This window comes from Ovis aries, chromosome 18 (assembly GCF_016772045.2).
Source record: "Ovis aries strain OAR_USU_Benz2616 breed Rambouillet chromosome 18, ARS-UI_Ramb_v3.0, whole genome shotgun sequence".
Classification (NCBI taxonomy): domain Eukaryota; kingdom Metazoa; phylum Chordata; class Mammalia; order Artiodactyla; family Bovidae; genus Ovis; species Ovis aries.
In genome coordinates, this window is record NC_056071.1 from 32,176,892 (window position 1) to 32,318,630 (window position 141,739).

Sequence of the window (141,739 nt, forward strand, 5' to 3'; positions counted from 1 at the left end):
CTCCACTAGCTTTGTTCATAGTGATGCTTTCTAAGGCCCACTTGACTTCACGTTCCAGGATGTCTGGCTCTAGGTGAGTGATCACACCATCGTGATTATCTGGGTCATGAAGATCATTTTTGTACAGTTCTTCTTGTATTCTTGCCATCTCTTCGTAATATCTTCTGCCTCTGTTAGGTCCATACCATTTCTGTCCTTTATCGAGCCCGTCTTTGCATGAAATGTTCCCTTGGTATCTCTAATTTTCTTGAAGAGATCTCTAGTCTTTCCCATTCTATTGTTTTTCTTATTTCTTTGCACTAATCACTGAGGAAGGCTTTCTTATCCCTCCTTGCTATTCTTTGGAACTCTGCATTCAGATGCTTATATCTTTCCTTTGCTTCTCTTCCTTTCACAGCTGTTTGTAAGGCCTCCTCAGACAGCCATTTTGTGTTTTTTTTTGCATTTCTTTTTCTTGGGGATGGCCTTGATCCTTGTCTCCTGTATATTGTCACGAACCTCCGGCCATAGTTCATCAGGCAGTCTGTCTAACAGATTTAGTCCCTTAAATCTATTTCTCATCCACAGTATAATCGAAGGGATTTGATTTAGGTCATACCTGAATGGTCTAGTGGTTTTCCCTAGTTTCTTCAGTTTCTGAATCTGCCCCCTCACTCTGCTTTATTTGTCCCTTTTCTTCTTCTTCTTTTTTTTTTTTTTTTTTAGCTGCATGGCTGTGGGATTTACAGGATTTTAGCTCCCTGACCATAGATTGAACCCGGGCCACGATAGTGAAAGTCCTAAACCACTGGACCACAAGGAAATTCTCTGTCTCTCTTCCTAACACCTTTGATGTATCCGAGTATAATTCTTCTCCATCTCCCCAGTCTGAATATGAGCTCCACATGAGAGGGTATTTGGTTCTGTTCACTACAATACCCCCAGTGCCTGCCAAGGGCCAGTCACCTAGTAGGTGCTCAATAAATAGTGTTGAATGAATTAGTGAAGAAAGACCTCTAGGCTCCTAGCAGGAAGCCTCTGCCCGCAGCCCTCCTCTGTCTGCCCAGGGTCCCACCAATCCCTCCCTTCTGTGTGGCACTGCCCTCTCTGTCGCTGGACACTCTCTAGCTGGCCTTCCTGATCCCCACCTCCTAGCACCATCCTCACTGCCCTCTCCTGACCTTTCCCTTAGTTCACAGGGACCACTTTCAGCAGCAGTGCCAACTAGGACATATTTCATTGGAATTATTTTTGTTCTTCTGCAGGTCAATCCCACAATTTCCAGAAATTCAGACCTTGGCCACTCACCCAGAGCACACAGCAGATTTCCAGTTTGCAGCCCCAGCCCTTCTCCAAGGCTAGAGGTGGGACTGGGGAGTGCTGCGAATGAATGAGGCCTTGAACTAATGTTCCAGACTGGGGCCAGAGTTACAGGGTCAGGATACCTGTCCCTAAGTAGCTCTAGGGTGCCAAAACAGGCCAAAGACTATTTGTTAGGGGTCAGCTTGAAAGGCTAGGTTTGGATGAAGGTGCAGGTTTAGAGGGTGGGACAGGAGTATTTTAAAACCAGGTCTGAAGCAGGGTCTGGGATCCGGAATGGGAGAATAGCAATGGTCCCTGTGCCTTATTGGAAGGCAAAATCCTTGGCAGTAGGCAGAAGACTATAGACTAATGTAAACATGCCAAAGGAGAAACAGGGAGACAAGGGCAGCGAGAGAAAGAAGAGAGGAGAGGGCAGGCAGCACTGCAGCCATGAGAGAACAGGGTGTCAAAGGTGGTGACAGCTAGGAGGAGCGTGGAGCATCCTGCCAGCAGCAGAGAGCCCTCCAGGTTAATGCTGCCCATTAACCGGCCAGGCGGCAGCACCGTTTCCATGTAATCCTGCTCCACACAAACCTGCAGAAAGAGGTTGCAGGCAGGGCAGCAGGCTTCTCCCAACCTTGAGAGGCTTCCTGGAGGGTACCAGTGAGAGCACCACCCGGAAATGGAGGGAGGACAGGAGTTCCTGCTGAGGCTGCTGACCATTGGGAAGCAGGGCCACAGGGCTGTGCTGACCTCAGCCTAAGGCCGCCTCTCAGGGGAAGACAAGAAGAGGAGACAGGTGGCTGGCCAAGCTGGGGAGGCGGCCTCGGCTGCAGAGAACTCTGGGAGAGAGCCAGGCAGGACAGAATGCTGCACTACGTAGGGGTGTAGGGGTTGGGAGAAGGGGGTGTGAGCTGGGGGTGAGGAAGATTTGAGGGAGGAGCTTGGAACTTGAATGGTGTTTCATGACAAAGAATGCAAATCATACAACAGAAAATCAAATGGACAGAGAGGCTTAATATAAAATATTACAGTTCTCTGCCTCCCATCCTTTCCTGCCCCGTCCTCCCCAGAGGCAACAAGTTGGGATGGTTTCTGTTTTTAGTTCTGCTGTGGTTACACACATCAGGCCTGCCCAGAACGTTTGCAGGGCCTGGGACAAGGGCACACGGGGGGCACACATTGCATGTGTCTAAATATTTAGAAGTTGTAAATCCTGCAAGCTACATAAAGTGTTCTATTCTCCTACCTTGAAAAATGTACTTTCATAACCGCTTGAAGGCCAAGTTCAAATTTAGAATTCTTGTACTCTTTGGAGTCCTAGAACTAGACAGGCAGGCAGGGCCCACCCACCGTCTCCCACAGCCCCCAGCTGACAGCTGGCCTGTTTCTCTTCCCACCCCAGGCTCCATCCCATACCATGAGGGGCCCTATGCAAAGAGAAGTGAATGCCCCAGTCCCGCCACCCAAGCTCTGTCCACATCCCCTGCCTCCCTCAAACTGACTCAGGCCTAAGGGGACACACACCCTGGTGTAGCTCTCCCTCAGGAGGGGTGGTTAGGGTGAGAAGACTTACAGATGCCCTGGAAGTAGGTTTCAGGCTGTTCATTTGGGCAAAGAATTCCAGGGTCCCAGGTCTAGAAGTGGGTGCAGGCTCTAGGTGGAAAAGTCCCCTTGAGAGGCATGTGCAAGATGGGATTGCTAGATAAAATACAGGAAGTCCATTGAACAGCAATAATTTTTTAGTGTAAGTATGGCCCCAATAGTAAATGGGAGCATACATATACTGAAAAAAAAAAAAAGAACAAAAACCATATTTGTTATCTGAAATTCTACCAAACATGGCAACTCTAGGCTAGAGTCAGAGCAGAGCCTTCTAAAGTGCAGGGCTAGCTAAAATAGTCCTGGTTCTCCTGTTGGTTGCCTTTGTTCTCTAAATAGTACCCCTTCCTTCCTCCTCCATAGAGTGGTGCTGTGTGCTGTGCTTTGCCGCTCAGTTGTGTCTGACTCTTGGCTACCGATGGACTGTAGCCCACTAGGCACCTCTGTCCACGGGGATTCTCCAGGCAAGAATACTAGAGTGGTTTGCCATGCCCTCCTCCAGGGGATCTTCCCAACCCAGGGATTGAAACTAGGTCTCCTGCATTGCAGGCAGATTCTTTACCATCTGAGCCACCAGGGACGGAGATGCCATCTAATGCCTCCCACTAAACAAAATGAGAAATCTGCCATTCCTTTCTCTCCTCTTCCCCTCCCCCACACTCATCTACCTCTCAACCTGTCTGTAACAGTCTGACATTTTAAAAGAATGATGATATTTAAATGCTGTGTTGAAGTCATAATTACGTCAGTTGCATTTTCTCTTTAGATCGGCTTTAAAAGTTAAGAAAAATCAATAAACCAATATTACTAGGAGTACAGTTCACTGCTGAGCAAAGGAATATGTACCCAAGGATGATTTCCTTCCCTTCTGATCTGAGGTCGTGATGCCCAGGCCGTTTAAAGGGTGGCTGAGAATGCCCCAAGGTCACATGTATTCAGTTTTCTTAGGCTCCATCAAGTACTCAAAGGCTTGCCACATTTTCATTTGCTTTATATTTGGGTGATGGCTTTTTTTGTACGGCTTTTTATTTTCATGGAGTTTCTAATTGCTTTCTTTATTCCTATTGTCAAAAGAATAATGTGCCTTCACCATATTCTAAAAATGACCCCGCTTTGTATACATCTCCTTGTGCTGACATTGCCTCGTATTAAAAGCCCCTACTTTCCTTAATGACTTGCTTTATTGATATACGAGCTGCTTCTATTTATTTTTGCTTTTCAAGCAGCTGGAAGCCCTCTGAAACCCTGATGCCTTGTTCAGTTATAGAGCCCAGAATGAGGCCAGGCTTGAGAGAGCACCACTGACTTGATGGACATGAGTTTGAGCAAGCTCTGGGAGTTGGTAATGGACAGGGAAGCCTGGCGTGCTGCAGTCCATGGGGTCGCAAAAGTCGGACACGACTGAGAGACTGAACTGAACTGAGAGGGCATCTAATCAAAAGACCCCTTTAGAACCCTCAAGCTCCTCCCTGATACTCAATCATAATATTCCCTCTAGAACACCATCAATTCCGGGGAAGTTTTTACTCCAAAGAGGCCCATCACTTTGGAGAATTTTGAGGGTATCCTTCTTAGAAGAATTCCAAACATTATTAGTGGTTTCTGGAGCCCTGTGCCTAGCCCCAGTTCAGTGACTACCTTCAGGAAGCTTCCGTCTGTTGGTTTATCTTGCCGCTACATGAGGCTCACACATGAAGAAAAGCCCAATTGCCCATCCCAGAGAATGAGAGATCTTCTCTCGCTCTTCTCCTTACTGCTTCCTATTGGACACTGGAGACCTCTCTCCCAAGAAGGAAGGCTGGTTGCTGGTGGGAAGAGGGCAGAGAGGGGTTGGGAGGGCACATCGATTGACCCACCCCTCTTTAGGTTGTATGAACGATTAGGGGATACCCCAAAGGCCACAGTGGGGGCATTGAACTCAGAGGCAGTGTTACCAAAATCTTGGCTCTTTGTGAACCAATGCCAGACAGAAATAAGGAGACAGAGTTATGGAGGAGAAAGAAAGGGTGCCTTTTTTGCCCTGCCAGGCAAAGGGGGAAAACAGTAGGCCAAGGCCAGCAGAACTATGCACCCTGTACCCAGTGAGTAGGGAGAGGTTATATAGTCAGGCCGGAGAAGGCAATGGCACCCCACTCCAGTACTCTTGCCTGGAAAATCCCATGGATGGAGGAGCCTGGTAGGCTGCAGTCCACGGGGTCGCAAAGAGTCAGACACGACTGAGCGACTTCACTTACTTACTTAGAGAGGAGCACAGGCAAAGTGTGGGCCATGGCAGAGAGTGAGGGTGGCCGCCAAATGTGGTGTGGCTAGTTTTCATAGGCTGGGTAGTTTCATATGCATTATTCCATCTATTTTGGAGAATGGGTGGAGGTTTGCAGGAACTGGGCCACTGCCCACTCCTTGCTCTTTTGATAGTGCCTTGGAACTGTCGTGGCGCCTCTGGGTGTGTCATTTAGCTTGCTGACTGAGGATCAGGGTCTAGTCTTGTCTACCATCGTGGTCCCATTTGATTCTAACTGGTTTATGTTGTCTTGGGCTATGTCATTCTTTCAAAAGTTGTGCCCTGTCCTTTTCCCTCCTGTTACATTTTTAGCCTTTTTTTCTTTCTTATTTGAGGCAGGAATTACCTAAAATTGTACCTACCATTCTTTAAATACCATGTGCCAGACCTTTCATACAAACTATCTCCTTAAAACCACACAGAACATAGGCATTTTTATTAACCATTCTAGAGAAGGGAGGTCTTCCCTGGTAGCTCAGCTGGTAAAGAATCTGCCTGCAATGCAGGAGACCACGGTTCAATTCCTAGGTCAGGAAGATTCCCTGCAGAAGTGATAGACTACCCACTCTGGTATTCTTAGGCTTTCCTAGTGGCTCAGATGGTAAAGAATCCACCGGCAATGCAGGAGACCTGGGTTTGATCTCTGGGGTAGGAAGGTCTCCTGGAGGAGGGCATGGCAACCCACTCCAATATTCTTGCCTGGAGAATCCCCATGAATAGAAGAGACTGGTGAGCTACAGTCCATGGGGTCATGGAGAGTTGGACACAACTGAGTGACTAAACACAGAGAAGGGAACACTGAGGCTCGGGTTAAGAAATTCATCAATGTCCCCTTGCTTAGGAAATAAGGGGATCAGAATGCAAAATCTCTCTGTTTCTCAAGGGGCCTGACATTCTGGATCAACTGTGGCTTTATCAGGAAAGAGGAGGATAAGAGACGTGAAGGTGGAATTTGACCAAAATCCCAGCCACCAGAGTGCCAGTGTGAGGAAGGGAGCCAGGCCCTGACAGCTCATTGACTTCTCTCGTGTGGGCACCTTGGAGCCGGTGAAGAGGCTTGGATGTGAGAACTAACTACAGGACAAGAGCTGCGATTTCTGAATTTGGCATCTGGAGCAGAGGAGATAGATTAGCAAGGCGGGAGAGAAGGAGGCTGGGGTGCAGGGAGAGTTGTCAGGAGGTTGTGTCAATCACCCAGAGGAGAAGCAGTAGGAAGAGGGCAGCAGTGGAGTGGGCAGGGGTGAGAGGCAGTGAGGAAATAACCAGATGGGAACAAGTTGGGCCTGCGCTTGGGGTTGTTTCAGGAAGGCAGACCCCTTCCAAGGCCCAAGAGTGGGTTCTTGTCTAACACTCAGAAATGAATTGTCTGAGGAGACACGTGTGCTGACAAAGCAAGAGACGTTATTGGGAAGGGGCGCCCGGGCAGACAACAGAAGGGTAGGGGAACCCCAGAACCTCATGGCTTGCAGTCTCGGGTTTTATGATGGTGGGATTAGTTTCAGGGTTGTCTTTGGCCAGTCATCCTGACTCAGGATTCTTACTGGTGGCACACACATTGCTCAGCCAAGATGGATTCCAGCGAGAAGGATTCTGGGAGGTGGTAGGATGCGTGGTGTCTCCCTTTGACCTTTCCCAAACTCTTCCGGTTGGTGGTGGCTTGTTAGTTCCATGTTCCTTACCTGGACCTCCTGTCTTAAAACAACTCACACAAACAGTTACTATGGTGCTTGGCCAGGGTGGGTGGTTTCAGTCAGTGTGTTTCTGCTGACAGGATGAGCAAAGGGGCTTTCCCTGGGCTGGCAGAGAAGGCAGTCACTGCTTCACTGGTTCGCAAAGGGATGGTGAGAGGGAGCAGCTTCCGTGGCCCAGAGACCCTCATTCATTCACTCTGTAGCATCCCCTGGGCTCCTTGATGAGGCAGTTTCTGGGGACAGAGGCAGGGGATGAGGTGGACAGCAGGCTGCCTTCATAGAGTTTATGAAAGTCCCTGAGAGCGAACTCTCTGAGCAAGAGTTCTTCCCCTCTCCCCCATTCCTTCTTTCCTCTTGAGAATTTTTAGGGTTGCGGGTGTGAGCTTCTAGGGGAGGGGAGAGTCTGGCTGATCCCCTTCTTGTTCCTCCCCAACCACAAGCTGATTCTTTACCCAAAGCCACATATGTTCCCCAGGGCCCTTCCCACACCTGTCCCATTCTCCAGTTTCACTGGGGGACTTCTTTTCTTTGTGTTTTCTTTTTGTCTCAGTTCCATTCAAGGCAGTTGTGCACGTCCATCAGAATGACTGCTGTGAAATGTTAAAGCAGTGAAATAGCACTATTCACCTATTAGAATGGCTGAAAAGGAATTAAAAAAAAAAAACAAACTCTAAAATAATCAGGTGCTTGCTGGGATGCGGAGCAGCTCGTACATGGCTGGGGGAATGCAAAATGGCACAGCCACTTTGGGAAACAATGCAAGAGCTTACCTTTATATTTAGTGTACAACCTATCAATTCTACTCTTAGGGAGGTACTCAATAAAAATAAAAATACATGTTCATACGAAAGCCTGCTTGCATATGTTTAAAGTAGCACTATTCGTAATCACCCAGGACTGAAACAACATCAGGTAGTGAACGAATTAAAAGAAACACAGGCATACATCCATAATATGGAAGGTCGCTGCTGCTGCTAAGTCACTTCAGTTGTGTCCAACTCTGTGCGACCCCATAGACAGAAGCCCACCAGGCTCCACCATCCCTGGGATTCTCCAGGCAAGAACACTGGAGTAGGTTGTCATTTCCTTCTCCAATGATGAAAGTGAAAAGTGAAAGCAAAGCCGCTCGGTCATGTCCGACTCACAGCAACCCCAGGGACTGCAGCCTACCAGGCTCCTCCATCCATGGGATTTTCCAGGCAAGAGTACTGGAGTGGGTTGCCATTGCCTTCTCCGATAATATGGAATATTTCCTAGCAATAAAAAACATTGAATAACTGATACACACGACATGGATGAATCTCAGAACCATTATGCTGAATGACAAACAGGATGACCAACTTTTCAGAGAGTCTAAGACAGCTATGCCATACCAGACCAAAAAATAAATGTACAATAATATCATGTGTAATAAATAATTATATACATATGAGCTATTACTTTCAAATTTTTACTATACAAGTATAAAAATAGGTTTTTATTTGAAATTATATATTATTCTATATTGTTTACTTTCTGTTACACAAAAGCTATCATTTAAACAATAGTAGCAATGGTGGAAACAGTGTCAGACTTTATTTTTGGAGGCTTCAAAATCACTGCAGGTGGTGACTGCAGCCATGAAATTAAAAGATACTTACTCCTTGGAAGGAAAGTTATGACCAACCTAGATAGCATATTCAAAAGCAGAGACATTACTTTGCCAACAAAGGTCCGTCTAGTCAAGGCTATGGTTTTCCAGTAGTCATGTATGTATGCGAGAGTTGGACTGTGAAGAAAGCTGAGCGCTGAAGAATTGATGCTTTTGAGCTGTGGTGTTGGAGAAGACTCTTGAGAGTCCCTTGGACTGCAAGGAGATCCAACCAGTCCATTCTAAAGGAGATCAGCCCTGGGTGTTCTTTGGAAGGAATGATGCTAAAACTGAAACTCCAGTACTTTGGCCACCTCATGAGAAGAGTCGACTCATTGGAAAAGACTCTGATGCTGGGAGGGATTGGGGGCAGGAGGAAAAGGGGACAACAGAGGATGAGATGGCTGGATGGCATCATTGACTCAATGGACGTGAGTCTGAGTGAACTCTGGGAGTTGGTGATGGACAGGGAGGCTTGGCTTGCTGCAGTTCATGGGGTCACAAAGAGTCAGACAAGACTGAGCGACTGAACTGAGCTGAGCAATGGTGGTCATTAATAGCAGAAGTAGGCATGTAGTAAGTGTGAGAAAAACTATAAAAATATTTTTGTACTCTTATATCCTCTGACATAGCAGTTTATCTTTTAAACTCTATTGGATATTAAAATTTTGTAAGTTAATCATACATACATGTAAGACTTCTAAAAGGAACACTCTATAAATATAATAGTATCAGTTAAACAAAACAGATATTACCTGTACTTAATAAAAAGTAACAAAGATGTTTTTCCTTCTGTCCCATGATATGGTAGCATATTTTTACTCTTTCAGCTTCTTTTACCAATGACACCTCTCTGAATTGCCTGCAGCCTTTATGACAGCCTTCTTTTTCTTTATGTGGTGGTGAAATGGAATAGAGACCAATAGAGTTTAAACAGTTAAACACTTTGACCTGCAGTTCTGCTCTTCTCAAGCCTGCACTACACAGGGTCCTAGTGCTGGCTCAACGTGACAACACTGTGCTAGGCAGCCTCTCAAGAAAAAGTGTGTGAGCCTGGAATACTTAGGATTTTACTTATTTGCATCAGCAGAAATTTGAACTTGTAGAAATTAATTTCCACCTCTCCAAAAATGCCCTTCCTCTTTGTACCTACAAGCTCATTTTAGGAGACCAGCTGTTTGTCAGCCTTTTGTGTCTATAAATTCATCCCATATGTTCTCCATGTCTAAGACATCCATCATTTTATTTTACTTTATTACTAATCTGATTTGTTTATCTGTGTCTGGTCTAAATGCAGCATGAGAGGTTTTTGGTTGTGGCACGTGGGCTTTTCTCTAGTTACCTTGCAGCATGTAGGATCTTAGTTCCCCGACCAGGGATTGAACCCACGTCCCCTGCATTGGAAGGTGGATTCTTAACCACCGGACCACCAAGGAAGTCTTAAATGTCCGTCATTTTAAAACATCTTGAAGCATATCGAATGGCATCACAAGTTAAACCTCTTTTCTCAGGAAAAGTGGTTCTAAACCACAGAGGCCATTTGAACTTGTGAAACTGAATTTGGGTTTCAAATGAGTGACGGCAAAGGAATTCAGAAAGTCCTGTTCAGCTTGGCTGTCCTTTACCGATGATAATTTTTTGAATTCCGAAGCAGTCTCACTTCCAAGAAATGAGTCGTTTTTTTCATTGGATGAGCTTCTGTCCAACCTGCACCTGAATGGAACTAGTCAGGTGCACTCCGTTCATCCTTTTCTGCAACTTCTTCGAAGAGCACCAGACAATTTTGGGGAGAAATGGCATATAGATTTCCATTTCACAGTAACCCCTTTCTCCACTCTCATCCTCAGTATATTTGAGGAGGGGTGGTGGTCAAGGGCATGCCACACAGCTTTCAGGATCTCAGTTCCCCGGCCAGGGATTGAACCCGGGCCGTGGCAGTGAAAGCTGAGAATCCTAACCACTAAGTCACCGGGAATTCCGTCTCAGTGTATTTCTAAGTTATAGAAGGACATTCTTCTGGTCCCACACTTGGAAAGTGTTATTTTATAGTAGGTCAATATTTTAACATCTATTCCATAAGACGTCTTGTAAGTGTATGCCTAAGGAGGCTATCTTCTTCAACTTCTATAAATTAAAAATCTCATTGAGTGCTTATTCATGCTTTCAGGAAATGGAAAAGTGACCTAAACTTTCATCATGAAAATCTCAATATCCAAGGTAAGCAAATCAAACCTCCTTTTAGCAGTGTTATGTAAAAGGTGTACAGGACGTTTAGCCTGGTGAGATTTAAAAATTTCTCTTTGGTGAGAAGTTCATAGACTAAATGGAATTTTTCAACATTTACTTTTGCACTGTTTGCCAATATGCCAACAGACGAGCAAAGTTAACATTTAGACAAGATAACAATCTTTTGTTTCATATAATCTGTGATTTCACTAAGATCTTCAAAGAAATCAGGAAAACAATTTAAAACTCCATCTTTCAACTAAAAATACCACAGACCCCGGGAGAACCTGTTTGGGTTGCCGTTTTCAGCACATGGCTAGATGTGTTACTGAATGTGTGGATGCTGGAACAGCTCACAGAATCCGCTCTGCCCTGCAAAGGGCCAACGCATCTGTTAAACAAAATTCTCCCCATTTGTTTCCCCAGAGAACATTTTCGCCACAACCTCTGAATCAGGAAATGTAACTTAGTTTCACAAGACAATTGAGAAAACAGCACCATAATAAATGATGTACCCAGTCTAATTCAGCGGCTGCCATGTTCAATTGAGCATTGGTATCTTTGGGGAGACGAAAACTCTTGACTGATTTAGAAGTAACTGTCACCTCCCAGACTTATGAACAGATCCTTCCTTCCCTAGCCAGGCTGCTGTGCTTGGTCAGGGAGGTACTCCCCTCCATTACAGAGACCTCAGAAGAACATCTCTTAGAACAAAGCAAGAGTGTGTCGCCTCCCCACACTAGAGTGAGGTTTCAGGATGACTTTTCTAGACTGATGCTCAGCTAGTCAACTGTGTAGCCGGAAAGGTAGGAGGTGATGCTCTAATTGGTGTAACTGCTTCTGGGCCTTACAGGTGACTAAGAGATGTGGGGGAGGGGAGGGTTTCATTAATATAGTATCCTCAATGCTCTGCACTGGGGAGGTGAGTAGGGAGAGTGAGCAGACGCAGTTATAGGGATGCAGCCCACATTTGTGGAAGAGAGAGCATGTTGAGTGCGTAGATCAGTTGCACCTTTTAAAAAAAGATTTATTTCTTTACTTATTTTTTGTCCGCTCGGTGCAGCATGTTCCCCAACTAGGGAGTGAACCAATGACCCCTGCAGTGGAAATGCAAAGTTTTAACCACTGGACCACCAAGGAAGTCCCCAGTTGCACCTCTGTCATCAGTTACCCGCGGGCAGGCCTCTCTCTGCTCCATTCAGTTGCTCCTCTCCCATCCTCCCACCGGGAATAAGAAGATGCTCTGTCAGATTGCGTGGACCAGGCAGAGGTCAGTTGGTTGGAAAGAGGCTAGGCCACCAGACTATAGGTTAGCTGCAAGTGAGCCCAATGAGAGGAGAAAAGTAAGCCCCAGCGTGCAATCACAGGGACCCCACACCAGGTGAGGGGGAATATCTCTTGCCATTAATAATTGTGCTGTTTTCAGCTGTTCTAAAAACAGCTCAGAGAAGGAATAATCAACTAAAAATGGATTTGAATGATTTTTTAAGTAAAGGGGAGAGAAAAATCCATCGAAATTAATATCAGGGCATAAAAATGCATAGAGATGAGTAAGTGTTGGCAAAAGCTCACTGTGGGGAAAACCGGTGATTGGGGATGTTTGGTGACTAGGGACATTCACCTGTGCCCAACTTGCTTTGGACAAATCTACTTTTTTGCCACAGTGGAATGCTGGTTCAGTTAGACAATGTTTTTCCACACCTCTCAGAATCTCAGACACCAGGGAGCTGGCAGAGATGTGGGATTTGTCTGGGAAATCCCAGATATGGGATCCAGAAATAGTCCAGAGCCGGTCAAGAGTGATGAAAAGATAAACAAGGCCTGACAAAGCCGCCAGGGGGTGGGGACTCGCTTCAGCAACAGCTTTGGGGGAAGGGTTGACAGATTTTAGCTGACTGGGTTTTGTCAAGAGCTGCTGAGATTAACAGACCAACTTCCTGCCTCAGTCACTAGGGAGGGCTGAGCTGCTGCTGTTAACATACGCATCCAGCTGCAAGAAGTTAGGTAAAAGTGGAGAAAGCAAGGCAAACAACACAGGGAACTCAATAAGTGGCAAAAATATTTGCACCTCCAGCTATTGTTTAAGCTTCCTGTGAGACTGTCATCATTAACCATGTGACTCCGCCATTGTCATCCAGTCACTGCCTCCTGCAGGAGTAAGGAGATCTGCTTCGAAACAATATAGCTTTTTAAAGTAACTTAAAATTTCTCACTCTGATTACACATATTTCCAAGGTAGAAGATGTATTTCCAGAATCTCTAGCAGCTATAGATTTGAACAGGGAGAGCTTAACTTCTAGGGCAAAGAGGGACTAGGCACAAGGTGTCCCAATCTCTTCCTTCACCCCCTGAGTTCAGCAACTGTTCCTTTGTTCATTCCTCCATTTAGGAAACACCTATTCAATGCCAATAATGTTTCAAGAGCAGTCTAAGTTCATGAAAAGAAAAATAAGGGGCTAGTCCCACTCCCTGTAAAGAGTTTACCTTCCAGGTTTCTGATGTTATCCAGGTTTTTAGTTCAGCAAATGATAATTATGTCTTGTCAAATAAACAGAAATCTAGACTTAGATAAGAGACTTAGATAGAGACTCTAATTAGAAAAACTATTGCAATAGGGAGAACATTCATCTCAGAAATCTGCAAACATCTTAAAACCAAACAGAAAAGGGATTTTCGTTTATAGGGTAGAGGAGAGCCAAGAAGCGATAAGCAGAATCATTGGAGGGAAAGCTGAAACGCAAGGGGAAATACCAGTGAGGTTTGGCAGGAAAAGTGTTCCACTGTGGTCTGGCAATTCCCAGGAGAGGCAGATGGGGGAGGGGGGCACAGCCTAATGTTTCTGTGCTTGCGCAGGCTTGGGGGAACAGGGATCAGGGGCCTGGAGTGCAAAGAGAAGCCTGCCTAAAGTGTGGTCAAGGAAAAGCAGAGGGTAAGCAAGGGGCCAGTGTGGATGCTTGGTCCATCTGCAGACACTTTCAATAAGTGTCAGGTGGGCGGCTGATAAGTGCAAGACCAGAGCTGACGAGCTGCACTCCTGCCATTTTCCAATAACCATCCACTCGCACGCCCACACACAGAGAGGCTCACAGGGCTCCTATCCTGTTGTGATTTTGATTGCTTTACTCTATATTTTATATTTTTCTAGACCACAAGCAGTGGCTTCCCTTCCAATGGGTAAAATGCAGCCTAATTACCCCCAAAGCACACCCGCTAGCCAAAGGAGAATGAAGAAACAGGTTCACATATATTCTTCTGTTTCATAGAAAAGCCAGAAGAATGGAAATAGAGTTTGTAACTTTAAAGGCATGAGAAGAAAAATACAATAAATAAAACGGGACCAAATTAACAAAAGGCAAGACATGGGAAGGGGGGAAAAGCCAAAAAAAAAAAAAAAAGCAAATCGTGATGGAGAGAAAACTCAAAATAAGGTGCTAGGAATAGATATGAACGTATCAGGCTTCCCAGGTGGCCCTAGTGGTAAAGAACCCGCCTGCCAAAGCAGGAGATGTAAGAGACACAGATTCCATCCCCGGGTCAGGAAGATCCCCTGGAGGAGGGTGTGGCAATCCACTCCATTATTTTTGCATGGAGAATCCCATGGACAGAGGTGCCTGGTGGTCTACAGTCCATAGGGTCACAAAGAGTCAGACACAACTGAAGCGACTTAGCACGTACGCATACTTGAACATATCACTAATAAACTGAGCAGTTATCAATGAAAAGAAGGGCATTCAAACTGGGTTTTTTAAAAATCTAGTTACACGTGATTGTGTGGTTAACATGTAGTAAGTTATCTACTGCTCCGTGACAAACCGCTCCAAAACGTAGTGGTTAAAGACAAAAATGTTTCTCACCATCTTGAGGGCTGGCCGTCTGGGCAGTTCTGCTGGTCTCGGCCTGGCGTCGCTGATGTGGCTGATGTCACTGGACAGCTCGACTGAGGCTGAAGAACCCGGGATGTCCGCAGTCCACGCGTGGTCGTTGGTCATTGGTCATGGCTTCGGCGGGGTTCCTGGGCTCTCTTCTCTGTGGCCTCTCATCCTGCAGGAGGTTGGCTGGGGCTTCGTCACAACATGATGATTGGGTGGTTCCGAGGGGGCAAAAGAGGGAGCTTCAAGGCTTCTGAAGACTCAGTTTCAGAAACCAGTTACTTCTGCCACATTCTATCCATCAAAGTGGTCCCAAGTCCAGAACATGCTGCTGGCCGGTGTTAGCAGTGACTGCAGGGATATCTGGGATCAGATTAAGAATGTATTGAGCTGGGGGTACGTCTAGTGTGAGTTCAGTTGACAGGGTAACAATAGGGAAGGCCAGAGGTCCCCAAGCAGCCTGAGGAAATGAACTGCAAGTGGCAGGCATTTCACTCCTTCTCTACACAAAATTGAAAGAGGCTTCTTTAATTCTGTGTTGAGAACACTTGGTTCTGCCTTGAGCTAACCAATGCGTTTTTCTTACGGAAATGTTTTTCTTAAACTGTGTTATTGAAACTGTGTATTTGCTTCCTAATCTACCTTTCTTCAACATGGTTCTGCCTAAAACTAATTTTTTTTCTTTTCCCAAACCTTGGGCTGATAATGGCTCAACAAACCAGGATTTCTGTCAATTGTTTTATGCCCGGGGAATGACACACCTTGTGCCATCCTATCTCAAAAGTGCATATTGTGGGGGATGGACCTGGTGCAATTCCCTCAGTCTTGAGGTGTCTCTCTTATCTGTTTAATAGCTTTCTAACAGACATAAAACACCTTGCTAAAAACTAGCAAGGGGGCACTCTTTCTGTCCCCTTCTGATGTCTATGTCAGAAGCTTTCCCTATCTCTACTATACATTAATAAAACTTTGCTACACAAAAATCTCCAAGTAGTCAAACCTTGTCTCTAATCCCAAATCGAAATCCTCTCCTCTGGAGGTCACGAATCCTGGCAACACACAGCTCGCAGCAGCAACCTTTCACAGTGACCTATGTATTTTTATGTGGTTTTAAGTCACTTTCTTAAGCAGTTGTGATTACTCACATCTAATTGTAAAAATGGTGTTTGGGGGTGGGAAGAACTGGGAGATTGCTATTGACATGTATATATTATTGACATTATGTATAAAATAGATAATCTACCGTATAGCACAGAGAACTTTACTCAGTGCTCTGTGGTGGCCTAAATGGGAAGGAAATCCAAAAAAGACGGGGGTATATGTATAGCTGATTCACTTTGCTGTACAGCAGAAACTAACACAACATTGTAAACAATTGTACTCCAATAAAAATTAATAAAGAAAAATCATGTTTGGGAATACTTCCATCACCCACTGACTTACCTGGCACTGGCTTAACCTGGCACTCTGACTGGAAGGTGCAAGGCCAAATACTGAATCATAATATATTCTATGGCATCTGGCAATTACTGAGGTGGGCAGAAGAGAAAAAACAAGGTTTGAGATGCATGGAACAAAAAGCTAGTCTGTAGGAAATTTCTCCCATCATCAGATGTACAAAATTGTAAGGAAAGAGTTCATTTCTCACTGAAGCTTGGTCAATACCAATGGTGAATCCTATCAGGAATATATTCAGTATTTGCAAAATAGACCAATAACTTCCAAATACTATGGGAAAATAATCTCAAACTTAGAATTCCATACCCAGCCAAATTATTGATTAAATGTCAGGGCACTTTTTTTTTTTCTTTTTGAGTAAGAACCATATGAAATGGAGTTTATCAGAGTCCGTGTCTGTGGGACACAGAACTATAATAGTATTGTAAATCTCAGGTCCAATTGTGTGAGGTCGCGTGTTTTATGAATCTCAACTAGAAATACTAGAAATAAATTTTGATTGAACATGCTACAGTTAAGACTGTTGTTATTGTTCAGTTTCTAAGTCACTGTCCGACTCTTTGCGACCCTATGGATTACAGCACGCCAGGATCCTCTGTCCTCCACTGTCTCCTGGAGTTTACTGAAATTCATGTCCATTGAGACAGTGATGCCATCCAACCATCTCAGCCCCTGCTGTCCCCTTCGCCACTTGTCCTCAATCTTTCCCAGCATCAGGGTCTTTTCCAATGAGATGACTCTTCACATCAGGTGGCCAAAGTATTGGAGCTTCAGCTTCAGCAAAAGCCCTTCTAATGAATATTCAGGATTGATTTCCTTTAGGATTGACTGGTTTGCAGTCCAAGGGACTCTCAAGAGTCTTCTCCAGCACCACAATTCAAAAGCATCAGTTTGTTGGCGCTCAGCCTTCTTTATGGCCCAACTCTCACATCCATACGTGGCTACCGGAAAGACCATAGATTTGACTATATGGTTAAGACTGTATTACCTTTTTATTCTTTCGATGGAGAATATAAAATGTTACAAAATCATTACCACTAAAGAAGCACTGGTGCCTTTGGAGTTGACTTGGCCGGGCTGAACTGTTTCCCAGAACTCCCTTTCTTGTATGTCTCCCTTTCTTGTATGTTTCCCTTTGCGGTGGCCACAAGGGACACTTTGGAGGGATGTTTAGAGAGCTGGAGAGAAGCAGCAGCTACTTTGTAGCTCACACATACTGCTTCTTTCCAGTTGGCTCACATCCTTGGTCTGGGGCAGCAGCCGGGGCGCCACCTTCCCCTAGAGCCTCTTCAAATTCTCCAGCTCCTGAGTCAACTGTGTTTTTAACTCTTCGAGATAGGGTACCAGCTTCTCCCCCAGGACAGCCACATCATCAAGGTTGGAGACAGTTCCAGTCAGTCCTTGTGGGTCCCAGCTTATGCTCTGGGGTGCCAGCTTGTTCATGGTATCCCCCATAACATCCAGCTTTCTTTTCACCCTCCCTGCCCTGCAGACATCAGGCTCCAGCTGAAGATGCAAAGGCAACAGCCTTATACATTCTGCTTAACCAGCTCCCATGATGTGCAAAGTCAAAGCCCTCTAACAGATCTATAGATAGATAGAGATAAGACACATAGATGGATAGATGAATAGACGATTGATGGATAGATAGAAATTTTTCCTTCTAGTGAGATTGGTTTCTGATTGAACCTCAACTAATACAGAAGGCATCAGAGCACAACTAAAATATCAGGAGGAAAACTGTTACAGAGGGATATCATACAGTTTAATGTTGGGCTTATTTCCTGGATTTTGTGTTGTTTGTGGTATTTGTTACCATTTTCAAAAAATGCAAATTGTTGTGATTTCTTTTCTCACACTATTTCCTGTTATATTTAATCTTGTATAATTATCTTAGGCCCCATGAAATCAGGATCTTCTCCTGCTTCTCTAGAGAAGGTGCTCCATCAAAAAAGAGGGACTATACCAAGAAGAAAAAGACCCAGGAAAGGGACGGTCCAACATCAGACAGGGCAAACTTGAGGATGATGGTACAGGGAAGTCTCCGGATGGCAACTGTGCAGCAAGTGTAGGGAGCAAGCAGCCTGGCCTGGATGGGAGCAGAAGGAAGGAGAGCTTCAGAGGAATATCTCCAAGAAAACAGAAGAAACTGACCAAGTAACTCACTTTTAAGGGTACACTGAGGGAAAATGTATATTTCTGCAATAAGTTTTAGGGTATGCTCAGTTGCTAAGACGTGTCTGACTCTGCGACCCCTTGGACTATAGTCTGCCAGGCTCCTCTGTCCGTGGAATTTTCCAGGCAAGAATATTGGAGTGGGGTACTATGTCTTCCTCCAGGGGATCTTCTCAGCTGAGGAATAAAACCCGAGTTCTTCTGCGTCTCCTGCATTGGCAGAGTAATAGAAACAAACAAAAAATAAACAACAACAACAAAAAAACCCCACCAAACAACCAAGGTAATTATCAGTTCCAGAGAGAACAAAAGGTTCTACAAGAAAAGAAATAGAAGCTTAATTAGTTACAGGAACCAGCCGTGAATAATGTCTGGGTAATTATCATAATGTAAACACTGAACGTTGATTTTAGCAAAAATGATAATTTAATCTCATCGGAAGATAGAGGAGGTTGAGAGAGGGTATGTAAGAAAGCTAATTTGTCAACTTCCATAGAAAGTCAATAGGTAATACACAAAATTGAAAGAAATAACACAAAAGTAATTTTTTAATACAGTGGGAAATGTTGGAAGAAGTAGCTGAAAAAATTGAAAGTGTTTGCCTTAGAGAATTGAAATCAGGACTATTTTTCAACATGAGCCTTAGAGAATTATTTCATAGGAAATTAATTTTAATAATAGAAAAACATACATTAGGCATATGCATTTTGATTATTTTTTATTACAATTATTTATTTCTTTATTTTTGGCTGCACTGGATCTTCCTTGCTGCACACGGGCTTTTTCAGCTTGTGGCAGTGGGAACTGTTGTCTAGTTGTGGTGGGCAGGCTTCTCATTGCAGTGGCTTCTCTTGTTGCAGAGCACAGCCTCTAGGCACTCAGGCTTCAGTAGTTATGGCGCTTGGGATCAGTAGTTGCGGCCTGCGAGCTGTAGTTGCCCTGAGGCATGAGGATTCTTCCCAGACCAGAGATTAAACCCATGTCCCCATTTGCAGAAGGATTCTTAACTACTGGACCACCAGAGAAGTCCTAGGTGTACACTTTTTTAAAAGTAGGCGTTGCAATCTTAACATCAGAAAAAAAGGAGAGTCAAAGCAACCCACCTTAAAAAGGGAGTCTATTTCATATTAATAGATGGTATAGTCCATCAGGAAGATACAATTGGCATAAACACGTATGCATCTACTAACACAGCTTTGACAGAAGTATAATGAGAAAAATCTACAATCAAAGTGGCAGATTTTTAACACGTCTTTCAGCAGATGAGATCAGACAGCAAATAAGTAAGAACACAGATGGTTTGATAATAATTAAGTAGCTAGATGGAAAAATTTCCTAAAATATTTTACCCAATAATGGGAAAGTACATATTTTCATCAAGAACACAGTAAGTGTTCTTCCTAAATTAAACTTTCTCAGGCCACAAAAGAAATCAATAAAGTTCAAATAGCAACGCATACGTGATACCTTCACAAACCACATATAATAAAATTAGGGTTAAAAAAAAATGGCCAAAAGACACAACAGCAACAACAACCACAAAACAAAAATTGGGAAATTTAAAATGCACTTAGGAAAACTCTCAAGTTAAAGAGGAAATTCAAACTGCAATTACAAGCTTTTTTTTTTTAACTGTGGTCAAATATATATACAACCTAAAATTTCAACCATTTTAACGTGTACAACTCAGTGACATTAAGTTCATCCATACTTTCATGCAGCTATCACCACTATCCATCTCCGGAAGTTTTTTCATAATCCCATAATGAAACACAGACTTTTTATAAGAACAAAAGCATGAAAACTTATGGGATTTATATGCAAAGGATCAAGGAAATCAAGTAAATTCAAGGAATTTACTCAAAAGCAAAATTTTTTTCAGAAAAATAAGCCCAAGGAAAGTAGAAAAATTGATAAAGATAAAAATCAGATGGCAACCCACTCCAGTATTCTTGCCTGGAGAATCCCATGGATAGAGGAGCCTGGTGGGCTACAGTCCACGGGGTCCCAAAGAGTTGGACACAACTGAGCGACTTAACTTAACTTAATTTTAATTAGCTTACATTGAAGTAATCACATGTGGCTAGTAGCTACCATGGTAGACACCTTAACTTACACCATTGAAATAAAGACTCAGTTTATACTAAAAAAAAAAAAATCAGAAAATAATGAATTAAAGAAAAAAAATAGTAAAGTTGATTAACAAAAACAAAAGCTGTTTGCTCTTTTTAAAAGTCCACAATTTGGGAATCAAGTAAAAAGAAGAGACATAAATAAACAACATTAGGAGTGATAATGAGGACTTGATCATGTGGACAAATAAATACAAGACTTGGCTATCAAAATAACATTAAAATGTCTGCCTATTAAATTCCAAGGAATCTTAAAAAAAGTTCTTAGTGAGCTCAACAGGGTTGCAGAGTATAAGGCCGACATACACAAATTAAAAATAATTTAAGTAATTAATTTATTTTTGTTGTGCTGGGTCTTTGTTGCCACACACACGGGCTTTCTCTACTGTGCAAGTGGAGACTTCTCTCCAGCTGCAGTGCTCGGCCTTCTTATTGTGGCGGCTTTTCTTGCCGTGGAGCACGGGCTCTAGGGTGCACGGGCTTCAGCTGTTGTGGGGAACGGACTTATTTGCCCCTCAGCGTGTGGGATCGTTGAAGACCAGGGATCAAATCCGTGTCTCCTGCCTTGTGAGGTCGATTCTTTGTCACTGAGCCACCAGCAAAGTCCCATCGCATTTTTATATCCTGATAATGAACATGTGCAAGCCAAAATTAAAAACACAGCACCTTTAACAGAAACCCCGAAGAAAATGAAATTCTTCTGTATACATTTATTAACATATGTACAGAATCCCCATGCTGAAAATTACAAAATGTTCATGAAAGAAATCAAACACAGCCTACACAAATGGAGAGACATATCATGTTCGTGGATTCAAAGACTTGATATAGCAAAGATGTCCATAAGTTTAATGCAATTCCTATAAAAATCCCAGGGAGGTTTTTGTTTTCTTTTAATAACATAGACAAGCCTACTCTAAAAATTTCATGGAAAGGAACAGTTCCTAGAATAACTAAAACAATCATGACAAGGAAAAGTAAAATGGAAGGAATCATTCTACATGATATTCGGTCAATAATCCATACATTATGGTATCAGTATGTGGAGGGATAGACACATAGATCAATGGAAGACAACAGAGAACCCAGAAATAGACCCATTCCAATACACCCAACTGATTTTTAACAAATATGCAAAAGCAGTTTGCTGGAGGAAGGATACCTGTTTTAACTGATGGTGTTGGAGAAATTCACAGGCAATCTGCCTAAACCTCACACTTTATACAAAAATTAACTTAAAACAGATCATAGATATAAATACAAAACCTATAACTGTAAAACTTTGGAGAAAAATATAAAAGAAAATCTTCTTTTAGGTTTGGCAGAGTTCTTCAACTTGACAGCAAAATCACAATTCACAAAAGCAAAGACTGTTAAATTTGACCTCGTCCGAATTAAAAATATTTGCTATATGAAAACTCTTAAGAGAACAATAAGAAAAACTACAGTGTGGGAGAAAATACTTGCAAACCACATACCCAACAGAGGACTAGTATCTGGAATATACAAAGAACTTTCAAAATTCCATAGCAAAAAATTCCAAACAATCTAATTAGGAAATCAGCAAAAGATATGAACAGACATTTTGCTGAGAAGGATGTGTAAATGGCACGTAAACACATGAAAACATATTCAACATCATTCCCCATTGCTGCTGCTGCTAAGTCGCTTCAGTTGTGTCCAACTCTATGCAACCCCATAGACGGCAACCCACCAGGCTGCCCCGTCCCTGGGATTCTCCAGGCAAGAACACTGGAGTGGGTTGCCATTTCCTTCTCCAATGCCTGAAAGTGAAAAGTGAAAGTGAAGTCTCTCAGTCATGTCCGACTCTTCGCAACTCCATGGACTGCAGCCTACCAGGCTCCTCCATCCATGGGATTTTCCAGGCAAGAGTACTAGAGTGGGGTGCCATTGCCCACTAGGGAACTGCAAATTAAAACCACACAATGAGGTATCACCATACACATACCAGAATGACTAAAATAAAAAATAGTGAAAACACCAAATGTTTGTGAGGATGCAGAAAAACTGAATCACTCATTCCAGTAGGAAGAATAATGGACCTCCAAAGATATATTCATTGGAAGGACAGTTGCTGAAGCAGAAGCTCCGATACTTTGGCCACCTGATGCAAAGAGCTGACCCACTGGAAAAGACCCTGAAGCTGGGAAAGACATGAGTTTGAGCAAACTCTGGGAGACGGTGAGCGATAGGGAAGCTTGGCGTGCTGCAGTTCATGGGGTAGCAAAGAGTTGGACATGACAGCTTCCAAACGACAACAAAGAGGTACATATCCTAATCCCTAGAGCCTCTGAGTATTTCAGGTTTGGTGGCAAAGGAGAATTAAGGTTGCACATGGAATTAAAATAGTTAATCAGCTGATTTAAAATGAGGAGATTATCCTGGATTATCTGGGTGGACTCAGCATGATCACAAAGATCCTTAAAATAGAAGAAAGACACAGAAAAGAGACACAAAAAGAGATATGACGACCAAAGTAGGATCAGAGAGTCCAGGAAAAAAAATGCACACATATATGGTCTCCTGCTGCTGCTAAGTCGCTTCAGTCGTGTCCGACCCTGTGCGACCCCATAGACGGCAGCCCACCAGGCTCCCCCATCCCTGGGATTCTCCAGGCAAGAACACTGGAGTGGGTTGCCATTTCCTTCTCCAATGCATGAAAGTGAAAAGTGAAAGTGAAGTTGCTCAGTCATGTCCGACTCTTATCAACCCCATGGACTGCAGCCCACCAGGCTCCTCTGTCCACGGGATTGTCCAGGCAAGAGTACTGGAGTGGGGTGCCATTGCCTTCTCCGATATGGTCTCCTATCCAATGATAAAGGTGCCAAAGCCTTAAACTGGGAGCTGAGGGGTTGGGGGAAGAAGATCTTTTCAATAAAAAATGTGCAATCACCTGGCTATCCACCTAGAAAAACATTAATCTTGACCTCACCTTAATCCATACACAAAAATAACTTCCAGATGGCCTGTAGATCTAAATGTAAAAGGCAAAAAAATAAAAAATAAAAAAGCTTTTAGAAGAAAACATAAGAGAATATTTTACCTTGGGATAGGCAAAGATTTCTTAAACTCCAAAAAAGTTCTAACCATATAGAAAAAAATAAATCAACTGGAATACATTAAAATTAAGAATTGATAAAGAATTCACCTGCCAAGCAGGAAACGTGGGTTCAGTCCCTGGGTTGGGAAGATCGCCTGGAGAAAGAAATGGTAAAATGGCAACCCATTCCAATATTCTTGCCTGGGAAATCCCATGGACAGAGGAGCCAGGCTACAGTACATGGGGTTGCAATAGAGTCAGACACAACTTAGCAACTAAATAAGAACAACAAAAATTAAGAACAACTTTTCATTAAAGCACAGACGCCCCCCATCCACCCCCACCCCCAACACAAAAAAAATGGAAATAGAAGACATAAACAGGGAGAGGACATTTTAAATACAGGGGAGTCCTACCCTGAATATATTAAAAACTCTAGGAATCAGAAAGAAAAGGCTAGACAACCCAATAGAAGAATGGGTAAAAGACATTTTACTTAAGAGGATATCCAGGACTTCCCTGGTGGTTCAGTGGCTAAGACTCCATGTTCCCAATTCAGGGGACTCCACTTCTATCCATGGTCAGGGTATTATTAGATCCTATATGCTTCAACTAAGAGTTCACGTGCTGCGACTAAGACTCAGTGAAGCCAAATACATACATATATATACATATATCCAAATGGACAGTAAAGAACAATGTTCATCTTATGAGCGAAATGCCAATTATAACCACAGTGCAATGCTGCTACATACCTAACAGAATGTCTAAAACCAAAGCAGACAGTGCTGAGTGCTGATGAAGACTCATTACTGGTGCAAGTGTGAATTGGTACATATTGAAAACCTGTTTGGAGGTATCTACCAATGCTGTGTATGCACACTGTATTGTCTTGCAATTCTGCTGTTGCTGCTGCTAAGTCGCTTCAGTCGCGTCCGACCCTGTGCGACCCCATAGACGGCAGCCCACCAGGCTCCGCTGTGCCTGGGATTCTCCAGGCAAGAACACTGGAGTGGGTTGCCATTTCCTTCTCCAATGCATGAAAGTGAGAAGTGAAAGGGAAGGCGCTCAGTCGTGTCCAACTCTTAGCGACCCTATGGACTGCACCCTACCAGGCTCCTCCGTCCATGGGAAATTGCCTTCTCCATCTTGCAATTCTACTCCTACAAAAATGTATCAATTCCCCAAAGACATATACAGGAATGTATATAACAGGATTATTTCTAATAGTCGCATGCTGGAAACAGCATAAAAGTCCATCAGCAGTAGTATGAATAGATGAACTGTGGTATATTTACATGCTGGAACACTATACAACAGTGAGAATGAATGAACTATATGCAATGACCTGGATGAAGCACTCTCAGAGACATACTGTGCACAGAGGCAAAACTAGTCTGTGATGTTACAAGTTAGGATAGCGGGGGCAGGGGAGTGACTGGAAGAGAGTACAGGGAGGCTGTGGATGCTGATAATTTTCTTTTTGTTGATGTGAATGATGGTATACATGATTTCTGTTTGTGAAAATATTTTTCTGTATGTATGTTACACTTTGATAAAAATCTGACTGAAAAAGAATGAATCTTATGACATTGCCTCAAAAATATGCAATGCAAAATAAGCAAAATGCAAGGAAAAATAGATAAATCCACAATCATAGGAGGAGATTTTAATACATCTTTCTCAGAAATTAATAGAGCAAGCAGACCAAAAAATTGGTGAAGAAATAGATGTAAATAATAAAATTAACAAATTGATCTAATGAACATATCATGTAAACATGAACTCAACAATTCAATAATAAACATTCTTTTAAATATATATAAACATTTACCTGAATTTATTACATACTATTCCTCAGAGCAAGTTTTAATAATCAACTAGCCAACATTGTACCGTCCTTATTCTTTGAATACAACTATTAGTATTAAACACAAAAGTGGCAGGGGAAAATGCATACATTTGGAAATTTAAAAGTATATGTCTAAATAATTCACTAGTCAAAGAACAAATCTCATGGAAATAAAATATTTAAAACTAAGTGACAATGCAAACACTTTCTATCAAAACTTGGGAGATGTTGTTAAAGTGTCACTTAGGGGAACGTTAATAGCTATAGATGCATATATTAAAATCAAGAAAATTTAAAATTTAATGAATTAAGAACAGAACTCAAAAGGTAAATACCTAGAGTTGCATTGGTCTGAGTCAGAGGGAGCCTGTGCCACAATCCTTGCAGTGCAGCTCGGAAAGAAAATTATTATGTTGGTACTAATGCGATCCTGGGCAGCCTCACAAAAGAATTCCATGCTCCATTACGGTGTAAGAGTAGCAGAAGACCTTTGTGTGAGGCCCCGCAGTGGGAGCAGAGTCCTACCTGCAGACCTCCCAGGCTTTACCCTAGCAAGCACCACCATCAATCAGGCTGGCCCTGGGCCACAGGCTAGCTCTCCGTACAGTCAGTATGGAGTAACACTCTGCCTGATTTATCGCCAGCTCTTTGTCCTGGGAGCATCCAATAGGAGAAGCACCTCTGGGCTGAGACCGTGCTTGGGCCCTTGTCTGACTTGCCCCGTGACATTTGTTCTTACGAAACCTCAGGATCACAGTAGATCAAGAGGAAGGGGAGTGGAGCCCTTGACCCCTGGTGGGGTGTGGATGGTGGAGATAACATCCTTTACATGCACTGGAAGAGACTGAACTGAACCAGATGGAAGCTCCCTGAGCTGGGGTGGTGTTAATGACACTGCTTATATTTCCATACAGATACAAGCATGTGTGCCTGCTGCTTCAATTTTGTCTGACTATTTGCAACCCCGTGGACTATAGACCACAAGGGTCCTCTGACCATGGGGTTCTTCAGGCAAGAATACTGGAGTGGGTTGCCATGCCTTCCTCCAGGGGATCTTTCTCACCCAGAGATGGAAGCTGAGTCTCATGTCTCCTGTATTGGCAAGTGGGTTATTTACCACTCGCGCCCATACAGATACATACATGTTTACAACAGCATGCAAAAAGGGTGTGAAAAGCTACACGCTACCCCAATAAGAGTGATTATCACTGGAGAGAATGCTGGGATTGCAGCTAGTGGTCAAGAGGAGTTTCAATTAATCAGCATTGAATTATTTTAGGATGAGAATGCATTCATACATCACTCATGTAATTTCAAAAAGTTTCATGTAAGTTTCATAAAAACTTCTTTTAGAGCAAGCCTGGAAGGCATATAAAATGTTAACTATGATTTTTGTTGGATGTGGTACTATGAATACTGTTATTTTTCTATATACTTTAAAAAAATATTTATTTATTTGGCTGTCTCAGGTCTCCATTGCAGCACATGGGATCTTTTCCTTTGGTGAGGTGCGTGGGCTCAATAGCTGTGGCGCAGGGGCTTAGCTGCCCTAAGGTATGTGGGATCTTAGTTCTCTGACTAGGGATCAAACCTGCATCCCCTGAATTGCAAGGCTGATTCTTAACCACTGGATCACCAGGGAAGTTTCTATATATTTCAGCATTATTCAATTTTCTATTGAAATACTACCAACAGAATTTTCCGTGAGGATGGAAATGTTCTCTCTCTCTGCTAACCGATATACAGAAATCACCGGGCAATTGTGGCTATTGGGCACTTGAAATGTGGTTAGGAACTGTGAAATTCGATGGAGGACTGAATTTTTCATTTCATTTTAATTAATTAAAATTAAATCTAAATAACCACATGCGGCTAGTGGCTACTGCACTGGTCAGGGCAGTTCTAACATAATGAGCACATATTATTTCGTTGCTTTGTTTCCAAGGGTTATTTTTCCATTTTTAAAAATCAGAGTATAACAAATATAATAAAGTGCACAAATTTCAAGTTTATAGCTTGATGAATTTTCGCATATGCACAGACCCATGAAACTACCACCTTTCTCCAGATATGAAGCCACCACCAGGGAATTCCCTCACAGTCCAGTGATTAGGACTCCAGGCTCTCACTGCTGAGGGCCCAGGTTTGATCCCTGGTCAGGGAACTAAGATCCCACAAGCCTCATGGAGCGGCCAAAATAAAGACAAAGAACACCACCACATGGATCCAGATGTGAAACCCTTTCTCACAATTCAGAATACTCCTTTGACCGCCCCCACTCCTAGTCAGTCCCTTTAGACACTATTCTGACTTCTTTCACCAAAAACTAGTTTGACCCATGTTTGAACTTCATGTAAATGAAATCACACATTACATATTCTTCTTTCACTCAACATTATGACATCCATGCTGTTGTGTGTAATTGCATCTTTGTTCTTTTTCGTGGTTGTGTGGTATCCCATTGTATGAATATACTGCAGTCCTGGCACCCCCCATTCTACTGTTGGTGAGCATTTGGGTTATTTCTAGTTTGGGGCTGTTACAAATAAAGCCAGTATGAACATCCTTGTGCTTGCGTCTATCAAAAGTCTCGCTTGTCTTTTGATGGACAGAAGCGTTCGTTTCTATTGGGTATTTGCCCGAGAGTGAAATTGCTGTATCATAAAGTTTTTGTATCTTTACCTTTAGAATACTGTCAAAGATTTGTCTCAGTGTGGCTATAACCATATGTATTAAATCATGCCTATCTTTAATTGTGATGTGTGTGGGGGGTGGTGGAAATGCTAGTTTGAGAAATGAGAGAGACAGCAAGAGAAATCCTTTTTCTAGACAAATTCCATAATTAGAAGCAACTTTGGCAACACTATGTAAAATACATTACCCTTTGCTTAAATTGATTTATATAGGTATTGGGAGGAGGTTTGGCTTGGTGTCTTAGAGTTCTGATGTTGGAGTCAGATAACCAAAGAACAAACCTCACTCAACTCTGCAAGTAAGAGCTATGTGACCTTCAGCAAATGACTAACCCTCTCTGCACTTTGGTCTCTGTCTATAAATGGAAATAATATTCTCACAGGATTATTGTAAGGATTAATAAAATAAGGCTTACAAGTTCTATAGCATGTGCCTTAAACATGGTAGTTCCATAAATCTTAGCCAGTATTGGTATTATTAATATTTTTATTAACGTTTGATCACCAGTAGCATTTCCAGCCAGTTTTAATACATGATAGTCCACTTTTATTACAAAGCATTGGTAATTAATTCTCCATTCCCATTCTTTTCTCCATTTCAACACTGATCAATTCTTATGAAGTTTCTCTCTGATCTCTATGATTGTGGCAGTTTTTCTCACAAATGGTTGGATGCTTTGAATGGCTTTTAGACTCAATTTAAGGACCAGTTTGCTAGCGTGTTGCTAAGAGAAAATGCGTCTAATTTGCCAAAACCAAATTAACTCATAATACACAAGGGGAAATGTTTAAGCAGCAAACAGTTGATAAAAATATAAACACTTTCATTCTCCTTATTCCATGTGGACTTGAACTTAATTATTGAACTTACATTCACATGTCCAGACAAAGCATATGCAATTAGCACAATTTAAAAAATCATACCATCTCCAAATTACCTAAATTGCTTATTCAACCAGCAGATGATACAAAATCTTTCCAACTAATTTAAACCAACAAGTCTACCCATCATGGGGTCTTTGGATGGCTTTTTTTTTTTTTTTAATCCATATCAAGTCTCATTAGGAACACTGGCCATATTTTGAAATAAATGCTAATATTGTAAGATATTTTATAATTCAATCTCTTTTGTATGCCAGTCACAGCAGATCTTTCATTTTCAATGTAACGTTATTCTCTATTGAGTCCTTAGGCAAAAGCTTGTCATTGAGCACATATGCGTGGGTGGGTGTGTTGTAAATACAATCAATTAATTGACACATTACAACTGAAGTGGCTTTGGTTGCTCCATCTTCAATATTCCAGAATTGCTCCTGTCATTGTCTTTATGTTGGAGATTTACAAGGTAAAGGTATTTGTTAGGTCAAACTTGGCAATTTATGGCCTCTACCTGGGGCCTTTCTTATATCCTAGTATCTGAGCTTGCCTTTTCAGCAGAGAACACATATAATCCCTAGAAGGACAAGGTCCCCCAGTTTCTTTTTCATGCTCTTGCAGTCATGGTTCTTTCTTTATAGAAGATGCCTTCTTTTGTGCAGACAGAAGGTCCCTCTTTTCCTGTGAAGTGCCCTGCAATGCAGGGGATGTGGGTTTGATTCCTGGGCAGGAACTAAGATCCCATGTGCCATGGAGCAACTAAGCCCCTCGCCATGACTAAGACCTGACAGTTAAATTTAAAAAAAAAGAAAAAAAATACTCCTTCAGAAAAATCCTCTAAAAGGAAAGTAGAGTTTAGAGAACTTATGTTAAAAAAAAGAAAAATCTGGGGCAAGGCAGCCATAGCAAGATGCCATCCATCCCCTTTCCTTTATGTACCAAAATGCATCACCCTGATACCCCAGAAGGAAATCCGAGGTTACCATCACCACCAGGGAATAGTAATTCAAACATTTACTGACTCAGGTAATCTTCAGAGATGTTAGCTTTAGTTGCGGATATTATTCAGGTGTCATGGCGGTGGTGGGGGTTGCATCCCAGACAGGAGATCAGGACGCTGAGGACCCTGCACCAGCTGCTACTTCCTCAAAGAAGCCCTGCCTCCTTTTTTCCTTTTGTATTAATGGACTTTCTCTAATGATCTTCAAGATGGTTCTCATTCCAGCTGATCTTTAAGAGATGCTGGGCGGTGGGGAGGGGGGCACTCCTTTCAAATCACCTTTCTGCAGACAGTTTTCTGATCTGATTCAAGGCCACATCCTGGGCATCTGGTTTCTGTAGCTCAAAGAATTACTGCTCCTGATAAATTGCTCTGAGTTCCAAGGCTACTGCTGTCATCCTGCATTCTCTGACCATTTTCCAGGTCCCCTCATACACACTTAGATTCTCTCTCTCTGTCTGTCTCTTCAACCCATTACACACCACTCCCACCCAAACAAGCTTTATGACAAAATGCACTGGAGCTAGCTAGCTAGCACAGCACCCAAAGCATTCAGTAGAGGCTCACAAATGTGCTTTGCATGAGAAGCTGTGGAGCTCTGCAGTGAGGGATGGAGGCAGGGCTCTCACCTCCACACATCTGTAGTTCTCACAGAGCAGGTGTCAAAACAGTGTCAGGCCTGGGGGCTGGAAATGTAGAGGACAGACATTTTAAACTGCTCAACACCAGTTCTTCAGCGAGAGGGAGTGAACAGTGAGTTCCCATATAGAGTGAGCACAACTACCTAATAGAGACAGTGTAGAAAAGAATCGAATCTCAGAGGGGGTAGTTGAATTAGTAAGTCTTCAGGGTCCCTTCCCATCCTGGGATTTTATGACATTCCTTGTGGAAGAAAAAGGGAAAAGGCAGGAAAGAAAAAAAAATCAGAAGAGAGAGGGGGAGAAAATGAAAGAATAAAATATAAAAAGAGACAGGAAGGAAGGCTGGAGGCTGGGGACAATTCTATGCATGGGCCAAATATTCAGATAGAAAGTTCAGAGTTCCTGAGAGGCTGGTGTCTCAATAGGCGGTGGGCAGAGTATCACAGCACCCTTCAGCACCCACCCATTCCTGTCCTGTGGGCCAAGCCTTTGGGCCTGGCCCTACCAAGGGGGCATGAGGCCCACCTGAGCAGTGTGTGTTCATTAGGAAGCTTGGCCTGGGACAAAGAAGGGCAGAACTCTCAGCAACTCTGCACAATCTCTTAGGGGCACACAGGATCTTAGGAGTTCTCCAGGAGGGTTCTCAATCCTTAGAACAGAGGGGACAAGAAGGAGCCCTTCACCCTCCGAGCCTGCCCTCCCACAATGAGAGGATTGTGTGGAATTGACATCGATAAGCACTCATCAGCCGGGCCTGTGTCCAAATGCAACCGTGTGGTTGGATTCATGAACCATAGAAATCGGGCCAGTCCCTGCCCCCTGCTCAAAAACAGCATTTGCAGGTAGAACAAAGCAGCCTGCTTCCTAAAAGATTATACTTCTGAGCTATGTCCCTGACAGTGGTGTGGACTACAGTGGCGGGGCTTAGGGTTGTGGCCCTCAGAGGGGAATCTTTCTCAGAGACAGCTTTACTGGCCTGGGAAGGGAAACTGGGCTCTGGCCCTGGGAAGTGTCCCAGCTGGGACAGGATGCTGGATGTCTGGACCTGGGCCTAGTCTCCAGACCGGCCTGATCCAGTTAGGAAGACCTGATACCCACAGAGAGGGTGAGGGATGAGATAGACTGGAAGCGAGAAGTAGGGAGCATAGGGATGGACTCTTCACCTGCCCCACTCTTTTCTATTCCTTTCCTCTTCCACCCTCCTTCCCACCCTGCGATCCCCCACCCCACCACCACGTGAGGAGGTGGGAGGACATTCAGCTGAAACACACCAGCCCAGTCCCAGCACTGTAAGCTGGACAGGAGTGTCACTTTTCATCCTTCTCTCCTGTTTCCCACCCAAGAAGCCCCATTTCTAGGACTAAAATCAGTATGCTTCCAGTCCTGAGGGTACACACCTCAGCCCACACCAACATCACATGCCCTACCAGGTGTCCATGCATCACTTCACTGAGCATCATCACTGCCACCACCAACACACACACACACACACACACACACACACACACACAGGGCTCCTGGGGTAAAGGTACCAGCTTGTTCTTTGCAGTTTTCCCCCTTTGCTGCTCTCCATCATTTGCCCACTCTGTCCTTTGCATGACTTGTGCCAGCTTTTGTGCACAAGTCTTGCCCCTCTACCTCCTCACACAACCCAAGCTGGTGCTGAGACACAGAGACTAGGCAGTCCTCACACACAAAGCCACAGCCCATTACAGTGACAGGGTCAACCCAGGGAGGACTGTGCACGCTCTCACACTCACACACACACTCTGGAGCTCCCCAAGAGTTCAGCCTGCAGAAAACCACCCCTCCCTCCCTGCTAACCCTCCTCACTCACTTGCAGCCTCCCCCATCCCACTTGGTCTCCCGGCTCCATCCTGGAGTTGGAGGCGCCCAGAGCAGGCACCCGGATGTAAACACCTAGAAAAAAAATCACAAAGCAGTCAAGCAAAAAAAAAAAAAAATCACACAAAAGACCCCAAAGGGAGGATCCCAGGGGTTCCTTCCTTCTAAGGTTTCCTCTTGCATCCCCTCCCTTTGTCCCCCCCCCCCCCCGCCCACCCCGACAAAGAGTCACCAAGCCCAGTTCAAATCGATTGTTTTATTGACTGTTTACATCATACAGACGCCTTTAGAAAAGGGCGCGGGCTCCAGGGGGCTATTCCACCCCGAGGCCTCACTTGTGCTGCGCTTCACCGACAGGTCTGGTCCCCGATGCCCCTAACCCCCCACCCCAACCCCTAGGCTTTTCTGCAAGAAGAACGAAAAAAAAAGACCACCGCCCCAGTTGCCGCGCCGCGTCCCCTCTCCCCACCCTCCCTCCCGCGCGCCTCCCAACACTATACTTGACACACTTTTACGGGACACAGACTTTTCTCCTACAGAGCACGCTCATCTAGGACTACAGCCGGGCAAACACTATTCTCAAAGGAGGGGCGGGGCGGGGAGGCGCGAGCATCCGTGACTTTTCTTCATCCGGACCTCGCCGCAGTCATGCGCAGGCTTTGTGCGAACTGGAGCACTAGTCCCTCACGGGAGACCTGATCCAGGAAGCCAGAGCAGGTTTCCTGGGCTCCCCGGCCCTTCTCGAGCTGAGGTCCAGGCCGCGAGCAGCAGCGGAAGCGGAGCTGTTGAGTCTCCGGAAACCCCAAGTCCCCCACAACGAAACTGGCCCGGGACCAAGGCCGCACCCTCCGCGGAAAAGGGGTGCGTGGTTCTCCGACACTTTAAGTTAGGGGAGAGGGCGAAAGAAGACGGATTCCCCCCAACCCAAGACACACACACACACACACACACACACACACACACAGTTTTCCCCAGAGGCAAAGAAGGGAGTGTTAGCACCAGACCCGGAGAGTCGCTGTCTTGGAACACAACGAAAATATGAAAATCGGAGTGCGGCGCTGAAATGCGCCCCAGGCACCCGGCTCGGCTCCAGCCGGTCCGAAGCGGAGAAGCGATGAAAGTACAGAAGCGTTTGGTTTCCAGTCAGGAGGGGGCTTTGAAACTAGAAACAGGATTGCCGCCGAATCCTGGCTGCTGGGATGCGCAGCCCCGGAAAGGGCAGAGTAGGGGGTTGAGGCGGGACGCCATAGCGCTCCACGCCAGGGACGTCTGCTGGGGGTCCTGGGCTGACCGCGAGCCACAGCATGACCATCAGATATTTCTAACGTCTTCTTCCATTTCCTTCGGCTTCCGAGCCCACAGTGAAGTGGGCTCCGGGGCGGGATTGCGCAGATAATTGGAGTGGGAATGGAGAGGCTTGGAGTTCGCCTCACGGTCAGCGGATGGTGTCTCACACAGGGCGGGTGGAGCGGGGGGGAACTGTGCTTGCATGGAGGGGAACTCAGCCCACAGGGACAACGACCGTCGTGGGTGGGACTGGTGAAATCGTCCCACTCCCCACTGGACGCTCCCAGTAGTCAGGGTAAGGGGGTGGAGTAAGTGAAGGTGGGGTTGGGGCATAAATCCTAACAGCCCTACGCCTCTGCTCCCAGATACCCGAGGTCGGGGACGGGGATGGGCTGCCATCTAGGCTGGGGGTTCAGCCCGCCGTCTGCCTGTAGTTGCCGTTAATCTCCTGGGCGATGTCGACCGCTTCGGCACCCAGGGGCAGCCGGTCACTGTACTCGGAGCCTGCCTCGAACTCCTCTTGGTTGGCCTTGGATTGGGACTCCACCAGCGAGCAAGCCGCCAGGCTCTCCTCTCTCTGCAGGTCCCCAGTGGGGTCCCCCTGCTCCGCGTCTTCGTCGAGGCCCTCCCCGGGGGCCTCTTCCGGCTCCTCCCCGCCCGCCTCGCCACCCGCTGGGTAGCTTTTCTCGGACTCGAGGTAGGAGGCGCGCGGGTCGAAGTCGGCGGCGATGCGCTTCTCCATGGGGTCGGGGGCCTGCGGCCTCAGGATAAGGCGGTAGGGCTTGCCCGGGTGTTTGGCCAGCAGATGGCAGCAGGCGGCGCCCAGCAGGGGCACGGTGGCCAGCACCAGGAGGAACACGCTCACCGCCACGATCACCAGCAGCGAGGGCAGCTCTTTCTTGGTGGCGAACACCACTTGCACGTGGCAGGCCTCGCCTGCCAGCGCCAGGCACACGGAGTAGTTGGTGCCGGGCCGCAGGCCGCGGAACCAGTAGGCGTTGACGCCCTCCTCGACACGCGACCACTGCACTGCTGCGCCGCCCCCCGCCGGGCACAGATAGAGCAGGCGTAGTGGCCGCCGCCCGGGTCGCCCTCCTCCCGCAGAGCCCCCGGGCCCCGGGCCCCAGCGAGCCGCCAGGGGTGTCAGCTGCACCCGCGCCTCCCGCTCCGCGACGTCCAGCGCGATGACGCCCAGCTCGAAAACGTGAGGCTTGAGCTCGGCGCTCTGGTTGAAGGCGTGGTTGGACACGTACCGCGAGAGGTCCCCGTGGCCACAGCGCTGCTCCTCCATCGGGTCGGCGGGGACCTGGTCTTCCACTTGTTCACCCTCACCTGCCTCCTCCGCCTCCTCCTGCTCCAGCCCTATCTCTGAATCCCCGAGTACGCTAACCAGGCCCCTGCCTTGGCCTTTGATTTTGCCTTCGGGCTTGGACGTTAGGACGCTGTTGCCCCGGGTTTTAGCTGTGGACTTACGCTCAGAGGTTGGAGCCTGCCCATCAGGGTCTCCCCCTGCGCCAGGAGCGTGCTTTGGGGGGCCGGCAGCTGCCACTGCCACGCGTACCGACGTGGAGTTGGCACCCAGCTCGTTGTGGGCACGGCAGGTGTAGACGCCTGCCTCCTTGGCACTCAGGAAGGGCACCAACAGGGAGCCATTGGTGAGGGCCACGAAGCGCGGGGTGGCTGGGGGAGCCGGCCAGGCGTGTACTGGAGTCGGGGTTGGGGCCTCTGTCTGCGTTGGCCCGTCCCCATCTCCTTCCCCCTCCCCTTCTTCCGCCCCGTCCCCGCCGTCCTCCCCGCTCAGGACCAGCGGGGCTAGCATTACGGTGCCACCTGGGATCTGAAGTTGCCATTGCAGGCGGGGCGTGGGGTGTCCTTCGGCGACGCAGTGTATCATGAGCGTCAGGCCGGAGGGCAGGGGGCTGCCCGGCGCCTCGGGCGGCGGCTCCACACTCAGATGCACACTGGGCGGTACACAGGACAGGGCAGGCAGACGGTGCACCGGCACGCCCTGCAGCGCAGGAGGCGAGGCGCACGCGATGGAGTCGGGCTCGGGTAAGGAGACCCGGGTGCTCGCGGCCCAGGCCTGCAGCCACACAAGACTGCAACTGCAGTGGAAGGGGTTGTGGTAGAGTTGCAGATGCGAAAGCGCACTTAGCGTGTCGAAGGTGCCAGGAGCCAGTGTGCGAAGCCGGTTGTTGTTGATGCGCAGGGAGCGCAGATCAGGCAGCGCACCGAGTGCGTCCCGGGGCAACGAGCCCAGGCGGTTGTGGTTCATCTTGAGCAGCTGTAGCGCACTCAGGTTACGAAGGTCGCTCCATGGGAAGCTGGATATAAGATTGTGGCTCAGGTCGAGGTTCTTGAGCTGGCTCAGCACGGCCAGCGAGCCCGGTTCCACCGTGCGCACCTCATTGTGCGCCAACCACAGCGAGGTGACCTGCGTGACGTCGGCGAAAGCCCCGCGCCGCAGTACGGTGATCTTGTTCGCCGACAGACTGAGCGTGGTCACGTTGGCCGGCAGTCCTTCTGGCACCTCGCGCAGCTCCTTGTAGGCGCAGTCGGCGAACTGGTGCGCGTACTTGTCCACGCAGGCGCACGGCTCTGGGCACGCTGCGGCCGCTCCTAGCAGCGCCCAAGCCAGACACAGGGCCCTCAAGGGTACCATCGCTGATCCTGCAGGTGGAAACGGGGGGGGGGTGAGGGGGTGGTAGACGTGGGGTGGGGGTAGGAGGATAGGCATGGGAGAGAGAGGAGGGAGGCGTGGGACCGAGATGGGTAGGGGGAGAATGTGACTCACCGAGCTCTAGCTTCCCTCCCCTGCCAAGCCTTGCCTCCTGTAAACCTGTCTAGGGCAGATCCCAGGGCTCTGGTAACTTTCTGCTCTGGGCCCAGAGTCTCTCTTAGGCATGAGTTGGAGCTCAATAAGTCTCCGGATTCAGTGGATGCTCCCTCTCAAGACTTCCTTTTCTAGCAGCCTCCAATCTCGGTGTTTTCTCTCTACCTATCCTGTCAGCCTCCACAGGTAGACCCTCCACAGGCTGGGCCGATACCCGGTCTGCCCTGAGCTTTGCATTGATCCCTGACTCTGTTTCTAACCCTAGGTTTAACTCAGTGAAAGGGATACATAGGCTATTTTTGTCCATGACCGTCTGTCCTCCCCTGAACTCTTTGTGGAACTGCACAGAACTCGCCCACAAACGCCCATACAGACGCTGGACAATACAACACAAGCCCAGGCACCTGCCATCAAACGGGGACTTCTGTTTAGGGGATTAGAGGGTCCCAACACATTTCATAGACAGACAAACACAAAGACACCCAGACACAGGCACCATATACTCTGGAGACCTCATTGTTCTCTGAACTGAACACAGCCTTTGTACAGCGTTCTCCAGCACCGGGCAAGGCACTTTCCTGCTCATTGTTGGAACTGACAGACATCGGGGCACAGGTCCTCACATGGGCGGACCCACATACCGGGACACAGGCGGGCACTTGCGTCTGTAGACAGCCCTCTGAGACTGAAATCCCAGCGGTTCAGCAAAAGGTGTGAGCTTGCTGCAGGTGGCAGGAAGATGGGATGGGGACGGGGAAGCAGGCTCACCAGGCCCCTCTCAGGCTGCAATCAAAGCTGCTTCCCCGGGGGCTGCAACTCCAGGGAGGGGAAACCGTCAGGGCAGCTCGGTCAACCTTCCTTCTCCAAGCTGGGACCAAGAGCAATGGAGGGATGTCACTAAAGATTCTCACTTCCCCCTCAGGACCTCCCATGGGGTGAGGGGGTGTTCCTGGCCAGTGGGGTTAAGGCGCCTGTCACTAGCTAATCAAGTAGAAGGTTCAAGATTTGGCCTCTCTTCTGTAGCCCAGATGCCTGACAACGACCCCCCCCCCCCCGCAAAAAAATATTCTTATCCCCAGTCACAACAAATGCACCTACAAACAGAATCCCGGCTTCCACTTAGGGCTCCTGACAGGTTGGCAAGAGCCCCTCCCACACTCTGGTCTTTAGAACCGGCATCCCCACTCCCTCTTGTTCCCGAGGGAAGGCCCCTCCCCTCTGCTCCCCGCTGTCTCCTGCTTGGGCGAGCCAGCAGGGTCTGGCACCCTGGACGGACTCTATCCCTTCCAGGGCCAGGGTGTGCAGTGGTCTCCGAGGCTTACCGGCTGCTCTCCACCTCTCCGTGCGCTGCCGTCGGGTTGCAACCCCCTCTCCAGACTGGATGTCGCGGAGCCAGGACGACAGCCCAAGAGCGCTCCCCACATCTGTTGCTGCGACTGTGGGGGAAGATGGTAGAGAGGCAGAGAAAGGGACCGGTAAGTTGTGGATTCCCCTGACCCTGAGGTCCCGCTTCAGTTTTCTCTTTCGCATCTGTCTCCCCGCACCTCTCATCGGCTGCAGATTGAAGAGTCCTCCCTGGCTGCGGGGCTTTGCGCAGCCTCTCCCACCTCCCGCATCGTCTACATTTGTTAAAGCCGTAGAGATTCTTCCCCTGGTCACAAAGAGGCGCCCCCACGCCCACCGCCCTAGACTTGGCTCTTTCTAGTTCACCGCACTCCCCAAACCCACATTTCCCCTACCTCTACACATCTGCAGGCATGATCACTATTCTTAATTATGCAGCCTCCTCCCCCCGTTCAAACATGTTGGCACAGACACAGACCCTCACACCGTCCACACAGTTGCTCCTCAATATTAGAATTACCCATCATCATGTAATAATCGCGCCAGTGTGTTGAGCTCTCGCTACGTTCACGCACATTTTCACTCGCCGGTGAGTGTTCACACCCGGGACACTCACCATTCCCCTCCGCCTGCACGCACACACATTCATGCGCACTCACCCTCACGCCCGAGTCCCGCCAGGGCCCGTTAGCTTTGCTGCTAATTGAATGCGAGCCTCTTTTACGCCCCGCAACACGTGAGACAAATCATCTTTGAGGAATTGGGGGAAGGAAAGGCGCACGCCTGAAGTGGGGGAGGCGTGTCTTTGCCTTAAAACTCTTTCTGCAAAGGCAGGCGGTGGTGCCGACGGACCTCGCCCGGGACTGTCTGAGCCGCGCGCCGCCCGGCTCGCGCGGACCCTTCCTTCCCGCACCCTCGCTGCTAACCGCCTCCTCCCCGAAGCCACGTTCAACACGATGCATAATTGATAGTGTTAGCAGAGCGCCTCACCCTCCCTGCTATTTTTGCCTGGATCCGGGCAGCTACAAGCCCCTGTCTTCCCCGCCCCCTCCCCACCCCCAACAGCCCAACCCGTAGACTAGAACGCACCGCCCTACTGGGCGCGCGGAGAAGCGACGCTCCCCTCCCCAGCCCACCACCGCCCCATCCCAGCCTCCTCAGCTGGACTGCGTACGTCTTGTCTTTTGTGGCTAACCCAGCGCTTGAAGCCCACCGCCCAGCGTATGGGACCGTGCGTATCGCCGAGTGTGGCAGGGCGCGTGGGTACCAGCCTGCGCTCCCACGAACCCCAGCGCCTCGCCCTCTGGTCTTGCTAGCTTGGGGCTCCGAGGCTGCAGCAGACGGTGGGATGGAGAGGCATGGTTACAAAACGTCTGCTCCTTTTGAGCACTGTGCGTTGGGGATGTAAAGCTTGAGCATCTCTCTCCCTCCTCCGCCCCCACCAACGTCTTCACGGTCTAACCAGCAAACACACCATCAGCCACCCCACCCCCCCAACACACACACACACTATCCCTGACAGCCTCCGCAGCCCCGATACCGCCCTACTGTCTCACACCCTCACACAACAGTCGGCCTCAGCAGACTCGAATATATGCTCTTCCTGTCTCTGGCGAAACTCCGACATTTCTTCTAGCGACAAGAAACTGGAGGCTCAGGGATGTCCATGCATTTGTATAGATCTCGACTTCTGTTCCCCCCGTGCCCGTGACAGCCCTGGAGACAGAGTTGCTGACCAGCATCGGAAAGGGGGTTGCAGGCTGTGAACATGCAGAGCCCCGTTCCTCGGTTTCCCGTAGACACTGAGCACTCTGGGGGCTCTTGGCCCCTGAGCCCTCACTCCGGCCAAGGTGGTCTCTGGAGGTGGGTCGGTTTGGGGCTTCTGAGATCAATCTTCTTATTTGAATTCGAGCATTTTAATGAGCTGAGTAGGTGGGGGAGAGCGACGGGTGAGGAGGGCTGCATCTAAAGAGATCACCCCACCAGGGTTTCCGAGGAGGCTTTGTAAATTAAATATGAACAGACTGCTCCATGCATACTCCGCATCCTTTCCTCTCGCCTATTCCTGCGGTCGCTACAGGCAGCCCTGATGGGACCAGCGCATCTCATTAACCCAGAATTCAGAACCCTGAACTTCACTCCACTTGCCTGTGTCTGTAACCCCTACAGACGCCTCCGGGGAAGGCGATGGGGGCACCCAGAGGGAGAAGGTGTCTTCGAGGAGGGAGGAGGGGTAAGGGGCAGCAGGAGCAGGTCCCTAGTTCAGGAGTGAGTGGGGGGTGGTGGCTGGCTAGGTGGGGGAATGGCGCCGGCCAGCAGGCCTGGCACAGCTTCTTTGTCTGCACAGCAAGGGAGGTTTCCTGGATGTACAGTCTGAGCGTCTTGGGAATCTTGAAGGGCAATTTCAGGAGCCTTGGTCGAATAAGAGGGATCTGGGGAGACGGGGCCCTGCAGCCAGGTTGGAGAATAGAGTCCTGGATGGGGGGTCCTGGAGACTTTCTTTGGCAGGGGGAGGGGTGCCTGGCTTAAAGGCAGTGACCTAGACTCAGGCTTGGAAGCAGGTGACTTGTGGACCAGTTTTCACTCCCTCCCCCCGTTTTGGTTCTTTTTGCCTTGGGCTAGGAAGCTTAAGGGGAGGCAGGGATGGAGTAACTCGGAAGGGTTGAGGACTGAAAGATAGAAGCCGGGGAATGGAAGGAAAAATGACCTCTCTCTCTTTCCGCAGAAGAACTTCCCTCTACCGCGGGGACTCGCCCCACCTGGGGACCTCTGGGGCCCGCGAGCCAAGAAAGACCCCCTTCCTTGTTCTTTTGCCAGGGATGCAGAAGCCAGGGGAATTTGGCAGGGAGACAGGGCTCCAGGCGCCTGGAGGGGGGCTAAGGGCGCAGTAGCCACCCAGGAGAGGGAGTCAATTCCCGCGGACCCTCGCAGCTCCCACCCACTCTCCTGCAAGCGCTTTTGTTCCCCGAGCCTGCCTTGGGAGAAAAGACAACCCTTACCCCCGCCTTGAACCCTGAAGAGTTCAGTGCCCGCCCGGGCAGGGCTGGCGCCCGAGTCGCCCCGGGGCAGAGTCCGCCGAGGTCTCGGTTGGGAGCTACGATTCCAGACTCAGCCTCCGAGCTCCTCTTGGAGAAGGCTGTGCGTATCTCCACCGGCGCCGCCAGGCGCGCAGGAGCCAGCCTCTCTAATGTTGGTAATGTGGATGATGGTACAGTTACTGAAGGGCTGGAGAACCGGGAGCGAAGATACCACCCCCACCTCCGCCTACGTCTTTTACGGTTAAAGAAACAGACACTTAATTAGGTGCGTGGAAATAGGGGAGAGAAGCGGTACAAGTTTCCAAGACGCCAGCGTGAACGGCCCAGGTTTGAAATCTGCAGAATCTAGGCTAAGGTTTTTGGACCAGGCTGCGGTGCCGACCCTAGATAACCCAGAGAGGGTAACTCGAGCTCTGGGCAGCTTTTTGTGGACTTTTAACTGTGACCTTGCCGACCCTCACGGTTCCGAGGGTAGGGTGACTTGAGACCCCCTGGATCCCGGCACTAAGCTACCCGGATTCTGTCTATTCAAAGCTCGAGCCCAGCCCTGGTTCGCGCGCGCCCCCTGCTGGAAACCGCCTGCCAGGCTCAGAGGCGCGGGGCAGCGGCTGGGGTACCTTGGGCCGGGAGGTTCTGAGGCTCGAACCTGGGCCGGGACCGAAGCCTGCGCGGCTCCCGGTTCTGCATCCCGCGGTGCGACATTCCGAAGTGGGACATGCTAACCCAAGCACCAAAGCTTTCGTCCCCATGCCCACCACTCAGTGGACGTCCCAGGAATCCACAGCCTCTTCACCCGCCCCCTCGCCCCCCCCCCCCCGCACAACACAGGCACAGTCCCCACTTTGCACCCCGCTGTTTCCCACGCCCAGGGCACAATTGGCACCCTCTGGATATTCGGTGAGCAACGAAGAAGTTTAGTTCTCCTGGGATGAAGCCACCCTGTACTCCTCCCCTACCTTCCCTGTGCAGGCTAAGTGCTTTCTCTTTGAGTCCAGTACCCAGGCTTAGACTGGAGAAGAGAATGGCAACCCACTCCAGTACCCTTGCCTGGAAAAATCCCAAGGATGGAGGAGCCTGGTAGGCTACAGTCCATGGGTCGCAAAGAGTCGGACACGACTTAACAACTAACACACACACACGCCTAGAAGGCCAACCTTAGGTCTTCTGATTTTGCCAGACCTATAAAATGCCTGTATCTGAAAAAGAAAATCTCTCTCAGGCTCTAAGAAGGAAATAGAAAACTGCAGAGTTGGAAGTAGTAGACGTTTGATGGAATTTTTGGGACATATAACACTGTGCAGACCATTCCACCGCAACTGCACGCAGAGGTGAACACGCCCTTGTATTTATTTACTGCCTTCCTAAAGAAAAGCTCAATGCTTTTTAAAGGAAAAGAACAAAAATCCAAACTTCCATAATGGGCAGTGTCCAATCAAAACTTACTGTACATGTAAAGAAGGTGGATATAGGACCCATAACTAAGAGAAAAAAATAAGTCAACAGAAATAGAAACCACAGAGATGATGGAATTAGCAGACAATGACTTGGAAATCATGCCCTTGTATTTAATGTGACAGGCAGGCGATTTAATGAAAGAACAAGGGTCTCTGAGAGTAAGAAAGACAGAACCCAGAAGGGCATCAAGTATCTGCAGCGTAGCAGCCTATTCAGGAGACCCTTCCCACTTGCCCTCCAGCCAAAATCTCTTAAACACACAGCTTCCCACCTTTCAGCTTCTGTAGTCCTTGCTTATAAAGTCACACCACCACCACCCCCAGCCTGTCCCCAACCTTGGCTCAGATGATAAAGAATCTGCTGGTAATGCAGGAGACCTGGGTTTAATCTCCCTGACCTGCGTCAGGAAGATCCCCTGGAGAATGCATGGCAACCCACTCCAGTATTCTTGCCTGGAGAGTTCCATGGACAGAGAAGCCTGGTGGGCTACAGTCCTTGGGGTCCAACAAAGAGTTGGACACAACTGAGCGACTAACACGCTTCAGTCCCAACTTGCATCTCTCCTTCTCCTCATACACACTCTACATAGTGGTTAGGAGGGAAGGTGCTATCATCTGACTTCACCATGTATGTACTGTGTGACCTTGGCCAAGTTACTTAACCTCTCTGTGTGGAGTGGGGGGAGTGGAGTGGAGGGTATAAATAAGAATAACTTTTTATTGGGTTGCTGTGAGGATTAAATGAGTCAATGCATGCAAAACACTGGCACTTAGGTGGTGCTCAGAAATGAGCTATTCCTCCCCTCCCAACAATAGCTAGAATGAATATCATTATTATCCTATAGCACTGGGTACAGGGATGATGAGATGTGCCACTGAGCATGCTCCTATATGCTTGTGTACTTCTCTCCAATAGGAAGAAGGGCCTTGGCCCTCCCCCCAAAATCTCTCTTCACTCCTCCTGTACCTCCCACACACCATGGCATAGGTAAAAATCAGAATTGCTATTATTATTATTTGTAAAATCTTCTAATCTCAGATGCTTAAACCCAGGTTCTCATATTTGCAGCTGTCACCAGCATGCCTGTTTGGGAACAGAGACCTGCAGCTGCAGGCTTGGAGAAAGGTTTTTAATTAAAACCACAATCTGTTTAAGTATTTATTGGGCTCTGTGACTTTAATTATTTTCTAGGGAAAAACAGAAAAATCCACATTTGCATATGGGAAGACTGTTGATTTCAGAGGAAAGTAGCAACCTGTGGCAGTTTGCTGGAGGCAACTGGGAGGAATTTCCTGAATGGTTCAAATGAAGCTCGACATTATTAATAAGCTGGAATCCAGTTCATGACCTTCCTCCCAGTGCTTTCATGAAATTAGCTTAACTTGCTGGCAAGGCGCTTTATTGCCATCAAAATTAACGACAGCTTTTCCAGTGGCATCTCATGTAATTATCTGAGTCTGTGCTTGTCTCACCAAAGATAGGAAACTCCCACCTGGAAGACACAACACGCCTGCCTGGGCAACATGCTTAGCTATTCTACCTAGTCCAGACATGACTGGAACCCCCAGAGCTGGAGTCCTGGGCAGCCAGTCTCTCCGTGGCAGGGGGAAGCAGGGGCAGGGAGGCCAGGGAATAATTTATGATGCTTCCATCTGCAGACAACAGAATGCCCATCTTCAGTTCAGTTCCATTCAGTTCAGTTGCTCAGTCATGTCTGACTCTTTGCGACTCCATGAATTGCAGCATGCCAGGCCTCCCTGGCCATCACCATCTCCCGGAGTTCACTCAAACTCACACCCATCGAGTCGGTGATGCCATCCAGCCATCTCATCCTCTGTCGTCCCCTTCTCCTCCTGCCCCCAATCCCTCCCAGCATCAGAATCTTTTCCAATGAGTCAACTCTTCACATGAGGTGGCCAAAGTACTGGAGTTTCAGCTTCAGCATCATTCCCTCCAAAGAACACCCAGGACTGATCTCCTTTAGAATGGATTGGTTGGATCTTCTTGCAGTCCAAGGGACTCTCAAGAGTCTTCTCCAACACCACAGTTCAAAAGCATCAATTCTTCGGCACTCAGCTTTCTTCACAGTCCAACTCTCACATCCATATGTGACTACTGGAAAAACCATAGCCTTGACTAGATGGACCTTTGTTGGCAAAGTAATGTCTCTGCTTTTGAATATGCTATCTAGGTTGGTCATAACTTTCCTTTCAAGGAGTAAGCGTCTTTTAATTTCATGGCTGCAATCACCATCTGCAGTGATTTTGGAGCCCCCCAAAATAAAGTCTGACACTGTTTCCACTGTTTCCCCATCTATTTCCCATGAAGTGATGGGACCAGATGCCATGATCTTCGTTTTCTGAATGTGGAGCTTTAAGCCAACTTTTTCACTCTCCTCTTTCACTTTCATCAAGAGGCTTTTTAGTTCCTCTTCACTTTCTGCCACAAGCGTGGTGTCATCTGCGTATCTGCCCATCTTAAAGTGTGTTAAACTATTACGTGCATCATCTCACAAACAGGAAGCAGGTCTGGCTTCAGGGCTGGCTGATTCAGTAGTTCAATGACGTTGGCAGGCTTGGGTTCTTCTGTCTCTTCTCCCATTCTCCACAGGGCTTCAACTTGAGCCTCATGTCCCTCAGCGTCATTGGAGGGCTTTGGCAGAAGCTGGGGTAACATGCTTATCAGTAGCAGGCCCCGGAAGAGAGAGACTGGAGATATTGCCTCTCCTTAGGTCTTATGGACACATATTGGCTTAGGACTCTCCATCTTTGAGCCAGTCACTGGCAAAGGGGATAGGATTGATTGGCTTAGAGTAATCATCTAGTCCTGAAATAGATGTTGAGGAGTCAGTCCCAAGATTCACTACAAGCAAGAAATCTCCTTTCAATGGAAGTTGGGGAATTACATGATCAGAGTAATCTAACATTGTGTTAAAATGAATTGAGGTTGACATAATTATGATGAACCAAAGTAGATACCTTTTATCTGGAAATAAGACCAGATTATGTCCACAGATTGTGACCAGGGTCAAGGCTCAACCTGTGACCAGGATCAGGGAGCTCTCTTGAGCAGGCATACAGACTAGAGGATTCTCTGCTTTCATAGAATTCTTGAAAGGATAAAAATCTGTTCTTGGAAATGCCAGCGCTGGATCCAAAGCTATTTTGGGAGCCGTGGAAGTTTCAGTCGTTAGTTGGGTATTTATGAACAGGAGATGTTTCTGAATTCAAAGACTGTTCCTATATGACTTCACATCCTGAACATGTCACTGGGTCCCATGGCAGGGGAGAGAGGCATTTTACTGTCGAGGTGGAAAACAGGAGGAAGAATTCTGCTGGTCTTGTGAAGAACGCGGAGGTGGCACAAAGGTGCCAGCTTCACAGATTTGCTGTGTGATCTCAAGCAGCTCCTCGGCCTCTCTCATTCTAAGCCTCTACCGTTGGGAAGGTAGAAGAATGGGCTAGAAGAGCTCGGAGGCCCTTCCAGGGCCACTGTCTGGGGTGCTGCTGCTTAAGAAGCAAGCTTGCAGGTTGAATTGAGGCCTCTAGGGGGCGTCTGCCAGGGCTTCCTGCAGGAGAGGCTCTTCATAAAGTCTGGGGACCACCTCTTGCCCTCCTCCTTCATGCCCCCAGACAGGTTTTTTGTTCCTCTCCCACCACACTGCAGCCCACCTCATCTCTTGAGGCCATCAGCATCCCTGCGCCCAAGAGCTCACCCTTCCCCAGAGTGCTTGCTGTCCACAACTCTGTAGGCAGGGGGATTCCTGCTACAAAACACTTCCTGAAGGTCCTTCACATGGTAGGAGTCTGGGGGCAGAGGGCGTGATATGATTAGAGATTAAATCCAATCAGTGAATATTTCAAGAGCATGGCAGGTAGGCTCAGGAAGAAAGGCCAAGGTTGCTAGGGACTCCCTGGCTGGTGGGGTGGGGTTGGGAGTTGGGATGCAGAAGGGATTCCAACTCTTCCAGCAGCTGAGGCCACTCCTCTCTGTTCTGGGGCCCTCAGCTCTCTCTTGCCTGGCGTTATCAGAGGACTTGGAGAGAAGATCTCAATAAATATGTTGTCAGAGACTCTCTGCCCCCCCCCCCAACCCAGTGTGGTCTCTGGCAGAGCCCACAAGGGCAAGCAAGGCCCAGGGAACCTCTGCCACCTCCATCCCTCAGACTCAAAGCTCCTGGAGGGTCACCCAGGGTCTCTGCATCTGCTGTCCCCATCAAAGCCCATGGGGGTCATGTGGCAGCATGGACTAAATTGAATTTCCTCCTGGGAATCTTAAGTCTCCTGTGGCCAGCAGGCTTTTCATTTGTTTCTGAATATGGTTTCCTAGAGAGCAGAATGGAGACAGGGATTCGCACCCCAGTGATCCATTAAGGAAATGCCTCAGCAGAAACCAGCAAGGGACAGGGGAGGCAGGAGAGGAAAGGGAGGAAGCCAAGCCAGGGTGTGATTTCAGGCAGGCTTAGCCCAATCCCAGGAAGCTCTAGGCATAATCACACCTCAGAGTTTGCCCTGATTTAGGGAGAGGAGCTTGGCTTCCACAGACACGGATAGTCACAAGGGGCTGCCCCTGGGGTTGGAAGCTTCCAGGCATTTCCCTCTCTGTGCCTGTAGGCAATCAGTTTCAGCAGCTGAAGGGCAGGCCTTGGAAGAAAGTTGCAGGTGTGAGCTGTCAGAAGTAAAGCGCACAGAAGCCGGGACTCTCCTGGTGGTCCAGTGGTTAAGAATCTGCCTTCCAATGCAAGGGACGCAGGTTCAATTCCTGGTCTGGGAACCAAGATTCCATGTGCCAAGGAGCAACTAAGCCCATGCACCACAACTACTGAACCCATGAGCTCTGGAAAGAAGCCTGCACCACAACCTAGAGCCCACCTCCACCTGCTGCAGAGACCCAACACTGCGCCCCCCGCCAAATAAGAGCACACAGAAGCAGAGGGATGGCAAGCAGAGACAGGTTTGCTACATCGTTCATTCCACAAATATTAATTGAGTCTCTCCACCTCTGGTAGCTCAGCTGGTAAAGAATCTGCCTGCAATGCCGGAGACCGGGGTTCAGTCCCTGGGTTGGGAGGATCCCCTGGAGAAGGGCACGGCAACCCACTCCAGTATTCTTCAACCCACTTCAGTATTCTTGTCTGGAGAATCCCTTTGGACAGAGATGCTTGGTGGGCTACAGTCCATGGGGTGGGGTGGGGTGGGGGGTGTCACAAAGAGCCAGACACAACTGAGCGACTATGCAGAGGCCCCCACCCTGCTACCAGGTGCCTTGCTTGGCCTGGGCGAGCTGTGAACCAGGCAGACGCTGTCTCTGCCCTAATAGAGCTTATGGGCAAGTACCTCCCAGCATGATCAGATCTCCTGTGTGTATGAGCCAGCTTCCGGAAGGCAAGCATCCCTTGGACAGGCTCCAACAGGTCACCTGGGCCAAAGTCAGAAGGACTCTCTGGAGCCTGCACCTGCCTGAGATGAAGGACAGATAGGGAGCTGTCTGGATTTGCAGAGCATCAGGGCTCAGGCTCTGGAGGTCCTCTCTCCCTACCTCTCCACTTTACAGAAGAGAAGTCAGGCCAAGACGGAGGTCACAGAGCAGGCAGGGCTGGGAGATGCCCCCGGGAGGCAGCTTCTCTGAGATGCCCTCCCAGGGCAGTCTGGTCAAGGGCAGGCTGAGCTCAGTGGCCATCCCTGACCTTGCTGGTTAGGAAGTCCTCGAGACTCTCAGTAGGTGTGGCCTCTCTGACGGCAGAGGGCGGGTGTTTCTGGATTGGGATAGGTGCTCCGACTTCTTTCTCGTATTAGTCCCCTGCCGTTCTCCTCTGGACCCTGTGGTCATCAGCAGCAGAGCCATGCCCATGTCTGAGCCAGACTGAGGTTGTGCCCTGGATTGAAATAGCCCTGATTACAGCCCTCATCCCGGCAGCCGGCTGGGCCAGAGGTTTGGAGAAAGGAGAGCTCTCCTCAGTGGGTCTTGGCCTGATGCAGAGGGGCCTCCAATCTGTAGCCAGGCAAGTCCAGTTCTAATGGCCACCCCTTGGTGACCACCAGGTAGAGCTCAGCATAAGGGGATCCAGAACAGGAGACTGGGGGTGGGGGGCTGTACCTGCTTTTCCACCGACTTCCTCTGAGCCTTTTGGAGAAGCTTCTCTCTGTTCTTGGATTCAGTTTCCCCTCCTGAGCCTTGGGGCTAACCATCCCTCCCCAGCCACCGGCCCCAGCTGGAACAGTGGCTAGGATCCATCACATTCTTTTTTGTCAGGCCTGTCCCTACCAAATTCATCCCCAGAAGGGACAGCCCCTTCCCTGCCCTCCAGCCCCCACCCCACAGTTCTCTGCGATGCCTTCTCTGAAGTTCCCCAAATAGGGTTTCCTGCTGCCAGCAAAACCAGGGTGGACAGGCTGGGAAGCGTGAACCAATACAGCGATGCCTCAGCCTGTCTCCGGAGCCCTTATCTCCAGACCCAGCTGGGAACTTGATGTATTTATTAGCTTCTCCCAGGACCTCCTCTGTCCAACCCACATCTTTGTTGGTACTACGTGAAAGTGACCTTCCTGCAGAGGGCTGTGTCTGGTAGCCAGGTAGGGGCCAGGGTCAGGGGGAAGCTGTAGTAAATCCATCCAGCCTGCAGCCTGCAGGGTGACCCCATCGGGGTAGAGGAGAAGGTGGAGGAGGCTTGAAGAGATTCGGACAGAGGTACTAGTCAAAGGAGCTGGGGACAGAGTTGCCCAAATCCTAATGAACTGGAACCAGAAGAGAGAGGAGGGGGAGAGAGGGAGGTTAAGGGGAGGGGGAGGGGAGGGCAAGAGAGAGGAGTATTATAGACCAATCGCTTTCTGGGAGTCAACCCAGTGCCTTATCCTTTGTGGCACTGGATGTATAGTTATTTTTTACTGAGTATTGCTACGTCTGACAGAGAAGGCAATGGCACCCCACTCCAGTACTCTTGCCTGGAAAATCCCGTGGACGGAGGAGCCTGGTGGGCTGCAGTCCATGGGGTTGTGAAGAGTCGGACACGACTGAGCGACTTCACTTTCACTTTTCACTTTCATGCATTAGAGAAGGAAATGGCAACCCACTCCAGTGTTCTTGCCTGGAGAATCCCAAGGACGGGGGAGCCGGGTGGGCTACAGTCCATGGGATTGCAGGAGTCGGACATGACTGAGTGACTAACACTTTCACTTTTCAATTCACAAAGTTAATGCTCTATGTATTTCATCTGATCCCCACAATTTTCTAAGTATGTATTATCACCTCCAATTTGCATCTGAGACCTCAGAGGCTAAGTTGGTGTTCAAGGTCACTCAGCAGAGCTGGGGTTTGAACCAGGTCTCTCCAAAGCCCACATCCTAACTACTACTCATCATCTCCCGCACAACCCCCCCAAGCAGACTTGACTAGGGCACCACCACCGTGGGCCCAGGGCCACCCACCCCCTGCCTTCTCCTTGGTTGGTCTGCTTTACCCTACAATCAGTCCACTGTGGTGTCGGCCAGGCCTGCATGGCTGGAGAACTCCAGGAGAAAGTCAGCCCTCGGATAAACCCTACCCCCAGGCCCTCTGCGTTTTGTCTGCACAAAGAATGCAATTTTAGGCAATCAGACACGAGACACTGGATTTTGCAATATTTCCGGTCACAATTGTTTGGCTGGATAGCTTTGTGGAAATTTTCTGTGGTTTGCTATCTAGCTTTTGTAATCTGCTTAGCTATCAACTTTGGGATATTTATAATATTTATCAATTGACTTCAGCATAGTCCAGGCAGCTGGTCTTGAAAGAATTCTTCTGGGCTGAGTATAAGGAAGTTCCTTGAGCCAAGAATGAAGGAATTTTTTCCCTCTGTTGGCAGCAAATGCGTTCTGTAGGAGTGGGTAGAGATTTTCAAACTTTGGGTTTTGTTTTTTGAGAGGGGGAGTCAGTTGAAATTCTAGATCTATTTCTGCTTTATTCAGGTCCAAAAGCTTTGGAGCTGACACCTGGATTCCAAGACGAAATAAATAATGTTGCGGCCCCATCCCTCCTAGCCCCAGGCTCAGCCTGAATCTGGGTCTGAGTCCAGGACTAAGGCCACCCCAGGGAAACGTATCCTCAGAGACCTCTGCCCGCATTCCCTCCCATCTCCCTGCAGCCTAGACTCACCTCATCCCCACTGTGAACCAAGCCACGTGGAGGGGCTGACACCAATCATGACTTCTTGACTTGCATGATAACTAGAGATAGGGCCTTACCCTAAATCATGAGTTCTCAACAGGGGCCATATTGCCCCAGAGAGGATGAAAATTGGTTCAAGGTAGAGCGGGCACTAACACTTTAGATATTCCAATGGTTTCTGACCTTCCAAAGGACCACAGAACATACACAGATATATAGGACATTTGTGTAAGGAAGAAGTAAAATGATCTCTATTTGCAGATGACATAATATTGTATACAGAAAATCCTAAGGAAGCAAGTATTAAAATTTCATGGGAGAGAGCCTCAACTAGGAAAAAACATTGTCTAAGAAGGCTCCTTGGGGGTGGGGGGTGTCAGGCAATAATGGGGAAAGAAATTGGAGAAGCAGGGTCCTTAAAGACAAAAATAGAATTAGGATAAGTTCAAATTCTGGGACCCTGGGACCAGAAGGTTTTGGTGTGAGTTTTCTGGGCCTTTTGCATCGTGTGAGATCAAACAGCCCAGGAGGGCACCGGAAGGAGAGGGTGGAAACCCCCACAAATGCCTGGCAAGGCACCTGGCAGTGTGGGCTACAGAAGGCGCCAGTGTAGACACAGCCTCCCTGTGGGGCAAATCCCGACCCTGCCACATTCAAGTTCAATGACCTGGAGCAAGGTACTCGGCCTCCCTGCCTCAGCCCCCATCCCAGGTCCAGAATAGAATGGGGACAATAATGTAAACTGCATAGGGTGTCTGGGGAGACTAGATACGGCTAGCTCTGCTGAGTGAGAAAAGAGTGTCCAGCACGAAGTCACCTTTCAGTCATGTTAGTTGGGAGCTTTATTCACCTGATTGTCCCAGGCACTCACACACTGGATGGTCATTGTGTCCTCCCCAGGGTTCAGTGAGCTCAGGTGGAATCCCTGCTGGATGCTTCTAGAAGAGCGTGACTACACTTAGCCACCGAACACGGATATGACGTAGCAACAGAGCAACAGCAAACCCAGTATTTCCCCAGATTAAGTCTTCCACGTCCACTGCCACAGGTTTTGCTGTTCCTGTGTTCCTTCTGAGCTTGTAGTTACTTCATGCTGCTGCTGCTAAGTCGCTTCAGTCGTGTCCGACTCTGAGCGACCCCATGGACTGCAGCCTACCAGGGTCCTCCGTCCACGGGATTTTCCAGGCAAGAGTACTGGAGTGGGGTGCCATTGCCTTCTCCGAGTTACTTCATAGTTGTCCTTAAATCAGACCTTTAAAGAATTCTCTTTTAGCATCATTCTGAGCAGCCAGATTCCAGAAATCAGGGCATTGATGCGCTGGTTATATATTTTCTGATAGATGTTAAAATAAACATAAAGTTATCAACACGTTAAAAATGTTTCTCCATGCACCATCTACTTAAAGATACCTGCCACCCAACCGGCGGTACGCGTGGCGCTTTGGAAAAGATGCTGCCATCCCAAGCCTGAACCCACAATCTGCTCCTCCCGGTCCGCGAGGAGCCGCAGCCTCAGCACCGGGTTCAGTGGGGCTGCAGCGCCCTCTGCTGGCCAGTCTGGGAGCCGCTCCGGCTCGACTCCCCTTCCGCCTGGGCTGGAGCCACCAGGGGGGACTCTCTCCGACTGGACGTTTGATGTCCCTAGCGATGTGGTTTTCCTTCGTTGTGAGGGGTGAAGAGAAGTGAGAAAGGACCCCCTTGCTCCAGGTGTAGGGGCTGGGGCACTTGGGGTGCAAGGTGGAGACCCGCCTGAGGTCGGAGATGGTGAGTACAGGGTGGGGGCTGGGCCTCGGGCAGGTGCGGGGTGAAGGGGAGTTTTGGAGGATTGTCAAGGATGGGACTTAGGGATCGGAGTGATCTAGGATAGATGTTAAGGGCGGGGCCGGCCAGGGCTGGATGAGAGGAGGGTGCAGCTCAGGGGAACAGCAGCGCCCGGCGGTGAAGCAGTGGCTTGGGAGTTGGGCAGGTAAAAGGCAGGGCAAGGTTGAGGTGAAAGTGGTGAGACTTGCAGGTGACCTTCCTGGGGGTGTCAGTGAGCTCCTGGGCCTCAGAAGACGGCCCTAGAGTTGGGGAGGGTTGGGCAGGGCCCAGATGGCTGTTTTCAGCTCCAGGTCTGTGTGGTTGAAACCTCCCATCTGGGTGTTTAGGGGGCACAAAGCCACCCACTGCTCAACCACTCCAAGGCAGACTCCCTGGCTCTCCTTCCTGGGACCCAGGACCAGCACACCCCACCCCAACCCCACTCCTTAGTTGTCTGCTCCATCCCAGAGCTTGTTCTTCATCCCCCTGAAGACAAGCCTAAGTCCTTTGTTTACTAAGATCCAGTATCTGTTTATTTTTCCATTGTTTATAAAGCAATAACACTGTCATCTTGTTTGTCGCTAAGATCAGATCTTATGTTTGTGCAATTCTTCATACACTAAAAGGCTATTTTCACAAACGTCTCCTTACTGGTTCACACAAGATTCTATGAGATTAAAAAAAAGACCCATCTTATACCATTTTACAGACTCAGAGCCTGGACATCAGTGAGCTTGATGCATCAGACCAGAGTCAGGGGCTACCGAGTGAGGACTGAAACTCTGTGCCCTGGCTTCTAGCCCAGCAAGCTTGTGGTTCATTGACATAGGTAAACCTGAGATCGATTCAGAGATTCAAAGCACAGGAGAAGTATCTGGATTTGCCATTAGAGACCTGGGCTTCCCAGGTGGCACTGCTGGTAAAGAACCTGCCTGCCAGTGAGGAGATGCAAGAGACACGGGTTCGATCTCTAGGCCGGGAAGATCGCCTGGAGAAAGAAATGGCAACCCACTCCAGTATTCTTACCTGGAAAATTCTATGGTCAGAGGAGCCTGGTGGATTAGTCTATGGGGCCACAAAAAGTCGGACATGACTAAGTGAGACAGGTAGGTGAGGCTAAGGATGGGGGTACTGATCAAATCACATTACCTGGGTCCTCACCCAGGCCAGGGGGGGACTAATTCCTACAGTGCCTGTGCCAAGGGAACCCCTGCAGGCACCAATGAGAACTCCACCAGGGTACAAAGTTACCCAGCAGGAGGCAGACGTAAAGTCCCTGGTCTCTCTGGTCCCTGACTCCCCCTAGGGGGTGATTCTTGAAACTGGTGCTTCTTTCCCTCCACGTGGTTACCCGCCTTGGAGATGATCCCAGACAGGTCCGCCCTGGTCTCCCCACTTAGAACAGGGGCTCATATCCTTGAGACCCTCAGCACTGAGCAACGAGGGGTTCTCAGCTCTGTTGAGTCCTGAGAGATGCCCTCACAAAGAACAGCTATGCCAGCAAGCTACCCCTTTACCAGGCAAGAGACTGCTCAGGACTCCTGGGGTGGGTTGGGCAGAGTCTGTGATTGGCGCACCAGGCTTTGAAGATTCACGTCTTTATTAAAGGCTATGACAGTGGCAAGAGGGCTGAACAGTCCTTCGCTATAACAAATGTGATCAACTCCATCTGAAGGAAGAAAGCCTTGTGGGGCTGGGCTTGGAGCTCAAAATCAGCAGGTTCAGTCTTGCGGTGGGGCTGGGGGGAAGATACAGTGAGGAGGGGCCCAAGTCCTGCCCTGCTGCCACCAAGATGGTCATCACAGGCAGACTGAGGCTCCAGCCCCCTCCTCCCCTCACCCAGCCGCCAGTTTTACTGAGCTTCAGAGCCAGCACTCTCACATGGCAACCAGTTCCTATGTGATCCCTCTGTGGGTCTTCAGGGTTCCCAGTGGATGGGGGCAGGGGTGTGGGCACACAGCCTTCACGCGTGTGAAAGCTGAGGCCACGGGGGTATCCCCAGGATCAGGGCGTCAAGGAAGAGGGACGGCAGAGGGGCTGAGGGGAAGGGTCAGTGGTTCCACTATGAGATGAGACCACCAGCCTGTGTCCTGCTCAAGTTTGGGGGCCTTAGTTAGCTTAGGGTTGGGGCCAAGGGCTCAAGAATGAAAACCTCCTTCATCACTGCCCCAGAGGCCTGCTGCTCATTCCTAAAACCCCAGAATGGTAGGGCTAGATGGGAGCTCTGGGACCATGCAGGCTAACCAGCCCATTTTATAGGTGGGGACGTGGGGGCTCAGGAAGGGGCCCTTTCCTGGGTCCCACTCAGCGCACAGTCAGGGCCAGGACTTTCTCTGCTGCTCCACACTGCTTCTCCTGGAAGGGCAGTCTATCAGAGCAATGGCGCTGAAACCTGGTGGGCCTCAGAATCATCTGGAGAACCTGCTAAAGCAGCCTGCTGGGCCCCACCCTAGAGATTCCCATGCTGCAGGTCGCTGGACTCCACTGAGAGCAGTGCTGGGTTGGAGGTCACACCCTGGGAGGCCTTGGGGCAGGTAGTGGCATTGCAGAGAGCCAGAAGGGCCCAGTGTGGCCAGCAGGAGGGAACCAGGCTTGGAAGGTCATGTCTGGAAGCAGCAGGGAGCGGCAGGGAGCGGCAGGGGGCGGCAGGGGGCGGCAGGGGGCGGCAGGGGGCGGCAGGGGGCGGCAGGGGGCGGCAGGCCCTGTCTCCACTGAGAGGAGGCCCTTGGGGGGTGAGAATGCCCCAGAACGGAGGTGAACTGGGCTGGCCTCCGGGCAGGCAAAGGCTGGAAGAACCCAAATCCCCAGGGAAGGTTTGGTTTGAAAGGCACTTTGGTACCCGTGGGGCCCCTGGTGGTGTAGGCAGTGTCTGTGGGTGCTGTCAGTAGGGCCCCTGGGGCCATGCCAGTGCTCAGGGAGGAGCAGTAAGGGACCCTCCGGAAGCTGGGCTCGGTTGGCTGGGGCAATATGGGGGCTGCTTCGAGAGCCCAGCAGCCAGCCCTTCTTCATCAGGGACCCTGCCCTGCCCCCACTTCTGGCTCCCGGAGTGGGAGGCTCAGGGGATCTTCGAGCTAACTCACGGTGCTCCCAAGGCCGCCCGGGGATCTTGTGGCCCCCATCGGGTGGTTGCTTGGCCTTGGAACCTTCTCTGTGGAATTTTTAGAGAGGTGGAATTTGGTCCCGGAGAAGGAGAACTGATTCTGGACCAAATGACAAGGGAGATAGCTGGACCTGGGGATGCTGTGGTGGGCAGGGGCTCTCAGGGACCCCATCTCTCTCTGTCCCCAGAGAGTCTGAGCCAGCCAGCCCCTCCCCTCAGGTCTGCTGTGTAGCCCTTTCTGCCAAGCTGTGGCCAGCCGGAGGGGCAGCGACGCCTCCTGCCCCTGCCGAAGCCGGCTCCCCCAGCAGGCCTTCGAAGTAGGTGCCCAGAGACTGCAGGTCGAGTGCAGGCTGGGACGACGTGGGAGTCTGGAGGCTCAGGAAGCGGTTGTACCTCTTCAGGCCACCCTGGGGGTCATGGTGGTGTGCGGTCAGCAGCTCTATGAAGGTCACCTTGTGCAGGGCCAGCAAGCGGGCCTCGGCCCGGGGCAGGATGGCCGCCCGCACCAGGGGCTGCAGGGATGAGAAGCACTGCAGGCTGCTGAAGGGGTGGATGTGCGGGGCCAGCTGGGGGCCGGGGGACACCTCGAGGAGTCGGCACAGGTCGCGCATGGCCAGCACGGCCGCGAGGGCGCTGCGTTCGCTCATGTTTCTTGCCAGGTAGGTCTTGGCCAGGCTCTTGAGTTTGAAGCTGCTGGCCCCCGGCACGCACTCCCGGATGAGGGGCAGGGTGGCCAGGAAGCCTGAGATGGACTTCTGGAACTTCCCCAGCATGTTCATCTCCTCCAGGGCCTGGAAGAAGCTGGGGAGACTGGGTCCCCACAGCTTATAGCAGGCCAGGATGGGCTGGTGCATGCTCGCCAGGAAGTACAGGAAGTGCTGCAGTCCCACCTCTAGGGAGACAGCCTTGGAGTACACGTTGAGCGCTTCGGGCTGGATGAGCGCGCGGAACTGGCTTTCCTGGTTCACGGCTGCCAGCTGGCTAATCTTCTGGGCTGGGCAGGAGAGAATGGCAGCGTGAGGCCTCAAGGGCATGGCGGGGGGCACCAACCCCACCATTCAGAGACCCCACCTTGGGGCCTGATGGCAGGAATCAAGCATCAGCCTCAAACGCAGCTCTGACCCTGGCTCCAATAGGGATGGGGGTCAGAAGGGGAGGTAGGGCTGCCCTCCAGGGCCCCTTCCTCCCCTGCCGGGAGTCCTGCTCCCCCCTGCCCTGCCACCTTCTGGAATCCACCAAACCCTTTCACTCCAGTCTGTCTGCTGCCAGCCTCCACCCACCTACCCTAGGGATCCCTCACTGCTTCAGCCTAGCCCTCCACTCCCTTTCCCCCCGACCTCCAACCCCATCAGTCACATAGTTAAGGCCCCCAGCCATCAGAGCGCTGGGTCAGAAAGCACATTTGCCCAATCCACTCCATTCAGAGCATGGTCCCGAATCTTCCAGTGAGGTCTGCAAATGGCTTCCCTGTCCTGTGAAATACCCGCTGTTTGTGTCTCCCCGGGCTGACCCCACGCTGAGCCCAGGCAACTGGATGGGACCTAGCCTCCCGCAGGGCTAGGGTAAGCACCGCGAATTTGAGGGAGAAGGGGTCACATCTCTCTGTGACCTTGGCTCTGTTGGCCGCCCTCTGCAGCAACCTTGGAAAGAATGGGCCCTGTACTCAGCCTAAGGCTGTGTTTGGATTGCTGGTGTCACCTCAGCAACTTTAAGGTTGCGTTTCTGTTTACAAGTGTGTTCCCAAGGCTCCCTAATGGAAGCACCAGTCAGGGAGGGACTCATGGAGGTGCCTGCCTCATGCCTTCAGGCCCTGGTCAAAGCAGACGTCCTTATTCAGAGAACCAAGTGCAAACACCTGAGAGGCCCCGGGAGGTGCGGTGCTCTGACCACCCTCTGGCTGCAACCTCTGGCCACAGCTCAGGGCTCTCCCGAGCTCACAGATGGCTCTGCCTGCACTTATCCTGGGGACTTAGGGACTGAGCAAGAAAGGGTTGAGGGGTGGCCACCGGAGAACCCACTTTCATTGTCAATCTTGAGGTCAAAGAAAACCAGGGGCTTGTCTTCCACCAGGGAGTTGGAGGGGCCGTCGTCCAGGACTCCGAGGGAGCTGGGGCCCTCCAGCTGGAGGTCACTGGACTCGCTGCTGTTGTCGGCCAGCTCTCGGGAGTCCTGCAACACAGAAGAAATCAACAGGTCAGGGGCTGTGGGGGCTGAAAGGGGGCAGTGGCCATGTGAGCTGGGTCCCTGGGAACAGGTGTGCATGCTGGTGTGTGCGTGAGCGTGGGGTAGAGGGCGATGAGAGCGCGTGGATATGGGGGGGTGGTCTGTGTTTGCCTCAGGGAGGGCCTGTTACTGGAAAAGGGAGGGGGTGTTTCCAAGCGAGTGCCTGAACGGGTGTGAATGTGCATATGCACGTGTGAGGGTCATGCGTGTGAACCAGGGCACGTGTGTCAGTGCGTGAGTAGGATGGGATCATGGGGGGAAGTGTGAGTGTGAAAAAGTGTGGGAATGAATGCAAATATTGTGTGTGTGGGGGGGGTGTGGGTTTGCGAGCCTGTGTTGACACACGTGTGTGTGCAAGTGTGATACTGTGTGGCTGAGTGTGCACATGGGTGAGCAGGGCTGGGGGGGTAGGCTCTGGGAAGGCGTCGGGGCCGAGGTGGGCAGGGCCACATGTGTCTGCTCCTTGCTTCAACTCCTTGAGCCGACTCAGAACAAACATCGTGAACTGGGGGGCGGTGGGGGAAGGAGTCCCATCTCGAACCTCAGGTGTTTCTCTGGAAGGGGCAGGATGCCTGGCTTTTCTTGTCCCCCAGGTGAGCTGAGGTCCCGGCACCCTGCACAAAGGAGAGGGGAGGGCCACCCGGCCCCTGGGATGCCGCCTCTACGGGGCACATGGCGCCTGGCTGTGAGAGTAGTGGAGAGAAGCAGGCTCAGACCTGGGAGCCCTCTGCCATTTGGCGTCCAGAAGACAGCTGCTTAGGCAAGCAGGCCGGGGCTCCTCCAGGCTGGGCACCTGAGGCTCTGTTCTCTGCAGCACCAAGGTGTGAACACTGTTGAAAGGCCCTGGGGGTGGGAGGGGCTCTAGCTGTAAGCGTTTAAACCCCAAGGGCTAGGGCGAAGGAGGGAGATAGAGCCTTTTGTAATATAGAGTTAATTGCTTATCATCTGCACACCAGGCAAAGCTAGGCTTTGGGGGCCCGCTCAGAACTTCCTGTGTCACCTGTGGGTATTAACCAGACACCAGGGGGAATGGGTGTGGCCACCGACACAGGGCCTGCTGAGGGCACTGCTGGGACAGAGTCCAGAGCAGGCCCCAACCTTCCCCTCTGACAGACGGCCCCTGGTGCTTGATGGAGTTGGCCTCACCCAGAGTTGGCCTCTCTGAACTCTGACCTCTGGCTGTCGTCCCTGGCCTGGGGCAGAACTAGCCTTCCGCCCTTCCACTCTCCAGGTGAAACCGCTGTTTTACTGAAACTTCAGCCAAGTGCAAAGTCTTTGCTAACCACAATTAAAATGTGCTGGGATTTTCCTTCGAGTGGCTGATTTTGGCTCTATTTGCATTTCATAGCCCTCTCCAACTTCCTCCTAGGCACTGATAAAAACAGACACTCCCTGAGTCCATATAGAGCTGGTTTGGCTTAAAGCACCCTGAGTTTTCTGGGACTTTATACCTGAAGCCCTACTGGGACAAAACATAGGCCTTGTGGACCAGTATCCTCGAGTTGGCCACGCATCCAAGGCTGGTTCGGCACGTCCTGCTGAGTCTCCGTCTTGCTGTCAGGGTTCCCTTGCCTCCCTGGAGTGAGCCTTCTCCAGGAGTCTTCTTTTTGAAGTTGCTAGAGCGCCGGCAGGAGACACCACCTTTTTCCGCCGTGGGAGAATCTCGTTGTTTCCTATCTCCAAGCTTCCAGTGCCTGTTCCGATCACAAGGCAGGGGTGCTCTCACACTTGGGCTGGTGGAAACAGCTGCACTCCCCTTGCTGTGGCCTCCCTTGGGCTTCAGGTGAAGTGCCGTCCCCTTGGCCGAGTCTTCTCTGCCACCCACCGACATGGCCTTCCCCTCTTCCTTCCTCTCTTTGCTCCAAACTGCCAAAGCCTTCGCAGTGGCCCTGAGTGGTTCCGTCTGTCTTCCGGCACTGTCTCTTCAGGCTGGAAAGCCAGTGTCTTCTCTTCAGATAGTCCTTTCCAAGACTTGATCTCCCTGGAGAGCAGCATCTTTGAGCTAACTCCCCCATCTTTATACCAGGGTCACTTATGATAGCCACGAGACCCTCACTTTTTAAGAGCCTCCCATGGTCCTGGGGTCATTCTCTCTTTTATAGTCAAGGAAATATCCTTTGTCCTGAACTTGCTGAAGACCCTGCTGGCCCCCTTAATAAAAGAACACCCCTTTCCATCAAGTTGTCAAGGGAGGGAAGGCTGAATCTTCCAGCCCTGACTCCTTCAGCCCAGATTTCTCTTGCCCTTGGGGACAACCATAAAGTATGGCTACTCCACCGGGCTGGTCTCACAGGAATGCCTTCCACTGAACTCCAGCTAGCACTGCAAGCAGTTCCCCATCCCTGCCTTAAATCCCAGCAGTACAGCTGGGAAGTACTGACATTTAAAAAAGACTTTCCTAAAGACCCAGGGTTAACAGAATCAGCACAGCTGATTATCCAACTGATATCCAGCTCCGATGCTGAATATCTTTCTGTCCCTCTTCCACGCCCCCCACTGCCACTCCTCGGCCTCATTCCACAATCAGGATTAAGTGGGGGGTGGTGGAGCATGGAGCATAGAGGGGGAGAGTAGCAGAGATCTGAACCCAAGAATCCAGGAGAGGCCTTTTGTTGGAAAAAAGCTTGAGATTTCCTTGGAAGGGAAAGGAATGGCAGCAGAAAGAACCAGAGGAGGGAAGAGATCAGAGCCCTCATGTGAGGACTGGAAAGTGAAAAGTGAGAAAAGGCTTTGAGGGACCAGTGAGTAGGAGACGATGGTGGTGAGAATGAAGGGATGAAGGATTCAAGGAGTGTTGCTGTGAGGTATGAGTTGTATTCTCTGTAACAGTCTTTGAAAGATGACTGGTTAATGGACTGTGCTTCTTTGACTGCAAACCTGAGCCATGTGGGATCTGGGATATTTCTCAGGATACACAGGTAATCAGGATACATGTGCCATCGGGTTGAAGAGCTCAATTTCACTTATCTTCATCACAGTCAACTTAGCAGATTAACCACACCTCAACTTAACACAGCAGGTGTAATGGCCATACTGAGGTGCTCCGAGGAAGCCACTAGCTTCTCACCTTCCAAGAAACTGCTAGGAGGTTTATCTGGAAAGACCCAGCATCTCCCCTTCCCAACCTGGATCATATCCCAGCATGTATACATCACCTCTGTTCAAGGCTGATACATACACAAATGAGCAGCATTTCTTTCACACAGATATGCAATCGAATCCCTCAAGAGGAGAAGGGGGCGACAGAGGATGAGGTGGTTGAATGGCATCAACAACTCAATGGACATGAGTTTGAGCAAAGGGAGATAGCAAAGGACAGGGAAGCCTGGTGTGCTGCAGTCCATGGGGTTGCAGAGTTAGACGTGACTTAGCGACTGAACAACACAACCTTGATTGTGCATAAGCAGTTTAAAAAAATCCTGATGTCCCGGCTGAGCCCCAGACCAATATAGTTAGACTCCCTGGGGGTGGGACTCAGGAATCTGTCCTTGGTAAAACCCCCAAGTGATAGCAGTGCGCAGCCAGGATTGGGAACAACTGTCCTAATTATGGATTCATTCCACGTTTGGGCATCAGCAAATCAGAAGCCAGGCTCTCTGCTATTCAACATTCTCACCTGAAGTATCTAATATTGACATTAATGCTAATCTAGAGGTCCTCGGCTCCTGAGGAACTTTCTCAGCACTTGAGCTTACGGTTGGGATCAGAATGGCCAGACACATGCATGCCTGTATTTTGCAGGCAGAAAACCCTAGCTCTTGCAAAGCCTGAAGGCCCCAGAGATACCGCACATGTTATCTGTTAACCCAGATGATCCCATTAGCCAGCCTGTGGTCCCTACGGCCCTCTGCCTCCTGCTCTGGCCCCTCTGCCTCCTGCTCTGGCCCCTCTGCCTCCTGCTCTGGCCCCTCTGCAGGCTCCAGGGGCCACGGCTCCCATCTTCTCAGCTGAGCACCTGTGTCTTTTTCTGAAGTGCACACTCACCACCACACATCCCTCCCCTGGGTCAGTTGCTCCCCTGGGCCTCCCTTCCACTGCTGGTCACCATGCACTTCTTCCGGGGGCTGCCCCCTCGGCAAGGCCACCTCCTGCTTCCACTTGGTCCTGTTGCTACTGGGAACTGGGGCATCTTCTGTTGCAAGAGTGGGTGAAGACATCTACCTTTTTCTCCTTTGGCTCTGTTGACACAGAGCCTGCAGTAGAGGTGTGGCTGACCCACCTCATTTTTAAGCACAGTCCTCACCACCATCAGACCTGGGACTCCCTCTCCACCCCAAGACTACAGCCCCACTGCCTCTCCCAGCAGGGGAGAGGTCTCCGACAGAACACCTGTGCTGCTCGAGCAGCCTCTCCCCAGCCCTGCCCACCACACCAGATCAGTGCCAGAGCCCCGACATGTCTGGATTCCAGCCATTGACACAGCTGCAGCCCAAGCTGGGGGCTTGCTTGCCCTGGTACACTTGGAAAACACAGTATCTTAGCAGGCCACTATTCCACAGCTCAGCAGGCAACATTCAAGAGATGTGAGTTCAACCCCTGGGTGGGGAAGCGCCCCTGGAAAAAGAAATGGCAACCCACTCCAGTATTCTTGCCTGGAGAATCCCATGGACAGAGGAGCCTGGTGAACTACAGTCCATGGGGTCACAAAGAGGTGGACACAACTGAAGCGACTAAGCAGGCATTCCGAAGCTCTCATACAGGGGCAGGATGGATAAAGGCCACAGGGAGGGGAGGACGTGGGAGCCGGGAGCAACCTGCAGACATTGCCCTGCCCCCTCCTGCTAAGGAACTCTGGGAGCACCAGGGGTCTGGAAGGGGGCATGGCAGGTGGGTGAGAAATGCACCTACTTAGGAGGACCTAAATTGTTTGCTTTCTAAAAATTTTTTTTTTCCAATAAGTTTCAGACTCCCGTAATGGTTAATTTTAAAAACGTGTCTGAAGAACGCCCACACAAAAGCAGTGACCCTCTGGTTCTCTTGCCTCTAACCTGGTCTCCAAACATGAGCAGCTGCTTCTAATCATTTAATTCTTTGTAACCTGAAATGCACTTCTTCTTCCTGAGTTGATCAACCTCAGATAGCACCTAGTGGCTCCTTGCTACTGACAGCTAAGTACTAGTCTGACCCCCCATCCCCATGCCACCAAAATATTGCTGGTTTCAGTGCTTCCACCTGACTCTCACGAAGCCTGGCCATATTAACAGCATTCGAATCCTTTTCTTGCTCTTTCTTTCTCAGTCTTCTACTTCCATCCAGGGTTAACCTTGTTTTCATGTTATCAAGATTATGGGATAGAAAGAAGTAACCAGCTTTCTGAGGAATTTAGAACATGGTAAGATTCACAAAGTGACTGGCTCTAAGGAATAGTGAAAAGGGTGGGGGCACTCCTGGGCAGCTCTGGGGTCCCAGCTTCTGCAACTAGGCAGATGTGTGCAATTTACAGAGAGAACAAGAGGCGAGGTGAGTTTGAGGTTTCTGTGGGGCATCTGACTGGAGACACTGGGCTCTACTGGTCTGGCGGGCAGGAGCCCATATGCAGCCATGCACATGGTTGAGATCATGGGGAGAGTGTACAGATTCTAGAAGGAGATGAGATCCCAGAACCTAAGCTGGGAGAACAACATTTAGAAAAACAAAGAGACCTGAACGGGAAGTGAGGAGGACCAGCAGAGCTGCAGGAGGAAAATTCCTGAACCCAAGGGAAGCAGAGTGTGGGGGCGTTAGGACTGAAGGTGACCACTGGACTGAGAGGCACGGAGGTTACCCTGGAAATGGTGGCAGGGCATGGTGGGGAAAGGCGCGGGACTGGGGCAAGGAAGGAGCACCGAGGGGTGAAGGTTGAAAGGTAAATGGTATGTGTGTTGGGGGGTGGTGCATGCAAAGATGGGACTTTCTCCAGGGTGCTTAGTTATAGCCCACAGGAAGTGTTTGAAGATGCAAATGAGGATGGAGAGATGGAGGGAGGTTCCCAAGGGGGCAGGAGGGCATGGCCAGGGAGAGGAGGAGTGAGTCCTAGAGGGGGGGTCCTCTAGTCCTAACAGAAGGGACGGGGAGGGATGTGATGGGGTCGGGTCAATCAGTCATCAGAGAGCAAGATATGGGCCGCTGCTGAGCCACCTGTCCTGTGGTCCTCCTGGGGCAGAAGGTGCAGAGCGGCCAAGAGCGAGGGTGGGGAAGAGGGAGCAGAGCTAGGGAAGCAGGGGTGCGGCGAGGTGCCCTGGAGAGCAGGGGGCGGGGCATGCCTAGGCCGGAAGCTAAGGAGTCCAGGAGACAAATCGTTTGTAGCTTTCCTCCCTTCGACTTTTCTCCAACAGAAGTTGGCCTCCAGGTGGCAGTGCAGAGCAGGGGACAGGACTGCATCCTTCCAGGGCTATCTTTGGAGGGCAGGCTACCAGGAGCGGGGCGGTGGGGAGACAGGGCACCAAGATCCTGGTGGAAGACTGGCTGAAACGGTGGACCTTGCTGGCTGGTGGGCGGGAGGTAATGGCAGAAGGAACTGGGAGGCAAACAGCCCAAGTCCTGGAAGTAACTGATGGAGAGCTCAAGGAAAAGGAAGCTATGGTCAGTCTGGGCCAGTCTAGAGAGGGAAAGTTCTCAGTGATGGAGTGGTCTGGGGGGAGGAGGCAAGGGGGATGGGGCTGGCAGCTACAGGGGAATGGGGCAAAGATCCCTGAAAGGTCAAGGAGAGGAGAGGCCAGGGTGGTGGACGTTGAAGTCATCCAGGAAGAAAGCGGGACCCGGGTGGGGAGAGGAAACCTAGGAGGCAGTCTTCCAATACAGTGGGGAGCCCAAGAATGTCTAAGATGAGCTGGGGAAAGCGGGGTTCATCTGGAGGGCCCGAACCTCAAGGACATGGAGGATGTTGCCAGGTGGCAGAACCAAGACAGTCCAGGAGGCAGAGGGCCTGGACCCCACCTCCCACCTCTGCTGCTCACACAGGCTATGGCAGAAAGAGGGTCACAGCAGCCCCACAGGTGAACCAAGAGTCCGTGCAGAGGAGACAAAGACCACTAGCCGGGAGGAGAGGCCCAGCAGGGAATCCGATGGTCATGGAAGAAGGGTTTGCGAGGGTAATTGTTCAATAAGTGTTTATTGAGCAGCTGCACCTGCCAGGGCCTGGGAGCCACACAGTCCCTGCCCTCATGGGCTTACATCCTGGCAGAGGCCCAGTGGGAAAGCTTGGGGCGGGAGAATGGGGCTGTGGGAGTTGCAAAGGGTGCGAGAAGCTTCCTTGTCTTGGGCAAAGAGACTTGAGGATGTGAGGAACGAGAATATCCTGACTGGGGAGGCCTTAACCCTCTTTGTTCAGAGGTCCATGGAGCCATGCATTCCCTGCTTCATTCTGTGACAAGACGTTTGGGATGCCAACCTGCCAAGCTCCAGGGCTGCAGAGGAGGGAGGCGCTTGGGACACTCAGAGGCTTGTCTGCGGGGTGTCTGTGCTGATGGGTGGCCTCTCCAGAGGGTGGAGTGGTAGGAATGCACTTGGAGAGGCCTCCGGGGGGACCTGGACTGGGGGATTTTCCATGGGGGCCCTGCCAGAATCCCCAGGGGAGACCCCTGCTCCAGGAATTTGGGATGCTCTGCCTCCCCGCATTATTCTCCTATAAAAGGTGTTACGCTGGGAGATCCCAGGGGGGTGAGGAAGGGGAAAGATGTTGAGCCACTGGGACACAGCAGGGAAGGGGTCAAGGGGTCGTGCAGCCAGTTGCACCAGGTGGGGTTGGCCGCTGGCCCTTTGGGGGCAGGTGGGATCCTCCTGGGGATTGGCAGGTTGGCTGGGAGGCCCAGTGGTGGCCGGGGTGGTGGCTTGACCCATGGACGGAGGCCAAGGCCACCTGTGGGCACCATACGTTTTGAGGGGCAGGTGAAAGGTGCTGCGAGGGCGCAGGGCTCTTTGCGCCCCACGTGACAGGAAGCTGATCCCACGGTGGACGGCAGCTTGCTCCTGGTGACCGGCAGGCTGGCTGGGACTCTCAGCGTCGGGGATGGCAGCTTGCTCGGCAGGATGGTGGGGAGGCCAAGCCGAGGGGCGGCATGTGCCATGGGACAGACGAGAGGCCCGGAGGGAGTGGGACGCTCGGCGAGCTCTCGGCGGGGGTTGGATGGATGAGGAAGGAGGCAGGACGGCGGTCTCAGTGGGCTCCGCACGCTTTCCAACACAGAACCTCAGACTGAAGGCTGGCAGGGGCCTCAGGGGCCACCCAGTCCAGCCTTCCACTCTAATTCCGATCCCTTTCACCCCTGGGCAGGTGACAGCCTGGCCTTTATGAACCGCTATGAACAAACCTCCAGGGACAGGAGGGTCACAACCCGTGCGGCCACTTGTCCCACTGTGGGATGGCTTTAAAGGAAGTTCTGCTTACATGGAGTCACAGTGTACTAGTCTGGGGCCTGCGTGGTGCTGCCCTGCACCCTCATACCCCCATGTGGCCCTGCATCACTGCCGTTAACCGGGGAACGGGTGCAGGTCCGCCCCCCTCACTGAGACTTAGGAGGGCAGACAATGCATAAGGAAGCCGCAGACACAGGCATTGGCTAGTCCAGAAAAGATATAGGGCTCTGAAGGGAAGCCCTGTCCAGGCCTTCAGAAAGAGTACGTGTGATTACTGATGGCTCCTACCCTGGTACGATGGGAGGGCTGGGGCGATCCAGGCCACAGCTGGCAATTGGAGACTATCCTCCGGACAGCTCAGGACTCACTGCCTCACTGATAAATCCCCTGGGCGCGAGGTGAGTCTGAGAGTCACCTGCTGGGGCTGTGCCCCTGGGGACCTGGAATGGGGGGAGGCAGTGTCCTGGGTCAGACTTCTGAGCAACTCACCGGGTTTTCAGCATCTGAGTCTTCCGAGCTGCTGATCACCACGACGCGCTCCTCTGAAACGGAGCAGGGGAGACAGGGTTAGGCCCTGCCAGGGCTGCTCGTGGATGGAGCCCAGGGTGTTCTCCTGTGGGAATCCTTGCAGGCCAGTGGGCTGGGTGGGTAACATGTGCCCTGCAAGGGGGCTGTCAACATTCAGCGTGTGTGCCAGCGTGGATCTGCCTGTTTAGTCGCTCAGTTATGTCCGACTCTTTGCAACCCTGTGGACTGTAGCCCGCCAGGCCTCTCTGCCAGTGGAATTCTCCGGGCAAGAATACTGGAGTGGGTTGCTGTGCCTCCCTTCAGGGGACCCCCAATGCAGGGATCGAACCTGCCTCTCTGATGTCTACCTGTGTTGGCAGGCGTGTTCTTTACCACTGGGCCACCTGGGAAGCCAGGATCTGCCTGTACGGAGGGGTTACTCAAGGTGGCTTTCCATCACTGCCTGCTATGCCTTGTCTGTGACGACTTAATTCAGCTACTGGCCCTGGAATGATTCAGAACTGACTACCTGTGGAGGGGGTGTGACAAGCACCACCTGGTTTGGAACCTTTGACCATCCTAAAGCAGCACACTGGTTGTTCCAATTCTCAGCTCTGTGAGCTGAGATGTTTGAGTTAAAAGATACTTTAGGTTTACAAAACCTGATTACCAATAGCATTTGTGAGCGAGGATTCTCCATTGGGGCTGAGTGTATGGCCAGGGTCAGGGTTCAGTGTGACCGGGGACAGGGGTCAGTGTGGGACCTAGAATGAAAACAATGCTGGACACTGGGTAAAAGAGCTCCAGGAAGAACAGTCTTGAACATTCCAGGATTCTGGGGGTTGACCTCCACTCACATGAAAGGACTCCCTGTCTGGCAGTGGCCATAAAAGATACCTTGAGCAAGCGAGATACCTTAGGTGGATGGCCTTCGTAAAAAAAATTTGGGAACCGACGGGTGTGGACTTTACCCAAGTCTTCTCTGAGCATGTGCTAGACACCCACCAACAAACATTGTTTGGGGAGACCCATCCTGTGCAGAGGCATGGTACTGGGTTCAAAAAGGGTGTGTCAGGGGAAGGAGCTAAGGAAATGTGTTCCCCAGGCTATCATGCTCCCTATATGGGCATCCCAGAAAAGCATGGGCTAAACCATCCGCGCTAGCCCCCCCCAGACAAACCCTGGGCTTGCCCTTCCCCATTTGGTGGCAGCTGAGGGCAAGACACACAGGGAATGCTGCTTGCCTTGGGCTTCCTGGGAAGGGCGTGAGGATGCAGAGGAGGGGTCCCACCCAGCCCCTGGAAGACAGCATGCAGGCCTCAGCCCATCCTGCCCATCCCCACTCCCTACCTGTCTCTGCAGGGTCGCCGGTTTGATGGTTGCTTTCAGGCAAGGGGAGCTCATCTCTTATGATGGGGCTCTTGGGGCTGGAGGGCCCATCCAGGTGGGGTGGCGAGACTGCCCTGGAGGTGCTGGGCCTGGGCTGCTCAGGGGAGCTCTGAGCCAACCTAGACTCTTCCCCCTCCTCAGACTCCATCTTGATGACCTTCCGGGGGCACTCGGTCTGGCAGGCCTTCCTCTTCTGCGTGTGGGTGCCCTCCTGTGCAGTGGGGTGTCACAGGGCAGGGTCAGGAGCCTCCAAGGGGACTGGGGCCGTGGGCAGAGACCCAGACCTGAGTGGCAGGAATCTGTTCCCCGCCCCATGCCCTTTGCTCCTCCTGTCCCCTTTGCTATCTGCCGTGCGGATCACACCTCTCTACACAGAGGTCCTCCCAAGTCAGCAGGCACACTGGCCCTGCTGGTGACCACTGACCACCAATCTCTGCTGGCTTCTGACTGCCCTGGGAGGGGCTCCTGCTTGGAGGGAAGCTTCCTAACACGGCAACCAAGAGCTGGGAGAGTGCAGAGTCAGTGCCTATTGAGGTCTGGGTTCTCACTTCCATTCCACCTCTTACCACCTAGTGGGATCCGGGCCCTGGGAAGGGGAGGGGAGGGCTGGGGAATATCTTACTTCTCTGCGGGAGGGGTCTTGGATGGAGAAGGCGTACACTGGCACAGGGTGTGCCCCTGGCACCGGCTGTACCACGGCCAATCCCGCGGCTTGCATCTGGTCCCTCGGCACCTCCTCTGGCTGCAAAGTTGGGACACAAAAGTAGTCAGAAATGACCAGGTAGGGGACTACCCTGGTGGGCCAGTGTGTAAGTCCCTGTACTCCCAATGCAGGGGGCTCAGGTTTGACCCCTGGTCAGTGAACTAGATCTCACATGCCGAAACTAAAGAGCGCGTGTGCCTCAACTAAGACCCAGTGCAGCCAAATAAATAAATATAAAAAACAAAAATGACCAGGCAGTAGGACCACCCAGGTCCCCTGGTGTGGGGTCAGCTCAGTCTCCAAGGCCTCACCCAGACATAAGAGCTGGCTCCTGGTCCAATACCCAGAGCCTACTGGGGACCAGAAGTCTTCCTTGCAGCCTCCATGACTTCACCTATGGCAACCCTGAGGCGCGGCACCCCAGGGACTACGTCAATGCCTGTGCATCCTAACGGTGCCAGAAGATGGCCTCAGGGATCATACTGCCAACAACTCAAGGCTCGCTTGACAAGTAGACCCAGCCTAGACAACTCCAGGGCTTCCCTGGTGGCTCGGACAGTAAAGAATCCACCTGTAATGTGGGAGACCTGGGTTCAATCCTTCGGTTGGGATGATCCCTTGGAGGAGGGCTTAGCAACCCACTCCAGTATTCTTGCCTGGAAAATCCTCATGGACAGAGGAGCCTGGCAGGCTATGGTCCATGGCGTTGCAGTCAGACATGACTGAGCGACTAAGCAGAGACCAGCACAGACAACTCTAGGGACAAAGTGGTGGTGGTGGTGGTGGTCCCTACTAATGGTAGTAGCTCCTCTCTAGCTGCAAATTCATCATAGAGAGGGGACCCTTCCACTGAGCTGACATTGCCCCCTGCCCCATCACCTGTTCACAACAGCCCAAAGGTGGAAGCAGCCCAAATGTCAACTGATGAAGAGATAAAATGTAGGGTAGCCATTCAGGAGAATGCTATTCAGCCAGAGAAAGGACTGAGTTCTGACCACACAAGGTGGAGGAACCTTGAACGCATCATGCTAAGTGGACAGCTAGCCACAAAAGAATGTATACTGTATGATTCCATTTATACGAAATATCCAGAAGTGCCAACTGCACAGAGACAGCAGACTAGGGGTTGCCAAGGGTTGGGGGAGGCAAAGTGAGGAGTGACTGCTCCATAGTCTGGGAGAGTTATACCAGACTGTGAGTGCACTAAATGTCACTGGATGGTATACTTTAAAATAGTGAATTTTACAATGAAATTACAGTAAAAAAAAAAAAAAAAAAAAAGGAGGTGGTACTATATTATGATTATTGCCCATCTACAGAGAAGGAAACCAAGACACAGAGAGGTTAAGTGATTTCCTAAGGTCATATACCTAATAAGGGCCTGGACCAGGGGCTTGAAACTAGTGTTCTTTTTAATTTTTTAAAAATTTATTTTTGGCTGCATTGGATCTTTGTTGCTTTGTGCAGGCTTTCTCTAGTTGTGGCAAGAGGAGGTTACTCTCCAGCTGTGGTGTGCGGGCTTCTCTTTCTTAGTGCACAGGCTCTAGGCGCATGGGTGCCGTAGTCGCGGAGCATGCTCCGCGGCACGTGCAGTCTTCCTGGACCAGGGATTGAACCCACGTCCCCTGCACCAGTAGGCAGATTGTTATCCACTGCGACACCAGGGAAGTCCAAATCCAGTGCTTTTGAAATGCAAGTTCCTTTTCTGCGCCTGAGTATGTTCCCTTTCCTTCACTCACTGTCTCCTTTATGTCCCTCTGCACCATCTTTCCCTATCATGGGAAACTTAAGAGTAAGCTGGACCTTTTGCTGAAACGGTGTTTGTGATGTGGCGAGCATCCCTCTGCAATGAGAGGCCCAGATTCCAGGGCTCAGTCCAGGGGCTCCGGCCTGCCCCTCCTACCTCCAATCCTGACTCCTTGGCACCTCACACTCCCTGTGTGCACTCAGCGGATGAGGGTTCATCCAGAGCCCAAGGTCCATCCACACAGCTGGAGGGCGCTCTTGGCTAAGCTGAGCTGTGTTAGAAAACCCAGGCACTGGGCTGTAAGAGGGTGAGGTCAGGAATGTGCTTTCCTCATGGGGACAGGCTCTGTCTGCTCCCGAGCAGTGGGGCACGGGGTCAGGCCCACCCTCACAGGGTGAACGGCAGGGCTTACCTGGCCAGGCCAGGGCAGGGGCAGTCGGGGAAGCCCGGCACGACCGGCCGTGTGCTGGGGACCAGGACCCTGCGGTGGGGCTCTTCTTGATGTCAAGTGCCTTCATGTCAAATGTGGGTTCCCAACTCATGGACTATCATGGACTGATTTCCTCCCCTCCTTCCTGGGTTTCTTTCTCTCAACAGCTTCACAAAAAGAGAGGAGAGCTGTCTCTCTGAATCAGAGTGGACCTGTTTGGGGTGGGGGTGGGGGGGACGGGTTGTGTGGGAGGAGGGGATAATTTGGCAGGTCATTTTCTCCCAGGCCTCTTGGAAAAATATACAATCTCCAGGGTACTCTCTGTGCCAGTGTTTTACAAATTACAGTTGTGACCCATGGGTGGATCATGGCAGCAAAGTCATGACTAGCATTTTTTGTATTACATAGAATACTACAGAACAGAAAAGTCTTGAGAGTACATTCCACATTTATAAGTGTAATTTATGGCACAAAACTTCTGTTTTAGCTATAGGTATGTGCATGGGTATACACCAGTAGGTTAGATGTAAAATATATCTTTTACAGTGGGTGGTGGTCAAAAAGTTTAAACCACTCCACAGTCATTAAGATGGCCACTACTTAAAAAAAGAGTGCGAATGAGAATGTGGAGAAACTGGAACCGTTGTGGACTGTTGGTGCACCCATGCGGTGCAGCCACTATGGAAAATTTTATGGTGATTCCCCTAAAACTAAAGACAGAATTATTACACGATTCAGCAGTTCCACTTCCAGGCAAATTGATGTTATATGTATTTGATCACCATTAAAAATGAAAGAGTGGGGACTTTACTGGTGGTCCAGTAGTTAAGAATCTGTCTCTAATGCAGGGGACCTGGGTTCGATCTCTGGTCCAGAAAGATCCCATAGGCTGAGGGGCAACTAAGTTTGTGTGCCACAACTACTGAGCTTGTGTTCTAAGAATCTGTGCTCTGCAACGAGAGGCCACCACAATGAGAAGCATGCACACTGCAACTAGAGAGGAGCCCCTACTTGCTGCAACTAGAAAAAGCTCGAGTGAGCAACGAAGACCCAGTGCAGCCAGAAAATAAATAAATTTTTTTAAAAAATGAAAAGAGTTCGAAAGGTCTTGGTCTGCCTGCCTGTGTGTGTCTCTGAAAACTGCTGGCATGTAAGAGAACCTTGTTCCACGTGGGCTGTGAACTCCCCAAAGGCAGGGCTGGGCTCCTCTCAGCCTCTGCCCCATCCTTCCTGACACCACCTACCCATGTTAATGAAGCAGGGACACACATGAGAGCTCAGTAAAGAAAAAAAAATCATCATGACTGATTCATAGTTATTTTACAGTTTTAAAACAATTTATTTTTTCCATTAAAGTATTGTGACATCATTACAAAAAGAACCAAGGGAGAGAGAGGAAGGACAATGTCCGAGGTGCCGTCCTACCCAAGCGCTCCTAGTTAATTACACCAGTTGGTATTCATCATCCTCTCCACCTAGGCACGGGGCTTCCCTGGTAGCTCAGAGGTTAAAGCGTCTGTCTCCAATGCTGGAGACCAGGGTTTGATCCCTGGGTCGCGAAGATCCCCTGGAGAAGGAAATGGCAACCCACTCCAGTATTCTTGCCTGGAGAATCTCATGGACAGAGGAGCCTGGTAGGCTACAGTCCATGGGGTCGCAAAGAGTCGGACACGACTGAGCGACTTCACTTTCACTTTTCACTTTCACTTTCCACCTCGGCATGGGGTGGGGATTAAAATAAACCAGCAGTTTCAGGAGGGATGCATGTTGGTGCTGGAAGCCCAGTTCCTGCCTCCTAAGGCAGGAATGTGGGTCCAAGCGGTGCTTCTCTCCTAGCACAGCCAGACCATGCCTGCCCTCCTCAAGCAGCTGCACCTGTCCTTTGCACTCATGGTGTATGACCCACTTCCATTCCCCAGCTCCATCCATCCCCACCCCCAAGCCTATTATGAAAATGAAAGCAAGAAGAGTCTGCACAGAGCATTCTTCTGATGCTCCAAGTTCAACCTGCTTAGAAACTGGCAATGAGAGGGCACAAGACGAGACCCAGAAAAATGCCCAGACCTTCTTCACACAAGACAACATAGGCTCTCTTGCTGTTGTTCATCAACTAACCACTGACACCTGGAAGCCAGAGCAGTCTGTGGCCCTGGGGCACTTTTCACCACCATTCATAACTTCTTTGAAGACTTTCTCATTCTAGCATTGTCTATCATATCAAAATAACCTAAAAGCCAAGGAACTGGCTAAATAAATCACACTACACCTATTTTAGCACAGACCACTATGCAGATGTAAAAAGGCATCAGGAAGCTCCCTGCCTACTGATGAGATAAGAATTCCCCAATAGTATTGTGCCCTAGGCATAATATATATGTGGCACTGTGCTACCTCTGTCCAAAAAAAAAAAAAAAAAAAAAAGCAAGTATATAGTCGTATTTGCTTGTAACTACATAAAGAAATTCTGGAAGGATATATAAGAAATAAGCGTGGCTCAGTGGTAAAGAATCAGCCTCTCAGTGCAGGAGATGCAGGCTTGATCCCTGGGTTGGGAAGATTCCCTGGAGAAGGAAATGACAATCCACTCTAGTATTCTTGCCTGAGAAATCTCATAGACAGAGGAGCCTGGCAGGCTGCAGTTTATGGGGTCGCAAGAGTCGGACACAATTCAGTGACTAAACGACAACAATATGGGTGTAAACACTGGTCAGATGGGGACAAGGTGGGAGGAAGACATGATCACTTTCTGTTTTTATTATGATTTCTGACCATGTGATTGTATTACTTCTCCTAAATATCCAGAATTAAATGTCCTTTTAAAATTTTATATGTGTGTATATGACAGTGCAGTACCCAAGACAGTTGGGAACTGGCTTCAAGTCCTGCCCTTAGCATTAGCATGCTGTGTGGCCTTGGGTTAAGTCACACCCTCTTTGGGGTCTTAGCTTCATCCTCTATACAAGAGCAGGTCAGACTCCAAGATTTCTCCTAACTCTAAAGCTCTCAGATCCTAAGTTCTGCTTCCTACAGGAAGCCTCTTCTGATTGCCTCAACCTACAGCAATCTCTGTCTCCTATGGGCCACACCATGGCAGAGCTAGAAAGGCTGACTGCCCTCACCAGAAGACCTGCTTTCCAAGGAGGACCAGTCAATCCTGGGCCCAGCTCCTTGACATGCACACAGACCTGGATGACCAGGATGGGGAGCAGACCAGGTGCCCGATCCAGGGAGGAACTGAAAAAGCTTATCCTGGGAGAGAGGAGAAATGCGTGCAAGTAGCCAAGAGGACAGGTAACAGGATGCCAGTGCATTTGCACCCAGGGATGTGCTCTAAGAGCACTGCAGAGATGGGAGTGGCTCAAGCCTCAGGAATGAGCAAGCTTCCTACCCCTGGAGGTGTGTGCATGGTGGCTGACAGTCACAGGTCAGCGGCGCTGCAGAGGAATGACCGCGTGAGAGGGAGTGCGGGCGCTTTCCAACCCTGAATACTACGGCTCTTAGGCCTGTGATGGCCCTGAAATCACATCGATGGAACCCAGGCTGCTGTGATCACTGTCTGATACCTGGCCTCATTCTCCATTCCTCTCCAGAACCCTATGTGGCGGAAGGGCCACATATCTGGAGTGGGGCACACAGAGGGGAGGGTCATCTGCCATGTCTATCAAGGGCCTGCCTGCCAGGGACCACTGCTTTATCTCCTGTCCATCCCTGGGCCTAACACCTCCTGGAGACCTACTATGACATCAAGACCTACTATGGCACGTAGGAGCCCAGAGCCAGCCAGCCCTTCCTCCGCCCCCTCCCACTGAAGCTGCAGTCCAGGCCCCTGCTGTCATTCTCTCAGGTGCTCTCTCTCCTCCGTTGCCTGCAGACACGGGGACAGCAAGACTCAGCTTCCTTCCCAACAGAGGAGAACTCCCAACCCACCCGGCCTGCAGGATGAACCTCCTCCCCCCTTCAAACCTCAAGTCCATCTCACCGGGTCAGGGCCACAAGTGTCTCTGGGAGTGCTGGCAGCTTCTGGGCTGGCTCTCCTGGATAGAGCTGCATCTGGAGAACACAGAGAAGGTCATAGGCAGGTCAGGGACATCCCTGGCGAGAGGCATCCTGTCTTAGGACAGTGACAAAGGAAACATTCCTGTTGCTTTTCCTGGAGACCCCTTTTCCAGGGCCTCTGGCAGCTCCATGGAGTGGCTGTAGCTGGAAAGAAAGCTCCCTGATTGCAGTGGGCATGAACTCACCTAGAAGGAAGAGAGGGGTGGCATGGGAGAGTGCTTGCCTTTGGCTCCAGACCCCAAGCACAGCTCTCTCCAACTTGGGGCCGCCACCAAGGCAAAGCACGGACAATTCTAACAGCGTTACTGCTCACTGATTTCTCTGCACAGTGAGAGCTCCATGACACTCTTCTCACCTGTGGCCTGTTTTTATTAAATCTAAATCTCTCATGCTGGAAGATAAAATAACTCCTTTCTCTGCCACCACCGAGGCAAGCTGTTTAAACTCTATGGAAGTCATTTCCTGTACATGTGGTAATAGTTACCACCTAGGTGGAAAAGGCGCATGTCCACGCTAGGACTGCATTTTGATGAATGCATCCACTAGCTCCAAGGCCAGGAGTGAGCAGGTCTCCATCGCTGCCATCTGCCCAAGAACCTTCAGATTCTGAGGCTTCCCTCCCCTTTCTCAGTGAAAGGGCATCCTCACACCAGAACCGGAGATTTTGTCAAAGAGCCATTTCAGCCTCCCTACCCTGGAGGCCCTCCTGTGCAGCCCCTGTGTCTCCTGGAAGCCTCCTTGCTGCCTCCAGCCCCTAGAAAGCTGCTGTAAGTCCTGGATTTGGGCTACAGAGCCAAGCACTGTCTCATTCTCCAGCCACACGATGTGCCCCAACCTTGTCTCCCAGTCGGACTGGACAACTCCAGGTCAGAAACTGGTCCTCTGTCTCCTCACTTCCCCAGTTCCCAATACCAGGCAGGGCCCACACAGATAGGCAGCTAGTCCAGATGGCAGGCCATCCGAGGGGCAAAAGATCCCTTCCACTGAGCCTGGTTTTGGGTAAGCACCCCACCAGGGGATGGGGGTGGGGGTTAGGAGTGGTGGTGGTGGTAGTGGTCCGCCCCTCTGGGGCTAAAATGATACAGGGTATGGTTCTCAGCTTTATAGTTTCTTAAGTCCCTTGAGGGGCTTCCCGCAGTGGCTCAAGCGGTAAAGAATCTGCCTGCAATGCAGGATACCGGGGTTCAATCCCTGGGTCGCCAAGATTCCCTGGAGAAGGAACTGGCAACCTATTCCAGTCCCTCTTGCCTAGAGAATTCCACGGACAGAGGAGCCTGGTGGGCTACAGTTCATGGGATAGCAGAGTTGGACACAACTGAGTGACTTTCACTTTCAACTTCCTTGAGAGTCACAAGATCACAACTAATACTTAGGGTCTTATAAATCAGTCAGACGTGACCCTACTGGGTGGCTGCAGGCTTCTGCTCCCCCAGACTTATCCTGCGCTCTGTAACCTACAATGTGATCAAACCCAAGAGACTTAATAAAAACCCCACAGTTTCCTCTTATGTCACATGGGGCTGATCTTTTCCACCTGCCTTTCCCCACGGGCATCAGCAGGCCCAAGCCCTCACAGGGTAAACAGGCCAGCCATGAGGTGATGGTGGCTTACCTCTACCCTGGGTGATGCAAGAGACGAGGCCCTGCAGGCGCACCCTGAATTCGTTGAAGCTGTCTGTGTGCACAGTGGCTCGCAGACTCTGGGGCTCCTCTTGGCGCAGCTGGTGGAGTGCCTTGCGCAGGAAGTCATGCATGTCCAGCACCTCCTGATCCGAGGCGTATAGTTTCATCCTCTGCACCAGCACGCTGCCCATACGGATCCGCTGCAGTACAGCATCCAGCCGGCCCAGCTGGCCCGCTATCTCTTCATAGTCGCGCTGGTACCGCGCACCCACGCCTTCCAGCAGCTCACGCTCCTGCTCTAGCACGTGCGCTACCACCTCGCGCACGCGCTCACGGATGAACTCCTCAGTGTCGGCGCGTACACGGCCCAGCTGGCTGATGGCAGAGCGCATCTGCGCCTGCGCTGCCCCGAAGCTGCGGTCCTGCTCCTGCAGGTCCTGGGTCATGGTGTCCAGCTCATCCTGCCGCTGCTGGATCTCCATGCTGATGTCGCACTTGAGCTCGCCGTGGTCCCTATCCAGGAGAGCGCACGAGCAGCACAAGGGCTTGGAGCAGCCTCGGCAGTAGATGCTGCGGACACAGAAGGTTGGCCTGATTTAGGGGATTCCTGCTTTCTTTTTCTCTTTAAATATTCTTTACTAAATGCCTCTTCAAAACAGTTACAAAAACTTTGAGTGCTGGTATGTTTCTACATCTGTGCTTTTCTCAGTTCAGTGTTTCTGGTTATGGGGATAGTATCCAAACTACCAATAAAACTTATTGGAACATAAAAAAAGTTACTAAAGTAGTAATAGCTAGCCTCCATCCATGAAATACTGTATATTAACACATACATGTAATTTAGAAAGACAGTAACAAAAATCCTACATGCAGGGCAGCAAAAGAGGCACAGATGTAAAGAACAGACCTTTGGACTCTATGGGAGAAGGCGAGGGTGGGATGATTTGAGAGAACAGCATTGAACTGTGTACATTCCCATATGTAAACTAGATGACCAGTGCAAGTTTGATGCGTGAAGCAGGGTACCCAAAGCTAGTGCTCTGGGACAACCCAAAGGGATAGGGTGGGGAGGGAGGTGGGAGGGGGTTTCAGGATGGGGTGGCACATGTATGCCCATGGCTGATTCACGTCCATGTATGGCAAAAAAGCATCACAATATTGTAAAGTAATTATCCTCCGATTAAATAAATTTTTTTTTTTTTTAAAGCAGAGTTAATCATCATCAGAAGTACCCAGCACTTCTGAATTTCTTTTCTCCGCCTCGGAGGCAACCAGGAGAGCATCCTGGGTGCATCCTTCACACCTCTGGCTCTTCAAACTGCTCCACATAAATAGTCACACTCTTCTGCTGCTAGCAGAATCCCAAGGACTTGAAACATTTCATCCCACTTAATCCTCCGTAGAGTGTCTTAAGAGAATGATTATTATCCTCACTTCACAGACAGAAGAAATCAAGATGTTCAGAGGTTAAATAACTGACTCATACCTACAATAATTTTGGGCAGGTTGATGTTTATTTAAAAAAAAAATCAGATCATGCTAAACGATTATTTTGTAACTTCCTCCTCTAATTTAACTTTTGTTCAGGACACTCCTCATCTAGGTCTACAAGCATAATCTTCAGTTCAGTTCAGTCGCTCAGTCGTGTCCGACTCTTTGCGACCCGATGAACTGCAGCATGCCAGGCCTCCCTGTCCATCACCAACTCCCAGAGTCCACCCAAATCCATGTCCATTGAGTCGGTGATGCCATCCAACCATCTCATCCTCTGTCGTCCCCTTCTCCTCCTGCCCCCAATCCCTCCCAGCATCAGAGTCTTTTCCAATGAGTCAACTCTTTGCATGAGGTGGCCAAAGTATTGAAATTTCAGCTTCAATAACAGTCCTACCAATGAACACCCAGGACTGATCTCCTTTAGGATGGACTAATGTATTTAATAGATCCATTACATTCCAGATGGACCACACTGACTCAGCCATTCTATTAATAACGCATTGGATCAGTTTAGTGGAAGACAACTTTTCCACGGGGTGGGTGGGAGGGGTGTGTGCAGGGGAGGGGGGATGGGTTGGGGAAGGGGTGGCAAGGGGTGGTTCAGGCAGTAATGAGAGTGATGTGAAGCAGCAGATGAAGCCTCCTTTGCTCCTCGCCAGTTCCTAATAGGTTCCGACCAGGATGGGTCTGCAGCCCAGGGTGTTGCAGAACTCTGTGTTAACGGGCATTCCAGTGATTTCCTGTTTGTGCATTTCCCCCCAATATGGACAATGCTTTATGTAGCCTCATGCATAGATCCTTTTGTTTCTATGAAATATATGATAAAATAATAGAATTGCTAAGAGAGTGTATATTTTAATATATTTTAGCCAGCAGACACTTCCATAGTATTTACTATGTGTCAAGATACTTATAAACATTTCACAAATATCAACTCACTTAATCCTTATAACAATCCTATGGAGTGGGAATTATCATTGTTCCCATTCTAAGGATGGAGAAACTAAGCATGAGGTGCAATAACTTGTTCAAGGTCACACAATTAGAAAGTGACAGAGTCCAGAAGCAAATTGTAGTAGGCAGAATAATGGTGTGCATTCAAGTACTAATTCCTGGAACCTGAATAGGACCCCTCACATGGCAAGAAGGGCTTCCCTGATAGCTCAGTTGGTAAAGAATCCGCCTGTAACACAGGAGACCTCAGTTCAATTTCTGGGTTGGGAAGATCCCCTGGAGAAGGGATAGGCTACCCATTCCAGTATTCTTAAGGCTTCCCTTGTGGCTCATTTGGTAAAGAATCCACCTGCAATGCGGGAGACCTAGGTTTGATCCCTGGGCTGGGAAGATCTCCTGGAGAAGGGAAAGGCTACCCACTCCAGTATTCTAACCTGTAGAACTGCATGGACTGTAGAGGCTATGAGGTCGCAAAGAGTTGGACTCGGCTGAGCGACTTTCACCTCACTTCACTTCACATGGCAAAAAGGACTTGATAGGTGTGATTACATTAAGGATCTTGAGATGGGAAGATTATCTTGGATTATCTGGGTGGACCCAATGTAATCACAGGAGACCTCATAGGGGAAAGAGGAGATAGGCAGGAGAGTGAGAGAGGGAGAGGAAGTAGAGGTCAGAGTGATACTGTCCTGGTGGCTTTGAAGGTGGCAGGGGATCATGAAATACAGAATGGAGGCAGGGACTTCCCTGGAGGTCTAGTGGCTAAGACTCTGCTTTCCAAATGCAGGGTCCAGGGTTTGATCCCTGGTCAGGGAACTAGATCCCACATGCCAAAACTAAACATTCCATGTGCTGCAACTCAGACTGGGAGCACTCAAATAAATAAATAAACAATATTTTTTAAAGAAAGAAAAGAATGCAGGCAGCCTCTAGAAGCTGGAAAAGGCAAGAAAATGGGCTCTCCTCAAGAGCCTCCCTAAGGAACACTGTTCTACAGACACCTCGATTGTAGCTCAATGAGACCTACTGCAGACTTCTGACCTCCAGAGGTAAATAACCATCTGTCTGTAATGGTTCAAGCCCCTAAATTTGTGGTAAATTGTTACAGCAACAATAGGAAACTAACTAAAACCCAAGTAGCCTGGCTCAGAGTCCATGCTCTGAAACACTGCATGAAATATTACTCTTCAAATAGCACCAGGAGGACTTCCCTGTGATCTGGTGGTTAAGAATCTGCCTGCCAAGGCAGAGAACATGGGTTTGACCCTTGGTTCAGGAAGATCCCACATGCAGGGAGGTGACTAAGCCTGGGCACCACAACTACTGAAGCCCGTGTGCCCTGGAGCCTGCGCTCTGCCAACAAGAGAAGCCAGTGGAATGAGAAGGCTGAGCACCAGAGCGAGAGAACAGCCCCGGTTCACCACAGCTAGAGAAAGCCTGCAGTGCAGCAACGACGGCCCAGCGTAGCCAGAAGTTCATTAATCAAGAAATTTAAAAAATATTACCAGGAAAAATATTAGTTACTTCCCTAGAAATACTGCTGTAACTTACTCTTGCCAGCAATGTGAATAACAAGTAAGCCCATCTAAGGCCAGGAGAAAGGCTTTTAGCTGGGGCCACTTTGGTCTCAATTAGTGAGATCAACTTGTCCCAGAAATGTCAACAGAGAGCCTGCTGGCCAACCCAGTTCCAAAGTCTTGGCACCAGGTACCAGGTACGAGTCCTCAGCTTTGCCAGCTCTCAACCTTCCCAAGTTACCCAAGGTGGTAAGTCCCAAGGCTTAAGCCTCTTGATCAAACAGAGGAGACTTATTTCACACTAGCAAAGCTTCTCTGGAGACAGAAAAATGTGTGGAAAGGGGAATGGGGGTCACTACTGGGTCATGAGTCTTCAACGCCTCCAGCCTCAGCACACTGGATCTAAGTAACAGCCTCATCTAGCCTGTGAGCAGGGCCAGTGACTGAGGTAATGGTAGTGGGGAGCAGAGAAAAAAGCTGCGCAGATGCGGATCTGACCTCAGCTCAGTGTCCTTCCTTGGCAGGTCATGTAACCTCTCTGGACCTTGGTTTTCTTATCTGTAAAATACAGGTAATTCCCACCTCATATGGGAGTGGTTCTACTGCTGCTGCTGCTGCTGCTGCTAAGTCACTTCAGTTGTGTCCGACTCTGTGCGACCCTATAGATGGCAGTCCACCAGGCTCCCCCGTCCCTGGGATTCTCTAGGCAAGAACACTGGAGTGGGTTGCCATTTCCTTCTCCAATGCATAAAAGTGAAAAGTGAAAGGGAAGTCGTTCAGTCGTGTCCAACTCTTCACGACCCCATGGACTGCAGCCTACCAGGCTCCTCTGTCCATGGGGTTTTCCAGGCAAGAGTACTGGAGTGGGGTGCCATCACCTTCTTCGATGGGAGTGCTAGAGAAGATCAAGTAAGTCCTTCATGAATGTTTTTAACAAAGACTATAATTATGATTGACTGAAATATTAGTGTTCTCTAATGACACTATTAACAAGAAATGCTAAGGATCATGAAAACAATGAGTAACTCTAGAGAGGGAAATTTGGCAATATTCATCACAATTACAAATGTAATTATCCTTTGACCCAGCAACACCCCCTTCTAGATTTCTTTTCTACAGCTCTGTCTCCAGGCATAAAAGGTAACATCTGTACAATGTAACACAGTCCGTAATAGCAAAGAATAGAAACAAGTGCCCATCACTACTCAAAGAGTTACATAAATTAAGATGCACCTGTGCAAGAGAGTACTATGCAGCTGGAAAAAACAGAGGAGGTTCATTAGAGGCAAAAATCTCTCTGGCAAAATAAGGAGAATAATAGGAGTATTAGAAGGATTAGATGTGTTACATATATATAAGGTTAGAACAGTGACCAGCATATACTGTATTCAATTATGATGATGTATATTTTAAATAAATCAAGATGTGGAAGTGTATATATAGGATGTTACCCTTTATATATGAATGGAGAAAAATAAGAATATATTCATATCTGATTGCATTTGAATAAAGAAACCTTGGAAGGTTACAAATTATTAGTTATGGGATGGGGCAGGGCAGAGGTGGAGTAAGACATTTCACTGTACACCTTTGAGTTTGCTCTCCTGGTTGAACTGTGTGAATGTATTACCTATGTTTTTAATTAAAGAACAGAATTCTATTAGATGTGGGCAATGCTGCTGCTGCTGCTAAGTTGCTTCAGTCATGTCCGACTCTGTGTGACCCCATAGACGGCAGCCTACCAGGCTCCCCCGTCCCTGGGATTCTCCAGGCAAGAACACTGGAGTGGGTTGGCATTTCCTTCTCCAATGCATGAAAGTAAAAAAGTGAAAGTGAAGTCGCTCAGTCGTGTCCGACTCTTCATGACCCCATGGAATGCAGCCTACCAAGCTCCTCCGCCCATGGGATTTTCCAGGCAAGAGTACTGGAGTGGGGTGCCATCGCCTTCTCCGTGTGGACGATTAGACAGGCTATAGACATAAAGGGAGAACTAGAACCAGCCGTCATTTTCTCAGCTTTGGGTCCATGGGAGAGGGGCTGAGTCTGTGGTGAGTGTCCCTTTCTCAGAAAAGGTGCTCCATAGGGATTTCCCTGGTGGTCCAGTGGTTAAGACTTCACCTTCCAATGCAGGGGGTATATGTTCGATCCCTGGTCTGGGAGCTAAGATCCCACATACCTCGTGGCCAAGAAACCAAAACATAAAACAGAAACAATATTGTAACAAATTCAATGAAGACTTTAAAAAATAGTCCACATTAAAGAAAAAACAAACTTAGAAAAAAAGGAGTGCTCCAGGCTGGGAAGGGGACCCCTAGAGTGGCCTGGCTGGAGGGAGAGCAAGACTTGCTGGGTGGACCACAGTCTCTGCTGGGTCCTCTTCTTTGGCCCCTTCTGCCCCAAGTGCGGTCTCCCAAGGGAAACCAGCCACCACTCCCCCTCTGCAATCAAATACTCTACCACTGAGTGATACCCCCACCACTCCCCCTCTGGATGGAAGGAGACAATTAGCTTCAGGTCTCTCTCTGTTTGGGGCCTTACAACAGACACCCTGGGGCCCAAAGCCCCCAACTTTCTGCTAAGACTGAGGTGCAGGCTCTGAATCAGAATGACCCCTCACGCGGCTGCCACCCAAGACCATGAATGATTTCCTTGGCTTAGTTCTTCATTCAAAAGACACTGAGCACTTCCTGTGTGCTTGGCATTTTTAGGGGTGACAGAGGTGAGGTGGGCACCTGCCCACAGGAGCTCCATGATAAGGATCTGGACTTAACGCAGAGAAGTGTAGCTCTGGAGAGCAAAAGGGCACTCATTTACTCCTGGAATACTCAAAAGAATGAACTAAAACACCACAGAATCAATACGCCAGAATTAAAATAGCTTAATTCTATTCCAGCAAAGCAAACGAAAAGAAAATATGGTAAATATTTTCCAGTTCCCATTCACAATGGCAATTTTTAAAATGCTAAATAATAATAATAATACCTAGACATAATCCTAACAAGAAACATGTAGAACTTATATAGACTAAATGACAAAAAACCCACTAAGAGAGAAAGTCTAAAAAAAGGAAAGAGTGTATCAAGGACCCAACTACAGAGACTACTGAAAGGTTGTTGTTGAATCACAACGCCGGGATTCTTGGCCCCCGGAGGAGAAGAATTCAATCCGGGGCCAGAGACGAGGCTCGATCGCTCAGAGCTTTTGTGTAATAAAGTTTTATTAAAGTATAAAGGAGATAGAGAAAGCTTGTGACATAGGCATCAGAAGGGGGCAGAAAGAGTACCCCCCTGCTAGTCTTCAGCTGGATGTTATATAGTCACAAGCAGCCTGCTAATGAAAGAAAGGAATGTCTCAAAACTCAGAATGGCACCAGGCCCTTCACCCATAAGATGTATTTTGGGATAATCTTGGTACCAAACGGTTAATCTTGGGCCATAAAATGATTAACTTGAATCCTGAAGGGCAGATCACCATACAAATAGTTTCATTTACATAGATTAGAGGAACAATATCGGAATATAACATACTGGTTTATCAAGTAGGTTCTGAGCCAAAAGGCTTGAAGACAGAGAGACACAGAGACTTGAAGACAGAGTTTGGGGTAAATGCATAGTATACTAGCATAGCTTAAGATAAACATTTCCATAAGAAAAAGGCATTGGTTAACTTCAGGTGAAACCAGGTATCACTATGGCAACACAGAATTTTTAGAGAAACTTCCTTTTAAATTTGTATAGATTAAGGAAAAAATATCGCTAGTTTGTTTCCTCCTGCCTCTTAAGAGAGATAAAAATGTCTGACACTTGCAGGCTATTTCCTCTGGAGACCCCTGGCCTTCCTGCCTGTTACCCTCTCACTATTATTAATTTTTCCGAAGTTAATATAAAGGTTTGAAGCAATTTTAGGCAAACTACGAATGAGATTTTAAAGCAATTAAAAATTTTTTTAAATTATTATTATTTTTGGCTGCGCTGGGTCTTCATTGTGGTGTGTGGGCTTTCTTTAGTTGCAGGGTTGGGGGGTTCTCCAGTTTCAGAGCATGGGCTCTAATGCACGTGGGCTCTCTAGTTGTGGCACGTGGGTTTAGTTGCCACTCAGTATGTGGAATCTTAGTTTTCCGACCAGGGATTGAACCTGCATCCCCTGCATTGGGAAGGCAGATTCTTAACCACTGGACAACAAGGGAAGTCCCAAGAATGAGATTTTAAAACTTAACCAATTGATTCTAGATTTCACATGAAGGAGTAAACAGATCAAATAGCTAAGAAAATTTTTGAAAAATCCGTGTAAGGATAGGGATTTTTAGTGCCACTGACAACATTACAGAACTGCCACTATTAATGTAATGAAAAATAATAGCCAAGAGAAAGATCAGCACAACAGAAAGCCCTGAAAGAGACCCTGTCATCTATCAGAATACAGCATTTTACATAATGAAAAAGAGCATCCCAAACTAATGGACATTAAAGGGGTTTTCAACAATTTTATCAGGAAAACTGGTTACGGGAGGGGGCAGATAAATCAAGTTAGAGCTTTGCCTCATACACTACAGCAAGATATATTTTTGATGAATCAGAGTTAAATATGAAAAATAACACCATGGGGATATAATAGTTGGCTATTTACTCTCATGATGGTAAAGACCTTATAACCAAGGAAGAAAAAATCATACAATCAACAGATGGAGTCGCCTGAAAATTCAAAATGGTCTATTTTTTGAAAAGACATGCATGAGCTCCTATTTTAAGGAAATTACACTTTGTGACACTCAGGGATGTTCATTCTGTTTTAGATAATTATAGAGACAGCAGGAAGGAAAGGAAAAATTCTATACTGATAGTAGTTACCTCTTTCTCTTCCTCCCTCCCCCTTTTTATGTACTGAGATTTTCCAAAAGTTTCCATAATCAATTCTAAGCAAAGGCTTTTGGACTTTAAGTAGGAAGCAATGGGGAACCAACAGAGAACCCATTCCAACTGGGAATTACAACAAAGCTCTATCTCTTCTGTTTTGTGACACATTGTTCGGTTTACTCCGTTATGACTGTGCAGTGAATTGACTGCACTATGACTATTTAAACAGAAGCTCCAGCAAGTTCCCTGGGTTCTCAGTCTTCCCATTCCTAAGCTGCCTGTGTCTAAACATCCACGCCAGAGGCCACTCAACCGTGGACAAGGCATCTGGAGCTCTTCCATGATTCCTATCTATGAGACCATAAGTGAGTGAATTACGTTCTCTGAGTCTTAATTTCCCCATCTATACAATAGGGACAAAGATTCTGTCTCACAGATGGTTACAAAGATGAGGGGCTGGTGTATGGGAAGCAAGCAGCACAGTGCCAGGTACACACTGGACATTCTGGAGTTGTGGAAGAAGACAAGACATTAAGCACATAGCGGGGCTGTGTGTGCGGGGAGCGGGGCTAGCCCTGCTGCTGGTGGGTGAGCCTCTCAACCTCGGGCAGTAAGGAAATATAAGCACTGAGTGTGGTCTCTGGACTGCTCCCTTCCCAGTATGGACATGCCACCCTAAACCAGCCTCACCTTCCACGAAGATCACAGCGGCATGCCACTTTTGCTGTCCTAGGAATCTTGCATCCTCAGAATGCAAGAACAAAAATCCTATGAAATCAGGACCCGTGGAGGAGAGCTGGCCCCAGAGCAAAATTCCAGGGCAGGGCCTGGCTTGGTGAATGGTGACAGAAAACTGTCCACGTCACACCCCCATCTCAACAAGGTGACTGGGAGCTTTCACTTCTGTGGAGTAGTGAAAGGAAAGGCCTCCTTTGGAAATTCAAATAATTAGCTAGGGGGGAATTAAAGGGCTCCATTAGTTATTTGCATGACTAATGCAGTATGAATGCATTTAACGGGACTGGTTTCCTGCTATCTCCAGGGTGACACAGTTGAGGAAATAAGATTTCTGAAGCCAGGAGAGGAGATGCATAGTTGGAGATGCCAAGATGCTCAAAGAGACTGAAAGCATTATCCATTAACTAGCCATTGGCTGAGGGGGTGGTGGCAGAGATGGGGAAACCTGAGGTCTTAGGAAGATAAAAGAAGTTAGGAAAGAGGGGAGAAGGAAGCCTTGTCTATTTCCCACTGTCTCCTTATACTGGCCCCACAACCAAGAAAGAGGAAGAGAAAATTTGTACTTTTCCTCCCCCACTCTTTTCTGTGTAGGTCTCTGCTTTCAAGATGAGGCGGTCAGTGTTCTGTTGGGCCATGTCACTCATTCAGCAGGAGCCCTCCTGCATGGGATCCCGGCCTCCCCTTCTCTCTTTAGGGCAGTGAAGGGAACTAACATCCAAAGGCCACTCAAGCCAAAGATCAAGGGGAATTCCAGACTCCTCCCCTCCTAGACTGCTTCAACAATTACTCATCGTTAAGTCTTATTAAATTCTATCTTCCTTTACTTAAATATAATTACTGAATACCAACTATGTTGCAGCTATGGGGCTAGAATGTAGAGATGATTAAGGCAGAATTCTAGTTCCTAGATCTGTCATACCAATTCCCAACAATACTGCCTTTGTTCTTGCCCCAGTTATGACTTTGATGCCTTTAAGACTGTCCCTTTGTAGGCCTCCTTGGTCTCTCCAGTCAACCCTTCCTCCACACAGTATTTCTAATATGTAATTACCATCATTAGCTTAAGTGATTGCAATGATGCCCCTTGGAAGTACTGCCAGAATAGTTATCAAGTGCAGGAAATATTTTAAGTGACGTGTGAAAGTGAAAGTGAAGTTGCTCAGTCGTGTCCGACTCTTTGTGACCCCATGGACTGTAGCCTCCCAGGTTCCACCATCCATGGGATTTTCCAGGCAAGAATATTGGAGTGGGTTGCCTTATGTTAATGAAGGAGATTCAAGTTTGAGCAAACTTAGATCACTTGGGCAAATTCATTGAGTTGTATAATAATACACTATATAGTATTGAATACTAGTCCACATGAACATGATTTCAATTTACATGTCAGTAAATCTTGCAAGACAACAAGACAAAGTTTATCACATAGATAGTAATTATCAAGCTATTTTAATTTCTGCTTTATTGACTATGCCAAAGCCTTTGACGGTGTGGATCACAATAAACTGTGGAAAATTCTGAAAGAGATGGGAATACAGACCACCTGACCTGCCTCTTGAGAAACCTATATGCAGGTCAGGAAGCAACAGTTAGAACAGGACGTGGAACAACAGACTGGTTCCAAATAGGAAAAGGAGTACGTCAAGGCTGTATATTGTCACCCTGCTTATTTAACTTCTATGCAGAGTACATTATGAGAAACGCTGGGCTGGAAGAAGCACAAGCTGGAATCAAGATTGCCAGGAGAAATATCAATAACCTCAGATATGCAGATGACACCACCCTTATGGCAGAAAGTGAAGAAGAACTAAAGAGCCTCTTGATGAAAGTGAAAGAGAAGAGTGAAAAAGTTGGCTTAAAGCTCAACATTCAGAAAACGAAGATCATGGCATCTGGTCCCATCACTTCATGGGAAATAGATGGGGAAACAGTGGAAACAGTGTCAGACTTTATTTTGGGGGGCTCCAAAATCACTGCAGATGGTGATTGCAGCCAAGAAATTAAAAGATGCTTACTTCTTGGAAGGAAAGCTATAACCAACCTAGATAGCATATTGAAAAGCAGAGACATTACTTTGCCAACAAAGGTCCGTCTAGTCAAGGCTATAGTTTTTCCAGTCGTCATGTATGGATGTGAGAGTTGCACTGTGAAGAAAGCTGAGTGCCGAAGAATTGATGCTTTTGAACTGTGGTGTTGCAGAAGACTCTTGAGAATCCTTTGGACTGCAATGAGATCCAACTAGTCCATCCTAAAGGAGACCAGTCTTGGGTGTTCATTGGAAGGACTGATGCTGAGGCTGAAACTCCAATACTTTGGCCACCTCATGCGAAGAATTGACTCATTGGAAAAGACCCTGATGCTGGGAAAGATTCAGGGCAGGAGGAGAAGGGGATGACAGAGGATGAGATGGCTGGATGGCATCACCTACTCGATGCACATGAGTTTGGGTGGACTCCAGGAGTTGGTGATGGACAGGGAGGTCTGGAGTGCTGCACTTCATGGGGTCGCAAAGAGCTGGACATGACTGAGCAACTGAACTGAACTGAACTAAATTTCAATAAATAAAACGACAATTTCGCCTGCAGTGCAGGAGGCCTGGGTTTGATCCCTGTGTTGGGAAGATCTCCTGGAGAAAAGAAAATCTACCCACTCCAATATTGTGGCCTGGAGAATTCCATGGAGTCCATGGGGTCGCAAAGAGTCAGACATGGCTGAGCGACTTTCACTTTCACTTTATGGGGGCTTCCCAGGTGGTGCTAGTGGGTAAAGAAGTCTCCTGCCAGTGCAGGAGCTGCAGGAGACTCAGACTCAGTCCCTGGGTCTGGAAGATCCCCTGGAGAAGGAAATGGGAATGCACTCAAGTATTCTTGCCAGGATAATCCTATGGATAGAGGAACCAGGCAGGCTACAGTCCACACGGTCACAGACTCGGACACAACTGAGCGTGCATGCACATATGTAACTTAATACTTTATTAGTTAAGGGACATATGATATAAAGAGGCAGCTCTTCTATTTAGTTGTACCAATCTCAAAATACCTCTCCAACTCTAACAGCTTTGACAGAACAAATCCAAAGCAGGTATTTGTTATGCAGTTCAATGACTATAATCATTAAATGTAAATAGAATCTGGGGACATAGAAAACAAGTAGTAATTCCTTATGTGACAAACAGTTTTGACATTCTCAAGTTCTTTTATAAAAATGTGTATAAAATGATTTTATGTAGTTTTGATGTCTACTGTGGTTCTGATCTTTGTTGTTCATTCAATACTCATTAAACATATACAACTAACTCCAGTATTCCTGCCTAGGAAATCCCATGGACAGAGGAGCCTAGTCCATGGGGTTGAAAAGAGTCGGACATAATTTAGCAACAAAAGTACCACCATAATTACTCTTATAAAAAAGATAATAAAATGATTTTATGTAGCTTTGAGGGTCTACTATGGTTCTGATCTTTGCTATTCATTCAAAACTCATTAAACATACACGTTTCCCCCAAACTGTAGTAATACTGTTAAGATTATTAATCTGAAAAACAATAAAATCATAAATTTAAAACTGTAATACTAAAGGTAACAGAGCAAGAAGAAAATCAGTAAGAGGAAGAAAGAGGAGGAGGGGTAACATAAGAAATTTTCACTGAAATAGAACTTTTAGACTAAAGGAGCAAGATAGGGTCTAGAATAATTTGATGCAAAATGCTCAACACTAAGACAGCTTGGTTAAATTAATAAATCTCAGGAATGAAAAGTATCTTTCGGCATCAAGACAGAAAAAGCAAATGAATCTGTCCTCAGGACTCTCCTGGTGAACATTTGATGCTGAACAATAATTCAGCAAAGTCTATAAAGCGCTAAACAAATGACATCTGGACATCACCAGATGGTCAACACCGAAATCAGAGTGATTATATTCTTTGCAGTTGAAGATGAAGAAGCTCTATACAGTCAGAAAAACAAGACTAGGAGCTGGCTGTGGCTCAGATCATGAACTCAATATTGCAAAATTCAGACTTAAATTGAAGTAGGGAAAACTATTAGGCCATTAAGGCATGACCTAAATCAAATCCCTTATGATTATACAGTGGACGTGACAAATAGATTCAAGGTATTAGATCTAAAAGATAGAGTGCCTGAAGAACTATGGACAGAGGTTCGTGGCATTGTACAGGAGGCATGATCAAGACCATCCCCAAGAAAAAGAAATGCAAAAAAGGCTAAATGACTGTCTGAGGAGGCCTTACAAATAGCTGAGAAAAGAAGAGAAGTAAAAGGCAAAGGAGAAAAGGAAAGATATATCCATCTTAATGCAGAGTTCCAAAGAAAAGCAAGAAGAGATAAGAAAGCTTTTCTAAATGAACAATGAAAACAATAGAATGGGAAAGACTAGGGGTCTTTTCAAGAAAACTAGAGATACCGAGGGAACATTTCATGCAAAGATGGCCACAAGAAAGGACAGAAATGTTATGGACCTAACAGAAGCAGAAGATATTAAGAAGTAGTAGTAAGAATACACAGAACAATACTAAAACGATTTTAATGACCCAGATAATCACGATGGTGTAATCACTCACCTAGAGCCAGACATTCTGGAGTGTGAACCAAGTGGGCCTTAGGAAGCATCACTATAAACAAAGCTAGTGGAGGTGATGGAATTCCAGTTGAACTATTTCAAATCCTAAAAGATGATGCTGTTAAAGTGCTGTGCTCAATATGCCAGCAAATATGGAAAACTCAGCAGTGGCCACAGGACTGGAAAAAAAATCAGCTTTCATTCCAGTCCCAAAGAAGGGCAATGCCACAGAATGTTCAAACTATCGCACAACTGCACTCATTTCACATGTTAGCAAAGTAATGCTCTAAATTCTCCAAGCCAAGCTTCAATAGTACATGAACTGAGAACTTCCAGATGTTCAAGCTGGATTTAGAAAAGGCAAAGGAACCAGAGATCAAACTGCCAATGTCTTCTGGATCATAGAAAAAAATAGAGAATTCCAGAAAAACATCTACTTTTGCTTCACTGACTATGCTAAAGCCTTTGACTGTATGGATCACAACCAACTGTGGAAAATTCTTAAAGAGATGGGAATACCAGACCACCTTACCTGCCTCCAGCAAAACCTGTGTGCAGGTCAAGAAGCAACAGTTAGAACTGGACACAGAATAATGGACTGGTTCAAAATTGGGAAAGGAGTACAGTAAGACTGTATATTGTCACCTTGCCTATTTAACTTACATGCAGAGTAATCATGCAAAATGCTGGGCTAAATGAAGCACAAGCTGGAGTCAAGGTTGCTGGGAGAAATATCAATAACCTCAGACATACAGATAACATCACCATTATGGCAGAAAGTGAAGAAGAACTAAAGAGCCTCTTTTGAAGGTGAAAGAGGAGTGTGAAAAGCTGGCTTAAAATTCAGCATTGAAAAAATGAAGATCTTGGCATCCAGCCCCATCACTTCACGACAAATAGATGGGGAAACAAGGGAAATAGTGAGAAACTTTATTTTCTTGGGCTCCCAAATCAATACAGATGGTGACTGCAGCCATGAAATTAAGACACTTGTTCCTTGGAAGAAAAGCTATGACAAACCTAGACAGTGTATTAAAAAGCAGAGACATTACTTTACCAACAAAGGTCCATATAGTCAAAGCTATGGTTTTTCCAGTAGTCATGTACGGATGTGAGAGCTGGACCATAAAGAAGGCTGAACGCTGAAGAATTGATGCTTTTGAACTGTGGTGTTGGAGAAGACTCAGGAGAGTCCCTTGGACAGCAAGGAGATCAAACCAGTCAATCCTAAAGGAAATCAACCCTGAATACTCATTGGAAGGACTGTTGCTGAAGTTGAAGCTCCAATACTTTGGCCTCCTGATGCAAAGAGCCGACTCATTGGAAAAAACTCTGGAGGCTGGGAAAGATTGAAGGCAAAAGGAGAAGTGGGCAGCAGAGGATGAGAAGGTTAGGTAATATCACTGACATGAATCTGAGCAAACTTCGGGAGACAGTGGAGGACAGAGGAGCCAGGCACACTGCAGTCAGACAAGACTTAGCGACTGAACAAGTCTAATTTTACTTCGATATCTTTTTCTTTTTGTCAAAGTCAAGAAAAATTAAACGTAACATTGCTTAAATAGCAAGCTTCCTTTGAATAATTTAATTCTAAGGGAAAATACAATCTCAGCTCTAAACAAGCAACTTGCAGAATTCTTTTCTTGCATCTGGGCTGGTTGTTAGTTGAAGACTGCCTGCAAGTGGAGGCTGGGAGTGCCAGGACAGGCTCTGTGCAGACAGAGTCTGCAGTCAGGAAATCTTGTGTCCTGGCCTGGTCCTCGCTCAGATAAGTCCTCTTACTTGGGCATGAGCTCCCTTTCATGTTCTGGCCTCTTGCAACAATTCTTTCTTTCTCAATAATCTTATAGGAGGGTGTGGAACAGAACTACCCTATGACCCAGCAATCCCACTCCTGGGCATATACCCAGGAAAACCATAATTCAAAAAGCTACATGCATCCCAGTGTTGAATGCAGCACTATTTATAACAGCCAAGACATGGAAGCAACCTATATGTCTACTGACAGAGGAATGGATAAAGAAGATGTGGTACAGATACACAATGGAATGTTACTCAGCCAGAAAAAGGAATAAAACCACGCCATTTGCAGAGCTGTGGATGGACCCAGAAACTGTCATACAGAAGGAAGTAAGTCAGAAAGAGATAAACAAACGTCATATAACATCGCTCATATGTGGAATCTAGACAAATAGTATAGATAATCTCATTTGCAGAGGAGAAGTAAGACACAGATGTAGAGAACAGAAGTATGGTTCCCAAGGGGATAAGACAGGGTGGGATGAATTGGGAGATTGCGATTGGCAAATATATACACTACTATGCATAAAACAGATAACTAACGATAACCTGTTGTACAGCACAGAGAACTCTACTCAGAGCTATGTGATGACCTAAATGGGAAGGAAATCCAAAAAAGAGGGATATATGTATATGCATAGGAAAAGGCAACTCACTTCAGTATTCTTGCTTGAAAAAATCCCATGGACAGAGGAGCCCTGCAGTCACAAAGTGTTGGACACAACTGAGCGATTGAGCATGTATATGTCCAGCTGATTTACTTTGTGTACAGGAGAAACTAACACACCACTGAATAGCAACTATACTCCAACAGAAATTAATTATAAAAAGAAGAGGGCAGATCCAATCAGAAGAGCCCATTCTCCGACCATACTGGAAAAGGCAGAGTTTCCTACTTGAAAAGCACTGCTCCGGTTACCAAGGAGTCAAAGAGCTCCACTCAAGGCTGGCTTCATACCTGTCCCCTGCGCTCTGCTATCTGCGGCCACCGCATGCTGTTGCCTCTGCCCCGAACCCTTCCCTGGGCTGTCCAGGGTGCCTCTCCCTGGACCTGCTACAAATCATCCCAACTTCTGGTCTTGGGAACCCTTTTCCCAGTTTATCATCTCATCCTACTTCTCAAACTCGATTACTTTTTGTTTTTTCAGTCACTCTGTCATGTCCAACTCTCTGCGATCCCATGGACTGCTGCTTCCAAGACCCACACGAGAGGGAGCCCAAGGCGGGGCACCCTCCGCTATTCAAGCAGGCGCCTGTGGCCTTACGTAGACGGTGTAAGCCCCTTGTCTCAGGGCTTTATTTGGCTTTCTATGTAAACCAAGGAATACAGCCTCTTTTTCTCCTCTATTTTCTTAACTGCAAACTCTTTCCTTCTCTCTCTCTAAATTTATATATCTCTCTCACCACGGCGTCCCGCTTCGAATTACCCTGGATCCACCGGGGCTGGACCTCGGCACTAGCATGCACAGGCTTCAGTAGTTGTGGCGCGTGGGCGCAGTAGATGGAATTCCCCAGCTCTGGAGTATAGGCTTAAAAGCTGTAGGGCACAGGCTCAGTTGCTCTAAGGTACGTGGGATCGTCCCAGGCCAGGGATCGAACCCATGTCTCCAGCATTGGCAGGCAGATTCTTATTCACTGAGCCACCAGGGAAGCCCTCTCCCCCATGTTTGAGCCTACTCACCCTTCTAGCCCCTGTCGTCCTGCACAGCCTTTACCTGGAGTTCCTAAAATGCAGCAGACATGCTGGAGCCTCTCCGTTTGCACACGCTCTCTCCCTTTTCTGCTTCCTTACCTATCAGCCTAAGTATGACACCCCCTTGGAAGCTGTAGTCCCCAACCAGCAGCCAATCCAGGCTGGGCAGGTGGCCTTTCTTGAGCTCACTTGCCCAGTGTTCCTTCTTCCTCCTGTCCTTAAATAGATGCCTGAACACACATGGGACGTTGGCCCTCTGGCAAGGGAAAACATGAGGGAGAGTACAGCTGTCCTAAGGGCAACTATGGGCACAGACTGACCCAGGTGAACAGGCTTCCTCAAAGCCCTTTGCAGCCTTGATTGTTAACTGTAGATCTGGTTCCTTCACCAGACTATGACCTCAGAGGTCGAGGGCAGTATCTGTTTATATTTATAACCTAGCACGTAGCAGAGGGCCTGCTATGTAGCAGGAATGTGGGCTGAAACAATGGACTCCAGAGACATGGTGACCAAATGCTGAGGGTCCCAGGGAGGACCCTCCCAGGCTGGATTTAAAAGTTTAAAGCCATTTCTGATGCTGCCTCCTAGTGTGAACCGTAAGTGAGCTCAATGTCAAAGGATGGAAAGGTTTATTATTGACTTGTAAGCTGAAGGAAGTTGTGGGTTATGTATGACACTGGGGTTTTGTGCAGAAGAAACATGTTGAGCTTTTCTAATAATCGCTGGTAAAATGTGAAACAATGTGAACTGTGGCTGTGTATGTATGATTTTTAAGTAACATGGTCAGCTTTTTGAAGCCATTTACCATGCTCAAGGGAAAAGAATCCTGTCCTCTTTCTGGAAGGACCTCTTTGCCCATTGTACCAGGGGAGAAATCCATCCCCACCCCCACACTAAAAGTGAAGCCCTCCATAAGCTACCACCATCCTGGGGCTCTGGCAGAGATCCTGTCCTTATTGCAGGGTGGGAGACACAAACTGTGGTTCATACAACTGCTGCCTATCAGCTACTAAAACTGCAATCTAGATGCTTACATTTACATGTGAGTAGACAACACAGAACCACAGGATCTATAAGGAGAATTAGCAGCCAAAATGGGGACCAAACTGCTTTCTGGCTCACACTGAAAAAAGGGTAATATAGGAAACATAAAATTTCCAAAACTTCTAAGCCTGTTAGGGAGATTTAAGAATATACATCAAGAAAATAAGAACAGGCTGACAAGAAAAAGCATCCTAAGAACAGTGACCTTATTTGGCAATTAAAAAAAAAAAAACATGATTGCTAGGGGAAAAACCTAAAAAAAAAAAACACCTCAACATAAGTAGTAAATAGTAGAAAGTAGTCTCCAAAAAAAAAAAAAAAAAAAGCTGGTGGATTAGGAAATCAATTCAAGTACCTACGAGAATCTGGAAGAAAAAAGGCAAAGTAAAGGAATTAATGGAACTCCTGGTGGGCTACAGGCCCCGGGGCCACAACTGGACATGACTAAGCATACAGAGTGCCACAGTGAGTGACAGTAAGTCAGACAGAGAAACACAAATAGCATATGATATCGCTCATATGTGGATTCCAAAAAATGATACAAATGAACTTATTTACAGAGCAGAAATAGAGGTACAGGTGTAAAAAACAAACTTATGGTTACCAGGGGGAACAGGGGTGAGGGGTAAATTGGGAGATTGGGATTGCATGAAACACACTACTACATATAAAACAGATAACGAATAAGAAGCTCCAGTTTAGAATAGAGAACTCTACTCACTACTCTGTAACGACCTATTTGGGAAAAGAATTTAAAACAGAGTGGATATATGTGTGCATAGAATGGAGTCATTCTGTTATACAGCAGAAACTAATATCACATTGTAAATTAACTATATTCCAATAAAAAATTAATTTTTAAAAAGCCGCACACACACACAAATACTTGTAAAAAGAAAAACATAAGCAAATGAACAGAGATCAATACATTAAAAAAAGTGGAAGACAATTTGAGCTGAAGAAAGACTTGAATTTTCAGTTCAACAATGTCAGAGAGAATTACTGAAAAAAGAAAAGACCTATAACTTGAAGAATCATTTTCAAGAATAAAGAAAAATTACATAAAAAGGGGCTTCCCATGTAAGAATTAAAGATTTTAAAATTTAAAAAAAAAATTAATTAAAAAAAAAAAAGGGGCTTCCCCGGTGGTCAAGTAGTTAAGAATCCACCTGCCAATGCAGGGGACACAGGTTAGATTCCTGGTCTGGGAAGATTCCACATGCCTCGGGGGGCAACAAAGCCTATGTGCCCAAACTACTAAAGCCCGCACGCCTAGAGCCTGTGCTGCACAAGGAGAAACCACTGCAATGAGACGCCCAGCCCCTCTGTTTGCAACTAGAGAAAGGCCACATGCAGCAACAAAGAAAAATAAAATTAAAATCTTTTTAACAATCCTTAGCAAAAAAAAAAACAAAACAAAACCAATTTACCCAGAGAGGAAAAATAGACAATAATTGACTTTCTCACCTGCAACACCAAAGGCCACAAATTTACAAAGCAATGCTTATATATTCCAAGACGAAAGATTTGTGATTGTGACCTCAGAATTTTACAACGAGCTAAACTTTCCTTTAAATGTGACTCCACTGCCTAAGGCCTGGGTTTGATCCCTAGTCAGGGAATTAAAACCCCACAAGCTGCATGGCACAACCAAAAAACATTACACATACATAAATGTGACAGCAAAAGAATATGCAAGTTAAGATACTCAAGGTTCTGGAAAGTAAGCTCCAAAAATCAACCAGCAAATTTACCTGAAGTATTCCAGTCAACTGGGAAATGAATAACATTAAATAATTGAAGATAGAGGAAGATATTATAGAAAAAAATTTGTGGGCAACAACACCAATTAGAATCTAAGATTATAAATAACAAGTGGGTTATAATGTGATAATTAACTGTCAATAAAGGATGCTTAGAATAGAAAAGACATAGACGATTTGGTAATAATCTAGAGATAAAATTTCATGTTAATCCAACTATATCTGAAAGGGGGAATGGAAGGAGAGAAGAAAAAGTACGCTAAAACTTTTATCCTATCTGGAAGAGCAGTTGTAATGTGATTGTGTGGATCACAATAAACTGTGGAAAATTCTGAAAGAGATGGGAATACCAGACCACTTGACCTGCCTCTTGAGAAACCTGTATGCAGGTCAGGAAGCAACAGTTAGAACTGGACATGGAACAACAGACTGGTTCCAAATAGGAAAAGGAATACGTCAAGGCTGTACATTGTCACCCTGCATATTTAATTTATATGCAGAGTACATCATGAGAAACGCTGGGCTGGAGGAAGCACAAGCTGGAATCAAGATTGCCAGAGAAATATCAATAACCTCAGATATGCAGATGACACCACCCTTATAGCAGAAAGTGAAGAACTAAAGAGCCTCTTGATGAAAGTGAAAGAGGAGAGTGAAAAAGTTGGCTTAAGGCTCAACATTCAGAAAACTAAGATCATGGCATCTGGTCCTAACACTTCATGGCATACAGATGGGCGAACAGTGGAAACAGTGGCTGACTTTATTTTTCTGGGCTCCAAAATCACTGCAGATGGTGACTGTAGCCATGAAATTAAAAGATGCTTACTCCTTGGAAGGAAAGTTATGACCAACCTAGACAGCATATTAAAAAGCAGAGACATTACTTTGCCAACAAAGGTCTGTCTAGTCAAGGCTATGGTTTTTCCAGTGGTCATGTATGGATGTGAGAGTTGGACTATAAAGAAAGCTGATTGCCGAAGAATTGATGCTTTTGTTGTGTTGGAGAAGACTCTTGAGAGTCCCTTGGACTGCAAGGAGATCCAACCAGTCCATCCTGAAAGATCAGTCCTGGGTGTTCATTGGAAGGACTGATGTTGAAGCTGAAACTCCAATACTCTAGCCATCTGATGTGAAGAGCTGACTCATTGGAAAAGACCCTGATGCTGGGAAAGACTGAGGGCAGGAGGAGAAGGGGACAACAGAGGATGAGATGGCTGGATGGCATCACCGACTCGATGGACATGGGTTTGGGTGGACTCCGGGAGTTGGTGATCGACAAGGAGGCCTGGGGTGCTGTGGTTCATGGGGTCGCAAAGAGTCGGACATGACTGAGTGACTGAACTGAACTAAACTGAATCTACTCTTGACAGTTCAGTAGGAAAAGAATCTGCCTGCAATGCAGGAGACCTGGATTTGACCCCTGGGTTGGGAAGATCCCCTGGAGAAGGGAATGTCAACTTAGTATTCTTGCCTGGAGAATTCCATTGACAGAGGAGTCTGGGGTCTATAGTCCATAACGTCGCAAAGAGTCAGACACAGCTGAGCAACTAACAACACATACATACTCACTCTTGATGGTGAGAGAGATACACATACACACATATGTTCTAATATGTTTGTTAAAAATGTAAACAAGTAGAAAGAGGAGGTATAGATACATCTCTACAAAGAATACACATTAAAAAAAATCTGAGGAATATGCTAGTGAAAGGCATATGGTAGGCCCCAAAGAAAACCTCAACACAGTCATAGATACAACTCTTAAATACTAGTAGACCATATTGTAGAAATTAACATCACATATTTAAATCAAACAACACAAGCCACTTGAAACTTTTTGACAACGTTCTTCCCCAAACAAACTCTTCTATCAAAGAGAAAATGTTTAAAAAGAGAAAAGACTGAAATTAGAGATATTTGAGAAATGATTGACTATGATTACACTACTTGTCAAAGTTATGAAAGGCAGGCAATGTTATACTCAGAGAAGAATGCGGTAAACAATGAGGATAGCAAGTAAATGAATTAGATGTTCAGTTCAGTTAGATGAATAATGAGAGAAGAGTACAACAAAGAAAATAATGATGCTAAAAATAAAATGATTAATTAGAAAAAAGGAAACAATTAATATCAGCAAGCAATAAAAAGACCAAAAAAAATAAAAAAGCTAGTGCTTTGAAAAGATCACTAAAATAAGCACAAATATACAACATTAGGAGGCTTCCCTGGTGGCCCTGCCTGCAGTGCAGGAGACTCGGGTTTGATCCCTGGGTCAGGAAGATCCCCTGGGAGAAGGCAATGGCAACCCACTCCAGTATTCTTGCCTACAGAATCCCACGGAGAGAGGAGTCTGGTGGGCTACAGTCTATGGGATTGCAAAGAGTCGGACACGACTAACACTTTAACTTTCATACAACATTAGAAATAAGAAAGGGGACACAATTACAGGTACAGAGGAGATATTTAAATTGTAAGATAACTCAAGATGAATTAGAAAACATTCCAGAAAATCTGATCCATGACCCTCCACAAAAAGGGAAAAAAATCTACTCTCCAAAAAGGGCATCTGTCTCAGATTGCGTTTCAAGAAACTTCTGTAAGCTTGGATTGCTTATGTCCTTTATTCTACAACAGAGAAATTATAAGAATAGTATTTTAACATTTATTGACTATTTAATATGTGCCAGGCACTATGCTAAGCAATTTATATATATCATCATGTTCAAAAAAGCTTACAAACTCATTGAAAGAGATTAGTATCAAATGGATATGAAAACTTGACAAGGAAACTTGACATATCATATATGATATGATGTATCTCGTATATATGCATAAAATTGATCACATTTATAAATATAGATAATAGCTTAGATAAAATACTACTAAATGGAATCAAGCTAGAAATTAAAATAATAGTATGTCATGACCAAATAGTTTTTCCTCCTGGGAATTAAAATAATGGTGCAATGTAAAGAAACCTAGTAATATCATTCATTATACATACTAAACAGTGAAAGGACACCGTCAGAGTCCAAAGAACACCCATCCCCAAGTTAAAACAAAACAACAGCAACAACAAAACTCTTAGTAAACTAGAAGCACAAGGCAACTTTCTTAATGTGATTTTTAAAAGTCACCTAAGGAAATCAACAATAAGCATCATACCCGAGGCTATGGTTTTTCCTGTGGGCACGTATGGATGTGAGAGTTGGGTTGTGAAGAAGGCAGAGTGCCGAAGAAATGATGCTTTTGAACTGTGGTGTTGGAGAAGACTCTTGAGAGTCCCTTGGACTGCAAGGAGATCCAACCAGTCCATTCTGAAGGAGATCAGCCCTGGGATATCTTTGGAAGGAATGATGCTAAAGCTGAAACTCCAGTACTCTGGCCACCTCATGAGAAGAGCTGACTCATTGGAAAAGACTGTGATGCTGGGAGGATTGGGGGCAGGAGGAGAAGGGGACGACAGAGGATGAGATGGCTGGATGGCATCACTGACTCGATGGACGTGAGTCTGAGTGAACTCCAGGAGTTGGTGATAGACAGGAAGGCCTGGTGTGCTGCGATTCATGGGGTTGCAGAGAGTCGGACACGACTGAGCGACTGAACTGAACTGAACATGAAAACATAAGAAACTTTTTCATGAAAGATAGGTACAAAGCAAAGTTGCCTTTTCTAACCACTTCACATTATACAATGTTGCCCTGGCAGTTCTGGCCAATTTAGTGAAACAAAGCTACAAAAAGGTAATATATATGAATAATGGAAGGAAAAACTTTTTATTATTTCTAGGTGATATGACTATTTACCTAGAAAATCTTAAAAAAAATTAATGGAAAAACAAGAATAAAAGAGCCCAATAGGATGGCTAGATATAGAGCGAGGGCGCGTGCACGCGTGCGTGGGTGCGTGTGTGTGTGTGTGTGTGTGTGTGTGTGTATTAGTCACTCAGGTGTGTCCAACTCTTGGTGACCCCATGGACTGCAGCCGGCTAGGTTCCTCTGTCCATAGGATTTTCCAGGCAAGAATACTGGAGCGGGTTGCCATTTCCTTCTCCAATAGATATATACACATACATATTAGTGAATGTTAATGATAATCACTTAAAAACTATAATGGAAAAGATTCTATTCATAATATTACATACTGTCTCATAGGCAGCGTGTGTTTAGTTGTGACCAACTCTTTGAAACCTCATAGACTGTAGCCTGCCACACTCTTTCTGTCCATGGATCTCCCAGGCAAGAATAATGGAGTGAAAAAAAAAGAATAATGGAGTGGGTTGCCATTTCCAGATCTTCCTAACCCAGGGATCTAACCCATGTCTCCTGAGTCTCCTGCACTGCACGCAGATTCTTTACTGCTGAGCCACCAGGGACCTTCACTACATATTATAAATTTAACTATAATTTAAAAGTTCAAGATAATTGTGGAAGTGTTAAAAGTTCACACAGGTATGCTATCTTTTTGCTAAAAAAGGGAAAAATAAGTCCTATAAGACTATATACTTATATCTGTGTATATATTCATAAACTCTGGAAACTTTTAAAGCTGGTGAAAGTGAAAGTTGCTCAATCATGATTGACTCTTTGTGACCCCCATGGACTATGCAGTCCATGGAATTCTCTTTCAAACCCAAAAGATGTAACCAGAGATGAGGTCAATTCGTCCAGGATTTAATTCCATCTCAATCAAAATCCCAAAGAACATGTGAATTCTGAAGCTGCCTGAAGCGTAAGAGCCAAAGAAGCTGCACAAATTGTAAAAGCAAAATTATTTCTGAAGAGTGGGAATTCACCCCACCAAATATAAAGCTACTGAATGCCTTACAGCAGTGAGGATTAGCATAGGAGTTGGTTCTGCACTCTGTGGGTGCAGAACAGAGATTTACAAACATATTCATGACTTCATGGACATGTAGTACAAGATTAAAAGGGCATTTTAGATCAAAGCCAAGAGCAGATTATTCATAAGCTAGAGGGATATATTGTACAACATGGGGCATATAGCCAATGGTTTATAATAACTGTAAGTGAAGTATAACCTTTAAAATTGTGAATCACTATCCTGTACACCTGTAACTTAAAGAATATTGTACATCAACTATGCTTCAATTTAAAAAAATGGGAAAAATCAAACAAAAACAGTGGATTATTCAGTGAAAGTTGTTGAGAGAACTGGCTTTCCATCTGGAGAGAAATGAGAAGCGAGTGTTCCTATCTCACATCACACAAAGATAAGTTCCATGGGAATTAAAGATTTAACAATAAAAATAAACTATTAAAATAGAGTATAAGTAAATATTTTCAGTATTGGCATAGGCAAAATCTTTCCTAGGATGACCAAAGCCAGATACCATAAAGGAAGAGATTAATGGATTAGACTATATAGAAGTAAAAACTTGAACACAACACCTCATATTAAATGAATGACAAAGGTCAACACAGGAAAAATGTCGGCACTATAACAAGCTCTTATAAGAGTAAACAAATAAACAAGCAAAGGACCTCAGCAAGCAATTCACAAATGAAGAAGCTCAATGACCAATAAACACAAGAAAAGCCACTGGACAGCCTCAATAATAAATAAAGAAATCCAAACTCAAACAATAATATCAGCCCTTGTGGAATCTGGTAGTACAGGTGGTAAACCTCCTAGCAGGAAGCAAGCAAGTTATAGTTTAGCCAGAATGGAGCTCTGTCTGAGTGTGCCCCTTATGGGCAAGGAATACCTTCACTTTGTAAGCTGATTCCCCAAGAATCGTATACAGCTATCTATTGTAGTTGCGTGAGAAGAGAGCATTAAAAGTTCACACAGGTATGCTATCATTTTGCTAAAAAAGGGAACAATACATCCTATAAGACTATATACTTATATCTGCGTGTATATTCATAAACTCTGGAAAGTTTTAAAGCTGGTGAAAGTGAAAGTCGCTCAGTCATGACTGATTCTTTGTGACCGCATGGACTATGCAGTCCATGGAATTCTCTAGGCCAGAATATTGGAGTGGGTAGCCTTTCCCTTCTCCAGGGGATCTTCCCAATCCAGGGACCCAGGTTTCCCACATTGCAGGTGGATTCTTTACCAGCTGAGCCACAAGGGACGCCCTTTAAAGCTGGTAACAATGGTTAACCTTGAATTGGGAAGGGAGAAGGGATGGGTATTAGGCAGATGTGGGACAAAATGGAATGGAGATTTTGTTCTCTCTATAAATCTTGTTAGCAATTTTCTGAACCGTATTAATGCATTTTATCTGTCTAAAAAAACCTGAACTTAAATTCCTGTGCTGCGCGGTGAAAATAATTAAAATGGAACTTGACTTTCTTCATACAGATCCTCCCAGGACGCTCGGGAGTGCTTTTGAGCCAGGAACTAACTACCCACATCTCATTCTACAGTCCTAGCTATAGGGAGACTGAGTGGCAGTGCTTATGGAAAATTTCACTCTTTAAGAGTTTTTAAAGGGCAGTTTGGTAACATGTATCGAAATGTAAAACTTTCATATCCCTTCACCGAGTAACGTATTTTTAAAAATTTATCCTGAAGAAATGACTGGATATGTGTGAAAAGATGATTCTGCAGCATTATTTTCTTGTGAGGGGAAATTGGGAACTATTACTATCCATCCATTCGCACGGGAAGAGTGTAAACTGTGGTCGTCGCTACTGATGCTGCTGGTGTGTGGACCACACTGTGAGTTGCAAGGCCTCAGAAGCTCCTTGACCCACGCCCCAGCTATGAGGCTCTGGGTCTCTCCTCCCCGCACCCTCTACCTCGCCCTTGGATGCACCATCCCACCCTCGGCCAGCCTGCTCACCTGGTCAGCATAGGGCTGCGGTGGTTGGGGTTGGAGCAGAAGATGTTGTTGGACTTGCGGGTGCCGTCCAGAAACTCCCGCACCGACTGGCTGCGGAGCTCCGCCAGCGGCCGGGCCTCGTGCTTGAGGAACCACTGGTGCGCCTCGAAGCACTTGGCGCAGATGAGCTGCTCACACTCGAAGCACCAGTAGTGGGCCAGCTCTTTGCAGCGGGTGCAAAACGCCTGCTCGCGTGCGATCTGCTGGTACACCGACAGCCGCCGCTGCAGGCTCTCGAAGAAGACGTTGTCCAGGGCCTGCGCGCCGGCACCTGAGGGCCAGGGAGCCTGGCAGACGGGGCACTGTATGCCGGACTCCTCCAGGCATCCTGAGCACAGCGTATGCAGACAAGGCAGCAGCTTGGGGCACTTAGCTTCTGCCCGGCAGCCCTGGCAGCGCAAGAACTGGAACTCTTCCTCCGTGGCTTGCTGGGGAATCAGGGAGGGAGGTGAGACGTGAAGTCCCAGGAAGCCCCACCCAACCGGACACCCACCCTGTGGCTGCACGCTGAGAGTGGCACTTCCTGTTTCATACCAAGCTGTCAACGGATGACACAAAAACCCAGCCTTATCAGTATCCCAGTCCTCCATTGACTTAGGCCTTCTCACGCTCACTCCATGATTTACTGAGCATCCGTTTCTCATAAGACACAGTACCAGGCCCCAAGATACACGGATGTATAGCAGCAGTCCCCAACCCTTTGGGGACTAGGTTACCGTTTCCTGAAAGACAGTTTTTCTATGGGTGGGGTGATGTAGGGATGATTTAAATGCATTATATTTATTGTGCACTTTATTTCTGTTTCCACTGTGAAAATTCGGTAGTGCAAGTGATGAGAGCGGCTGTAAATACAGATGACGTTTTGCTCTCTTGCTGGCTGCTTGCCACTGTAAGCCCGGTTCCTAATAGGCCAGGGCAAGTGACAGTCCGTGGCCTGGAACTTGGGGACCCCTGATTCCAGGACAAACCCCTGCCTTCACAGGACTTTAAAAAAGGAGATTCATTAAATGTGTGTCATATAACCTCACAAAAAATGCTTACTGCACTTTGATGGTTCCTCAAAAACTTAAACATAGAACTACCATAGGACCCAGCAATTCTACACCCAGCTATATACCCAAAAGAACAGAAAACAGGATCCAGATGCTTGTACATCCATTATTCTGTACACAGCATTAGTCACAGTAGCCAAGGAGTGGAAACAACTGAAGTGTCCATCAACAAATGAATGGATAAACAAAATGTAGTATATACATACAATGGAATGTTATTTGGCCTTAAAAAGGACATTCTGATACATGCTACAACATGAAAATACCTTGAAGACATCATGTTAAGTAAAACCAGCCAAACACAGAGACAAATACTGTAGCATTCCACTTATATAAAATATCTAGACTAGGCAAATGCAGAGACAGAAAGTAGATTAGAGGTTACCAGCAGCTAGGGGGAAGAGGGAGAAGGCAATGGCACCCCACTCCAGTACTCTTGCCTGGAAAATTCCATGGACGGAGGAGCCTGGTAGGCTGCAGTCTATGGGGCCACTAAGAGTAGGACACGACCGAGCGACTTCACTTTCACTTTTCTCTTTCATGCATTGGAGAAGGAAATGGCAACCCACTCCAGTGTTCTTGCCTGGAGAATCCCAGGGACAGGGGAGCCTGGTGGGCTGCCATCTATGGGGTCACAGAGTCGGACATGACTGAAGCGACTTAGCAGCAGCAGCCAGGGGGAAGAGGAGAATGAGCAGCTTAAAGGGTACAGATTTTTGTTTCAATGAAAAAATTCTGAAAATTGACTGTGGTGATGGTTACATTGTGGAATGCATTTAATGCCACTGAATTGTACACCTAGAAACAGATAAAACATAGGTAACATAATACAGTACCTGGCACGTGAGAAATACTCGAACATGTTAACTAGTATGGTAAATATTATTCCTAGGTGTTATAATGCAACAAATAAAAGTTAATGCAATATTATTTGTACTTTCATGAAGGAGAGTAAAAAGGGGCTGGAAGAAAACAGAGCAAGTGATCTAAGCACTTCCTTTGGGGGTGGGGAGTTTGTGCAGGAAAAGACCAGTAAACCCTTAAAAAACTCCTCAGGATGGGGGTTGAGGGAGCACGGTGCTCCAGGAAAAGGATCCAAGTAGCTTCCTAGAGGAGACACCACAGGAATCCTGGGCCTTAGCCAAGACACCTCTTTCCCACTTTCTGATCTGAGGACAAAGATTCTGGCTTGTCCACACCTGGAGCTTGTCCGGGTCTGCCAGGCGGGTGCGATAAGACTATTACTTCCATTTTCCTTAACAGGTGGTCCTTCATCTGAGGTAGGGGATAAGAGGCATGTCGCCAGCTTGGGCGGAAGAGACTTGGGCGGAAGAGTCTGGTCCGGGGTGCCACTCACTCTTAGCATCACCCCGCTGCTCGTGGAGAATCGCAACCCAGAGAGACCTCTCCCCTCAAACTCATGCTGGCCCCCTTTTCTACTTTCCACGACCCCTAACCCAGCCGAGAAGATCAGGACCCTCGCACCTGGTCTCCCTTCTTTACGTCATTTTTCAAGGTACTTGGTCAAGTTCCCCAGTCCCTCTATTCCACCGACCATACGTAATTAACAAAGCCCCAACCCCATCTCCCAAACGCAGTAGTACCTCTGTGGGGCTGTCGCTATGGCTGGACTGGTGGCCTTCGGAGAGTGCCTCCGGGGGAGGCATGCTGGGGGAGTGGGGCAGTGCGGGGTCCTGCTGGGGCCCCGGAGATCCGGCAGGTTCCGGATCCTGCTGCATGGAATCCAGCGCAGTTTCGATTCTCAGTTTCGCTCTTCGAGAGCGGAGAAACTGAACCCGAGGAAGGCGCCAGAACACTGAGCTCCCGAGCAGCCCTAAAGGGGAGGTGCCAGCTCAGGGCCCACCTCCCAGAGGAAGTGAAACACTAGCTACCGGCGGTTCTAGGGTCGGAGAGGCTGGCCCACGGTCCTGAAGACACGCCCAGAGCGGCGAGGAGGGAGAGAAGAGCAGTCACACGCAGGACAGCGGCAGAACTGATGTTTGTGCAGAATGGAGGCCGTCCCTGCCCTCGGCTTGGAATCTTTCATTCAGCTCACATTGGCACAGCTTCGTGCCAGCCCTCAGCTGGGAGCAAGAGCCACACAGCCGGGCCACGCGTGGCTCCTACTTTGGGAAAAAAAGGGAAAGTGTTAGTCTTCTAGTCGTGTCCGACTCTTTGGGACCCCATGGACTGTCGTCTTCTAGGCTCCTCTGTCCATGGGATTCTCCAGGCAAGAATACTGGAGTGGGTAGCCATTCCCTTCTAAAGGGGATCTTCCCTACCCAGGGATGGAACCCAGGTCTCCTGCACTGCAAGCAGATTCTTTAGCGTCTGAACCACCCCAGATCTAATGCAGGAGCAGTCCCCCAAAGGGAGATTTTCACAGTGTTGAGACTGGCTGGACAGGAGATCACTCAGCTGGGATTTGAAGTGATGGTGGGAATTTGCCAGGGATTCAGAGGCTGGGGATGGGTGGGCAACACTTAAGACCGAGAGAACAGCATATGCAAAGCCATGGAGGTTTGAAACAGAAGCTGTTTCGAAACTAGTTTTGAAACAAGCAACTCATTTTGGTTATTTTCAGATTCAAGAGGGGACCCATGCATGATGTCAGACCAAGATGGGCTGGGCAAGATGAGGCTAAGGAGATGGACCAGGGCTATGGACCACAGAGAGTTGGTGAAGGGTTTGAAAACAAGCAACCATGTCCATTGTGTATATTGGGACAGTCTCTCTGACAACCTAGGGCCAGGTGGTCTGGGACAGTGGCTGTGGGATGAGAGGAGGGACCCGAGTCAGACTGGGAGGACGCTGAGTGGAGATGACGGCATCAGGATGATGCCTGATGTGACAGCAGAAAGGGCTGGTGGATCTGAGGCAGTAGGGAATGGGGAGAGCTGGTGGGCAGGTATGAGAAAAATGAGGAGACAGCAACTTAGCAATGGGTCAAAGGAGAAGCCCCAGCTCTCAGCTGGTGAGGGGAGAAGGCACAGCTCCAGGTGGCATCACTGGGCCAGTGCCCCTGTCTTCAAACCTCAGTGCATTCCATTCATTGTGATGACTCCCATGGACCCATTTTGTGTTCAGTTCCAGCTTGGGACAGATTAGAAGGGCAGTGACAGGACTTTGCTCTTGTAAAACTTTAATAGTTGGGGGTGGGGTGAACTTATAGTTCAGGGTCAGGGTGGGAGGATAGGGGAGAACTAACTTCATAGGGACAGTGCAAAAACCTCAAGAGCCTACTGCATGCACCCTGCTGCTTGATTAGTGTCCCCAGGGCTTTAGAACCAGGCTATGAAGCTAGGAAAAGCCAAAGATGGTAAGGAGCCATTTGCAGAAGGGATCTGGAAGTGGACTATGGCTGAGGGGCCTTAGGAGGCAGGACCGGCATGTGTGGAACAAGAAAAGCTTTAATTTCTTTGCCCACTTTGGAACACAGCCTGCCTTGTTGGAAATTAAAATTTGTTGGTATACAGAGTAAATTCACCTTTTGCATTTGGTTTTCTCCAGCCAGGGAGAAGCAAGTTACCTTTGGGTACCTGGATTGTGGGGTGTGCTATTTCAGCATCTGTAAGACTGAGGGTCTGTGATGCTCGGGAGGGCTGTCCTGGGATAGCACTATGCAATCCCCTTCTTTACTCTGCCATGTTCCCTGAGATCTGCACACAGAATTTCTTTCTTTTTGTGCTGAAGCTCAGGCCCTCCTGCCCCAGGTTGACCCATAATGACCTGGTTACCCCTTCATGCAACAGATAAGCACTGACATCCTCTCTGTGCCAGGCCTTGCTTGCTGGGCTTTGTTGTTGTTCAGTCGCTCAGTCATGTCCAACTCTTTGCAGCCCCATGGACTGCAGCACGCTAGGCTTCCCTGTCCTTCACCATCTCCCAGAGTCTCCTGGAGCTTGCTCCAACTCATGTCCATTGAGTTGGTGATGCCATCCAACCATCTCATCCTCTGTCGTCCCCTTCTCCTACTACCTTCAATCTTTCCCAGCAACAGGATCTTTTCTAATGAGTCGGCTCTTCTCATCAGGTGACCAAAGTAATGGAGCTTCAGGGATACGAACAGGAATAATTTGCTGATCATGCCTTGGAGAAACCCTAAAGGCAATCTTCCCCAACTCCGTCCAGAGTTTGCTAGTTTGTGCTGAGAAGGCTGGTAGCATTTCTTTGCTTCTGGAGAAGATTCAGCTCCTGAAAACTCCCTTGCAAAGCTCAGCTTCTCTTCCTGCTCCTTTTCTAAGACCTAGTGGGAAAAGGTTTAGGAGGAGCGGACCGCTGCGGGCCTCCAGGACCACTTGACCACCCTTCCTCCCAGCCCCGCGATCGCAGTTCGGTCCTCCCAGCGCAGGGGGCGCTATGCAACGGTGCGAGCCGGGCGCGGTCGGCCTCCTCCTCCTGCACTCGGGCCGCCCCTCCCCCTCCCCCGGCAGCACAGGCGAAACCGGAAGCAGCGGTCGGCGGGGGCGGGGCCGTGTAGCGGCTGGCTGGTCAAGCCCCGCACTGCCCTGGGGCGCGGGGCGTGCCCTCTGTTGGGAACCATGCTTGGCAGGTCTGGGTATCGGGCGCTGCCTTTGGGGGACTTTGACCGTTTCCAGCAGTCGAACTTCGGCTTCCTGGGCTCTCAGAAGGGCTGCTTGTCCCCGGAGCCGGGCGGCGTGGGGCCGGGGGCCGGTGAGTGGCCGCCCAGCGCAGCGGACCCGAGGGAGATCAGCAGGCACCCCCGAACTCTGCCTCTCGGGAGTCAGAGTGTCTTGCGTCCTCGCAGCCTGAGAGGAGAGGGGTTTTCCACGATGTGGAGAAGGGCTTGGATCAGGCACTGGGACACTACCGCCCATCCGCCCTTAGAGCTACGGGGCGGCAGCACTGGAGCTCTCTCACTTTCAAGAAGCCTCGCCCCACCTCGTTTCTTCTTGGCATTTATCACCCCAAAGGTTTCAGGTTTCCGTTTTGCCCAGAAAGAAACTAAGGTCAAGGCATAGGAGGTCACCAGCACGCCAAGAACACTTGGTCGCCAAGAAGTGGCAGAATCTTCACCTCAGGGGACACCTCTAGATTCCTCAAGCCTGAGTATCTCCCGGTTTCCTGGTGGAGATGCGCCGGGCAAAAAGGCAGGCCCTTAGATGCCTGTCATGTCTTCCCAGGCCCTGTTTTTTCTCCAAAGCCTTGAGTAATTCCCTTGACCCAGAGGTCAGATCCCACATGCCTCAGCCTGACAACCAAACCCCAGAGGATTCGGCCCTTCTGTGACCCCCTCCTGTAATGAGAGCTGCCCCTATTCAAGAGTTCTTTTCCTGCTGGGGCCACATGGATCAGAAAGAAGCAGGAGATTTAGTATTCCAGTGCTCAGAGAGCCCAAAGGGTGTGGTGTTCCTGGAAGGGTGGAGCAGAGGATTCTGTCTGCTTCTAGTTCAGGGTTGGGAGAGGATCCCCAAGATCATGGGGTTTCCTCAGCTTTCAGTCCCATCCTGGGGTTCTCATTCACCAGGAGCAGGGACCTGTGCTTCAGCCAAGTCTTTTCTTCCTAGTCCCCCTCCCTCACCTCTCTTCTGAAGCTGCTTCAAGTGAAGTGTGCATTTTGATGGTCATTAGGACTTTAAAGTGTGGTGAAGAATTGTGAGCTAAGAAAGAACATCTTAGCCCTCATCTGTGTCATCTGTTGAAGAGCCATTGATGCTTTTTTGGTTAACGCCTTACCTCCAAATTGAAAGCACACTTCCGGGCAATAGTGGAGGAGGTGTTATGCCAAAAGCCTTCAGTTCAACCCAGCATGTGTTTATAGATGCTGAGTTCTTCCTGGCTTTACCAGAAGTGGGAGGCCTAAATCAGACAAAAGGATTGACTCCTGCTCAGCCCATTGAGGAGAGCCAAGCTGTCCTGTGATTAACTTCTCAGTTCCAATGACTGCTGCTTAGCAGAGAATGGGCCTTGTGAGGTTGGGACTTTGAACAAATTGATTCTGATATGTGGGAGGAAGGAACAGTCCTTAACTAGCTCCTGCCCACAGATACGGAGTTAGTATTAGGCAAGGCAAGTATTTGATGGTTTTTAGGGCACTCCAGTGAAATGAAACACTGTGAGTTAGGAAAGAACATCTTAGCTCTGAGGAGGAAGGAGCCCCTGAAAGGGGAGGTGGGCAAAAGGTGCAGTTGACTGAGTTCACTCAGCCTGCAGCTGTCATGCCAGACGCAGTTGGCATTTTTTGACTGTCTGCTCTTTTGTCCCTAGATGCACCTCAGAGCTGGCCCTCCTGCTTCTGCCATGGCCTTATCAGTTTCCTGGGGTTCTTGCTGCTGCTGATCACCTTCCCCATTTCTGGTTGGTTTGCCCTGAAGGTAAGGCTGGCTGGGTCAGTCCCCAGAGTGGTTGGGCCACACTGAGAGCTTTAACATTGGTGCATGAATTTCCCATCCTCTGCCTGCTTCCTCTAAGTATTATCACATCTCTGTGAAATGGGCGTAGATGGTTAAGAATCTGCCTGCAGTGCAGGAGTCCTGGGTTCAATTCTTAGGTTGGGAAGATCTCCTGGAGAAGGGAATGGCACTCCACTCCAGAATTCTTGCCTGGAAAATTCCATAGACAGAGGATCTTGGTGGGGTCGCAAAGAGTCGGACATGACTGAGCAGCTAACACTGTGAAATGGGCTGGACAAGAATTGTTCGTTCTCAGCTTTCAGATGAGGAAACTGAGGCTCAACTTTATTGGGAGCCAGTAAGTGGCAGAAACAAGTCTTCCCAAACGCCCAAGTTTAGGGGTCTGAACACTGGTGTTAAGGTGCACAGGAATATCTTCTTCCCTTTGGGTTAGGTTAAGTTAGAAATGAAAAACACTCAACCTGGCCCAGGAAGTGATGTGTAAAAGGAATTTCAGCCTCGTTTTCAACAAGGGATGGGGCAGAAGGGAAAGGATGAGCTAGAGTAGAGGCTCGCACCTGGGAGCTGCAGTGGAGGTGGAAGCTGACCCTCACGCAGCCCCAGACAACGGCCACTGTCTCTGGAAAGTTTAGGGTTTGGGGTGGTCTGGAAGGGAGTCCTTCCTTAGGCCCTAAATCCTAATCCTAAAACTGTCACTGAAACAAATATCTTGTAACCTTGGGCAAGTCACTGCCTCTCTGAGCCTTCTCAATTTGGATATATTTCCTTCCTTGAGGACTCCAGGAACCTGAAGCTGGCAAAGCCCTTCCCTCAGGGTTGCTATTAGAGCAGCCCAGCTTATGCCTTGACTAAGACAAGGGCAGACAGTTTCCTGGTTTGAGTCATGTTTAGCTTTAGACCATACAGGTAAAAGGTTTCACAGACAATCAAGTCAGTACAGTATCGTAGTTGAGAGCATGGCTTTTGGAGTTACTCAGAACTGCCTTCAAATCTTGCCTGTTTCACCTGGGCGCTTTGTGGTTTTTGAGCAAATCAGTTAACCTCTCAGAGCTTGTTTTTTTTTCATCTGGAAACAGAGCTAAGGATCCCTGACCCTGAACCTGAGGGAGAGAGGTGGGGGAAAAGACCTGGGCAGATATAATTGTCAGCATCAGCTCAGTGCTTTTGACCCTTTCCCTTGCTATTACGAGCAGATCGTGCCCACCTATGAGCGCATGATCGTGTTTCGACTGGGCCGGATCCGCACCCCTCAAGGACCCGGTGTGGTTCTGCTCCTGCCCTTCATCGACTCTTTTCAGAGGGTAGATCTGAGGACACGAGCCTTCAATGTTCCTCCCTGCAAGGTGAGGGGCTTCTCGGCTGCCCTGGACAGAGGGAGTGGGGAGCTTATGCTGGGTGTGTTGTGGATGTCAGTACCTTAGCCTGCGAGTAGCCAGAAAAAGGAGGAGGGAGGCTGGGAGGACATCTTTGCTCTGTATATCTAACCCCCTGCACTTGGGGTTACCATTTTGTTCTTGAGGAGCCAGTGGCCAGGCAAATGGGTCAGGTTAGGTGGTCTCAGTGGGCCTGGCCTCCCTGCAGCCCCTGTCCCTCTTTCCTGGCCTCTCCTAACAGTTGGCCTCTAAGGATGGGGCTGTGCTGTCCGTGGGGGCCGACGTCCAGTTCCGCATCTGGGACCCGGTACTGTCGGTGATGACGGTGAAGGACCTGAACACAGCCACACGCATGACAGCCCAGAATGCCATGACCAAGGCCCTGCTCAAGAGGCCCCTGCGAGAGATCCAGATGGAGAAGCTCAAGATCAGCGACCAACTCCTGGTAGGCAGCTCTGCACTGGGCAGAGTTCCGTGGCTGGCACGTGAGCCCAGCTCTGCCTGCTGGGGCACTTTAGCATAGCACCAGATCACTCTGGGCCTCAGTTTACCTTGTGTCCTAAGAGTGTAATAACTTGTGAAGAGTCAATGATCTTGATGGGACTGTGAGCTGAGGAATGAAAGATGGGCACAGACCATAGCGATCTTGGGCAAACTGGGCCTGAGAGGTGAAGGGGCTGGGCCAGGGGAGTGGCCTTGAGTCTTGCCTGAGGTTTCACTCTTCACTGCCCCGCAGGCATTGCCATGAACGCTGGGCCTCAGGGGCACTGAGCGGCCTCCTGGGCGGGCAGGTGGGTGAAAGGAGCTGGGGCCTTCCTGGCCCAGTCAGCTTCTGGGGAATTCCATGCTCCCCAAGGCAGCATGTGCATTTTTGTGGTTTTGTGTTCTTTGTTCTGGGCCTTTTTCCTGCCTCTTGTCTGAGTGTGAGCAGTTACACTGGAATTCACCTCAGATCCCTCTTGTGACAAGAGGGGTTGAAATAAATTCACGTGTGAGGGCATGTTGCCTGCTCCTCATGCTCACCTCAGGCTTTCTCCCATGTCCTGGCAGGGGACCGTGGGTGAAGTTCCTCCTCGTTCCCCTAGGCTCTGCCTTCCCCAGGGTTAGAGGACAGGGAAGGGAGTGGGTAATACCATTCCTGGAGGTTCCAGTCCCTTCAGGAAATAAATCAACTGGCTGAAATTCCCAAGAAAATTCTATTTTTGATAGTAACAATACTTCTCACACGCATAGCATTTTGTTTGCCTCAGTGTATCTCAGCTTTGCATTTTGCTGCACAAAGGCTAGTATCACTCTTTTATTTTGGAGGAAGGAAATTAAGGCTCAGAAGTTATGACTTGCCCCAAAGAGCCATGGTCAAGGGCAGAGCTGGGCCAGAGCCAGATCACCTGCCCCTGCCCTCCAGTCCACTGCTTGCTGCTGCTGCTAAGTCGCTTCTGTCGTGTCCGACTCTGTGCGACCCCATAGACGGCAGCCCACCAGGCTCCCCCGTCCCTGGGATTCTCCAGGCAAGAACACTGGAATGGGTTAGTCCACTGCTTAGTCTTACACAAATCAGATTTTGTTCTTGGCCTTTGTTTTTGGCCTTGCTGCCCATTACTTTGGTGCAACAAAGCCACCTGAGGCCATTTGAGGGTGTGAGTCCCATACCAGGGCATTAGAGTCCTGTAGGGCCATTACCCACACTGACTTAGCCCCTGGCAAAGTGGATTCAGTACCTGGATAAAATGAAATCTCAGGAAATCCACCACCTTCGGCAAGGCCTGGTTCAGACATCCGTCTCTCATTTTTACTTCTCCATCTGCCTGTTTTGCACCTGGAGGGACTGCAGGCTTCCCACCTCTCCCTTGCTGGGCCCTCTTAGCTGCTTACCCACTTGTGCCTGCTGCTTTACCCCTCCAGGCCTGGCCCAGCCTCCCCTACTACTGGCCCCACCCCTACCCATCCCTCTGCAGCAGGCCTTGCCTTTTGATCCTCAGGACAAAGCCCTCTAGGGTGAGAACTCCTCCAGCGTCACCCCCTGAAGCTCATCTACCTCCTTGCTGTTTTCCTGCCTCCCTGGAAGCATCTTGTTCCTCTGCACTCCCCAGTGCTCGGGGCCCAGGACTCGGCTCCCTCCCTCCACTCATCCTCTTCTTGCCTTTCTGCACGCTCTCCTTTTGTCCCACACCCATTCTAGCTCTTCACCCCTCTCTTCCCTTTCCTTCCTCCCTTCCTCTTGTTACTCTAGGCTGCTAAGACTGACGTCACTGCCGACCCCACAGTGACCTCCCTCTTGCCAGCACAGGAGCACTTCTCAGTCCTTCCCTCTCGTCACCTGGAGGCAGCCTTGGACTTCACGGCTTGTCCTTCTCTTATTATTGGATCCCCTGTTTCCTCTGAATTCCGTTATTCCACACTCCTGGTTACTCCCTGTCCTCCTGTTTCCAGGGTTCCCTCAGTGGTCTCTTTTCACCTGTGATCCCCCTGGGGCTGTTTGCTACTTCTGGACACTAATTATTCATGACACTCTGATCCAGTCCCATTCTGTTCTACTTCCTGGACCTGCTTACCCAGTTGTGGTTGGCTGTCCCATAGACACCTCAAGCTTAATGTATTTAAAAATACCTTATTCCTTCCCTAAAGGAATACTCATCATTCCTTCCCTGCCCACCCCCACATCTGTGTCTTCCTCTGTGTGTGCTTTCTGGGTGAATGCCCACACTCTTGATCTGTGCAAGGACCCACATCAGAAACCTGGCTTCCCCGCTCCTCCCCATCCTTCCTCCTTTTGCACACTCAGGCAGCTGAGAAGCCCAGTGGTGCTGCTGCTTTAGTGTCCTTCTGCGGCTTAGATTCTAAGAGTTGTGCCCCTCTGCCGTGAGTCTCGGCTCAAAGCCGCCTCTGCCTGACGCTGCGTCTGTGTAACTTTTGCCTGCGGTTTGCAACACCATCCTACCTGGTCTCCCTCCATCCTCAACCCCTCCGGTCCAGCCTCCACATAGCAGCCAAGAGAATCTTTGCAGCTAGGAAGACTACTCTGTCACTTTGCTGCTAAACTCCTCTTGGGGGCCCCTTGTGCCTCAGAATAAGTCCAAATGAGAGAGAGCAGCCACCCTTGGCTGTCTCCAGTGTCCCAGGCCGCACTTGAGGGTCCAGCTAAGTGGAGCTGTGGTTACTTGCAGTTCCGCAAACGTTCGAGGTGCTCCTCTCTGGGCTTTGTCACATGCTGTTCCTGTTGTCTGGAAGGGTCCTCCTTTATGGCCTTCACCTGGATAACTCCTCCTCCTCCTAGCATCACCCCTCCTCCCTGCCCCACACCCTCCCCTGGTGCACACTACAGCTTCCCATGGCTGCGTTGTAATTGCCCTCTGCCTCCGTCCAGGCTGGGCACTTCTCAAGGGCTGGCCTGGCACCTCATGGGTCACTGTGGCCATACCAGCCTGCCTAAAGAAGGTGCTCTGAATGGGACCTTTGTGGAATGAGTGCCATTTCTCCCCACACTTCCTCCAGCTGGAGATCAACGATGTGACCAGGGCCTGGGGGCTGGAGGTGGACCGCGTGGAGCTGGCAGTGGAGGCCGTGCTCCAGCCGCCCCAGGACAGCCCAGCAGGGCCCAGCCTGGACAGCACCCTGCAGCAGCTGGCCCTCCACTTCCTGGGAGGCAGTGTGCCTTCAGTGGCAGGAGGTGCCCCGCGCCCTGGACCAGGTGAGGAGCCTCAGGGAAAGGGTGGTTTCCCCCGCCGGGCGTTCAGGTTCGTGCCCAGCATAGACTGAGCTTCGCCTCTTGTTCCTTTAACCAAGCACCTTGTGCAGTGCCCACCCTGCCCAGCTGTTCCAGCCGCCCTGATTCTAGAGCTGACTAGAACTAAGGTAACGAGAAGAGTCTGAGTGTGCGGAGGCCTTTGGGAGCCTCCATGGGAGGAAGCAACAGCATCCAGAAGAGAGTTTAAGACTTAAGGCTGGAGTGATTGAGAAATGGGGGTTGGGGTTATGGCTAGAAACTCAAGGGCAGCCTCTTAGCAGAGGAAGAAACTGAACGCAGGCCTGCGGTGGGTGTAAGAGAGAGCTCTGTGAAAGCATGAGGGCCACCGTCATCCTGACCTTGGCAGCGCACTGACTTCCTTCTCTCTGCCTCCCTCCCCCATCCCGTTGGCCACCACCAGCAGATACCTTGGAGATGGTGAGCGAGGTTGAGCCGTCTGCACCTCACGGGGGTGCTGGGTCCAGCCCCAAGCAGCCTGTGGCCGAGGGGCTGCTGTCGGCTCTGAAGCCCATCCTGTCAGAGGCCCTGGTCAGCCAGGTCGGGGCCTGCTACCAGTTCAACGTCATCCTGCCCAGCGGCCCCCAGAGCATCTATTTCCTGGATCTCACTGCAGGTGCCGCTGCCCTCCCTGCCCTCTCCTTCCCCACTGGGGTTGCTCATAGCCCTACCACCTGTGGTCCTTATCAGACCAGGTCCTATTCCTGCCAGCAGTTTAGGGCAAACCCATAGCTATCAGGAGCTCAGATGGCATTTGCAGGCAGTGACTGCCCAGGCCTTGGGCTCCCTGTCCCATCCCCATGAGCAGGACTGCCCGGATGGCCCAGCTGCCTGGACCGAGAGCCCTGCACACGTTGCAGGCCTGTTCGTGCCAGGCTCTGTCTGAGTGTGTTTTGCGCATCATGTCACCTACTTCTCATCATAAACCGGTGACTTAGTGATTATTATCATCCTCATCTCACCAGTTTGGAAACTGAGGCTCTGAGTGGTCACACAGTCAGTAGGACTTGAACCCTGGGTATTAGCACCTGAGCTCTTAGCCACTCTTTCCACCCCTCCCAGTGGGACATGCTGACCTCTTCTACCCCCTGTAGCATAGCTGTCCCCTCACTGATTCTCAGTTTTCTTTCTCCCCACAGGGCAAGGGAGGGTGGGACGCGGAGTGCCTGATGTCATCCCCGACGTGGTGGTGGAGCTGTCCGAGGAGGACCTACGGGCCCTGTTGTGCAGGGAGCTGCGGCCCCTGGGGGCCTACATGAGTGGGCGGTTGAAGGTGAAGGGTGACCTGGCCGTGGCCATGAAGCTGGAGGCTGTCCTCAAGGCCTTGAAGTAGCAGGTTTGGCTGCCTGTCAGTAGCCCGGCCCTGAGCTGGGCACCAAGCCAGGGAGACATCTTGGAGGCAGAGGCTCTGGCACTGCATCTTGGATTGTTGAAGCCCTGAGGAGTGTCAGACCCAGCGGGAGACAGTGAGTGGAGGCTGGGAGACACTGGAGCTAGGAGAGGCTGAGTCGGGCAGCCCTGCCCTTCTCACCCACAGTGGTTCTCTTAGCAAGCATTTGCTGATCCTGGTCCCCTGCCGAGTGCCCTACCTGAACTGGGTACCAGGCAATGACAGGAGAGCCAGGCCTGCTCTGCTCCTCTGGCGACCTGGCTGGAGAGGAGGGGCTGACGGAAACAGCCCAACAGTAGCTGGTTTGGTCCTGGTGTGAGGGAGCTCTGCATGTGACTCAGGCTCCAAGTTCCAGGAGAGGGGGTCAGAGAGGGGGGTCAGAGCAGCTCGGGGAGGGAGAGAGAAGGGACCAAGCAGAGGTCCCTGCATTGGGAGGGATCTGAGATTGGGCTGGGTCTGCCTTACTGATTGCAATCCAGGCCCAGACGGGGTGGGGGAGGGGGGGAAGACAGGGGGGCAGGGCAGTGCCTCTCTGGCCCTCTCCTGAGGGTGTCTTGACTCATCTCCCAGCCTCAGTCTTGCATGCCTGACTGGCTGGGGCCAGGGCAGCATGACGGAGAGCCCTGCTGTTCTTGTGCTTCTTACCAGAGGTTTGAAAACCTCAAATAAACGTGCTGTTTACAATGTATCTGGAGAGCAACAGGGGACATGGGGGTGGGGAAGAGGGCTCCGAGGTGATGTCCGAGCTGCCAGCCCAGGACCCAGGCCCTGAAGGGTGACCCGAGCCCCAACAGTGATCTGGAATCACCCACAGTTCCCCTTCCTGACAAGGGCCTTGAAAGCAGGCAGGAGCAGGCACTCTGTTCCTCTCTATAGTCTGGGGAGAGCTTTGCAGGAAGGATGTGGGTGTCACAGCGCTGGTCGGGCAAACCGTTCATCCAGCGAAGGGCAGGGGCTCCTCACACTCGAGGGGAGATGGAGCTGCCATCTCCTGCCCCTCCTGCTGTACCCCTGGTCACTGTTTCCCCATTGGTCCGGCCCAAACCCCAGGGACCCCAGAGAAGGAGGGCCTTAGACATCTTGAGTTCTAAAGAATGAATCTCACATCGCAGAGAGGCTTGTGAAAAAAAAACCCACAGAAATTTGAGCCTCCTCTTTGAGGAACAGCCTCTGGCTTGTCCTCTGGCACCAAGCCTTCCCTGACAGGTCCCTGTCCAACTGCCTTGGCACCAGGCTCCATCCAGTTTACCCTTTGGTTCCTGCCAGTGCCTGTCTTGGCCCGCCTCTTGTAGGTCCTCCTGGAGTAGACCAAACTGCCACTGGGTTTTGGTTTCAGCCCCAGGGCCCCTCCCTGAAGGGCCAGAGCCCCAGGCTGCTGACCGCCCCCTGTCCCTCTCTCCACCTCTCTGGAGGCCGCCCAGCTGGGGCTGCCTGTTCAAAAGCCTTCCCTCCAATCCCCACCACCCATGAGCCCCAGTGGGGCCTGGGCTCCCCGACTGCTTCGGGGCTGTCTTTGTGCCCATTCCCCACTGTTTCTGTTACTGTTCTCGTGTGAGTGTCCGCCCTCCCTGTGGGACCTTGAGCTTCCTGCCTGAGCTGTTCATCATTGTTCCTTCCGCTGCTGCTGCACACAGCGCCCCACAGGGTGAGAGGGGAAGCCCCAGGCGCCTGCCTCGTGACAGCTTAAGGGAAACCGAAACTCAGATTTTCTTTGTGGGTGTCAGAGAAGCAGCATCACCAGGGGAAACTGAAACTTTTATAGATGTCTGTGTGGGTGGAGAGCAGAATCTGCTGCTAGCCGTTAATGCCCTCATCCCATTGAGGGGAACTCATTCCTTGGCGAGGCCAGCGCTCCAGGACAGGGAGCCCACAGGCTCAAGGCCTCTGGGCTTCGGAGGACCCAGCAGACTCTGCAGTCCCTGGGGGTGGGGGTGCAACGAGGGGCACCTAACGGGGCCAGGGTGTGAGGGGGCGGGGGAGGAAAGGGTGTCCATCAGAGAAAGCTTTCTGTGGAGTTGATCCCAAGATACAGTTTACATGGAGATGAGAGAAGAAAGGAAATGGGGGAGACACTCAGCAGAGTCCCTGTGAGGCCACAGCAGGCACCTCTGATTTGGGGAACTGGGACCTAAAGTCTGAGGGGGGATGTGTGCAGGGCTTTTGTAGTAGTAACTGATACCTCGTGCCAGCCATGCCCCTCTACTGCGTTAGACTCTTCCTGTATTTGTTTCCCCAGGTAACTTGATGAAGAATGATAACTCAAACAATTATGTGATGCTTTTTCTATATATAATGCATTATTCTGATATTATTTTTTAAATGAGTATTTAATTTTGAATGCTGCTGCTGCTAAGTCGCTTCAGTCGTGTCCGACTCTGCGACCCCATAGATGGCAGCCCACCAGGCTCCCCCATCCCTGGGATTCTCCAGGCAAGAACACTGGAGTGGGTTGCCATTTCCTTCTCCAGTGCATGAAAGTGAAAAGTGAAAGTGAAGTCACTGAGTCGTGTCCAACTCTCAGCGACCCCATGGACTGCAGCCTACCAGGCTCCTCCATCCATGGGATTCTCCAGGCAAGAGTACTGGAGTGGGGTGCCATTGCCCTCTCTGATTTAATTTTGAATAGAGAAGTTTAAAAAGGCAAGCTGCAAAAATTGTTCCTCATACTCTTGACTTCATCCACAGAGTTTCAAACAGATATTCTCTGGTATTAGTTTCCAAGTTATTCTTCCAGAAGTTGGGCTCTGGGGATTTCCCTGGTGGCCCAGTGGTTAAGGCTCTGTGCTTCCACCGCAGAGGGTGCAGGTTCAGTCCCTGGCCAGGGTGCTAAGACCCTATATGCTGTGCTGCACAGCCGAAAAAAATGAAGTTGGAGTTTTAAAAAAATACACTTACAAGAAAATCCACATATATTGTTTTTTGGGATTCTTTTTTTTTTTTTACAGAAATGGCAGCATAGCAAATACAATGTTAATTTGTTCACTTAACATTGTGCTTGAGAGTCTTTCCATATTTGCATACCTAGACTTTCCCTATTCAGTTTTATATTAATAGTTACATAGGATTCAGTTGTATGGGTGTATCATAGTTTATTTTACCTGGTTTGGATTGATAGACATTCAGATTATTTTTTTATGTTTTGCTATTTCAAACAATCATGCAGTAATAACCTTTCACATATGCTATTGTGGTTGAAGTTCATCTGTGGGATAAAGTCCTAGAAAGGAAATTGCTAGGTCAAAGCATTTATAATTTAATATTGCCCAAATGCCTTCTTTAGGGATTATTCTAATTTACATTCCCATCATCAGTAAGTGAGAGTCTGTTTTTCCTCACAGCCATGCCAACACAATTAAACTCTGGAATTTTTTGACAGTCCAGTAAATGAAAAAGCTCAGTGAAAAAGTAAATTAAAAAGTTCAACTTTTAAAAAAGTTGTTGAATTGTTTATTACTTTTCAAGATTTGGATTTTCCATCCCAGCAAAAGCACAGGGTTTCTTTTCAGTCCCAGGTGAAAAGCACAGAATTTACCTTTTTAACAGATAATAGGATAAAATGCGTTCATTTTTTAATAGTAAAAGATGTTTATCATTTTTCACACTAAGCCAGATAAATGATAATTATAATTGCAAGCCATATGGAAACATGATTAACCTAAGAATATGAAATAATTACATACAGTTTGGGGGGTATATATACAATATGCTTTCATCCACCTGGCCAGTCTGTGTCTTTTGGTTGGTGCATAAAATGCACCCATTTTAAATATACTTTGACAAATGGAACACCATGTAACCACTACCCACCAGAATCAAGATATAGAACATTTCCATCAGCTCATGTGGTTCCCTGTATCCCTTCCCATTCAATCTTCAGTCTTCCCACCCCCAGCCCCAGGCCCAGGTCACCACTGATCGATCTGCTTTCTAATAGCTACTGATTAAATTTCACATTTCTAGGATTTCATACAAGTGAAACCATGCCATGTATATCCTTTTGTGTCCAGCTTCTTTCTGTAGTGCTTTTGAATCATCTGTGTTATTATGTGTACCTATAATTTGTTCTTTTTTATTGTGAGTGAGACTCTGTTGTATGGATAGAGGTACAATTTACATATTCACCTGTTGATAGACATTTGAGTAGTTTTGTTTTGATTATCAAAGCCTCTCTGGACATCTATCTGTGTATGGGTCTTTGTATGGGTATATGTTTTCATTTGGGTAAATACTACGGAGTAAAACTTCTGGCCCTAGAAACTGCCAAGCCAATTCCAGGATGGCTGTGCCAACACTTGGTGTTGTCAGTCGTTTCCAGTGAGTCTGCCTGATGACTTGGAGCCCCTTTTCGGGTGCTCATTGGGTATATGTCTTTTTTGGTGAAGTATTTGTCAAACTTTTTTCTCACTTTAAAATCTGGCTTTATCTTATTGGTATAATATTCGTATTAGCTCTAAGAGTTCTTAGTAAATCCTGGATACATGTCTTTTAGCAGGTATTTGAAATATTTTCTCCCAGACTGTAGCTCGGCTTTCTAACTTCTTAATGATTAATTTTTTAAAGCAATAGATTTTAATTTTGATGAAGTTAGTCTGTACTTTTTAAAGTATTTATATATGTGTATGTTTGTGTCGGGTCTTAGTTGGGACACGCGGATGGGGTCCTCATTGTCATGAGGGGTCCTTGCAGCGCACAGACTCCTTAGTTGGGGTGCTCAGGCTCGTGGTTGTGGTGTGTAGGCTCCGGGGTGCGCTAGCTTCAGTAATTGCTGCCCATGGTCTTAGTTGCTCCGTGGCGTGTGGGATCTTAGTTCCCGTCCAGGGATCAAACCTGCATCACACGGTGGATTCTTAACCACTGGACCACCAGGGAAATCCCTATAATTTTTTCATGGTGAGAGGTTTTGTGTCCTTTCCTGGAAGTCTTTGCTCATCTTTGCTGAAGGTCTTGAAGATTTTCCCCTGTTTTCTAGTACTTTTAGCCACAGTGCCTTAAAGTACTAGCTGAATCTATAAACTTTTAGAAGTGCTTTTTTTTTTTAGTACTTTTAGGTCTGATCCACTTTGAGTTACTTTTTGTATATGGTATGAGATAAAAGGCTGAGACATTTCCCCCGGCCCTCCCATGTGGGTATCCAGCACATCTTCTTGAAAAGGTATATTTTCCCCATTGAATTACCTCAAATCTTGAAATTTATCATGTCTCTTATTTTGTGTGAAGTTGAAATTTTGTAGTATGTTTAAGAGCTATTGTGTTTCTTTTTCTGTGAAATGTTATTTCATGTATTTTTTTTTTTAGTGTTGGTTGTTTCTATTTTTGTTTTGACATCTGGAACTCTTTATAATAGAGAGATTAGTTCTTTTTGATATAAGTTGTAGAAATGTTTAACCCAATTTGTTGTTTGTAGTTTGACTTTGCTTATATTTTTTCATGAAATTTGACAGATGTATTTGAAATGATATATATTTTACTTTATGGCTTTTAGGTTTTAAGTCATAAGAAAAACTTCCATTCTAAGATCATAAAGGAATTCCATATACTTCCATTATTTTATTTTTTACATGTAATTGTTTGACAAACCCCTTGGGATTTAAATGAGCATAAAATATATAGAATCACATTTTTTTCAGTGCTATGTATTTCCGTTTGCCTTGGGATCTATCTCTGGGTTTTCTGTTCTGTTCCATTTGTCTGTTCACTAAGACCACATGGTTTTAATTACTGAGGTTTCATAAAATGTTGAATATCTATAAGATTAATTCTTTTTAATGCTTCTTAAGACATTCTTCGTGGGAGTTTCCTGGCAGTCAGTGTTTAACCACTCAGCACTTTCACTGCCGAGGATGTGGGCCGACTCCCTGGTCTGAGAAGTAAGAGCCTAGAAGCCACACAGCGTAGCCAAATTAAAAAAAAAGAAAAAAGAAATTCTTCCTGCCTATTCTTGTTGCTGTTTTAAAATAAACTCTAGAATTACCCTAGTAACTGTTTAGGGGACTCTTGTTGGTGATCCAGTGGTTAAGACTCTGCTCCCAACACAAGGAACTTGGGTTCCATTTATGATCGGGGAACTAAGATCCTGCCTGCCAGTGGAGTGGTCAAAAAATTGTTTATATCTTTATGGAGACCATATTAAATGTGTGAAGTAACTCAAATAATTGCAGTCTTTATGGTACTGAGTCTTCCTGTCCATGAACTGGCATGTTTTTATGTTTTTTTTTTTCCTCTTAGTGTTCTTCAGAAGTTTTCAGTGTTCATACTGTAAAATGTCTTGAACACTTTTTTAAAGTTTATTCCTAGGTACTATATCTTTTCTGCTACTACTGTAAACAGGGTCTTTCCTTTCATTATATTATCCAATCAGTGTACAATTTACTTCTCTGTAGGAGTTCTGTACCTTACTAACTTAATTCTCACCTTACTAACTGTATTTTTATTCACAGTGCTTCAAAGTACTTCATCTTCAATATACAGTCAGATGTTGACAACGTCACCTCCTCATATCAGTGCTTTAAAATGCTTTCCCTTTTATAGTTGATTGGCTAGCGTGGAGGTGGGTGTTTATAAGGTGAAAGAGAGAGGATATTATGGGGAAAGATCCAGTAGAGAGAGAGGCAGAGGGAGACTGTAGAGGAAGAGAAGGGAATGGGCTCCTGAGCCCTGATGGGATTAGCTCTGGACAAAGACTGACACCTCACCCTGGAGAAAGAAGGGAGGAAGTAAGGCTGGGGGCAGGATCCCGGCTCCGGGGTGTTTGTTAACTGAACAGTTTGCAAGGGAAAGTGCCAGTGGTAAACCATGGTCACTGTGTCACTCACACAGGCCTCTCAGGGTTAGCCCTTTGGTGGGGCCTCCAAGCCAAAATCCATGAAATTGAGAGTGATGAGGTGGTGGGGACTTGGGGAGGTTTGTGTATTGCAGGGGTAGAAGCTGGGAGGAGAAATTTTCTGGTTCCTCCTGGTGGGTGGTTCTTGATTCCCATCCTAGGCCAAGTGGAGTCCAGCACCCCCAACCAGGGCAGCAAGAGATGGTTGGTCCACAGATGGGATGACTGAGCACCAGCAGGCCCCCAGAGGGCCTTTCCTGAGGGATTTGTGGCAGGACTGGGCCCAGAACCTGTGTCTCATGGCTCCAGCCCATGACTTCCTCTTCCGTCAGTGGGGACTGTGGGGCAGTGGGATTAGCTTGGAATAATGAGCGTCTTAAGATGCTGGCTTTGTGTTGCTCCACTGAGCCTGGCTCCACTGTGTGGGAATGGGCGTGGACTGTGTGGGGGTGGGCAGAGGGGGCCATATTCCCCATCTGCTGCCCCAGGTCCTCTGCCACTCAGCCAGGAGAGAGGCTGGAGAGAGACAGAGAGAGAGAGACAGAGAGAGAGAGAGAGAGAGAGAGAGAGAGAGAGAGAGAGAGAGGAAAGGCGTGAAGAGGGGAGAGGAGAGGGAGGAGACTGAGGACCAAAGGGACTTGCCCACCACAGTCCTCAGCCTGGAGCTTCTTCCCCTGGACTGGGACTCCAGTGTGCTTCCACTGACTTTCCAAGATTGGCAGTGTCCACCATAGAAGAGGCACCAGCAACTGGTTTTTAAAGTGAACTTGTTGCAGGACTTCCCTGGTGGTCCAGTGGCTAAGACTCCAAGCTCCCTACGCAGAGGGCGTGAGTTCAATCCCTAGTTAGGAAATTAGATCCCGCATGCCACAACCAAGAGTTAGCGTGCTTCAACTAAGACCCAGAGCAGCCCAATAAATAAGCACACATTAAAGTTTTTTTCTTTAAATGGACTTGTGTAAGATGAAGCAGCATTAGATTTGCTGAGGAAGATGGAAGACAGATAGCACAGGTGAAGAGAGGGAGAAAGGAGAGACGGAGGGAGAGACAGGCAGATGGAGAGGGATGCTGGAAGATGAGCAAGGAGAGACAAGCAACAGGGAGACGGACAGCAGGAGGAGGTAGGAGCCAAACCATGGCACCTGCCACAGGGGCGAAAACAGGGCCCTGAGGGTCACCCTGGAGGAGCCAGAGTCACACCTGAGGGGAACAGAAGATGCTTGGGGCGGGGGGCGCCCAGCTGTCTCCTGGGACACCTTGTCCTGTTCTGCGTTTTTTTCTCCTTGAAGGAGCTGGCAGAAGCCCAGTCGTGAGTTTGTGGCACCATCTTGTGGCAGTTTGGGGGATAGCTGGTTTTCCCCTGGAAGTGCTTTCCAAAGCTGGGAAGGATCTTGGGGGCAAAGGAGCTGCCGCTGTGGAGAGAAAGTGAAGAGTAGAACCAGAGGCTGGGGCGCAGGCCTGGAAGATGCCCACCTTGCCCAACTGTTCCCACACACACTCACACACCCATCCCTGTGTACACCCAGGCCCAGGGTTGGCGAAGCAGTGATGAGGGGTCAGGAGGGATGTGGGAGGCCGGATAATGTGAGGGTTTGGCCAGGAGAATTGGGGGAGATTGACCAGAGAGGAACAAGGAAACTGCAGATCATGGAGCTAAATCTGCAAAATGGAGCCAATTATATCAAAGGGCATTTTAAGACCTTTCTAGGATGAGGTGTCTCCCCCAAATCAATTATTGAAATGCACAGAATTGTCAAATATAACATATTACCATAAAATAACACAAAGTGATTTTTATAAGTTTGCCTTGGAAATTATTTGACTAAGAGTAATTCATTCACGGTGTAATTATCTGCATGTTCTCAGCACTCCGTGGGGTTCTCTGCACTCCATGGACATTCATTTACATTCTGGAAGTACTTGTGGAGTTAAAAAAAAAAATCTACAAATTATTTCCAAATCGAATGAAGTTCTTAATGAATACTACATATTTAATAATTAAAGAAGTTGACACAGAAATTAATGATATGTTAACAGTTGATGACATTTTTAGACATTGGATTAAACATTTATTAACGTGGGCTGTTCTGTAGTTTTTGCATTTTAGAGCCAGACTTCCAGGTTTTAAACATTTAATGTAGGTTCTTGAGAAGTTCTGGGACTCTGGTCACTGTGTCCCCTGGGGTTACCTTACCTGAACAGTAAGTGGCTCTAGTAATGTTGAGTTGGTGAAAAAGTTCATTCAAGTATTTGTATATGATCTCATGGAAGAACGCAAATGAACTTTTTGGCCAACCCAATACCCTATCGGACAGCTATGAAGAGTAAAAATGGGGGTGATATATGAAAGCATTTAGCAGTGTCCAGTAAACCCCAAGCACCCAATAAGCAGGAGATGTCATTAAATATACCTGCATACACACATAATCCCATATTCATTCTGAAAAATTGTTTTGGGCACTCACTTTACATTAGATCAAGCAATGTCTTAGGTGCCGGAATAGTTGCTAAGTTGTGGCCTACTCTTTGCGATGCTGTGGACTGCAGCACACCAGGCTCCCCTGTCCTTCACTATCTCCTGGAGTTTGCTCAGATTCATGTCCATTGAGTATCTGCTGGAGTTTGCTCGGACTCATGTCCATTGAGTTGGTGATGCCCTCCAATCATCTCATTCTGTGTGGCTCTCTTCTCCTTTTGCCTTCAATCTTTCCCAGCATCAGGGTCTTTTCCAGTTAGCTGACTTTTCACATCAGGTGGCCAAAGTACTGGAGCTTCAGCCTCAGCATCAGTTCTCCCAATGAATATTCAGGGTTGATTTCTTTTAGAATTGAGTGATTTGGTCTCCTTACAGTCCAAGGGACTCTCAAGAGTCTTCCATAGCACCGCAATTCGAAAGCATCAATTCTTCAGCTCCAGCACCACAATTTGAAAGCTGGAGACTACCAGTAGCCTTAATCAGTGCACACTTGAACTTTCCATCCATTTTTCACTATAGAGCTTTCCAGTCCTCTGCCTGTCTTTGAATCTCTGCCAGGACAAAGCGATAGTGGCTGACTCCCTTGCTCTATAGCAAGCTCTGAAAAAATAACCTTTCCCTTTCCCATTTGGCTGGTCTTCATTTATTTCCACAAATGACAAAATCTGCCTAACTTTATAAAAGCTGCTCTATTGAGAATAAGCTGTATTTAAAAGTATGGAGACCCATTAGGAGGCCATTGTAATAATCTAGGCAAGAGATGATAGTGCCTTGGACCATGCCGATAGCAGGGCAGGCGATTAGAAGAAAGATTATAGTTATGTGTATTTTATTATTTTATTTTGAAAGTATAGATTCACTGGCAGCTGCAAAGAAATGCACAGAGAAATCCCATGTCTGCCTCCCTGAGCTACCCCAGCATCTCATATAACCACCAAACTATCAAAACCAAGGGATTGACATTGGGATAATCAGTCAGATTTATTCAAATTTCACTGGCTGTATGTGTGCTTATTTGTGTGTGTGTGCGTGTGTGTGCGTGTGTATAGCTCTACACAGTTGAATCACATGTAGGCTATACATGAGTAACACCACAGCAATCAAGATGCTCTATGGTCCTGTCCTTGGCATCACCCCTTTATAGTCAAACCCCTCCTTCCTGTTGCTCACTCTGACAGCCACTAATCTATACTCTTGGCTCGGTGATTATGTTACTCAGGGTTGCCAGATAAATGGGATCCTGCAGTATGCGTTCTTTGGAGGCTGGCTTTTTCGCTCAGCTTCACTGCCTAAAGAAGCACCCTAGGCTTTGCATGTGTTGGCGGTTCGCCCTCTTCCTTGCTGACTGTTACACTGTGGTGTGGATGCAGCGCAGTTGGTCTCACACTTCCCTCTCTGAGGGGCATCTGAGTAGTTTCCAGGCTTGGGCTATGACAAGTAAAGCTGCTGTGAACTTCTGTGTACAAATTCTTCTGTGAATGTAAGGCTTTGTTTCTCTGGGATAAATGCAGTGGCTGGGCCCTTGTTAGGTCTGTTTTTAGTTTTGAACTGGTTATGTAGATATTTTTCAGTCTGTCTGCCCTCTGATGGAGAAGGGTAAGAGGCTTATGGAAGCTTCCTGAAGGAAGAGACTGCCTGAGGGGGAAGTTGGGTCTTGCTCTGATGGGCAGGGCCATGTTCAGTAAAACTTTAAGCCAATTTTCTGTTGAAGGGCGGGGTTGTGTTCCTTTCTTGTTATTTGACCTGAGGCCAAACTATGGTGGAGGTGATGAAGATAATGGTTCACTTCAGTTCAGTCGTTCAGTCGTGTCTGACTCTTTGTGACCCCATGAATCGCAGCCAGGCCTCCCTGTCCATCACCAACTCCCGGAGTTCACCCAGACTCACGTCCATCAAGTCAGTGATGCCATCCAGCCATCTCATCCTCTGTCATCCCCTTCTCCTCCTGCCCCCAATCCCTCCCAGCATCAGAGTCTTTTCCAATCAGTCAGCTCTTCGCATGAAGTGGCCAGAGTACTGGAGTTTCAGCTTTAGCATCATTCCTTCCAAAGAAATCCCAGGGTTGATCTCCTTCAGAATGGACTGGTTGTATCTCCTTGCAGTCCAAGGGACTCTCAAGAGTCTTCTCCAACACCACAGTTCAAAAGCATCAATTCTTCAGTGCTCAGCCTTCTTCACAGTCCAACTCTCACATCCATACATGACCACAGGAAAAACCATAGCCTTGACTAGACGGACCTTAGTCGGCAAAGGAATGTCTCTGCTTTTGAATATGCTATCTAGGTTGGTCATAGCTTTTCTTCCAAGGAGTAAGTGTCTTAATTTCATGGCTGCAGTCACCATCTGCAGTGATTTTGGAGCCCAAAAAACTAAAGTCTGACACTGTTTCCACTGTTTCCCCATCTATTTCCCATGAAGTGATGGGACTGGATGCCATGATCTTCATTTTCTGAATGGTGAGCTGTAAGCCAACTTTTTCACTCTCTTCTTTTACTTTCATCAAGAGGCTTTTAGTTCCTCTTCACTTTCTGCCATAAGGGTGGTGTCATCTGCATATCTGAGGTTATTGATATTTCTCCTGGCAATCTTGATTCCAGCTTGTGTTTCTTCCAGTCCAGCATTTCTCATGATGTACTGTACATATAAGTTAAATAAGCAGGGTGACAATATACAGCTTTGACATATTCCTTTTCCTATTTGGAACCAGTCTGTTGTTCCATGTTGCTTCCTGGCCTGCATACAAATTTCTCAAGAGGCAGGTTAGGTGGTCTGGAATTCCCATCTCTTTCAGAATTTTCCACAGTTTATTGTGATCCACACAGTCAAAGGCTTTGGCATAGTCAATAAAGCAGAAATCGCTGTTTTTCTGGAACTCTTTTGCTTTTTCCATGATCCAGCGGATGTTGGCAATTTGATCTCTGGTTCCTCTGCCTTTTCTAAAACCAGCTTGAACATCAGGAAGTTCACGGTTCACGTATTGCTGAAGCCTAGCTTGGAGAATTTTGAGCATTACTTTACTAGCATGTGAGATGAGTGCAATTGTGTGGTAGTTTGAGCATTCTTTGGCATTGCCTTTCTTTGGGATTGGAATGAAAACTGACTTTTTCCAGTGCTGTGGGCACTTTTGAGTTTTCCAAATTTGCTGGCATATTGAGTGCAGCACTTTCGCAGCATCATCTTTCAGGATTTGAAATAGCTCCACTGGAATCCCATCACCTCCACTAGCTTTGTTCGTAGTGATGCTTTCTAAGGCCCACTTGACTTCACATTCCAAGATGTCTGGTTCTAGATGAGTGCTCACACCATCATGATTATCCGGGTCGTGAAGATCCTTTTTGTACAGTTCTTCTGTGTATTCTTGGCATGTCTTCTTAGTATCTTCTGCTTCTGTTAGGTCCATACCATTTCTGTCCTTTATTGGGCCCATCTTTGCATGAAATGTTGCCTTGGTATCTCTGATTTTCTTGAAGAGATCTCTAGTCTTTCCCATTCTGTTGTTTTCCTCTATTTCTTTGCATTGATTGCTGCAGAAGGCTTTTTTATCTCTTCGTGCCATTCTTTGGAACTCTGCATTCAGATGCTTATATCTTTCCTTTTCTCCTTGGCTTATGGGTGACCTTCAAAAGGTCACTTGCATGCACTGCTACACTCAGTGCCCCCAACCCTGCAGCAGGCCACCGCCAGCCCATGCCTCCACCGGAGGCTCCTGGACACTTACTGGATGAAGCACAAGCTGGAATCAAGATTGCCGGGAGAAATATTAATAACCTCAGATATGCAGATGACACCACCCTTATGGAAGAAAGCAAAGAAGAACTAAAGGGCCTCTTCATAAAAGTGAAAGCAGACAGTGATAAAGTTGGCTTAAAACTCAACATTCTGAAAACTAAGATCATGGCATCTGGTCCTATCACTTCATGACAAATAGATGGGGAAACAATGGAAACAGTGACAGACTTATTTTGGGGGGCTCCAAAATCACTGCAAATGGTAAATGCAGTCATGAAATTAAAAGACGCTTGCTCTCTGGAAGAAAAGCTATGACCAACCTAGACAGCATATTAAAAAGCAGAGACATTACTTCACTAACAAAGGTCTGTCTAGTCAAAGCTATGGTTTTTCCAGTAGTCATGTATAGATGTGAGAGTTGGACTACAAAGAAAGGTGAGCGCCAAAGAATTGATGCTTTTGATGTGTTGGAGAAGACTCTTGAGAGTCCCTTGGACTGCAAGGAGATCCAACCAGTCAATCCTAAAGGAAATCAGTCCTGAATATTCATTGGAAGGATTGATGCTGAAGCTGAAACTCCAATACTTTGGCCACCTAATGCGAAGAGCTGACTCCGTGGAAAAGACCGTGATGCTGGGAAAGATTGAAGGCGGGAGGAGAAGGGGATGCCAGAGGATGAGATGGTTGGATGGCATCACCGACTCAATGGGCATGAATCTGAGTAAACTCTGGGATTTGGTGATGGACAGGGAGGCCTGACGTGCTGCAGTTCATGGGGTCGCAAAGAATCAGACACGACTGAGCAACTGAACTGAACTGATGTTGATATTTTATAGGTAGAGCCAAAGAATCTCCTGATAGACTGGATGTGAGTGTGAGAGAAAAGGAGACGAATCAGGGTTCGAAATGGGCCAAGGCACTTAGTACTGGAACATTGTAGGGGCTCAGTAAATGCCAGCTATTCAAGTGACAGCAAACACAACTAAATCGTTTCCATGGGGAAACGAGAAAACCTGTGAGACACAAGTCACAAAACATCACCTGAGAAAAGGTTAGGAATGAGTCAGAGGGCATTTAGTGTCCGGAAACCCCTTTGATTATTTGCGTGTAAAAATGAAGGAGAGGGGTTTCACTTCCTCTTAGGATGTAGAAAGCTACAAGAAAATATCACTCCCATTCTGACAAGAAGCCAGGAATCTGCAAAACTGTAATTTTTTAAACACAGCAGAGAACTGAGATCATAGGCAACCAAGAGAACTGAATTCCAAACAGGCAAACGGTTTTGCCTTGGGGAGAGGATGTTGGAGGGTGGGGGAGTTTGACCCATCCCCACCCTCAACTCTTTCCCAGGAGGAAGACTGGAGGCAGAGCAGTAGTGGGAGAGAGAAGAGAACCCCCTGGTGGCACAGATGTGCAAATGGTGACTGGCTGCTGCGGGAAGGCAGGCTTCACCTTCCCAGAGGAAGTTCTCTAAAAGCCTCTAAAAGCCTCTGGGGTTGAGAAGGGAGATGGGACGGAGCTTCAAAAGGGAGGAGATATACGTATACCTATGGCTGATTCATGTTGAGATATGACAGAAAACAGCAAAATTCTGTAAAGCAATTATCCTTCAATAAAGGATGGGGTGTTGGGGTGGGTTGATGGCGGGACGCAGCATACTGCTGGAGGAGAGGCAGAAACTAAGATCCACTGCTTCTGGGAGAAGAATAAAAGTCAGTGCCCCCACTTGTCCCTGTGAGGCGGGCAGGAAAGGTTCTCCTGCCCAAGACGAAGGCGAGGGTCAGGAACACTGCCAGGGCGCACCCTGTGAGTCCCAGGTACACAGGCTGAGTGAGTGAGGCCCGGCCCGGGAACACCGAGAAACAGCAACAGCAGTGTACCACTAGGGGGCGAGCAAGAGCACGCAGAGGGAACCACTCCGTTGAAGAGGCAGGCAGGGACCTTTGAAAACAAATAGTGGGGCGACAATCCTGTGGAACACCTAAGTACAAGGACTCCATTTTAAATATAAAGACCTAGGTAGGTTAAAAGTAAAAGAAAAAAAAATACGTGCTCTGATCCAAAGCTCAAGTGTCTATATTCAGTTCAGTCGCTCAGTCGTGTCTGATTCTTTGCCAGGCTTCCCTATCTGTTAACCATGGACGCCAGGCTTCCCTGTCCATCACCAAATCCCGGAGCCTACTCAAACTCATGTCCATCGCGTCGGTGATGCCATCCAACCATCTCACCCTCTGTTGTTCCCTTCTCCTCCCGCCTTCAATCTTTCCCAGCATCACGGTCTTTTCCACGGAGTCAGTTTTTCGCATCAGGTGGCCAATGTATTGGGAGTTTCAGCTTCAGCATCAATCCTTCCAATGAATATTCAGGACTGATTTCCTTTAGGATTGACTGGTTGGATCTCCTTGCAGTCCAAGGGACTCTCAAGAGTCTTCTCCAACACAACAAAAGCATCAATTCTTTGGCGCTCACCTTTCTCTGTAGTCCAACTCTCACATCCATACATGACTACTGGAAAAACCATAGCTTTGACTAGACAGACCTTTGTTAGTGAAGTAATGTCTCTGCTTTTTAATATGCTGTCTAGATTGGTCATAGCTTTTCTTCCAGAGAGCAAGCATCTTTTAATTTCATGACTGCACTCACCATCTGCAGTAACTTTGGAGCCCCGCAAAATAAGTCTGTCACTGTTTCCATTATTTCCCCATCTATTTGCCATGAAGTAACGGGACCAGATGCCATGATCTTAGTTTTCAGAATGTTGAGTTTTAAGCCAACTTTTTCACTCTCCTCTTTCACTTTCATCAAGAGGCTCTTACTTCTTTGCTTTCTTCCATAAGGGTGGTGTCATCTGCATATCTGAGGTTATTGATATTTCTCCTGGCAATCTTGATTCCAGCTTGTACTTCATCCAGCCTGGCATTTCGCATGATGTACTCTGCATATAAGTTAAATAAGCAGGGTGACAATATACAGCCCTGACATACTCCTTTCCTGACTTGGAACCAGTCTGTTGTTCCATGTCCAGTTCTAACTGTTGCTTCTTGACCTGCATACAGATTTCCCAGGAGGCAGGTAAAGTGGTCTAGTATTCCCATCTGTTGAAGAGTTTTCCACAGTTTGCTGTGATCCACATAGTCAATAAAGCAGAAATAGATGTTTTTCTGGAACTCTTGCTTTTTCGATGATCCAATCCAGTGGATGTTGGCAATTTGATCTCTGGTTCCTCTGCCTTGTCCAAATCCAGCTTGAACATCTGGAAGTTTACAGTTCACATACTGTTGAAGCCTGGCTTGGAGAATTTTGAGCATTACTTTGCTAGTGTTGAGATGAGTGCAATTGTGTGGTAGTTTGAACATTATTAACATGAGACAAAGTAGATTAGGAAACAGAGAATATTTCCAGGAATAGAGGGACAATTCATAATGAAAAAGAGGTCAAGTTCATCAATAATGAAAAGGACCTCAAAGTGATGACCTGTAGAATGGGCCATCAGGATACAAACAAGTACGACTGATAGACTTGAAAGGAGAAATAGGCAAATCTTAATATTTGATAGAATGAGTGACTAAACAGAAAATCCACTTGGATATGGATAACTTGAAAAACACTGTTAACCAGTTTAATCTGAATGACATTTATAGGATTGACTCCACCCAACAACAGCAGGATACATATTCTTTTAAAGGCATATGGAACTGCACCAAGTTAGACCATATGCTAAACCATAAAACAAGTCTCAACAAATTAAAAATAATTAAACTCATACAAGTATGTTCTCTCATCATAATAAAATTAAGCTATAAATCAATAACCAAAAGATATATGGAAAATTCCCAAATAATTGGAAATTAAAGAATACATTTTAAAATAACTCATGATTCAGTGAAAAAAATATTTTAATTAATTGAAAGTGAAAACACAACTTATCAAAATTTAAAGCAGCACTTGGAAGTTATAGCACTATGTATTTATATTAGAAAATAGAGGAGAATATGACTTTGTTTAGGTAGAGATTTCTTAGATAAATAGTACAATCCATAAAAGAAAAAAAACTCTTGATTATATTGACTTTCACCAAAATTAAAAACTTCTGTGCTTCCAAAATTACTAGTAAGAAAATGAAAATACAAACCACAGATTGGGAAAAAATATTTGCAAAACATTTAACTGATAAAGTATTTGTATCCAGAATAGATAACTCTTCCAACTCTGTGATAAGACAGACAATTAAAAATGGGCAAAGGATTTGAACAGAAACTTCATCAGACATGAGATATGATGGAAAATATGTATGTGAACAGATGCTTAACATTATTAGTCATTTGGGAAATGAAAACTAAAACCACAGTGAAATAACAGTGCTCACTTACTAGAATGGTTTAAAACAGACACACACACGATATGAGGTGCTGGCAATAGTTACTTTGTGGAGCAATAGCCACTTTGGAAAACTGTTTGGCAGTTTCTTGTACAGTTAAACATACACTTATATGACTGAGAGCCTCATTCTTAGGTATTTACTCAAGAAAAAAAATGTATGCCCACTCAAAGACCTGTATGTGAATATTGACAGCAGTTTTTTTGTTTTTGCTTTTTGTAATGGCCCCAAACCAGAAACAACCCAAATACATAGTTTCTGAAATAAATGGAAAAGCGAACTGTGGTCCACACAATGAAATACTTCTCAGCAATAAACAGGAACAAGCTGTTGATACAACCTGGATGAGTTTCAAAAGCCTTATGTCAAGCGGAGGAAGACAGATACAAAAGGCCGCCTACTGAGTCATTCCATTTATATGAGATTCTGGAAAAGGCAAAACTATAGGGACAGAAAGCAGATTAATAGTTGCCGGGAGATGTGGGTGGAGGTAGAAAATTGACTGCAAAGACGCATAAGAAAACAAGGATCATGGAAATATTTTACATCCTGATTGGGGTGGGGGCGTTTCTACAACTAGCACATACTTGTCAAAACTCATCAAAACGTATGCCTCAAATGGGTGAATTTTACTGTAGGCGGATTATTCTTTAATATATCTGAATTATATTTTAAAAGTGAAAGATGTAATAGCTGTGAGTCAGAAATGGAATGGACTTTGATGTCACATATCCTGGAAATGGGGCTTCCCTGATGGCTCAGGTGGTAAAGAATCTGCCTGCAATGTGGGAGACCAGGATTTGATCCCTGGGCCGGGAAGATCCCCTGGAGAAGGGAATGGCTACCCACTCCGGTATTCTTGCCTGGAGAATTCCATGGACAGAGGAGCCTAGCGGGCTGCAATCCATGGGCTCGCAGAGCTGGACATGACTGACCTGACTTAGCACATCACATCTTGGAAATAGAGTCCTGCGCCATCTAGTGGCTTCCTAGGGCATTGACAGTCCTATTTGCTGGCTGAGAAGCTCCTTTGTCAGCACATGTGTCTCCGCGGACAATTCATTTCTGAGTGTTAGACAAGAGCCCAGCTTCGGGCCCCGGAAGGGGTCCGCCTTTCTGCAACAAATGGCAACTCTGGCGGGGACTCTTCTTCACTGAGACTGACATCCTGACCACTCGGGGTACTCAGGGGCCAGCTTGCCTGCCAATGGATCAGACCCAGCGGCCACAACTGGGACCCTTTTGTCCCTGGTCTCCTCCTGACGTGGACAACTGGCCAGAGTGCCCCGACCGGTAAGGAACAAGAGACTTTATTGACCTCCCTCCCCTTCCCTCTCTCTTTCCTCTCCTTAACCCTTCCTATCCTTCCCTGTTTTTCTAGTCCCCTGGTCCTGGACATAGGAATCTGGTCGAAGGGCCCTCAGCCTGAGCTGAGGATTGGAGACTGATCACCTCCTTTTGGCAGAGAACTCGAATTTTGGTTCTGATCTGGTCTGATTTCTGGTAGGGCCGAGTTCCAGTCCTCCCTTCTCTGGAGGCCCAGGGAAAAGTCCCATAACGCCTGGGTATCTGTAGGTGGCAGGAGACGTCTGTAAGGCCACCCCTTTTGCCCCCCTCTCCCGCCTCCTCCCCCTTCTTCTTTCAACCTGGCTTCCTTTCCTCCCTTGAAATCTTTGATGTTAGTGCTTGGATCTGAAGTTCTGTGTCTCTATAGGAGGTTTTCTGAGAGACTGTATTCTTGTATTTAAGGGCTTCCCTGGTGGTGCAGAGGTTAAAGCGTCTGCCTGCAATGTGGGAGACCTGGGTTCCATCCCTGGGTCAGGAAGATCCCCTGGAGAAGGAAATGGCAACCCACTCCAGTATTCTTGCCTGGAGAATCCCATGGACAGAGGAGCCTGGTGGGCTACAGTCCACGGGTCGCAAAGAGTCGGATACGACTGAGCGACTTCACTTTTCATTTTCTGGAACCCCAGACAGAGGCCAAGGTGTCCCTTCTCTTGTCTGCCATGGGTACCCTGCCACTTGGATCAAGTACCTTGAATCCAGGATTCTGTTGCCCTGGTCACCATAGGCACTGTCCCCAAGTTTTTTTGGGGTATGCATATTGATACAGAAAAGAAGGAATTCCAACCAGGACTTGACTACTTAATCAGATGTGGCCAAGCCCAGCAGGGAGAAAACAAGAAAGCAACTTATTTAAAAACAAACAAACACTTGAGAACTTCTCAAAAAGGAAAAGAAGTGACAAATTAGCAACTTCATGTGGTATTTTAGCTGACTTCAAGGTTCTAGCAAGCAGCAATTATTCAAACTGTAGCCTTTTTGTATTTTTTGCAAGCTTTGCACACCTGTTCCATCTTATTCTCTCTGCTTCCTGAGAGGAGCACTTAGGACTGTACAAAGGGAATGTTGGGTACAAACTGCCTGGATCCAGATAGCAGGTCCAGTTTTGCCCCAGCACAAGTCTGGGGCCCAGGAAAGCATACCAAACACTGGGTGTTGGACAATTGTGGGTGCCTCTGACCTCTTTTGGAGAAGGCACTACTGGTACTCTTGCCTGGAAAATCCCATGGGCGGAGGAGCCTGGTAGGCTGCAGTCCATGGGGTCACGAAGAGTCGGACACGACTGAGCAACTTCACTTTCACTTTTCAACTTTCATGCATTGGAGAAGGAAATGGCAACCCACTCCAGTGTTCTTGCCTGGAGAATCCCAGGGACAGGAGCCTGGTGGGCTGCCATCTATGGGGTCGCACAGAGTCGGACACGACTGACGTGACTTAGCAGCTTAGCAGCTGACCTCTTTAGGCGACACCATAACAGGATTTCATTTGCTGGCCTTTTATCCAGGATTTTGTATACACTGCCGAAATAAAACTTGTCTGTGGTTATCATCATGAAGGTCAGTAGTGAGGACACTTATCTTTGTCAGATTTGAGTGTCAGGAGTACGTGACCTTTATAAAATCAATTTGGATGCATAAAACCCATCCATCATTTCCCCCATATGCTCTGGAAAAGTTTAAATAGAGAAATAGAAATGACCCGTTTTTCTAGTTCGGAAGAACTCATAAGAATACGCTACGTCTTGTATCTTTTTTAGAGAAATTTCTAAAATTTCTTCTGTAGCTATAGGTCTTTCACTCACTGAGTCCATTTTGGCAATTTACAAATATACTCCCAGAATATTGCTTGTAATGGTGAAGCACTTATCAATAAGTATGAAAAATGCACGTACTATTCTCTTAAATTTCAAAAGTCATCTTCATAGCTGTGTTATTACTTCCTTTCTAACCTCGTAGTTGGTATTATTTTCTTGACTAGACCAGTTGGTGGGTTGTCTATTTTGCCTATGCCTTCCCCTTCCCATAAAGAACAATCTAGACATGAATTCCACTACTTCTAAGAGGCATTATGCTTCTCCTTGCCCAGCCACTTTTCGAGCTGCTGTTTCTAGGAGTTATGAATCTAGAGAGCTGTGGAGGAAGGAGATGAAGGTTTGAACAGAGCCCTGGCTCTGCTTCAAAGCACAAGCATATAGTTTTCTGTCTGGTCTCAGATGCCGTGAGGATCTGATGGAAGCCACACCCCTGTCTCCAGAAATTTGCCTGCATTTGAATCTTGGCTCTTCTATTTACTAGCAGAGGGAACTGGGGCAAGTCAGATGATTCCCTAGGCCTCAGCCTCCCCATCTCCTAAATGGGAATAATAACAGTGCTTTCCTCATAGGGTCATTGTGAGGATTAAGTAGAATAACTTTTGTAAAGCATTTATGGGGGAGCCTGGCGCATGGCTAGGGCTTCCCTGGTGGCTCAGATGGTAAAGAATCTGCCTGCAATGCAGGAGACCTGGGTTTGATCCCTGGGTCAGGAAGATCCGCTGGAGAAGGGAATGGCAACCCACTCCAGTATTCTGGCCTGGAGAATTCCATGGAGAGAGGAGCCTTGTGGGCTCCAGTCCATGAGGTCGCAAATAATTTGACATGACTGAGCGACTAGTGCTCTCATACTTCGGCTGGCGCTGCTGTCAGTGGCTCACAGTTCAGGAAGTTAAGCGTCATCACCATCATCATTAGTGGTCTCCTGCTGGGCCCTTTTCTCTCTCCACCCTGGGAGGAAGCTTGTGCTTCCCCCACCTCAAGGTTGAGATCTGCGGGGGCTTCTGTGAGCCAAGGCACACTGTGGGGTGATGGAAAAAAAAAAAAGTGAAGTTGCTCAGTCGTGTCTGACTGTTTGCGACCCCATGGACTGGAGCCTACCAGGATCCTCCATCCATGGGATTTTCCAGGCAAGAGTACTGGAATTGGTTGCCATTTCCTTCTCCAGGGGATCTTCCCCACCCAGGGATTGAACCTCTGGGTCTCCTGCATTGTAGGCAGACACTTTACCATCTGAGCCACCAGGGAAATCCTGGGGTGGTGGAAGTTTGTCCCAAATGGGAAGAGGAAAAGAGGGAGGAGTTAGGGAGGTTGTGGGGGAAGCAGGCAGAGGGAAAAAGCTAAGACAGCTTCCCCCAGACTCGGGAGATGAGGGCCTATAGCTCTGCTGGTAGCAAGGACCATGTCCTGCTCCTGGTGATGCCCTGAGGATGTATGAACCTCAAGGGACATGCTGCATGGTGTCCTTGTGCCCAGGCTTTGCAGGAAGCAGAAATACCTGCCCTCGAGGGTTCATTCATCAAGCCTGCATGCAATGACTAGAGGGGACTGAAGACCACAGGACCCCTCTCTGATGTTCTGGGCCTTTTGAGGCTTCTAGGATGAGAGTAAAATGACTCAGGGCATTGAATTTCCCACCTGGTAACCAGGGACTCAAAGTGGATTACATTTTTTTTTTTTTAAGAGTGATTTCACTTAGCTAGGGCAAATGGGAACCAAAACCCATACCTGCTTCCCCTGTCTTCCATGCCTTGAGTTTCTCTGTTGAAGCTTTTTTAGGACTTTCTCATTCTTAGAAAGTTCTGTGGCAATTTCCAGGGTGATGTGTGTCAGCTGAGCCCTTGGGTCCCGAGTCCTGGCTGCTCTCTTGACCTGAATCCTTGTGATTCCCCAGTGAAGTTTCTAGGGTGTGGGCAGTGCCTCTCATTCTCCTTAGCTGGCTGGTGCCCACCCTGCCCGAGGGCACTGCCTGTAGGACTCAGTCTGGGGGACAGCAAGGAGATTATGGGGAGGTGGGGCTCCCCAACAAAGGCTGTAGTTGGCTGTGTACCCAACTTGGCCACAGTGAGGAGTAGCTGTGTTGGGACCATCCCTGGGCATGACCAGCAGGGCTCAGAGGTCTGGAGGGTGGCCAAGGGGGCCTTGGTATCTTGACCATGAAGGGGAGATGCTTGGTGGGAGCTGGGGAGTGATGCCCTTGCCCCGAGCTGGAAGGGCAGGCGTTGTTAACCTCACTCAGTCTGAAGCAGCAGGGCAAGCAGGAACCTTCCTCAGGAGGCTGGCCCCAGGGGCGGGCATCAGGTGTGGGGCCAGTGCAGATGCCAAGGGACCCCCAACACAGAGAGGAGGGGCTTGGCACACAGGCATTGCCATGGACCAAGAGGGAACCTGTTTGGCACCCAGCCCCTTACCACCCAGCAAGCCCCACACTGTTCTTGGAAGGCGGCTTCCAAGGAATAACCTTTTTTTGGTTCAGGCTTGAAGGTGGTTTGTGCCTCCTCCCCTTCTGCTCCTCCTGCCACAGTCTCGCTCATCCCCACCCTCTAGCCCCCCAGCCCCCGTTCTCCAGGAGCACTGCGCCTCCCCAGGAGCCTCTCTTGAGAATCGGCTGAAGCTTGTGGCCTCAGACAGGCTCCTCCTCTAGGCTTCAGCTTTCTGACCTGGCAACTGGGGACTCTTGACTCTACCTCTTGGGACCTTCTGACAGTCTGGAATTTGGTGACCTTGTCTGAACTCTCCTTGCCCTCCTGGGCGCACCTAGGAAGGAGAGCGGTGGGGCTGGAATCAGGACAGAGTCTCGGAGGCACACAGGGGCATAGGCTGTGCGGAACGGGACCCCTGGAAGGCAGGCTTCTGCCCACACCCCTTCTCAGTCCTGCCGTCCAGCTCTAGATGGAGAGCAGCAGGGCCACAGCCCTCACCCTGAGTCGGGAAAGAGCCGAACCCTAGCAAGACTTAGTGAGGGAAGGCGAGAGGGGCTGCAGCTGCGCATTCCACTCGTCCTCTGCCTGGGCTAGTCACTGGCTCAAGGGCTCCAGTGGGCTGGGGCCAGGGCCTTCTGGAAGCACAGCATGGCTCCAGGAAGACCACCCTCTCCACCCTGTCGGAGCGCCTCCCTGCTCCAGGGGTCCTGAGGCATGACCAGTGAGGGCCAGAAGGGGGGACCCCCTTCTCCTTGGAGGACTCTGTGTGCAGCAGGTGGGGGAGACCACAGGGACCTGGAGGCGTGGTCTAACGCCCTGTGGCTGACCCGCAGGAGCAGCTCACGGGCTCTCCATGCCACACATGGGCCAGGCAGGAGAGCGTTCCCATTTTACTGACGGGGAAACTGAGGCCCAGAGGTGTTGCAGGCCTTGCCCAAAGTCACACAGCCAGTGAGCAGGAGAACTGGCCCTGGAACCCACAGCCCTGGTTCTTGGGCCAAGTTTCTTTCCCTTTGTCACTACTGTCACTGCCCTGGGAAGGAAGGGAGCTGGCAGGAGGCAGGTGGGTGCAGAGGTGTTCCAAGGGCTTGTAGGAGAAGGAGCGGGGGATGTTCCTTCCCCTGCTCCTTCCGGCCTGGATCCAGGGTCCAGCTCAGGGTACTGCTGCCAGGACAGGAGCGAAAGCGCCACCACATCCGTCAGCCTCTGCCCAGTAAGCC

The 141,739-nt window shown here is 48.3% G+C and overlaps 3 protein-coding genes and 2 long non-coding RNA genes across 24 annotated transcripts in view; 3 read left to right on the forward strand and 2 right to left on the reverse strand.

The window, feature by feature from the left end:
- LOC121817105 (uncharacterized) overlaps positions 1-15,986 on the forward strand; it is a 22,141-nt gene extending 6,155 nt beyond the window's left edge. Inside the window, exons 3-4 of one of the 2 annotated variants that reach the window (XR_009597097.1) lie at positions 1,245-1,343; positions 10,653-15,986. This is a non-coding gene — a long non-coding RNA (uncharacterized LOC121817105). The remainder of the gene's footprint in view (positions 1-1,244; positions 1,344-10,652) is intronic. The other variant, XR_006056860.2, reaches the window with a different exon arrangement.
- A 16,568-nt stretch (positions 15,987-32,554) lies between these two features.
- On the reverse strand, positions 32,555-40,996 carry ISLR2 (immunoglobulin superfamily containing leucine rich repeat 2). 10 transcript variants are annotated; one of them, XM_042235264.2, is made up of 4 exons: positions 38,437-38,531; positions 37,756-37,869; positions 37,202-37,301; positions 32,555-36,270 (listed from the first exon to the last, which is right to left on the reverse strand). In XM_042235264.2, exon 4 carries the CDS (start codon positions 36,260-36,262, stop codon positions 34,013-34,015), a length of 2,250 nt encoding a protein of 749 aa, XP_042091198.1. In that variant the 5' UTR covers positions 36,263-36,270; positions 37,202-37,301; positions 37,756-37,869; positions 38,437-38,531; the 3' UTR covers positions 32,555-34,012. The 10 variants fall into 10 exon arrangements, with proteins under 10 accessions (XP_042091198.1, XP_027813007.1, XP_060257420.1 ...); XM_027957206.2 differs by lacking the exons at positions 37,202-37,301; positions 38,437-38,531 and adding an exon at positions 40,777-40,996; XM_060401437.1 differs by lacking the exons at positions 37,202-37,301; positions 38,437-38,531 and adding an exon at positions 38,973-39,170.
- Positions 40,997-53,794: 12,798 nt separating this feature from the next.
- PML (PML nuclear body scaffold) lies at positions 53,795-106,478 on the reverse strand. Of its 9 annotated transcripts, none has more exons than XM_004017861.5 (9): positions 106,265-106,478; positions 103,570-104,036; positions 76,314-76,894; positions 74,625-74,695; positions 68,388-68,507; positions 67,727-67,976; positions 66,359-66,411; positions 57,331-57,481; positions 53,795-56,306 (listed from the first exon to the last, which is right to left on the reverse strand). In XM_004017861.5, the coding sequence occupies exons 1-9, from the start codon at positions 106,397-106,399 to the stop codon at positions 55,528-55,530; spliced, it is 2,607 nt and encodes an 868-aa protein (XP_004017910.2). In that variant the 5' UTR covers positions 106,400-106,478; the 3' UTR covers positions 53,795-55,527. The 9 variants fall into 9 exon arrangements, with proteins under 9 accessions (XP_004017910.2, XP_042091201.1, XP_011954101.2 ...); XM_012098711.4 differs by having other exon boundaries at positions 56,184-56,301; XM_012098709.4 differs by lacking the exons at positions 53,795-56,306; positions 57,331-57,481 and adding an exon at positions 64,607-65,686.
- On the forward strand, positions 57,077-58,844 carry LOC121817106 (uncharacterized). Its single transcript, XR_006056861.1, has 2 exons — positions 57,077-58,356; positions 58,649-58,844. It is a non-coding gene; the product is annotated as an uncharacterized LOC121817106 (long non-coding RNA).
- A 2,650-nt stretch (positions 106,479-109,128) lies between the features above and the next one.
- On the forward strand, positions 109,129-118,227 carry STOML1 (stomatin like 1). Of its 2 annotated transcripts, none has more exons than XM_004017862.6 (7): positions 109,129-109,334; positions 110,889-110,995; positions 112,228-112,377; positions 112,649-112,852; positions 115,900-116,095; positions 116,553-116,765; positions 117,289-118,227. In XM_004017862.6, the coding sequence occupies exons 1-7, from the start codon at positions 109,202-109,204 to the stop codon at positions 117,480-117,482; spliced, it is 1,197 nt and encodes a 398-aa protein (XP_004017911.1). In that variant the 5' UTR covers positions 109,129-109,201; the 3' UTR covers positions 117,483-118,227. The 2 variants fall into 2 exon arrangements, with proteins under 2 accessions (XP_004017911.1, XP_011954105.1); XM_012098715.5 differs by having other exon boundaries at positions 116,556-116,765.
- Positions 118,228-141,739: the final 23,512 nt, after the last annotated feature.

Coding starts and splice junctions, on each gene's coding strand:
- ISLR2 (XM_042235260.2), bottom strand. CDS start 38,307: ATGATGATGGGTAATTCTAATATTGAGGAGCAACTGTGTGGACGGTGT. Junction 37,870..38,255: donor ACTGTGTGGACGGTGTGAGG/GTCTGTGTCTGT, acceptor CTTCCCCCACAG/TCGCAGCAACAGATGTGGGG. Junction 36,271..37,755: donor GGAGAGGTGGAGAGCAGCCG/GTAAGCCTCGGA, acceptor TTCCACCTGCAG/GATCAGCGATGGTACCCTTG.
- PML (XM_004017861.5), bottom strand. CDS start 106,399: ATGCAGCAGGATCCGGAACCTGCCGGATCTCCGGGGCCCCAGCAGGAC. Junction 76,895..103,569: donor CGCAGCCCTATGCTGACCAG/GTGAGCAGGCTG, acceptor CTGTGTCCGCAG/CATCTACTGCCGAGGCTGCT. Junction 56,307..57,330: donor CCTCAAGATTGACAATGAAA/GTGGGTTCTCCG, acceptor TCTCCTGCCCAG/CCCAGAAGATTAGCCAGCTG.
- STOML1 (XM_004017862.6), top strand. CDS start 109,202: ATGCTTGGCAGGTCTGGGTATCGGGCGCTGCCTTTGGGGGACTTTGAC. Junction 109,335..110,888: donor CGGCGTGGGGCCGGGGGCCG/GTGAGTGGCCGC, acceptor TTTTGTCCCTAG/ATGCACCTCAGAGCTGGCCC. Junction 112,378..112,648: donor TCAATGTTCCTCCCTGCAAG/GTGAGGGGCTTC, acceptor CTCTCCTAACAG/TTGGCCTCTAAGGATGGGGC.